The following is a 143,634-nucleotide window of genomic DNA, read 5'->3' as shown; positions in this document are numbered from 1 at the left end:
AGGCAACGACAGAAAGAGTCATGAATGAAAAATCTAAGACAAATCTAGACTAATCAAACATAATGAATCCATGAGATGAAGCTCAAGTGTTGTAGAAACAAAATTCGACACTACTAGGATGGTCCCCGACCAAAGACAAAAGATCATCCCAATTTATTCATGTTCCCATCTATGACCCCTACTCGAGGGCACCCACGGGAGTGCATACCTCAGACTCAGAGCCTTTGTCAGAAGACATGTGAACCACCCCACCAGTTAGGGGTGATGTTACTGCAATCAGACCCGAGCTGCCTTCACCAGCAGAAGAATTCTCCACTGCCTTAAAACTCCTCCTCCTTCGAGGTTTTGGATCCTCAGAAATCAGCTTCTTAGGTTTCAAACCCACGGGTTTCGGATTATTCTTGCGCCCAGGAGGATGTCCCAACTTAACTTTCTTAGCCAGGGAAACTAAGATAACTCCATTCTTGCTCTTCAGTGCTAATTCAGGTTCAAACCCCAGATTAACAGCCTCCACCTGAGGTACCTTTGCACCTGTCTTCTTACGTTTAGTATAATGCATGATGGCCGCAGGAGCCGGCCGCTTCTTCCCACTAAGAGATGGAACAACTTCAGTTGCTTGCATGGGCGCACTAACCCCCGGAATCGGAGACGGAATTTTGGCCAGTTGGGCCTCTATGGCCGACGCCGAGAAAACCTGCACTGAGGACAATCTAGCCACAGAAGGAAAGAGTTTTGGTGCTGTGGACTGAGCCAAAACCTCCGCAAGACTCGGAGCAGCAGACCCACCCAAGCTAGGGTTAGGGTTGGCACTGACAGAGACCTGCAGTGCTTCCGGGGGACCAGCACAACCCGACCGCTGGTGTTCCATCATACCACAGACCCGACAGAATCCGACGAGTCTCTCATACCTAAACCTGTCCGTCACAGATGCCCCAGAGGTGATATCAAAGGTGGATGAAGGGAAGACCTGCTTCACTGGAGACGACAGAGGGTGACGGATACGAATCCATGCCGATGTGCCCTTCCGAATGCCAGCCTTATCCAGATGCACGATCTCTCCTAAGGTAGCTCCAATAAGCACCACAGCGCCCTCAGTAACTAGGGCCGGTGGTAGACCCATAATCTCCACCCATACTGGAAAAGAAGAGAGCGACACTTGCGCCGGATCTTTCAAGCCATCGAACTCAGCCATAGCCAGCGCCCACTTACCAAAAAACCACGGCCCTCCCTTGACCGTCCGCAGGCGATCCTCTTGGTTTGAAAACTGAAAAACAAATCGATCCTTAACTGCCCAAATCAATTCTTAATGAAGCGACATCACCATCACTTCCAAAATATACACTACTCGTCACTTCCAAAATATACACTACTCGTCGATTATGAGAGTTTAAATATGTTTGTCATCATATCACCTATGTGAGCACATAGTACACACGTAATTGTAGATTCTGTTGGTTTTGGTTCAAGAAAGATATTTTTAGGTGCAACGGGTGTATATACATAGACTTTTATCACATTTATCTAACTATAGTAATTCTAAAACCATATATTTCGAAATGAATATTGTCCTCACGACGTTTAAATTATCTTTTCACAATGATTTTGAAGACTCATGAGGAAATAATCTGGGTCATTAATATCTAAAATCTACGGTTTTTTGCATATCAATGATAGAATGGTACATGCACATATACAAACTAGACAGTTGATTACTCTATTTTTCTGGTTCATCTCAACATCTTAAAGTCAGCCTTCTTCAAAACTAGGGTAATGCTTCTCATTGGCCATGAGATAACCAAAGCTTTGACAAATGATCTAAACATTAATTATGTACATTTCTTGCTACTCTTGCATAGATATTTACGTCACAGCCAACCATGCCAGACACACTAGGTCTCCCACTCATTATACGACTAAACAAGTCAGAATGACAATTTTGACTCAAATCAAGTATGCACGTATGTGGTTGATATATTCCTCTACTTGTTTTTCATGGAGTTGAATTCCCAATTGGTGTTCCCTCATTATAGTCGATCCTCACTTGAATTTTATATATTTCAAGTAGTTCACATCTAAGTTTCATTAGTTTTCTTGTTTATACAACACTACTATAGCTAGTGTGATATTAAACTATTTGCAGCCCCTCAGGATTGACCAGACTTTGTACACATGGAGTTTGGACTCATGTTTCCTTACCCATCGTGTGTGAAGCATTTCAATTGCAATAATTAAGATTAAATCTATGAGAAGAAATTAAAAGCTTTCGATATCTTTGCTATGGTACAAAAATCACTAATTGACAACCACCCTAGTATACTAGTGCAGTGTAGTATAGTACTATAGTATAGTACACGCTATTTACTAATTTTCTAATGCAACATTATAAGCCGGACAGTCAATAATAGTGTTGTTTAATTTTTGGCATGGTTGGCAGAGTTGCTGCTTTTTTTTTCATAGTTCATGCGTCGGGATCTCTAACATTGTTTTCCTCACAACACCAAAAGACGTGCTACATTTATAAATTATATATATATATATATATATATATATATATGATTATACGGTCATGAAGCTAGGTAATATTATCGATCATAGATAATATTATACTCGTAATCTTTTCACTGATTATATTGAAATAGAGAAATCTTTAGGGGCTGTGACTATTTACCCGATTTTAGGCTAAAAATAGCCCACTTACTCCACTAAGAGTTTTTTAACCTCATTTACCCAATCCAACAATGTTTGACAGTATTACCCTCATTTTAATTTATAAATTACACTCATATCTATCTTTCTCTCATCCCTCCGTTCTGTGTTCTCTCTCTCTCTCTCTCTCTCTCTCTCTCTCTCTCTCTCTCTCTCTCTCTCTCTCTCTCTCTCTCTCTCTCTCTCTCTCTCCCTGCACCGTGCCGGTTACCGCACTCCACAGAGGCCGGAGACGACGCCACAGAGGCCGGACGATGCCGCATAGGCAGAAGACGCCTCAGAGGCTGCAGATCGAGGACTCTGTTGAGATCGAACGGCGACGAGCACGGTTGATTAGGCAACCGGGCTTCTGGTCGATTTCGCCGATCTGGGCTTTCTGGTCTGCGCGCCGATTGGAGAAGCAGCATCCACTCCTGAAGACGACAAAGCAACTTTGGTCGGCCTACCTCGTCGGAGTCCAACACTTGGTAGGTGAGAAACGCGTCTGGTCTTGATGTGGGTGCCTAGATCATTTTTTGGGGTGCCCATATTAGTTTTTTTTTTTTTTTTTTTTTTTTAAGTAAAATAAGGGGCAGAAGGAAAGAAAAAAGAAAAAAAAATGTTTTGAATGTCAATTGGAGCCCAATAGAGAGAAGTTAAATGTCTATTAAGGGCAATAGACGTCTAAAAATCACATTACTGGGGGGCAATAATATTTCTATTGCCCCCCAATAGACCAACATAGTGCACTACATTTCCACACTATAAACACAAATAAACGTATCAGTTATCAAAAATATAATTCCCACAAATAATAACATAGAGTCAATAGATTATTGGGGGAATAACATAGAGTCAATATATTATCAGGGGGCAATAATATGTCTATTGCCCCCCAATAGACCAACATAGTACACTACAATTCCACTCTATAAACACAAATAAACGTATCAGCTATCAAAAACATAATTCCCACAAATAATAACATAGAGTCAATAGATTATTGGGGGGCAATAATCTGTCTTTCATACGTCGGAATCCCGACACCAGTCTGGTAGCCGGATTCCCGTCACCGGTAGCCGGATTCCCGTCACTGGTAGCCGGATTCTGGTCACCGATTGGCGGCCGGCCACTGGTCATCGGAGTCGGGTAAGGTGGAGGATGATTTCTCCCTCTAAGTGAGAAAGAAGGAGAGGGCAAAAAAGTCCCATAAATTAATAAAAAAAGAATTAATTGGGTATTAGGAAAATAATCCCTTAGAGTGTTTTGGGTAAACTGGGTTAAAAAACAGTTAGTGGAGCAAGTGGGCAATTTTTAAGCATAAATTGGGTAAATGATCATTTTCCCAAATCCTGAATGTCAGCATATACAGCAAATTATAGAGCAGAGCTAGCTCACTGCAGTTTGGCTCCTAAGCTTATTAGGTTCACTTGTTTAACGTAGTGGTAAGTTCATGAATTTTCTTCCTTTCGTGAAACCAGGGATGATGAAACTCATGCCCGAATTTATTTTGTTTGCCTCAATTCCTACTTCTAATTGCCTAACCCATTGTTTTCATCCTAAAGATGAAATATATCAAACAAATTATTGATCTATTTGATAATTTTATCTGTAGAAAAACAATCTACACATTGTTAGGATAATTGTTTTCACGTAACTGATTAACCTTAATTAGTGGGTAGCAGACGATTATTACAAGCAGCCGCCTAGTTAGTAGATATATGATTTTTGCCCAAAGTACTGTATACTTATATTCATGTATTCACATCAGTCTATATTATTTCGGCAAAAAAAATAAAATAAATAGAGAATAAAAAAATTGGTTAATCCAAGTTTAAGTCCAAATTGTAGTACCCCTAGTTGGCCAGAAAAAAATTGAACATATATTTTGGGGGAATATTGTATTATCAATCTTAATTTCTAAGCCGAAAGTATGAATCAACTACAGTGACAGTCTAACAACCCTGAAGCTTTCAAGGCCCCATTTGTTAATATCTCACACTGCACGATCTAATCATTTTCAATGCGCAAAATAGCACATACTATAGTACTATACAAAGATGGTGTGCTCAAAGTGGACCCTACAGTATACTCTATATATCACTGAAGGCGTAACAACATTACAATATTCTCAGCACCTTTCTTAGCTATATAGTGGAGACCAAAACATACCCGATCACTTCCTTTTGTTTTGTTGTTTCTCGAGAGCGCAACACGATTGATTTCTTTTTGTGCCTTTGAATTTCACTTCCTTTTTGTGATTCGGAAGCCTAACCTTTCTATTTAGGGAGAACAATGGAAAAAGCAACCAGATCCCATTCCGATGCGTTCTTGAACCGAAAACCTTGTCCTCCTGGAACTAGGATTCTTTCTGTTCAAACTTCAAACCAAGCTATGGAGTAGAAGCACCAAAACCCCAAGATTCAGCGATAAAGAGGACTACTAGATCGGTAGATCAACCGTAGCAGTCCAAGATTCCCCCCATTTGATGTTCTGCTTGTGATTTTTGGTGGCAATGAGGTTGTGGAGTGGCTTCAAATGTGTTTAAGTTGAAGCACAAAGTGGGCAAAAACACTCAGGAAGGTGGGACTTGAACGCTTCTGCAGTTCCATATCACTCTTATGAATGGAGTCGGAGAAAGTAGTAACGTATAAAAGATGCGGTCAAATATTGATAGAAACATATCTTTTTCGGCCTATTGACTAAGATTAAGTGTAGTATCTATTCTTATCAGTATAATATCTTATATCTGAACTAATGGTTCACATGATATGAAATTATTTTTTTTAAGGGGTGAGTCCCAAGTCCCAACAATAGCTTGTTATTGGGGCTCACGTGTGTCATTCATGCGTTGCACTATTGCAGGATTTGGCACACCCTACCAATATATCTAAGTTTAAATTTGCTTTCGTTGGTCCAAAATAATAGAAATCTATGTCAATGGATGACTTCCGGTATCTGTATTTGCCTCTTCTTTCTTCATCCTATCACGACAGTTTTTGGCCACGTATCCAATGATAGGTTCTCTATCAACATCCCAATCAATATGAGCTGAAAGACTGAGGGACTAAAGACTATGGAGTTAAAACTCATTAGTTGAAGCTGGTCTCTTCTATGTTTGATGAGAATGTTTAGTGGCTAATACTAATATATATGAGCAAAGGTCCTCTGGGATTGAGCATGAAGGATTAGTTATGGTAGTTTTCCGCTTTCCTGTTCCTGGGTTTTTTTCCTTTGAATGTGTCACCAAACGAAGTTCAGAAAATCTGTTGATCATTGTTTATCTAGTCAAGGTCTTCTGGAGCTGATCATATCGATTTAGTAGGGGATGATCATATTCATGTAGTCTGAAACATAGATATTATGTTTTAATGTGAGTTTGTGGATAGGAAAAGAAAAAGAAAAAAAAAACGCAAAACACTAATGCAGTCCCACATCAATGACTTGAAAGGAGTACGGGAAGAGAACCGGTATAAAAGAAGCACTCCAACAAGGATAATAGCATACCTTTCTCGGCCTCTTGGCTAAGATCAAGTGTAGTATCTGTTCTTATCAGTTTAATATCTGATACGTGGATTAATGATTCACATGATATTAAATTAATTTTTTTAAGGGGTGAATCTACTACAATAGCTGGCTATTGAGGCTCACAAGTGTCATTTTTGCGTTGCACTACAGCAAAGCTTGGCACACGCTACCAAATCTAATCGAATATTTTTGTATCATAATAAAACTTGACGACTGGTTATTTGCGGTGGTTGAAGAACCAAGTTTTACTGGCAGCGACTGGTTATTTTAATGGTTTACATCAATGACGAAGCGTACTCACAATTAAGCTTCCTTTTGAGTTTTAGTTCAGCAATCCGGTTTCCTTGGTCAGCTGTTGACCAGGGATTATTTGCTCAACTACTGTCTGATATCAATTTGACGGTTGACATGTATTTGAAATCAGATGATTTACATGTATCATCTCTGAAAAATCTAAATACATGTCAACCGTCTGATTGAAATCGAACGGTAATTGAACAAATAATCCCTGGTCAGCAGCTGACCAGGGGAACATCTCTGTTTAGTTCAGACATGATTGACACACTACAATCGACTGGTTAGGCGAAGCTAGTCTCTCCGATGGGTGGGACTTCTTTCTTGGTAATAGTTTGAACTTTGAAGACCAGAGAAAACTATGTGGGATTGGCAAGATGGTCAGTGCTTTTGCTCAGGATCCCTCCAAACATGGAGTTGTAAGGTGAATCCATCCCTATTTTTATCCATCAAAGTCTCAAAGGAAGGTTATGAAAAATTGAAAAGCGGGTAATAATGCTGTTCACTGTCGTACTTTAAATTATGACCAAGAATTGAGTCCCATCAAGAGTGGGGAGGATTGGGATTTGACAAAATAAAAAAGAGAAAATGTTACAGACAGTACCCGAACTAAGGCTCATTCTTAACTTTAGTACCCGACTATGCAAAACTATCACTTTGGTACCCCAAATTTGAAGTCTGACCCAAGAATGGTACACGCCGTCCATCACGGCGTTAACTAGCTAACCACGTGGCATATTTTGAGGGCCCTCATGGTTTGCCACGTAGCAAAGACTTAACGCTGTGATGGACGGCGTGTACCATTCTTGGGTCGAGCTTCAAACTTGGGGCATCAAAGTGATAGTTTTGCATAGTAGGGTACTGAAATTTGGAGTCGGCCTTAGTTCGGGTACTGTTTGAAATATTTTCTCAATAAAAAAAAAAAAAATTATGACTAAGACCTCACTACGAGTCCCACATCAAAGAAGTGCAATGTATCTAGTGTGAGGGCTATAAAAGAAAGAAGCTGAGTTCTGTAAAACTCATGGAGCCATGCGTTGAGTACATAGCGAACTATTCTTTCGCCTTTTACTAAAGAATACCGTGTGCGCGGCGCTTTAAGTGGCATACGTCTATTTTTGGAAGGGTGCATCTTTGTGGGTGCCCCTCAAATTATAGTTTACAAATTTGGTACCAGGTTCTCCATAAAATACAGTTAACAATTTAACCATGTTTAGGTTGTTTGACCTCGGTTCCAGTTTCAATCCTGTCCAGATATGATGTTTCAAAGCAAACAAGGGCAGCATACGAGACGGTCATCTCCTTTTGCCGTGTATCATGCAAACACTGTAGGTTGCAGTCAAAATCTAGTTAAATTTGTTTCATGCAAACTATCAAAACCTCTAGGCCGTAATTGATGAGGTTTTCGATGAATAGAGTTTGCAGTTGAAGCAGTGGGAATTTGTAGCACACACAATGTTTAAGTGCAAACGTGAATTTGATTATAGATGCTATACATGGCCTAGTTAAGTAACCATCTACACCATGCGATTTGCTAGTGTTCTTTAGATATGATATGTTAATGTTCCTGCATATATAAAACCTGCAGTACATCCTCTGTTATTTGTTCAAGGCATTCGTAAGTGAGACCTGCCCAAAGTTTGTGTCAGTGGGCTTTTCATGGTTACAAATCTCCTTAACAAATCCACCAGCCCTGGATTAAGAGTCTAAGAACGGGTAGACTACTGGTTAATTCAATGCTAGGGCTTTGTTAGAAAAGACTTCCAAGTTCAGCACTCCTAGACTATATTGTTTGTATAACGTAAGCAGTGTCACATCGGTTACTAGCGGAAGTAGGGTTTGCATAGTTCTATAAAAAGCGAAGAACTTGGTTAAACAAAGCATACCTTTCTCGGCCTTTTGGCTAAGATCAAGTGTAGTATCTGTTCTTATCAGTTTAATATCTGATACGTGGACCAACGGTTCACACGATATTAAATTAATTTTTTTAAGGAGTGAGTCCACTACAATAGCTTGCTATTGGGGCGCACAAGTGTCATCTTTGCGTTGCACTACAGCAAAGCTTGGCGCACCCTACCAAATATATGTTAGACATTTTATGGTTGTGCAGTAATACTCAGAAGCATGGTTCTGGTTTGTTGATCAATCTTGTACAGAATCTAGAAGCATGTTGATCAAACAGTTGCATCCCATAGTTATCTCCAGGTTTGCGAAGATATGCAGTAGCATCGTTTATCTAAATGGACCGGTAACATTTGAGTTTTCCAACTAAAGCTAGGGCCTCTCTAAGTGCTTGAAGGAGATGCTCTGGATAATCCTCAATCCCAGTAATGCCGTCTTGTGATTGCATAGAACTCAGGATTCTTCCAACAATCTGAACAGATATATGAACAAGCATGCTGTTCCTCTTAGTCTAGAAAATTAATGCCAAAGCCTTCAAACAGAAGTGAAAGATTGTTGATGCTAAGAAAGTAGATAGTTGGAGAATGACCTTTCGTGCATAGCCACCATAAGCAACACCACCAATCATAGCTGTTGAGTTTTCATTCCTCGAGTTCTCTACCAGAAGTAGGAAGATATGAGGAATATATAACAAATGGTGAAAAAGGAGTACTTGAACCTAATAAGTGGGAGAAAGTTACTTGTAAAGGATGTCGCTTGAAAAAGTCCGACTTTCCTCAACCCATCAACTGTGTGAGCATTGGTGCCACCGGCTAATTGGAGAAAACCTGCCATGTTAATCACCAGTGGATTAAAAAAAAAGAAGCTTGTGTACCAAGGCTGGAAAACAACAATGATATTCTCAAAAAGCATGGAAAATCGTCTATACAAACCATGAGGCCTTTCTTTTATAGCAGCCAAACGAAGAGCAAAAGCAATTGATTCTCTTGTGGCACCTCGACCAATATCTCCGCTCATGGGGCGGCCATCCAACTTCAGATTAGAGGCAGTTCATAAAGGTATTAGAGGCAGTGCCAGAAATAATTTGTTTGATGATATCGTGTGATAGTACCTTAAGGGCATTCATATTTACTGTTAAGTAATAGGAAGCAAACCTGCCATAAATTAAAGCTACATAAATCTGGTTCCATAATAGAGTACATAGCCTTCATTGTTGATACGGTTGGTTCTCCAAGATCAGGTAAACTAACCTGAAAATGATAACAACTAAATCAAACCTCCCAAGAAATTCTATTAGATTCCGGTTTAGTAGTACACCTGAATAATCCCAGTGAATTAGAAAACAGCAGAGATAGGTGGGACACATACTGCTGCTAGTCTGAGATGTTTGATTGAATCTCCCAAACCATCCCAAAGTTTTTTAAATGGAGCAATCTGCCTACAGAAACTGAGGCTTAGTACAGAGTGATAGCCAAACACTTGTATTCTCCTATGAAAATTGCAAGAGTTCTTCCCTCAATTAGATACAATTACTAAGCTTATTTTAATGATCAAGGTACTATACCTTCCACTTGTATGAATCTCTATAGCATCAACATCATTTCTTTTCAGAAGTTCAGAGGTTGCAGTAGCATCTCTTATGTATGTGCTCACACCTAATCAATTTCATAGATTCGTTAAAAGGGACCAATCTAGACATGATCAAGGCAGCTACAAATGTTTAGATTATACATATGTATATACTTATTTTATCGTATGGGCAAACTGGAATGCAGCGGCCACAGCCATAGCAGCGTTCGGTTAGAACTCCGGCCTGCATATTTAATTAACATTTTCAGAACGGGATCCTTGATGAATAGGTGAACACCATGTACACAGAAGTTTCATAGCACAAGCTTGCTCCACACACAAAAAAAAAAAAAAAAAAAAAAAAACCTTTAATGAGGCAGATGTTTTGGTGCCAAATTGTGTTATTGATCTTCCAGTTTCAAAAGATATTGCATCAGCAGGACATACACTCTCACAAGGCCTTGAACAGTCAAGTGGACAATCGTCTGGATCAAATTCTGTTCACAATTGAGATGTTACTCAATTCAGTTTTAGTTAGCCTTCACCAAACTATATATTGGTAACTGAAAGGAACCCAAGAAAGCAATGTTCAAGCTGAATTACAGACGCACCTAAGCTTGAGATAACTTATGTTGATAATGTTAAAAGTTAAAACACGAACCACATAAAGCTAATGCAAAATTTCACCTAGAGAAATGGAATATGTCAACTCATTCAATGCTTATCATGCTAAACAAAGTAAACAAGAAGGCACTTAATCACCAGCTTTTCGAAAGTGAAGATCCTCATCATCATTTACACTGATCATCACCCAAGGCCTTCGAAGAGGGAAAATCTCCAATGCTGCATCAATCCCCTCATTTACCGCGCTGACCACTGATACATCTGCTGCACAGTCTATGCAATCCACTGCAACAACAACAATCAATAAGCTTGCTCGCTTGCTCACTTACTCAACCAACACTGAACAGTTCAATTAACAAAGTTTCTAATCCTAACTAGAGTTTTTAACTACCTCCTGCAAGAGAGTAAACTAGAGAGAGATTCCTTATATCAACCACATCCTAGAGAAGAAGACAGAGCAAAGTTAGTTAGCGTGAGACAGTTGCCATATAAGCTTAAGGGTCATTGTTGTTGTACCCATTACCTCGAAGCTTGCGCCGCATATGAGCTTGACCCAGTTGCCATTTTGAAGTGATTTTACTGGAGAGGACGCAACTGATGGAACCCCAACAGTTTTTATGAGGCTCCTTACCTCTTCAAGGGCTTTGTTGACTCCAAGGTTCAGTTTTGCTGAAAGTTCAAACACAATTAAAGAACTGTCAAGAAGATGAAGAATGGGAATTTGAAGCAGTTAAAGGTAAAGCTTTTTGATTAGACAGAAGCCAGAGAGAGAAGTGAGGAGAAGAAGAAGAAACCTTGATGTTGTTGAGGAGCAATTGAAGCACAACAGGAGAAGAAGCTCAGTGCCATCTCAAATTGAGATTCTCAAGGAACCAGGTTCAGAGAAATCCATTAACAGCAGAATTTGGCGGTTAGGAAATTATCCAAACAACCCCCTGCTATTAGTTCCAGTAAGTAACAACTGGGCTTTTCCTGAAATTGAACCGCAAAACTAAATACAAAGGGTCCAAGACCTGCCTAGCCCAATAAACAATACTTACATGTCCAACTATTACGCATCTTCCTATTGAAATAAGAGAAATGTAAAGTTTATATATCTAGCTATTAAACTATCACACGTGATCAATAATGTTCACAGTCACAACTCACAAGTGATCAAGAATTTTGTGATCACTCGCTTTTGATTTTAATTTCAAGGGTTGAGATTATTTTTTTTTTAAATATTTAATAATTAAATCCAAGACTGAGTGATTATAAATTCTTGATCACTTCATGATGACCTTGTAAAGTTGTGATCATCACTGTACACATGATAACTCACCTCCCTCCCTTCAATTTTTTAATTTAAGACTATTCAAAATACCATGACGTTTCAGACTCTTGAATTCAATCTCCTTAATATCTTGAACTTGATATTTTAGATAGACAGTAGGTGTAAGTTCAAACACATTGGGGTGACGTTATAGACATAAAGCTACCGGAATTAACGAACCATTAACGAACCATCTATGCTGACAAATATCGTTTAAAAAAGAAGCAATAGTTGAGTTAAAAATTGAATAAAAGGGTCAAAGTTTTGTGCTAAACGAGTCTCCAAAATAATACTCAGACACTTAGAGACAGGAATGACGTAATAAGCTTCAAAATGCTTCGGATAGTAGAAAATAAATGTGTATCCGACTATCCGGAGACTCCCAAATAGGCTAACATGCATTAACTTTTCTCGATTTTAATGTATTGGGTTTGTTATATACAGCTTTCATTCAGTAGCCTCCCTCCACTAGTCGGCCACTTCGATCCATTTCATTTAGATCCCGGTGGGTTCGGCCCAGACCCGGACCAGCATGAGCCGGTGCAACCATGTGAAAGCTTCTACATCAAGGATATATATAACAACCAACAATCGCCGAAGGTGTTCATGCCAACCTCTGTTCCACTTATGAAGGAAATCGATGAAGCCAGAACCCTTGCTCATTCAGACATCTCATGTTCCTTAGCCTTGAGAGTTTAGTCGACTAAATATTATCAGTTAAGTATTTTAGTCCAAAATAGAAAACTACAAGTACATTCGTAACAAAGATTACTACTAATTGTTGCCGTGAGTGGTGGAATGGTGGCAGACACTGAATAGTGGAGCGGTGGGTGACAATGGTGGTAGACAGGCTAGATAGAATTATTAGGATTATTATTCAGTTATATAGTTTTTTTAGTCAGACTTGATGTATATATATACTCCATTCTTGGAGGAGAGAAATATATCTGAAAACTCCCAATCTTCTCGTTCTTTCTGACTTGGTATCAGAGCAGAGATCTAATTTGGAATCTGTCTGTTCTGCTGTGTTTTTTTGGTTCTTTTGGGTTCTTCTTCTGAGCTGCTACACTATCTGAAAGACCCAACCGAAATCCCAACCAAACCAGAAACACAAACAGAGCCACAGAGACCAAACAACAATAACAGCTTTCTCAGAAACAAAAGCGTTAGAGAGAGGCTAAAGAAAACAGAACCAATTTGGAGCGCAGCTGCAACACCGACGCAGCAGCTCTGCTCTCTCTCCACCACTGTACGCCGCTGGGTTCGCCGCCGAGAAAGAAGCCTCGTTGATCAGTGGAGGATCCATTTTTCTTCTCAGAGACCCAATCCTTTTGCAGATTGGATCGTGTGTTTCTTGTGTGAAGTGAGCTCTTTTTTGGAGAAAGGAAGAGTGGGAAAAACCAGAGCAAAATAAGAAAGTGATTGGAGAAAGTGAGAGAGAGATGGAGAAAAAGGGCGCCTGTCATCACTTTCTTTATGAAGAAACTTCCTTTCCTTTTTCTTCCCTTTTCTTTTATCCACCGCGTGATAGTCCACTACTTTCTTCCTTTCTTTAAAAACCACTTCTTCTTTTTCTTTTACAGTCAGCCTCCAAAACACTATGAACCTACTCTAAGTGCTAAGACTAAATACGCTGTTGCTAATTATGTGTTGACCCATAGGTTATCTAAACCATACGTAGCATTTGTGAATCAATTATCTTCTGTGTCTCTTCCTAGTAAAGTGCAGGATGCCATGAAAGATGAGAAGTGGATGAAGGCAATGACAGTCGAGATGGATGCTCTTAAGAAGAATTGTATGTGGGAGTTAGTACCGAATTGTGTTAATTTTGGCCACCGGTGCAAATGTCTCATCGTAATCCACTCTATACTTCTGAGTATAGCCTTTAGCCACTAATCTTGCCTTGTACCGGTCCACTGAACCATCCGAATTATGTTTTACTGTATACACCCACGTACAACCAACTGTCTTCTTCCCGGGTGGTAATGATATCTCAGAAGTATAGAGTGGATTACGATGAGACATTTGCACCAGTGGCCAAAATTAACACAATTCGGGTACTTCTTTCGTTAGCTGCTAATCTTGATTGGCCTTTACAACAGTTTAATGTTAAGAATGCATTCTTGAATGGTGACCTGCATGAAGAGGTTTATATGGATTTGCCTCTTGGATATGGTACTTCCACTAGAGCAGATGGTGTACAAATTGAAGAAGTCGCTTTATGGCTTGAAGCAATCTCCCAGAGCTTGGTTTGGCAGGTTCACCAAGTTCATGAAGAAAATTGGATACCGACAGAGCAATTTAGATCACACCTTATTCCTTAAACATCGGTGTGGTAAGGTGACTGCCTTGATTATTTATGTTGATAACATGGTTGTGACAGGTGATGATATTGAGGAGATTCAAAGGTTACAAGGTCAGTTATCCTCTGAATTTGAGATGAAAGATTTGGGTAATTTGAAATATTTCTTGGGAATTGAAGTTGCACGTGGGAAGGATTGTATTGTGTTGAGTCAGAGGAAGTATGTCCTAGACTTGTTGGCAGAAACAAGTATGCTAGATTGTAAACCTGTTGATACTCCTATCGAGCAGAATCATCCGTTAGCAGAGTACGTGGACCAAATACCTACAAATAAAGGGAGATACCAGAGGTTAGTTCGACGGTTGATTTATTTGTCCCACACTAGACTAGCTTTAGCCTATGCAGTTAGTGTGGTGAGTCAGTTTATGCATAACCCCAGTAAGGTCCATATGGATGCTGTATTTCATATTCTGCTGCATTTAAAGTCTGCTCCAGGCAAGGGATTAATTTTTTTCAAAACACAATCACTTAGATGTTTCCGGATATACAGACGCAGACTGGGCAGGTAATATTACAGATCGCCGGTCTACTTCGGGCTACTTCATGTTTGTGGGTGGTAACTTGGTTACTTGGAAGAGCAAGAAACAAAAGGTGGTAGCTCGCTCTAGTGCAGAAGCAAAGTATAGAGGAATGGCCCGAGGACTTTGCGAGATGTTATGGTTGAGAAATTTGTTGAGAGATTTGGGGTTCAGGCAGAAAAAGGCCATGTCACTTTATTGTGATAATAAGGCTGCAATTGAAATTGCTCATAATCCTGTTCAGCATGATCGCACGAAACATGTGGAGGTATATTGACACTTCATTAAAGAGAAGTTGGATGGGCAGATCATTTTGTTTCCCTTCGTTCATATTGATGACTAGTTGGCAGATATTCTTACAAAGGCCCTCTGGAGAAAAGCCTTTTATGACTCACTTGACAAATTGGGCATCCGTGATCTGTATGCACCAATTCGAGGGAGAGTGTTGGCATGAGTGGTGGAATGGTGGCAGACACTGAATAGTGGAGCGGTGGGTGACAATGGTGGTAGACAGGCTAGATAGAATTATTAGGATTATTATTCAGTTATATAGTTTTTTTAGTCAGACTTGATGTATATATATACTCCATTCTTGGAGAAGAGAAATATATCTGAAAACTCCCAATCTTCTCGTTCTTTGTGACTCTAATTTATTACAACTACAGAGAATGAGTCTTCACTCTGTAGCGTCAATGGTTGCCTAAACATGGAAAAAATAAACACCTAAAGAAACGCCGAGCCAGAAAGCATTTAGCTTTTTCTCTCTTTTTGCCGTTGTTCTCTAACTGACCAATAACTACCTGAACAAAGAAAAATAGACTACTGCAAACATAACACGGTTTGGTGTCTGACTCTCACCATTTCAAACAATATCCATGTGAGAATTTGTAACACCTTCACTATCAGCATAACACCATAGTTGAACACTGGAAGTCTCAGTTTCTCTCATTTATTCTTCTTCCCCTGCTTAGGGTTTCTCCCTTCAGCTATGATCTCCAATACAAAGATCTTATGTATTCTGATTCTGTTATCTTTATCACTAAACACCATTCATGTTCTTGCCGGAGACTCAGACAAAAAAGATTCAGATGAAAAGGACAAGGACTCGGACTCGGACCAAAAAGATAAAGACTCGGGCTCGGACTCGAAAGAAGACTCCGACGAGAAAAAGGACTCAGACGAGTCTGAGTTGTTTTTAATATCTTGTGGCTCCCCAGAGGAGGTAACAGATTCCGAAGGCCGGAAATGGGCCCCCGACTCCAAGTTCTTAGCCTGTTCCGACAACGCATCGACGGCAAAGGCCGACTCAATTGACCCTACTATCCCCTCAGAAGAACCCTACGGGTCCGCACGAATCTTCAACACAACATCCTCTTACAACTTGTCAGTTACGACCAAGAAACGCCTCTGGATCAGACTCCACTTTTATCCATTCTCTAACGATTGTCTCAACCAAACCAGGGCCTATTTCTCCGTCGTCGCAAACGAGTTCACTCTCCTCAACAACTTCAGCGCCGCCACAACGGCCGAAGCTCTCACAGAGGCCTACGTTGTCAAAGAATTCTCACTCACTCCTGTCACATCCGGGAAACTCAATATTACAATCACACCATCTCAGCAACCAGAGAACGCAATCGCATTCCTCAATGGCATCGAGGTGATTCCGATGCCGGATATTTTCAAGACGACGCCCTTGGTCGGATTCGTCGACCAAACCATCGAGGTCCAGAACTCCTCTGTCCAAACCATGTATAGACTCAATGTCGGCGGAAATTTTATTCCGCCGACAGAGGACTCCGAAGGCGGAGGTAACCGGACGTGGCACGAGGACTCCGGTTACTTAATCGGTGCCCCCGCCACGAAATTCGGGATCACTGGCGAGGCAAATGGCAATGTCACCATTAAGTACCCTGGAGATGTCCCCGAATACATTGCACCACTAGCTGTTTACAATACCGGTAGATCAATGGGGCCGAGTCCGAACGTCAACCTCAACACAAATCTGACGTGGCATTTCGACGTCGATGTAAATTTCACATACGTCGTGAGATTGCATTTCTGCGACTTTGAGCTCGAAATGGCGAATCAGAGAGTGTTTGATATCTTTCTCAACAACCACACGGCGCAGCAAGGCGCCGATGTGATCGGGTGGGCCGGGTCCTTAGCACACGGACACGGCTCCTCGGGGCAAGGGATTCCTGTTTACAAGGACTACGCTATTTATGTGAATGATCGCAATAATGGAATTGAGCAGGTTTGGGTGGCGTTGCACCCAAATGAGAGAACGAAACCTGAATACTATGATTCGTTACTTAATGGTTTAGAGGTCTTCAAGATCAATGACACATGTGGGAATTTGGGAGGCCAAAATCCGGTGCCGGTAAGACATTGCTACAGCAACGAGTTTCTAACGAAGAAAGGTGACGACGAAAACTCAAGCTAGGACATGAAGATACTCGAGAAAACAAATCAAAGCCCTATACTTGTATTTAGTATATGGGTTTTGACAATCGAAGTGAGTTTAACAGTATTATTACGTGAAAATACATGCATCTGTTTTTCTTTGCACACTAGTCAGCTGATTCTGAAGATATGATTCATGCAATGGTAGTGATTTAGCATGTAATGCCCCACTTTGATTCTTCAACTTCGTTTATGCGTGTCAAAATTTTCCATGTCTTATACAAAGAAAATTTAGTGTTCTTTTTTGAGGTACGTTTCAACATTTCAGTGTTCAACCATGAAAGTTGACTGATATCAAACACTTGAAACGAAAATTTGAGGGGACTCATAAAGGTACACCCTTCCAAAAATAAACATAAGCCACTTAAAACGCTGTGCACACAGTATTCTTTAGTAAAAGGCGAAATAATTAATAGTTCGCTCTGTGCTCAACGCATGGCTCCATACTTTAACCAAAATCCAACTGCCTTAATTTTATATCACCTACACTTGGACAGCTCTTGCTCAATTTTGATGTGGAACTCATAGCCTCACTCATTACTTAAAGTTTCAGTTCGACAATCCAACTTACATAAAACCATATAAATACCCGCCAGCATTCCAGAACAAATCTGAATGGCCTTAATAGACAAAAATCATCAATATGTGAGCATGCAAGTTTATGATTCTTGACATTTGTTTCCCATCATGGACTGGGAAAGTTGACAAATAACAACAGTGTGGTACAAGGACAGAGCGTGAAGTATTAGCCTTTGTGAATCTGCCACAAGCATTTATCACCAATAACTCATTAACTCCCGAGGTCTTAGCCTCATATTACAAGAAAATTAAGAGGTTTTGACCACTTCCTTGGTAAGCACATTCGGAAAAGACTAGAACTCAACAAACATCACTTATCAGGCATGAAAAAAAAAAAAAAAAACCATGAAGTTCCACAGGAACAGAACTGGTTCTCATTTGGAGAATTGTCGGGGCTATACTTTGTTGCCAAACTGATGTTTCTCAATTTTAATGAGACATCTCATTATTGATTAATTGTCAGTCAATCTGTTATTTTGAAGTTGAATTTTTTAGTGTTTGAACTCTGAACAAACAAAATGATTAAATGTCATGAAATTTTTTGAATGTGAACACATACAACATATTATGACTTGATACCTTAAGCAAGCACTCCACTCAAGTGCAATGGAGTTCACCAGTGTAAGCTTTGATCGCTCATTGACCCTATTAAGGTAAGTATGTTTTAATGTTGTTGCTTTGTTTATACCTTTTATCTTTTCTCTTGTCTCTTATTTGGTTTTTGTCAATATGTGAGTATTGCCAGTATTGGGATTATCCATTGCCAGTTCGTCAACGTAGATGAATACAACTTTATAAGTTTCTCAGTTACTAAATAGTATAGTTTTAACTTAGGAACTTGTGAAACTAATGTTAACAACAACTAATTGCTTATTATTGCTAACACACGACTAGGGCTGGTCTTGAAAATTAGGATTGTGGGCGAGAACTATCCCTGAGCCCATTACTTTTAGAATTAATTTCACTTTACCCCCTTCAACTTGGGGTCGAAAATCATGTTAGTCTTTGATTTTTTTTTTTAATCAAAAACACCCCTACACTTCTGATATTCCTCTTCCATGCCCAATCCTCCAAACTCAATCTAATTTTGCAGCCAAATGGTGACAAGGCACCGACATTATGGCCCACTAGAAGGGTAAAATGGACACTTCCCAACATATCGACACCTTGTCCTTCTCTTTTCTTCGTACACCACCGCCTTCATCCTCACCTGTTGCTTCCCCCATCTTCTTCTCCTTCTCTCAAAGTCTCTTGGGCTATGAGATTACAAGAAAAATCAAGTGCGTTCTAGAATTCCAAAGTCTCCATCTTTCTCCTTGAAGCTCTCATCTTTAACTTCATAGCTCTTCCATATCCTCTTCCCTTTTGCACTGGAATGCCCCTGTCTTCCTCTGACCAACTCGATCCGGCGAAGGATGCGATTCCGGCGTGGTAGGCATGCGCAGCATATTTCTGAGAACGGCGAGAGAATTTCGGTCATTTGCTCACCTTGCGATCTTCCTCAGAGGCCGAAAAGCCCAAGGCTCCTCGATAACCCCCTTTCGATTGGAGTTGGATTCGACGGGTAAAAGATCCGAGCTGTCTCGACGAGCTTGGGCCGAGGCGAAGGGTTTGACGACAGAGGATGGTGTTCGTCATCACCGATCTGATGACCGATATCTTGGTCAAGTACAAGGGCTCCTTGCCGAATTTTTTCCAGGAGTGGCACTCCGTGGTGGTGGAGGGGTTTGTGAAGCCTTCTACCGACGAAGTTCGCAAGGAAGTGTAAACGAAAAGCGGCTCCAGGAAGGGTAGGTTCGTGAAGATGAAGAAGTGGGATTTGTTTTTGTTAATCTGTGTTTCTGGGTTTGGTTCTTTCACTGTATTAAGAACCAATTGATGGGTTTGAGATGAGCATTGTGTTGGAAATGGTTTGTTTAGTTTAAGATAAATGTGGAATGCAAATTAGGTTCAGGGGAGTGTGTTTGTGAAGAAACGAGTGCTGATGGCATTGGATGAATATAATCAAGATCAGAATAGGGGCAGGAATTCGGGCAGGGCAACGGAGGCGGAGGATGACTACCACCCAGCATAAGAGGACGAGACGGAGGCGTTAGGATTGTTGAGGATGGATGCCAGGCTCTGGGTAACAGACTGAAGAACTGTGGCGCTAGAGAAACGGAGACTAAGAAAATTAGAAAGGAAGAAGAAAAGAGTTTGAAGCTGGTGGAGTATAAGATTATTTTTGTTGCGCACTATCAGATTATTCTGATTGATTTGATTCTACAAAGAAGAAGGTTTTATATCCATTTGCTATATAATTCGATTGACTTGCAAGCTCTCTCGCCTTTCAAGTACTGAAATTGCTGAGTTTTGCTTACTGTTAATTGTGTATAGTTTTATGGTACAACTTTTGGTTTCTGGGTTTTTGAGCAATGGTGATTTAGTGACAATATTTGCACGGTTTGTTGTGGAAGTCAGCCTTGGGATTTCTTCTTTTGTAAGCTTGTATCCATTCCTAGGACATGGATTATGATTTTGGGAAATTTCTTTCATTTCATTTACAAATATGTGTGTGAATATATGCGTGGTAATGAGGAAAATGTGAAGGTGGATATGGGGATCGGAGTGATCCCATACGGGGTCTGCCTGTGGACAGATAAAGAAGAAGAAGAATAGTGAAACAGGAAGATCCCATAATTTGTTTTAGTTTTTTTCTTTTTCAAAGGTCATTTTGGGAATTTTGCCATTTAGGTGGGACCCGACGTGAAAAAATTGTCAGGCTGTCAGTGCCACGTCACCATTTGACTGCAAAATTGGATGGAGTTTGGAGGATTGGCCACGGAAGAGGAATATTGGAAGTGTAGGGGTGTTCTTGATTAAAAAAAAAGATCAGGGACTAACATGATTTTCGACCCCAAGTTGGAGGGGGTAAAGTGAAATTAATCATTCTTTATAATATAAATTAGAATGAACAAAACTAGGTTTTTAAATTTTATAGTCATAAACTTTGTATTCATCTACTAATTATAGCTTTCTTTTGTATATATGACATCAAGTTTTAGCAATTTTCAATAAAACTAGGTTATTTAACCATCTTTGATTAGGTTACTTAAAATACATGTACTATTAATGTAGTATATGTAGTAATGTTCATACTATTATAAATGTGTATTGAAAACTGTAGTATATAAATCTAATATTTAGATAATCGATAGATTCGGTATTTACCAAAACCAATCCAACTTTTTCGGTAATTTTCGATTTCGGTTTTATCGGTCTCGGTTACCAAAAAGTCGGTTTACCAAATCTAAAACATCGGTTGGTATTCTGTCGGTTTGGTAATTACCAAACCAAGTGGAAGCCCTAGATAAAGGCCATTGTCAATGCAACAACCCACAAGTGACAACACACTTGGATGGCAAACATGGCCAATAGTTCCAATCTCATTCGAGAACTCCTTCTCTTTCCTTTCATCAGTCACAGTTTTTGTGATCCTCATCACAGCAATTTCCTCATTACCTTTCAGAACACTTCTATACACCTCTGCATATCCTCCTTTCCCAACCAAATTCTCTGAAACCCACAACACAAAATATGAATTTCAATCACCTAACAAAAACCCAAAAAGAGAAAACTTTTCAAGTTCATATTTGAAGCAGACAAACTTGAGCTGAAACCATTGGTGGCTTTTGAAATTAGAATAATTTCCATGTGGATCTTGGAGAAAGCTCAAAGAAATTGGAAGATGAAGAGAGCATGAGGAAGAAGAAGAAATCAAAAGCTCAGATTAGAAAAGAAAGCATTAGCCTCTCTTCCAATTTCAACCCCATAATCTCCGCCCCGCTATCGTCACACCCTTCATCTTTCTCTTCAATTTCCCACATATTCTCTCATTTTGCTCACTACCTATATCTAAATGACACTCCGATTCCTTAGACCACACCCTTCAAGCTGCCCCTTCTGACCCAAACTCACTCCTCTCTAGTCAAATCTCGAACCCTTTACAAACTCCAACCTGCCCCTCAAAACCCACCTCTCTTTTCCCCTTCCCTTGTCGCCAAGTTTGCCTTCTTCCGCCGCCTCTTCTTACTCCTCTCTCTCCCCTTCTTCTACTTCCACGTCTCTCGCCTAAGTCAAATTCTATTGTGGCGAAGAATGGTGAGATGGGTGTCCAGAGTAAATTTCTGGGTGCCTGGATTAGATTTGGACCAGAGGGTGGAGGGAAAAAAAAACATTAGAGACTCAAATTACCCATTTACCCTTTATTATATGTCAGTTGACTAACTCTGTAACGGCCAACAGAGTTCCAGGTACTAATGTTGGGTCGGGGTCTGAACTTCAAATACCAAAGTGATATTTTTTGAAATTGAGGTACTAAAGTTACTAATGGGCAAAAGGTCAGGTACTGTTTGCATTTTTTTCTCATTAAAATTACATGAACTAATAGCTCAATACGTTACTTTTCTCACGGCAAACAAAGGTGAAGTAAGGGCTATCAGGGGCAGCTAAAGCCCATCTTCTTCTTATCAATGGCAAGTGTCCTCAAGGTTATCGATCCCTTGGCTAATCCCATCTTCTTTTTGTATGATGGATTACCAAATCCTCCTTTAGTTTAGTTGGTTTGGTCTTGGTTTTTGTTTTGTTTTTTTTTTGTTTTTTTGTTTTTTTTGTTTTTAAAGGGGTTTGGAAACCAGCCTAGTTCAGAGGCTCAGCTCCACGCTCGGTTCTATTCATTATAGAAGCACAAAATCTAAAGCCCGTGCTTCAATAGAAGTATTACAATATTCCTCGGAGAGAACATCCTAGTTTTTGTTTTGTTTATATCAAGGCCAAGTTCTTTTTCCCCCTTGGGTTTTATTGCTGTAAAAAAGATAAAAGAAAAAAAAGAACAAAGTGATCGAATTCCGTATGAATCATGACATTCGATATTCTCAGGCAAAGAGTTTTTTGTTGCTTCTTAATGATCAACATGTAGCTAGCTAGCTAGCCATATTGACTGATTTAATTACTCTCACAGCTCTGATTATATATGTGGCAATATTCTTCCATGGTGGAGAACTATAGTTTTGCTAAAGAGCTTATAAGACTTTGTTGTCTCTACCCACTATTACTAATTGGTTTTAAGTTGGATGCGATCATGAATTCATGATTGACTATTGTGCTGGATTAAATCCTCAATCACTTGGTTGAAGGATAACATGTTAAGAGTATAGGGAGGAGTCAAGTTGAAAATAGACCACATCATAATGAACACGTGTCATGATTTGCTGTAGTTTGTTACACCATTATAGAAACAGAGTAGGATAAATAGTCATGCTTAGCTATTTTTCATTTAGTTAAGATAACTGTACGATTACCAAAGTTTAATACCAATTGCTTCTCTGTCTTTCTTCGTCTTCTTCCTCTAGCTTAGGGTCTCGTTCACCATTGTTGCTTCAATTTCAAGGTTTTTCACTATGACTATGAGTTTTAGCATGGTATCAGAGCTCATGGCGGCTTGACCAATGCTCATCTCGCTTCTTAATTTCCGCTGCAGTTTTCCTTTTTGTTTGATTACCAATAGAAATTCTGAAAATTTCAGGTCAAGAACCATAGAAATTGCATCTTCTTCATCATTTATGTACAATTACTAGTCAAATATCAGGATTACTTCTAGTTTTTTCATTGTTGTTGTTCAATTACCAAGATCGAGAGTGCCTTCATCAAAATCAAGAATCAATTTTTTAGTTCGCTCTACAATCACATGCTTACATCAATTTTTCATCATAGCTACTCTTTTGTTACCTGTCAATGTCAAGAAAATCTTCGTTTTGCTCACAATCAATTGCGTCTTCAACCTATAGCAACACAGTTTCGGTTCGTCTCTATGAATCAAACCACCCTACATGGCTATTCGTAATGCAACATTACCTTTGTAGTCATGGCCTGTTGAAGTTTATGGATGGTTCATTTCCATGTCCACCTCAATTTCTTATTGCTGAAGATGGCTCATTCACCACCAATTCATCTGAAGCTTTTGAAAAATGGCTGGAACAAGATAGTTTTGCTCACAATCAATTGTGTCTTCAACCTATAGCAACACAGTTTCGGTTCGTCTCTATGAATCAAACCACCCTACATGGCTATTCGTAATGCCACATTACCTTTGTAGTCATGGCCTGTTGAAGTTTATGGATGGTTCATTTCCATGTCCACCTCAATTTCTTATTGCTGAAGATGGCTCATTCACCACCAATTCATCTGAAGCTTTTGAAAAAAGGCTGGAACAAGATAGTTTAGTCATCTCCATGATTTCAATCACACTTTCTGCAGATGCTTTAACTCTAGTCATCGGTTGTGAAACTTTAATAGAGGTATGGACCACTCTTAGGCAAAGATATGCACCAAATTCTGATTTTCATATTATGCAATAAAAGTCCAACTTACGCAGCATTCAAAAGGGATCTGATTCTATAGAAAAGTATTTGTTGCGCTTCAAATCAATTAGAGATCAGTTAGCAGTAGCGGGAGTTCGTATGTCAGATGAAGATATTAAAATCCTTACTCTTCTAGACTAGTATGGCCATACTAGGCAATTGATCAGAAGCAAAAGTAATGTTGATTTAGAAAAAGTAAGATCATTGTTATTGTCTGCTGAATGTGAAATTGAGTTGGAAAAAAAATCTACATCTTTAGCTCCACTTGTAGCAATGTTAGCTCAAAATGGCATTTCTAGTCGAAATTTATCTTTACCATGTCCTCAAGGGATGCCAAGTGCACCGTATAATTGTTCCATTCCTATTGGGTCCTATCCAAATGCATATAATGCTTCTATCATGCCTAATTGTGCCACTCAGCTCAGTGAATATAATGCCTCTCCTAGCAATTAATGCAATATCTCAAATTGGATATGTTTCATCACCTAGTACAATGACAACTCCTGGATTTATGAGTTCATCTACAAATGGTCATCAACCTACATTTAATGGCAATGTACTGATGCACGATGGAAATTGTTTTCCCAATTCTGGTATGATTTTGAATAATGCATCCTCACCTACCTATATGATGAATAATGCCTCGGCTAGCAATACATCTAGTTTCTTGTCATCTCAATTTAATCAACAAAATAGTTGTTTTGCTCAATCCACTGCATTTATTGCTTAAAATGGTGGAAGTGTGCAGCTGCCTTATAATGGATATGGAAATAGTGGACTTCAACATAATGGAGCATTCAATCTTAGAGGATTTCAACAAGGTGCAAGTGTTCAGCAAAAACACAATTTTCAACCCAATAGAGGACTAATGCAGCAACATGACTTCTCACATCAAAACGGTAACTTCTCCCCACATGTGAGCTACATTAAAAGTGAGAATTACTCCCAGCAAAGCTATTTTGATAACAATGGCAAGAACAACAACAATAGACCACACATCAACAACAACAAAGGCTATAACATTGGTCAAAGTTACTCGGGCTCAGTTGTTTGTCAATTGTGTAACAAAATGTCAACCAGGTACTTTTATGTAACAAAATGTCAATTGTGTGGGAATGTAAGTACTATATGGTGGTTCTCAAGTGCAAGGCTACTCTCAGATTTCTGTAACAAGGGAAGATGACAATGGCAGTGATTCACATAATGAAACGAATTTTGAAAATACTCAAAATGTTTCACAGGATGAGTATGTGAGTACAAGTGAAGAAAAACAAGACAAAATGGTTTCAAAGGAGGTTTCTAAGGAGAAGGTTGAGTCTGAAAGTGAGAATGGTGATGAGGGAAATCAGCTAGAGAAGTTTGTGGAGGAGAGCTCTGATGAAAAGGACACTTTTCCCTTTGAACTTTATTTGCCTGATGAGGATAGCTTAATTACAGTGATTGATTACAAGGATATGGTTGAGTAAAATCAAGTCAAAGCTGATGGGGTAAGCCTAAGTGCAGCAATTGATAGTTCTAGTAGCTGATGGACACAAAAATTGGAATCAAAGATGCAAACTCTTCTTAGGTCTACAAAAGTGAAGCCATTAATGATGTTAGTGAAAGAGCAGCTCCAGTAGTATAAGCAATGACATGTACAAGCCCCACAAGGTGAATGATGTAAGATGGGAAGCAATTCAAGCTGTTCGAGATCATGATGGGATGCCGGGTTTGAATCATTTCAAGTTGTTAAACATACATCTAGTGAATTGCAGACAAGCTTGTGAGTCTACGAATTTTTGCCAATCACTTCCTTTCATTCCTCCTGGCTGAAAACACACTCTTGTTCAGCCATTCTCTTCCGCAACCTAGTGCTTAGGTATCCCAGCACTAGTTTGAGAGGGGATGTTAAGAGTATATATAGGAGCTAGAGAGTCAAGTTAAAAATGGACCGCATCATAATGAACACGTGTCGTGATCTGCTGCAGTTTGTTACACCATAATAGAAACAAATTAGTATAAATAGTCATGCTTAGCTATTTTTCATTTAATTAAGAAAACTGTACGATTACCAAAGTTTAATATCAATTGCTTCTATGTTTTTCTTAATCTTTCTTCATCTTCTTCCTCTAGCTTAGGGTTTCGTTCACCATTGTTGCTTCAATTTCAAGCTTTTTTACTATGACTATGAGTTTTAGCAAGAACCACTTATTCGTCAAGGGTATTATTCTTCGAGTGAGACATTTCCTATCAAAACATCATTATAGAATAATTCAATAAAAGCCTCAATGATCAAGACTAAATAGTAAGCCTCCACTAAGAGGCTCAACGGTGTATATCGAATGGATCAGAACATCAAATTTTGCAGTCCTATACCCTAAAGATTCTTTCTCAACATGCAAAAATTAGTGTGTGTATATTTTATTATTATTAATTAATTAATTAATTAATTAATTTGTTTGTTTATTTATTTATTTTTACAAGGAAGCCTGAAAAGATCGACCCTGCAAAAGCACAAAACAAAACAAATTAATCTATTAGACAAACATTAGGCCTAGTAGAGGATCTTCTAATTCTAAATGGGACATTTCGATTTAATTATGCAATTACTTGAAAGGCCATAAGTGGGTGTTCTTTATTATTATATATATATATATATATATATATATATATAGACATCAGTGAAGAGTGTATAAAATTTAGCACTTATATTGATAATTTTTGGATAACGATGTTTTATCACTTGACCAAAGAGTATTGTTATGTGAATCACTTCACATCTAGTCTCATCTTATCTAGCAGCTAATATATCATAATCACATTATTTAATGAATATTATGATAAAGTGATTGAGTTCTATGCCACATGAGCTATCACTCAAAGACGCTTGCCAAAAAATATTCCTCGATCAAATGTTAGTTGGCGAACATGTCTTTCAACAATTTTCCTCATTATTTTTGTATGAATTGGTACCAGTGAAAAGTAGAAAGAAATATAAATAGAATTTAACCATGGAAATCAAGTTACAATGTACATAGAATTTGACTATAAATACCAACATACCAACTTACAATGCAAGAGCGACCGTCTATTTTCCTTTATTCTTTATTCTTTTCCTTTATCCTTTATTCTTTTCCTTTATTCTTTATTCTTCCAAGGATGTCACATTATCTTGAGGTTCTTTTCCCACAACTACATTATTTAAGGACACAAGTTACTTACCAAAATGTGTATCCATAATTTGAAAATGGCATCGGGTCAGCTATTTCTAAAGCCAACAAATGCTTGCTTTCTCAGGCAATATCGTTCTGATGAAATATCAACGGTGAAGGTCGAGCACCAAACGAGCGAGGACGCCTCAAGGCCACCACATACTTCCCCAAAACCTGTTTCCAAGAATGCCAAAAGTGACCAAACGAAGAAAGGAAGGAAGAAGAAGAGTGGCAAAGGTGGAGGTGCTGTTTTCCGCATTAAAGGGAACACCATTAACGGAGACAAAGCTGACAAGGCTGGAGTTTTCGGCTTTGGGAATAAATATATTGGCCACAAGAAACGAGAGGAAGAAGAATCCAGTGAAGAAGAAGGCGACTCCAGTGAAGACGAGGAGTGAACTATATATAGTAATTAATTTGTTTGGGCCCAATAAATAATGTCTCTTTCGCTGCCCTATTATGCATCAAAATATGCTATGCTACAATAATAGATCGGTTTACATGCCTTTCGTTTGATCTTATTCATATGTTTTACAATATTCCGTTATGTATATCTAATCATCTACTCCAATCAATGGATTTTGTAATAATCTAATTACAAAAGTGCGATAATCTTTTTTTTGGACAAGAAAAAGTCAAGTTATCTACTATAAAAAGGATTTAGAAAAATTGAGAAGTGATTTTTAGGGAGAAAAGAATAGGGCTGAGGGAGATAATGCACCGAGGACTGAGGACTAGACCTAACAATTCAAGTGGAACCAATTGTTTTCTACTTTTAGATAAATCTAAATCTCTTTAACTTTTTTTTTGTTGTTCTTTTTGGTCTAATCAGTTATATCAATTTAGATACAGGTGAGCCAGATTTTATATCTTGAAAAAAGTTGGTATGAAAAGCTGAAAAATGTACGTACCGTGAGTCTTAAAGATATTAAATCCTGAATCGGATAATTAACACGATATTTTGACCTAAATCTGATAGGGCTCATAAAAGTGAATCTTTCAAGATCTTGTTGTTCCCATTTCGGAAAGGTATCATCCATCTCAAACAGTCATTACGACCAAAAGTTGCTCCGATCTGATTCACAATCTAAAACCTGACTTTTCGCATGAGCAACTTGAAAAGTCCAAAACTAAATATTTCTAAATATTCCAATAGCTAGTAACCTCATTACACATGAGTTACCTATTTTCCAATCATTCTTCTTCATTCTATTGCCACTTCTTTATTTTTATCCTTTTTCGGCTAACCCGGACCTATTTTCGTCCTAAATCAATTTATAGTGGGAAAAAAAGCCAAAAACTCTCATCCAAAAGAAGGCACACATTTAACAGAGGATCACCACTTGGTTAAGTTGTAGAATTTCTATAAATCTGTATGTAATTAGAATTCTTATTTAATTAGGATATCTTGTAATTATAGAAAATCATGTAATTATGGAAAGATTGTTTCCTATTAAAGTAGACTACTCCTTTGTACTTGTATATATACCCCCATTGTGGGATAAATATTATGATTGAATTAACCTTGAATTGAAGTATTCTTTTCTACTTGGTATCAGAGCAGGTTCAATCCTTTGAACTTGCGCTGCATCCTTTGAATTCTGAATCCCAAAGAACACCACAAACCGCTGCGTACCACACTGTTGAAATAAAAAAACGGTATCAAAAAACACATCAGGCATTGAGTCTGCTATGTTCTAAAGATCGAGAATTCTCCACACTTCAATTTCAGACTGTGCGATTCGGGGATCAAGCTGAGACAGAGTGGGGACAGACCACGACAATTCCTATCGTTCTTGTTGAACATTTATGTTCTTATCTCCCCCTAACGACGGGAATATTGTCTCATCAAAGTGACAATCCGCAAATCTAGCGGTAAAGAGATTGCCTGTCAAGAGTTCTAAGTAACATAAATGCCTAATCGTCTTTGAGGACCTATTTTGGTACGCTGTGGTGGTGCGATTGGCACATAGACTACATACCTAAATATGCGTAAGTGTGAGATATCAAGCTCATACCCAGTCACCATCTGGTAGCAGAAAAGGGTTGAGTGGCAGTGGGCCTTAGATGAATAAGCACAGCTGCATGCAATATTGCATAGCCCCAAGCAGAAATAGGGAGATTTGTGCACATAACCAATGCTTTAGCAACTATTTGTAGTCGTTTAATGGCGGCTTCTGCGAGACCATTTTGGGTGTGAACATAAGGAACTGGATGTTCAACTTCAATCCCAATGGACATGCAATAATCATCAAAAGTTTTTGATGTAAACTCCCCAGCATTGTCTAGTCTTATAGACTTAATAAGATGATCAGGGTGGTGAGCCCTTAACTTAATAATTTGTGCTAGGAGTTTAGCAAATGCAGCGTTCTTAGTGGACAAAAGCATGACATGTGACCAGCGTGTCAATGCATCAACCAACATCATAAAATATCAAAATGATCCGCAAGGTGGTTGAATAGGTCCACAAATATCACCTTGGATTCGTTGCAAGAATGATATATTTTCTTTGTAGAGGATGGTCTAGTGATAGGAGCATAAAATGCGACGAATTTATAGTTCAAACCTTTATACTTTTGCTTAGTTTATTCCTTAAAAAGATCAATTAAACTTTGTTATTTTCTTAGGTACTTTGAGAAGCAGTTAAGGAGAAAAGAGAGCTTCAATGGGGCAATCAAGACACTTCACATGAAGTAGTGATGCAAAGGATGGATTTTGATCATTCATTGGTCCTAAGACTCAAGAGAAGATGGTGAGAGTTGCTGTGAAAAACAGTTGCAGAGAAGCAGAAAACAGAGTATTAGAATCTGCCTTATTTTCTTTTGTCTTGAGAAACTGTTTTGAAGAACTTTGGAGTGGAATTATGAAGAAAGGCCTAGCAACATTTGAAGACCACATGTTCTACTATAACTACAGGCAAATATTTGGTCCAGAATGATAAAGAGGAAGCCAGAGGCTGTGCTCAAATTTTGGTACCTCGAGAAGACTGTTTTCATCAGCTTTTCAGGAAGCTTTTTCAAGGACTTTTCCACTAAACTTAAAGGATGAAAATCATGAAGTTCTCTGCCCAGATTTTAAGAATATATGTTGTAGAGCAATTCAAAATAAGAATCATCCAGAAAGGTAGTTAAGAATCATCTAGAAAGGATGTGTAATGCATAAGTTATGATGCTGCGAGATGAGCAGAGGATAAGGAAAATCTGGAATTTCTGACAAGTCTTTCTGCGAAGCATTTTCAAGACCGTTGTTGGGCCACGTTTCAAGAAGCTTTCTAGAAGTTTTTGAAGAGTGACATCTGGAGTATTATGTGGCAGAATATCACCTTCGAATCTGTTAGGAACCCTTGTCAAACATGGAAAGGAAAACCAATCCTGGTTGAGAAAGGAAAGTGAATTAAAGGCTATATTTTATGAAGATATTCTTGGCAGATTTTGGGACGAATTTTATTGGATTTTTGCTGCGTTATACTTATCAAGAGATGATTAGAAAGACTAAAGGAAGGTTTAGAAGATTGTGTGGCAGCTAAGCAAGTGGAATTGGAGAAGAATAAGGAAAACTCAAACCGGTTTTGAGGAGGAAAGTTAGGGGTTTGTAAACCATAAAAATAGGAGGCTTCTTTGCGTCAGGGGCAGACCCTATCATACAGATTTCACACCTAAAAAAACACCCCTAGCTCTCTGGTTTTTGAAGTTCCACACAAGCATAAGGAAAAGAAGCCGCCAAAGTTGCCATCTGCCACCACTGTGAACATCCATCTTCAAGCAACATCCACCGTGCCTCTTCACTCACTTTTTTGCGACTTTGCCTTCCTATTTTCAATATGTTACTGTGTGTTTACCTTAGAACAATGAATAGCTAAATACTTTTGTCAATAGCCCTAAACTATGGTTCAAGTTTCATAATAAATTTCTATGTTTTAGTTACTTTGTCGATGAGATTGTTTTTTGGTTTTGGATTAGATGAATCTTTTATATGTATGTTTTATGTGGTTCCAAACATATAAGATATGCATGTAATTGGTGCAAGGTTAGATAGCAATTCACCTAATAGTTTTGTGATTTTAACCGAAGTAGTAAAACCTCTTGCCAAGGTGTGTACGAAAGATGAGGAATGCAACTAGACACGCTTGTTGTACTAGTTTGTACACTTAGATTGACATCCTTCCATATGTGTTTAATGCTTTAGAACTTGCTAAATGTAGGAGCCGCTTGTGATCTCTAAGTTGCATGTTTTATTGTTTTTAAAAGGTTCTAATAACGGCTCTTGTTCTTGTTAGAACATTATAGGGAAGTAATATAAGGTACTTAGCTTGCTTCTAGCTTTGTAACTTGGTCAATCTCTTTCTCATGACTTAGTAATAAACATAGGAAGAAAAATTGGAACTTGGATTGTGTTTAGTGGTGGATAACGAATTCTTAACTGCTCATCATCATATTCACAAACTTTATTGAGATTCATCTTTTGTTCTTACTTTATTTTCAGCAAAAGTAATCAACAATCCCCCCCAATTGTGTTTTTCAATTTGTTTTATACTGTAGTTTAACATTCTAGTTTTCTTTGTTTTGTAGGTTACATAAATTGAAGGTGAACCCTTGATCCTTGGAGTAGAACGATCCTTATTTTCACTACTACAACTTGACAACAAAAAGGGTTTTAAATTGCGTGCTATTTTTAGCAGAGCATCTGGATCCTAATTTTGCTAAAGAGCAGGCTTTGCAGAATGAATGATGTGCTTTGGAAACAATCAAGGAGGATTTTGGTTGAGCTATGAAGTCACAATGGACTTTAGAAGTAGAATTTATATTCATGGGAGCATATGTAGCTTCAAAGCCACTCTTGGGCAGCAGGGGGATGGCGGTGTCGGCCTGTGAAGGCCGATCATGTAGGGGGATGACTCCATGAGGCGTAGGGGCTCCTTGTTGGTCCAAAATCCGATTTTTACTTCTTTTCATTATGAAGAATGGATATCCGTGTGAAGTGTTTAATATACGGATCATCATATCATGACCTAGATGTCCCAAATGGTCATGCCAAAGCCTATATGTTTTGGAATCCCATAAATCATCTCTTATGATGTCATTGGACTTATTTACTTGAATAGTGGTTACATATATCCTACTAGAGTGACACATAAGCTTCTCTAATACTCGTTTTCGTCCGTAGTCATTAGAGGTAATGCAAAGCAACTTATGTCCATTCTTACCATGTGTCTCCACATAAAAATCAATGGCTCTTATATCTTTAGAATAATAAAGTTCGAATTAAAGAATCGACACTTTATTAATAATAATAGCCAATGATTACATCAAAGTTTCTGGACCAAAATTTAATCCAAAGTAAAAATCAAATTTAGACAAATTGTAATTACTCAATTCTTTCGGTAACTCTAATTAAACATGACCAGGAAAGTAAGAAGAGATGTCTGTAGAGCAAAGCTCATTTAAGTACCACTAATCTCAACTAGTTTACTAGACATCATACTTAATTAGGTGAGCCTAGTGAGAAAGAGTTAAGACAATTGTCATTTCTTGCTTTAAGGCATAATTGCCATTACATAATTCTTAGAAAATAAGAGACTATACGAAAAATCTGCAGCATTTTATCTTCATAGCTAGATTTGAAGTCTCTTTTAACTCGATGTCATGATCACCGTTGATCTGATACTCCATAAAATACCATGAAGAGGATTCTCTCTTGATTGAGGTGTGTTGACACAATACATATGGTCCCTACGACCAATGGTGTTGGAATAGCATCACCATGGCCAAAAGTGGCACTATGGTGTCCAACCCTTATACCCTCAACGTCATGACTCCTTTGGTCATGTATTCGCCAATTTTGGCGATTAGCTTCTTGAGCAGGTTGATCATATGGATCATATTGTCCATGGCGACTTCTTCTAACCATTGAACGGTGCTCATGATAGCCATCTTGAGACCTACCAAATTCTGTATTCACAAATTCGTGGTTGTGCCTTTCAACACAAACCATAGCTCCAATTAGCTGATGAAGATTTGTGACCGTCCTTCGTTGATTAAGATTTGATAGAATTTAGAGAATTTTAATTCAGTGACGGGGAATGTAGTTAGGGTTTTCTCAATCAATTGTGCTTCCAAGCAATATTCCATAACTATTTCAAAGTTAGAGAAGCAAAGATTATTCCATTGTGCTTCTAAGTTTGGAAGATCGTGAATATTAACTAAAACGTTCACAAAGTGCTACCCAAAGGTTTGTAGCGCTATCCTCATTCATGTACTCAAACTAGAGTGCTATCTCTATGTGGCGCTTCATCAGGGTAAGTGCCCTGGAATTATCTATCTCAGTTTGAGAGTCTTGAGCGGTTCCTTTAGAACATGGCTCTTAGATTGTAGACAATAAATCAAGGGCAATTAGGTGGAGCTCAACATTATGAGCCCACATGAAATATCCCATGCCCATAGAATTCAATGGAGCAAAATTGAGCTCGTTCAAGTTTGACATCCTAAAAAAGAAAGCAAGAACGAATTAGTTTCGGAGTCAATGCTTCCATGAAAACTAATATAAGATTTCTGAGCCTTAATGCTACCAAGAAATCGATTTCCCAGAATATTTGGATTAGACCGAAACAATGATGTTTGAATGGTCAAATTTTGATGCTCACAGACACTCTTAGTTCGTAGCTTATGAACCCTCTTAGTCTGTAATATTTCAATACTTCATGAACACTCTTAGTCGTGGTTTACGAACGCTCTTAGTTCGTATAGCATGAATCCCCACAATTCCGCTTTTATAGAATCAAACCCACTTTACAGAAAGGTGGGATGTAGAAGAAGGGAGGTTGCAAGTCCCTGAAGTCCCTGAAGAAAAAGAAGAAGAAATTAAAGACAGAAAGCAGGAACTTTAATCTTAAATACTTGCTTGGATTTCTTTTCTTGTTCTTCTTCTTGGTCTTGATCTTGAACTTGAAAATGATGGCACATGGGTGTGTAGGAGGAGGAGGACTTGCGGTGATGGAGATGGTGCACGGCCAAGGGTTTGGGGTTCTAGGGTTTGATGTTGCGCAACAGGATACTTTGCAGAAAATTTTGGCTTCTGATTTCAGGGTTAGGGCTCGTACTGATAACGTGTTTTAGAATGAGAGAATTTGAGAGAGATTGATGAGAGAATTGTATGTTCCACTATTGATAATAGGAGCTCTATATATATAGGGATTACAAAATTATTCCGAATAGGACTAAGAATTCTAGAACCTTCTCTCCTATTACAATCATAGAACTAATCCTAGTTTGATAAGGCACACAAAAGTCAATTTCCTTCAATAGGTCCGACCTTTTTTAATTTTCACAAATATTTCAAGCTTTGTATGAAAGATGATTGATTTATTTTCTTAGTAACAACAAACAAGTATTTGAAGTAAAAGAAAGAAAGTTTGTATAGACAAAGAGTATCAACACAATGGAACAAGAAAATCATGAATAACAATAACTTTCTAGGTTAGGCTTAACATTGTGATCGATAAGACAATACAAATGATCAAGTTCATTCAATTCTTTTTGTAATCGGAAATAAACTTCACATTGTGTGTGTTCTTTTACTTCTCCTGATTGTTAAATCCCACATCGCAATTACCAATTTTCTTAGACACACAGTTAGCAGGCAATGAAAACCAATTTGCAGGAAGAAGACTTTTGAATTTTGAATTCATTGGTACGTAGTAATGAAAATAAGCCCAAGTCAATATAGTCTTAAGAATTTGGAAACACCACAAAAGATGTGGGCAACAGCCACACACGTATTCCCACGAAATTTATCAAGTGTGGATATGGAGCTGATATCCACCGCTCTATAACATGTTGGTGTCTATATCATCCACGTACGAGCCCAAAGCGTGGGTAATCAACTATTTAATACTTGTTTAGGTTTTCTTTTGTGTGGGCCCCAATTTTTACAGAATTTTAATATATTTTTTTCCCTTCATGTCACGAATAGGTTTATTAATACTTAAAAAAAAATATAATTAGAAAACATCCATCTCGATCATTCGACTTCTGCTCTCAGCCTCTCTCAGACATTCCAGTCTCTCTCTCCGTTCTTCCTACTCTCTCCATATTCACCATGACCGATTAACCTGGATCGACTGAATCGTAAGGACTAGATCCCGATCCCCCTATCAGATTTAACTCTGGTCTATCTAACCCAACTTTTATTTTCGAATTAGGGATTGTGATTTGTGATGCGATTGTGGTTTTTCTTTGCATTAAGGTATCGAAGACGTTTGATCACGACAAGGAGCCTGTGAATCACCTCGTGGTGAAAGAAGCCATCGACCATGGAGAAGCTCCAGCGACAAAACAATCAGGTACCATTTTGATTTCAGATCTTGAGACTAGTTGCTACCAAATTATTTTTATTTTCTTTTATGGTTCTATTCGTCATATGTAAGAGAAGAATTTGGCGAATATTGTTGTCTTGTTGGGTTTTCCAGTTATGGTTTATTGATTAAATTTTGCTTGCTAGGGTCTTCAAGTCAGTAAAGACTCGGCTTTTATTTAGGTTGATGGATTTTATCTATTGGTTTGTTTCTCAATTTGAGTCTCACCTTTAATTTGTGAAAAATCAGCGAAGGGTTTTTTAAGTCGACGGAAAATTGGAGGGTTGAGCACAAATATCTCACTTTCTCTCTGTTTCAAGTTATGATCTTTTCCATTTGGTCAAACCTTGCAATTTCATTTACTATCTCTTGTTGGTCTTCATATGTCTCTTAGTTTCGCCAATCGAGTTGTTGTTGATGAACTAAGCACAGAACAATTTACCATTCCACAATTTTCTCAAAAGAAAGTAGCTGTTGGTGTGACTTTTGGATCAATTGTGAGTGAATTGAATCTAGTTATTGCATGTGATTTATACCGGTAGATGTGCATGATTTAACCTTGGGAAAACATTGAAGTACATAGCTCATGCCTAATGTCATAATTTAATCATAGTCTCATTATCAGAGCTTTGAGAAATTACATGATTATATTAGGCTATTAGCTAAACTTTACACTTCCACAAGTGAAACTTTACGTTCAAAGCAATAACATGACAGATGGTCCCTGGCATATCTCTAAATTTTCCATGATGACCATTTGAGCAGGCTGATTCGATGCTAAAGGAGGAGGTTCAGTATCTTCGTGTTGCAATGGGACATGACGATAAATCCCTCGATGAATTTGTTGAAATACAAAAGACATGCGTGAATGATTTCATGTTTTTTTTTCTTAGCGCAATGCTTATGGTGCATCAAGTATTGCTGGAAATGAGAAGAAACTTGGGGCTCTGCAGAATGTGTTTGAGAATGTGAGGAAGAAGTTGGATGATGATCTTGGGAAGGCAGCGAGCCTTGAAGAAAAGGTCAAGGTCTGAACACATGGTTATGAGGTATGCTTTTATCATATATATATATATATATAATTTTTTTATTGTTAAGACAAAATGCTTTTGAATGAATTCCGTGACTAATCTCTTGTTCATTTATTTGCTATGTCATGTTTTTCTATTGGGCATCACTTTAATCTCATTCAAAGTGGGAGTTAGACCTGGGAATTGAGTTGGGAAGGCTGGAATTTTGTTGTAGTTATATAGTTATACTCATCTGTTTATTTGAATTGTGTGATTGGATTTGAATGTGATATGGGAAGGTTGGAATTGAGTTGTAGTTCTATAGTTATACTCATCTGTTTATTTGAATTGTCTGATTGGATTTGTGTGCATGTATCACTTTGTATTTTGTGCCTCACATTTATCTGCATCAGCTATTTGGACGCCATTCGAAATCTTCATTTACTCTGTTGGCTAGGTACACTACTCAATCCAATCATGCTTCCCAAATATTCTCTTATTAATTGGCAATGGGGGCTGTAGTGGAGTTATACCTGACCTAGATCCTGGAATACTAGTGGAGGAAAGAGGTGTTCATTTGGAGGTACAAGCAATGAGAGAACAACATGAGGCTGATATTGAAACGATTTGAAGGAGAGCCAAGAACAGGAAGATAAACCTAGGGAGGAAATGAAGAAACAAACTCTGGCCACAACAGTTTAGCTTCATAGGCAAGTATCATTATTTAGGTTCTGTCTCCTAATTACTTAGGTATCATATTATCTGGGATTGCTTTAATGTAATATGAAGTATTGAATGATGTAATGTTTTAATCCTTCAGTCCAATAGCATTAAAAATTTCTTTACATTGAATTGAATGGAATAAATGTAATGGGGTAGCTGACAGTAAAATTTTCGTTACATTTAATTTATGGCAATTAAATTCAGGGGCCCACCAGTTTAACTGATGGTGTAGTTAAATAAAAAAAACAATTAAATATAAATTGTTTGACACACGGGTATATAAGGCATGGCCCGCCATTATTATAAACTCATTCTAGCCCACGTACTTATATAAACGTGACTACACAAGAGAAAGCAACTGGCCTACAGAGCACTGACCCAAATAAAAGTGGCTGCAATGTGACAATGGGTTATAGATACACACATATGTGGCCTTTGGCCCAATTTTGTCACACATGTTGTATGTGGCTATTAGCCATAATTGTAGTAGTGAAAACATCTTGATTTTCTTTTAGACCAAGTATTGAAATACAGAAACTAAATGCACATAACTTGTTTGCAAGCTAACAACAATTAATGATTAACAGGAGATTCTCATTATTTTAGTTGAAAATAATACAACAATCAATTCATGATATTCCAATTGGAATAAGATGTTGATGTAATATATGAAACTGGAAGATCATGAAAAACTGAACAACAAACTGATAACATACAATTGAGTTTTAACAGTACTCATTAGGATTGGCCAGGAGGTACTCTTCAACAAGCTTGAAGAGGTGGGATGCCTTCTCTTTGCCAGCCTTAACGTGCTCTTCTTTGATCTCCACATCACCTTTGGTGTGGTAGTTGCTTGTGCTCTTGATGACGGATCCTCCATCGGAAGAAGCCACCAATTTGGTCTCGTAAGAGATCTTCTCAATCTTGTCGGACAAGGCATCTCCTTCGATCAAACTGTAGCTGTAGACAAAGTTATCTTTGTCAATCCCATCAATCTTGTGAGTTACACAGCCGAACTGGCTGCCTTCACCGAAGGTGATCTTCTTGATGGTTCCTACGCCTCCATCTCCTTCTACAATTTCAGCACCCTTGACTGCTTGTGGAGCGATCTTTGGGATGAGAGTGTCGGCATCAAGGATAAAGGCGTTGAATAATCTAGCTGGTGGGATGACGGAGGTGAACTCAGTTTCATAAGTGAAGACACCCATGATCAGCTTATGGAAGTGATAAAATAAAAGAAGAGTAAAAAGAGAATAGGTGTTTGAGAACTAGAAGTAGGTTTTGAGTTGTGAGAGAAGAGAGTGGTCTGGTTGGTATTTATAGATTACTCGATCATGATCGAATTGAGATATGGGCTGGTTGAGTGTCCCTGTGGATGCTAGTACTGCTCTCTTGGATGGTCAAAGAAAGCATCCTAGCCCCAATTGGGTTTGGTCGGTGTGCTAGTACTAGACGACCAAAACTAAAGAGAGAGAATGGGGTCGTGTTCTAGATGATATCATCTTAATCTCGCTAGTTTTCAATAGCTTCCTTCGGTGTTTTCACAAAGTAATGTCGGGCAGTCAACATTGGCTATCCCATTTTATATTTCTTTGGTTCAAGACTTTACAAACAAACGAATGCTCCATTTTCCACGTTAGAATGACTAATTGTGTCTTTCACATCTAAGAACCATTTGAGGCGGCATCTCAGACTTAAACAACAATTAATGCATTGAAAAGTCTATTTTCATCTTCTTTGAAAAATTCCCTTGCGTAACGCTCAAACTTTGATATACAGGGTGAGCTACTTCACCTTAACCTATAACTACCACCTCCAGGGGTTACATTTTCTCACACCAATATCAATATTCTCTAAGCTTCCTCCACATTTCAATCTTCTCAAATTAAACTTGTACCCCATTATCATGGGTGTGTTCACTTATGAAACCGAGTTCACCTCTGTCATCCCACCACCAAGACTGTACAAGGCCTTTGTCCTTGATGCTGATAACCTCATCCCCAAGATTGCCCCACAGGCTGTGAAGAGTGCTGAAATCGTTCAAGGTGATGGAGGTGTTGGAACCATCAAGAAGATCCACCTCGGTGAGGGAAGCGAATACAGCTATGTGAAGCATCAGATTGATGGACTTGACAAAGACAACTTTGTTTACAACTATAGCATTATTGAGGGGGATGCTATCGGAGACAAAGTTGAGAAAATCTCTTACGAGATTAAATTGCTGGCATCTCCAAGTGGAGGTTCCATCATCAAGAGCACCAGCAACTACCATTGCAAAGGTGAGGTTGAGATCAAGGAAGAGCATGTCAAGGCTGGAAAAGAAAAAGCTGCTGGTTTGTTCAAGATCATTGAAAACTACCTTTTGGGCAACCCTGATGCTTACAACTAAATCGAACCATGATACTATGATAGTGCTACTGCATTATAGTCTTCGTGTCCCGCTCCTTTTGTCATTGGTGTGGCTTTGATATTTTTTTCGTTTACTTTTCAACCAAGAGTTTTGGTTTGCATTTCGGTTTATGGCGAATTGTAATGATCATATTGGATTTCATTTACCCAAATAAAGAATAAATTGTTGATACTCTTTATACAAACTTATGGTGAGTGATTATTTTTGAATATACTGATCTTAAATTACATCCGTAGAATATACAAGTCTCAATATATAATTCATTTTCCGAACTAATTATTTATATAACCATTGAAAAATAGAAAAGAGAAGAAGTCGACCAATAAAAGCTCTAATCTTGGGATTATGCATATGTCATGACTTCAAAGTTATTTCACCTTTACGAGACTGCGCGTACGCAAAACCCCCTATAACAAATTATGACATATAGGCTCTCCCACTAGGGGAGACCTTGAGCGAGCACCTCTCAAAGTGCAATGGAGGTCACTAGCCTAGCTAGGCCATGAGTCTTCTTGATCGCCCATTGACGACCCGTCCAGTTAAGTATGTTCCACCATTGCTACTCCCTTTTTCTATATACCTCTGTCTCTTTTTTCTTGTACTAAATGTGGAGGCCTGTGAAACTTTAGATCACTCCTCATTGCCACATCTCTGAAATATGAATAAAAAATCCCAATCTCTAAGTCCCGATCCATCCGTAATAAAACTAAGACCATGAGTTTTACATAGGAGAAACTACACCCACCTCCTTGACCAAACTCTAAAACACAAAAAACTCCACTACATTTGTTTTTAGACACTTAAGGACATTTTGTCTTTAGCAAGTTTCACTTTCTCTTCAAGTTTTTATCTTTCCTTTCAGTAAAAAGAAAATTGACGGAGCGTAGTGGGCCCATGCTTTTGAATTTGTTTGTTTAACCATATTGCAGGTATAAATCCATCCTCTATACTCGAAGGTAAACGGTTATTTTTACCATTCATAATCTCGATTGTTGATAGACTTGAGTTGATTGCTATCTGCAAAATTACTACTAAGGAATTGCAAAAGGAGAGAGAGAAATTGAGAAAATTAAAAACCTATAGAGATAATCTTAGTAGAGATTCTCCCAATTACTGGGATATTATCTATAGACTACAGACTAGAATCTATAGAATAGAAGAGGAGATAGATAATCTCTTAGAAGTTCTGGAAGAGGAACAAAAACCTCTTGATTATTTGAGCATTGGTTAGATCCGCAAACAACTGGTATCAGAGCTTGTAAAATAGCTCAAAGGAGAACCCCTCCTTAATGGGGACAATGTCAGAATTGTTATTAGAGAAAATAAATTCTCTATTGAAATCTTCTGATGAGAAATATCAGAAGTTGTTACTAGAAATATCTAGATGTCAAACTCATCTAGAAAAATTACCTGCTATAATCCACCAATTGGAAAGATTGGAAAACAAGCTGGATTATATCAAAGAACTTCCAAAAACGGAAGGAGAAAAACTGACAGTCGTCAGTAGAAAAATCAATGAACAGCAAAAAACGCTGGAATCTATGAAAAATATACTGAAGGACAAGAAAGGGCCTACAGTAAAAAAGAAAACTAATGGATTCAAACCATTAGAAAAACCAGACACAAATCGTGTTCCAAACATGATTTTTCTGGAACCATCTACTAGTCAGACTAGTATCCGGTATGAAAACCCGGAAAAAAGAGAAATGAAGATGTTAAGCATCTTTGGGAAAAAGAAGGGAGTACAGCTCCTAAATGCTGAAGAATTCGAATTCAACGAAATCGAACAAGAGGTAAAAAATTCCTCAATCCCAAAGTTAGATTTTAAACAAATCTACAAAAGGGGAAAGTTTGATTTAATGGATAGCCATTATTTTAAACTTCTAGAAATTACAACTCCAGCTACAGCAGGAGGAGAGACTGATCTTCTATTGATCACTCCTTCAGAAGTTGCTAGAGCTCAAGCAAAAAAATATCAATTTATGCATATTGGAGCAGTCCAAGTAGGCATAAATCTGCTTGCACGTGAAGGCATAAACTGTTCGGTCCTATGTGTTCTACAAGACAATAGGTTAACAGACTTCCAAGCTAGTTTGTTGGGAACACTCGAAGCATCCTTATGTGATCAAGTAGCGTATTTCAACTGCTTCCCCAACTTCACCACCAGCTTGAAAGATGCAGCTCATTGTCTACGACTGAGGGTCAAGACAGATGGCATATCTATGAAAGAAGATATGCAAGAACTTGCTATAGTATATAGAATATACTATAAATTGATGAGTACTACAGTAGCCCCTAAGACAAGGATAACAAATATTCCAGGTCTTACTACTGGATTCCTCACCAATCAGAAGAACCATTCACAACAGATCCACAAAGTTACTTGGAATGAAGTAACTTTTCCTCTCGAATGGAAATTATCCGGTCCAAAAAAGCAGCCGGAAAGAGCAAAAGCAAAGATCTACGAGAGTAGAAAGACTGGAGAAATTAGTCTTAATTTTGACAATCACAGAAAAAGTGATGTCTGTCCTGAGAATCTCAGGATAAACAAGAACAATCTTTTGAGAAGAAGCTACAGCACTAGAGAAGCTAGTGTCAGTGGTATAAAACCTACTATTGAAGAGCCAATTTCTGAAGAAGAATTAGAAGCTGATCTGAACAGACCAGTCCATATGTTCAGAACTAAGAAGCTCTATGATCTTTATAAAGAAGCTGAGAATTGCGAAAATCCTGAACGATTAGAAAAACTAATCGAAGAAATGAAAGAATACAAATTCAGAAAGACAAGAAAAGTATTTCCTTATCAAGATATTGAAATGGAAGAAGGAGAAAGCTCCAGAACTTTCATTAGCAGAGAAAAAAAAGAAATAAAACTCCCATTTCAGAAAGCCCCCACGGGTAAAAAAGGAGAAAGAAATTCCCAAAGATTTGTCCCAGAGGACAATCTGCCTAGAGTTCCTATCACGAACTATGGCATATGGTTAAATCTAGACAAGAGTCTAGACAAAAGAAAAACTATTGACCAATGGGTAGACAGCCTGATGATGGCTTCAGCACTCACCCTTGGCAAATTTGAAGCACCAGATCTGCAGGTGTACTATGAAACTACTCTCACTGGAGTAGCAAAAAAGTACTACCTATCTTTCAAAGAAACTGCCAGAGGAAGAGACTGGCTGGAAGAAATCAAAAATTCAAAATCTCCGTATGATTTTGCAGTACCACTGTACGATCAGTTCTGTGGAGATCTTTCAAATCTGAGTGAAAAAGCCAAAGAAACGGCAAAATCGAATATCTATGCTCTCAAAATCTGTGACATGAGATATTTCGAAGAATACTTGAATGAGTTTCAAGAGTACTACTGTACAATTGGTGAACTAGAGAATACTGATCTAGTTAATCTGTTGCACAGAAAACTCCCTGAACCATGGAGAACAGCTGTGAGAGAAAGCATAGCTGAAAAACCAATTGAAAGATTTTCAGTTGGAGGAATTGCCGACAGAATCCGGCAATTACTGAAAGAGCAGTGCAAAGCCAATCTTAGAGCTAAGATGGCCAAGAAACAACTCAAAGGAGTTGAAAATTTCTGTTATGGAATATTAGATATGCCCACAAACTGGGGATGCCATGACTCCAAATTCCACAGAAAGAAGAAAAAAGAAAAATATTACTCTAAAAAATTTAAAAAGAGTAATCAGAAAAAGAATTGGAAATTCAAGAGAAGTTCCAATTACAAAAAGCAACAGGATGAAGATCCTAAAAAGAAATTCTTCAAAAAGAAGAATACTCATCAGCATAAACAGCCTAGCAAGAAAGCTTGCAGATGTTGGTTGTGTAAAGCTGAAGGACACTATGCAAATGAATGCCCGGAAAAGGGTAAAAGATCTACTAAGGCTCTCTTTGAAGAATATGAGCAAATAGTAGAGGTAGCAAACATGAAAGGCTACGAAATAGCCTATTCTGATGATGAAGATGACGACAGGTCAGTCTACTCTGCCTGGTCTGGAGAAGAAGAAAGTTCATCAGAAGAGTCTGAAATTGATTCTGAAGTAGAGTACTTCGAATCTAGACAACTGAATGTTTTGAGAATAAAAAACTGGGAAGAAAGCAAGACAGAATCCTTCATGTCTTCTTATCAGGTGAACCCTGGTACATTCGTTTGTGACTACTGCTTTTGTCACGAAAAGAATGGTCTCCCAATGTTTTGTGAAGAGTCTAAGAAGACTTATCACAAAGAATGCTTCATAGCTGAAGCGAGAAGAAAAACCAAGAATGGTCTTGTCAGCCAATTGGTTAAGCAAGAATATGAAGAGTATTTTGCCGAGCAAAAGGCAAAAGAAATTGAAACTCTTTTCCAAGAAACCATGGAACCATCTTCCTCGAAAAAGGAAGAAATCGTCGATAAAGAAAAAGTCGATGAAGATCTTGAACTGGTTGAAATACCAGAAAATGTAGAACTGGTGAAACCACCAGAAACTGTTCATCTCTTAGAAAGACAAGAGGCTACTGACACATGGGATCTACTTGGCCAACCTTCTGGCAAGTATGATTATAAAGTCAGATATGATCCTCCGTCCTGGTTCAGTGATCCAGACATCAAAGAGATAATTCCTACAAACTGGGATGATAGTGAAGATAAATCACCCATGCAGGAAAATGTTTCAGAAGAATGTAAACCATTCATTCCAAAAGAGCAAGCTCAAGAAAATGAGCCTCACCAATCGAAAGTCGTCTCTACAAGTAGATACAGCAACTACATAGAGATCGGGCTCAAGTTCCCTGATCACAGGAAATATCATCTACATGCCTTTGTAGATAATGGATCAGGTTTTACTGTTGCAAAGAGATTTGCAATTCCAGATGAACTCTGGAAAGAAGATAAGAAAAAGTCTGCTACTGGTGTTACATTTGATGGAAGCCATCTCACCATGAAGAAAGTAGCAAAAAATGTTCATATCACCATTGGTGGAGGAACATTTATCATCCAGAATGTTTGGCAGTCAGAAGGCCAAGGATCAGATTTCCTGATAGGAAATGATTTTATTCTCCAACAGAGATTCATTCAGGATGAAGAAGCGATAGGTTTCAGGAAAGGAGAACGGGTGTTCTGGGCAGACCGACTCACACATGCATTCAGTGTGGTAGGTCCCGGTTTTACTACTCACTATCAGAGATCGCAACCGAATAGTGGTGATCTTACCCCCTACAAACCCAAATTCGAGCCCATACTCCAAATCAAACAACAAGAAGAATTGCTTGTTGAAGAATCCTCAGAAGAAGAAGAAGAAGAAGCAAGTGAAGATGAAGAAGCTAGTTTCATCCATGAACACAACCTCAAGCACTTTCAGAATAAGCTTGAGTCTCAGCAAACTCCCACTCTTGAAAAAATCAAGAAACTACTCGAGCAGAATGTGGATACAAATCCTCAAAAGTTTTGGGAAAAAGACCCAGTGGTCTGTGAATTGAAATTGCATGACATGAATGCTATCTGCCATGTCAAAGCCATTCCTCATTACAAAGAAGAAGATCAAAAAGAATTCAGAAAAGATATTGAAGATCTCCTGAACAAGAAATTGATTCAACCTTCCACTAGCCCTCATCATGCTCCAGCATTCTACGTGAGAAATCATGCAGAAACTCTACGAGGAAAAGCTAGAATGGTGATTGACTACAGAGATGTCAACAAAAAGACTGTCAAAGATGGTTATCAAATTGCTCAAGTAAGAGTACTGATCAACCAGCTCAGAGGAGCCAAAGTCTTTTCGAAATTCGATGCAAAGTCGGGTTTCTGGCAAGTCAAGATGCATCCCGAGAGTGTACCTCTCACTGCATTTGGAACACCACAAGGTCATTACGAGTGGCTCGTGATGCCTTTCGGTCTCAAGCAAGCTCCCTCAATCTTCCAAAGAAAGATGGACAACATCTTCAAGCATGTGGCGGAGTTCTGTGTCGTCTACATAGATGACATTCTGGTCTTCTCCAAAAACAAAGAAGAACACATGAGACACCTCCATGAGGTAGTAAAGCTGATAGTTCAGCATGGAATTATCTTAGGAGAAAAGAAAATCTTCTTTATCCTCGATGAAGTTGATTTCCTAGGAATAAACATCAAAAATGGGGTCATAAAACTCCAACCTCATATCCTTGAGAAAATCTGGAAGTTCCCAGATAGAATTCCTGATGCTAAGAGTCTAGAGAGATTCCTTGGTGTCATAAATTATGGGAGAGACTTCATCCCTAAAATCTCAGGGTTAACAGCAATGTTATCTCCTAAGACGAGTTCCAAAAGAAAATGGAACTTCACAGAAGATGATGAAAAGATTGTGAAGCAGATAAAAAATCTCTGCAAAAATCTCCCTCCTCTCCAACAACCAGAAGAGAATGATGAAATTATCCTCCAGACAGATGCGAGCGATAATTACTGGTCCGGTGTTGTTCTGGCAAAAGCGCCTGGAACTAACATTGAAAAGATCTGCAAATTTTGTAGTGGCAAGTTCAGCCCTGCAGAACTGAATTATCCCACAGGGGAAAAAGAAATTTTGGCTGTCAAGAAAACGATTTTAAATTCACCAGCTTTTCTTGGAAAAACCTTTACTGTCCGCACCGATTGTGCCAGAGTAAAGAATTTCAAAAATTTTAAACTTGATAAAGCTGCTGATAGGGGAAGATTAGCAAACTGGCAATTATTTCTTAACCAATATGATTATAATGTTGAATTAATTGCAGGAAACAAGAATTATCTTCCAGACGCATTGACCAGGGAAATGGCAATGTTTAGCCAAAGAGAAGACGACGAAGGTCGTAATCCCAGAAGCAGAAGGACTGGGAAAGAACATGAGCATCAAGAAGATCCTATGGAAACCAAAGAAAAAATTCTTAAAAGGTTTTTGCTAAGTCCTAAAGGACTAGCCTCAACTGATCAATCCCAGGGTAAAGGATTGGCTAGCCCGTCTCAAACGGCAGACGGTAAAGGCTCATCAAGACCGTTGACGGCTGCTGCTTTGCCAAAAAGCAGACCAACTCCAACTGGAGTCATAAATGTTTTTAATTATGAATTAAGAACTTTTGACACTCCTGTGTTCAGAACTGGCAGGAGACTAGCTTATCACCAAAAGGCAATCCTGGATAATCTCTTATTTGCTTTTCAAGAAAGAAGCAGTGGTCTAATGTTCCCGGCACTCTTTGCACTAGCTGAAGAACTATATGAGAACGCCAGACCACAATCTGAAGAAAGTCATATACAGCAGAGTGCTGTAAGAAAAGAAAAAATTCTCTTCCTTGAAAGTCCAGAAAGTGCTAGAGTTCCTGTCATGGCACTTAATGAATCAGACTGGCATGAATTCCATAGTCTGATAGGAAGACATAATCCAGAAGACCTAGTTCCTCCAACTCTCTTTATTGTTTCAGGTCCTTATGTTGGAAGATACCTGGTTAATGTTCAGAGTGAACATCCTCAAGAACACAAGCTCTGGCTTGTTGAAAATGGTTTTGTCCATAATCTGTGGACTAAAACAAATGATGATCTAAAAGGTTTGCCGCCTATCATTGTCAATACAGTCAAAAATGTAAGAAAAAATGACTGTATGCTTCGACTGAAGTTCAGATCCACCCCTCCAGAATGGATCCAGAAGGCAAACGGTGAAGTTGAATATATTCCTCCTTATCATTATGTAAGAATTATTCAAAGGAAATATCTTCAACCAGCCTGTGTAGGGTACAATGGCCAACCAAACTCAAGCATTCCATGGATGAAGGCCATGACTCTAGAATATATCAAAAAGATCATCTCTGAGGATACCTACAATACCTTCCTGGCAGCAGGAGAAAAAATTATCATCACTGCTTACGATCATCCTGACGTAGTCAGCAGTGACTTATTCTTATCTCTTACCAGAAAGGAGATAGATTCGACACTGGCATGCTTACGATGGGTGGAAAAACTTGAAACTGACAACCACTACAAGATGTATGTTGATACAGATGTCGAAGACAATGCAACAACAGTAAGGATGGCCCAGGCAGATAACGACTCGTTTGTCCTTGGTCACAATTCAGAAACCGACGAGAACATGTGAAGCAGCAGGTGTAGAAAACACCGAAAGTCCTTTTGGATTTTTCCCAAAAGTGACTTTTGCTTTTCAAAAAGCAGGTGAAAAACATTTCACCTAAAGGAATCTGCTTTTTCCCCTACCGACCTCCACCAGCAGGAGCACTAAGGAAAGCAGGAAATCACGGAGTCGTTCTGTACATTTTGTTGTTTTGAATTGTAATTTGAGTTCCGCTCCCTATATAAGGAGCTTTAGCTTCTCTTAGAAGGCATTCGAAAAAAGAAAGGCATCAGTTCTATATTCGAAAATCTCTAAGATCAGCATATCTCAGTAGCAGTAGCAGTCCGTCTGTGGACACAGTGTGCTTTCTATTACAAGTAAGTGTTGGTAAATCAGTTATGAGTAGCTAAAACAGCTTCTAGCTGTTTGCCCAAGAGTGAGGCTCTGGGTTCTGTATCTGTATTTATGTTTGAATAAATAAATTCAGTTTGTGCCTAGTACTCTGTCACAAAAATATTTTACTGTTTTTGCATCTATGTTTTGGTAGCAGTAGCAGTCAGTAAGCAGTAGCAGTCTTTCTATAAAAACTGACCCCTATCATACTAAGGCAGCAGTGATTCCGCCCTGGTAGTAGCCGCTTAGACAGGAAGTCGTTAGGTGAAATTGTGGCATGTTGAAGGCTAGTCCTTAGGCTGATACTGTGTTAGTTTGGAAAAGAAATAGGCTGATACTGTGTACTGTAGCTGATACTATGTAAAAAGCAAAAGAAGGTAAAAGGAGAATAGTGTCTGTCCTTAATTGTATAGTGGAAAAGGTTGTGGACTTAGTTGTCAAAAAATATGTTGTCTGGTAGTGCTTTGTAGTTAACCCTTTTACATAACAAGCTCACCCCATGTGTGCTACTGCTACTAATTAAATTAAGAATGGATTGTAGACCCATATATCAATACTAGTTACTACTGGCTCTTCTCCATGTGTGTTCGATATGCCTCCGATTTACAGCTGGACTGAATCCATGATGAACAACTCATGAGCCAAAACATTTGAACTTTTAAAAGGGTGATTCCTTTTCCAAGACTGGTTGGAAAATTTAACATGAACGTTTCTCCATTGAGTCAATTATAACAAGACTTGGCATATGATACATAACAATAACCGAACCCATTACTACCTTATTCATCTGGCACATATTTAAGGATTTTCAATTTATTTATTTATTTTATCTTAAACCTAGAGGACCTTCATAGTCTTTAGTTTATCCGTCCATTAATTGTGAGTATGATTCTCTTGAATGTTAGTCACAAGAAGCAAAATAATTGATATTAGTTTTGGTAGGGTGCGCCAAAATCCTTGCGATAGTGCAAAGCAAGGTTGACACATGTAAGTCACAATAGCAAGCTATTGTGGACTCATCCCTTAAAAAATTAATTTAATATCATGTGAACCAATGGTCCACGTACCAGAATATTAAACTGATAAGAACAGATACTAAACTTAATCTTAGCCAATAGGCCGAAAAAGGTATGCTTTTGCTAGTATTAAACCGCCTCTTTTATACCCAATTGGCAATTGCACTCTCCTACTGCTTTCAAGTTGGCGATGTGGGACACTGAATGCTTTTATTTTATTTATTTATTGTATTAATTAATTTATTTTTTCATGTGCTTTTGCTGACTGTGGTTTGTACTTCTCCACAACCTCATCACAACCACAAATAATGAATAGAACGTCAAATGTGGAAGTGCTTGGTTAGATCCACTGGTCCTCTTTATCGTTGCATATGGGGGTTTTGGTTCTCCCATTCCATAGCTTAGTTTGAACAGAAAGAGTCCTAGTAGGACAGGGATTGCTCTCTAACCGGGAATTTCAAAAGCCATGGGCCGCACGGCAAAGTAATCAACTAAAGACGAACTTAAAATGAATATTGTGTAATTTAACTATTTTTACAACATCAGCTGTTGCACTTTCCTCTGGCTAGTTCAAGTTGCACAAGTAATTTTTTTTTTTCCGTCGAACTTTCACGATATGTTGTGTAAATTTAACTCTTATTATTAATAGAAAAGATAAGAACGAAGAAAAAAAATGAACGTTAGATGGTGAAGTTGCTCAAATTCTTGTTTTGTCAAGCTTTCAAGGTGGTCTATCTAATATTATCTAACTTACATTATTAAATCAAAATTTACGTCTACCTACCTCTAAAAAAGATAAGACAATGAATGTTAGGCGGTGAAGTTGCTCAAATAATAGTCTCTCTTTCAAACCTAGCGTGGTCTAGCATGCATAATTCAACTCTTATTATTACTACAAAATTAACGTCTACCCAACCTCTTCAAATGAAAAAAGAAAAAAATTAATTTAAGAGAAGAAGAAGAAGAAATGTTATGATAATTTGGAAAGGTTAGGTGAATGTAGCACCACTCCCTTAAATGAAACCTAAAGAAACGCCAAGGCACTCAAATTCCGATTTCCAAAAGCGCATTGTGGCGTTTCTCTCTCAATTACTCGATCTAGTAACTACCTCCTATCCTAACGTTCCGTCCATGTCGTAGCAAAAACGCAGACAGAAGAACCAAAACTTGCAGAAAGAAAGAAAACAATTACACAGAAAATGAAAGCCAAACCACCATTTGGTTTGTAATCTTGAATCACTTCCTACATTTTCCAGGTAAATCAGTAATCTTTTACTTCCATGAAACTAAAGTACGTACTTTGATTTGATACAGAGTCATTGTGATTAAACTCCATTTAGTACAGGAAAACATATTCTCTCATTGAACTTGTTTCTCTTGTTTTCCTGTACTCTGTTCCATATCTCTCTGTTTTTCAATTCTATCCCAAAAGGGTTTCTCTTTTCAGCTATGATCTCCAACACCCAGATCTTATTTTGTCTGATCTTGTTATCTCTATGCACCATTCAAGTTCTTAGCGCAGACTCAAAGTCTTCCAATCCTTACATACTTAATTGTGGTTCTTCAAACGGTGGCACCGATTCCGATGGCCGGAAATGGTCATCGGATTCCCAGTATATTTCCGGGAATTCCACGACGGCGAGGGCCCAATACCAAGACCCTTCTCTTCCTTCCGAAATCCCATACATGTCTGCAAGAATCTTCAGCTCTTCATCCTCATACAAATTCTCTGTTTCACCAAAGCAACGTCTTTGGCTCAGACTCCATTTCTACCCTTCTTCCTATAACAGCCTTGACAAATCCGACTCGTATTTTGATGTGACCGCAAATGGGTTTACTCTCCTCAACAATTTCAGCGCCTCCATCACAGCCGAAGCTCTCACGCAGGCCTACATTGTCAAAGAATTCTCACTCATTCCTGTCGAGTCCGGGAATCTCAACATCACTTTCACCCCCTCTTCGTCACATAAGAAATCATTTGCTTTTGTGAACGGGATTGAGGTGATACCTATGCCGGATATATTCCACTCAGCCAATTTGGTCGGATTCGATGAACAAACGGTCGATGTACAAAGCTCGACTCTCCAGACCATGTTTCGGCTCAATGTGGGTGGGCAGTATGTTGGGCCAGCCAACGACTCCGCCGGGCTTAACCGGACATGGTATGATGATTCGCCTTACTTGTTTGGTGCAGCATTTGGGGTCACATCTGAGGCTCAGAAGAATGTCTCGATTAGATACTCTAATAATGTGTCAGAATCTATTGCACCTGTTGATGTTTACAGTACCGCTAGATCAATGGGACCTGACCCGGAGGTCAATTCGAATTACAATCTCACATGGGTTTTTCAGGTGGATGCTAATTTCACTTATGTTGTGAGGTTACATTTCTGTGAGCTTCAGGTCACCAAGGTCAATCAGAGAGTGTTTGATATATATGTGAACAACCAAACGGCGCAGCCGGCTGCAGATGTGATCGCATGGACAGGGAAGATCGGGGTTCCTCTTTATAAAGATTACGCAGCTTTTGTGAAAGATAAAGCTGGAGATGACGAACTGTGGGTGGCATTGCACCCATCTGTGTCAATGAAGCCTGAGTTCTATGATGCAATACTTAATGGATTGGAGGTCTTTAAGATCAATGATACTAGTGGCAACTTGGCAGGCCCCAACCCTGTGCCGTCTCAGATGCTTCAAGATGCTGAGGCGGCCGCGGCTGCGGAGAATAATCCCTCCCCACCGGCAGCGGGATCAAAGAATAAGGGTTTGGTAATTGGTGGAGTCACTGGTGGGGCTGCTGGTGTTGTTGTAGCTGCCGCGGTTGGCTTTGTTGTGTACCAAAGGAAGAAGAGATCACATGAATCCGGGGTTGGGGCTTGGTTGCCGCTGTATGGTACGTCTACCACATTGACTTCTCGAAAGAGTGGTACTAATACCGGTAGTACTAGCCATGTTTCGAGTTTGGCTGCTGGTCTATGTAGGCATTTCTCATTATCCGAGATCAAACATGGTACCAAGAACTTTGATGAGTCTCAAGTTATTGGGGTTGGAGGGTTTGGGAAGGTTTACAAAGGGTTGATTGATGGAGCGTCGACGGAAGTGGCTATAAAGAGATCCAATCCATCTTCCGAACAAGGGGTTAATGAGTTCCAAACTGAAATCGAGATGCTTTCGAGGCTTAGGCACAGGCATTTGGTCTCCTTGATTGGTTTTTGTGAAGAAGAAGGCGAGATGATTTTGGTTTATGATTACATGGCTAATGGGACTCTTAGGGAGCACCTCTACAAGTGCAACAAGCCTCCATTGTCGTGGAAGCAAAGGTTGGAAATTTGTATAGGAGCTGCGAGGGGACTGCATTATCTTCATACAGGTGCAAGGTACACTATCATCCATAGAGATGTGAAAACAACAAACATTCTCTTGGATGAGAATTGGGTAGCTAAAGTCTCTGATTTCGGGCTATCCAAAACGGGGCCTAATCTTCACCAAACCCATGTTAGTACAATGGTGAAGGGTAGCTTCGGGTACTTGGACCCTGAATACTTCCGCAGGCAACAATTGACTGAAAAATCAGATGTTTACTCATTTGGGGTAGTTCTATTTGAAGTTTTGTGTGCAAGGCCAGCACTCGATGCTACATTGCCTAAGGAGCAAGTTAGTCTTGCAGATTGGGCTATGCACTGTCAAAAACGAGGAACTCTTCACGAAATCATCGATCCACATCTTAAGGGGACATCAATAAATCCCGAATGTCTTAAAAAATTCGCAGAGACAGCTGAGAAGTGTTTATCCGATCATGGACTATATCGTCCTTCAATGGGTGATGTCCTTTGGAACCTTGAGTTTGCTCTTCAATTGCTTGAACATCCAGACGGGGAAAGAGTTGTAGCTGAAGTCAGAGCAAATGATGCTTATGCTATGCACAATGCCACTCTGGCCATTGAAGAAAAGAGCACTACTGCAAGTGTGCCTGTTGATGAGTTGACCAATAGTACTGTTGTTTTTTCACAGTTTGTGAATCAACAAGGAAGATGATGAGCAGGACAATGAATCATTTGACTATTGTTATGCCTGAGTTTTGTTACCCTTTTTGTATGCTTAGGAGTTTTGTCTTGTAGATTGTGCATACAGACTACTGAAACTGTCAGAGAAGCTTTGGCCGGGGGACACACATGCTTTGTGGATAGACCCCATCTTTCCACCTGGTAAATATCTAGAGTTTGAAAAATTAACTTGCGTTGCTTTTTAATTCGTTTTCCTGTTCTTTTGTTCGGCTTTCAGCCAGTACATTAACGCATCTATACATTAAGCTAGATTAATTATATATGTGTAATGGTGGATGTAGACCAGAGTAAATTAGTGATAGACCAGTCTACCATTGCATAGATATTGTATCACTACAGAGAGCTGATCTACGTCTGTATGGATATTTACTGCACTTTAGCGTTTTCTTCTTTTTAGTTTTTCATGTTTTTGCTTAAAAGTTAAAACCATGATGCAGCATATTGCAGCTTTTGTTTGCAAAACATTTGTAACCTTGTGCCCCATATCAAGCTCTCTCTCCCCCCCATAGTCCAACAGATCGACTAGACAAAAAGAGCTTATGACTAAGAAACAAATTCATAAAATTTTTGGGGAAGAGATTTTATCATCAACAGACAAGCCACAGGCAATGTAAGTGGGCTACATATATACTAAGCTAAACTTTGCAAAGACTGAGAAATACAAGCCAATGATAATTTTCTATTTTTCTGGACCATTAATCAGAAGTTTGGCTTTTGGATTAGCAAAACTTGGCAGATTTGAAAGAAAGGGGGTACATAAAGGAGTTAAAGTAAGTGAAACTGATGCTCTGACTGGTCTTCAAAGGCTTGCCTCCATTGACCAAGCAATCATCAAATGAGAGCCTCTTGAAGATGGTTGGGTTTATGACTCTTTCTGAGGCAAACCAACCACAGTGGAGATGAATATTTGAAGCAGCACATGACCCAGAATTAACACAGATGTTCACAATCTGTACTATGTATCTTGGAATCCCAGACGTGGTGTCTATGCTTTGTGAGATGCTTATGTCTCTATTTGCACAGCTCCCTGTTCACAAAAATTAGTTTGTTCTAAACAAGAGCAAAGTTAACAAATTTGTGAGGATAAGTACCAATCAGATCATGGGTATGTGTTATAGAAAAATGAAAAGGATGGGATCTTCACCATGAAACAAAAGCTTTCTGTGAGTTGATGAGTTACCCTTTTCTGAACATTCCATAGTTGCTGAGTGGTTGCTAGAAGCTCCATGAAATGAAGACAAAAACTTGTTTGAAGGACCTGTATAAAGAAAAAATACTCGTGTTATTATATATAATGTGTGTATGTACTAGAAACTCTATATTCATGAGCATTTACAGTTTCACACACACACACACACACAAATACACACACACACACACACACACAGAGTTAATTAGGAGGTACCAGAATGTGCTCCAAGATTGCAGAACAGAATGATAAACATGATGAGCAAATAAATGAGGAAGAACACATGATAAGAACTCATGATGATGGCCTCTTTAGTTACAAGGTCAAACTGCAAAGAGTTCTGTGGCTAGATCTCCTATTTTGTTTTGGTAGTGTTGGATAGAATTCAATCCACAATTATGCAGTGGAGGTCAATTCAGTAAGAAATGAGAGGATAGGTTATCTTCTCTGCATTTTATTGGATTGCTGACCCTATTGTCTAGTACTGGATATATGTATTCAAGAAGGGTTTGAACAATTAAGTACACTCCAATGAAGTCTGCAGGCTAAGGACTAAGCTAGGGAGAGTGAATGAGTCACTTTTCTATTCTGCAAAGACAAGGATGGTAGCTGCAATTTATAACACGCAGAATAAGAAATTGCTATTTCCCAATTATTATATTGCCTCAACTTCCCTTCCCTAATTTCCCATACAAACCAATTGAAACCAGACACATACAGATTTATAAGAAGAAAAGGAAAATATTAGAACCCTAGATTTGCTTACTAAATGATGCGTGTATATTATATAGTCTTGGAAAATTGAATTAAATAACTTCAGACCAGGCCCTGATTATACTATTCCAAACGCTGCCGGACCTTGCAGAGCAGAATTTGATATACAAGTTTAGTGATTGTAGCAGTACTATTCCAGGAATGTAGCAATACCAAAGAAAAAGACCAAGAAATTTTTAAACAGAGAGGGAGCAAAAAGAAAAACACTCTATCAAGAAACAGATATGCCACACTCAAGTGACGGTAGTCAGTTGTTTTTGAGTCAGATTATGAAAATTTTTGTGAAAAAAAAAAAGACAAATACTACTCAAATAGTGACAAAAATAGTCTAGTTACTATTAACCCCAGGTATAAATAGCAGGCACAAGGGCGACTTCAAAGGAAAATGAATTTTAATCCAACCCTGTTTTTTTTTTTTTTTTTTTTTAGAAAGAAAACAAACTTACGTTAAAACAGTGAGGCCTACTAGCGCGGCTGGCCGGCTATATCAGCGCTCCATGTTGAGTTGCAGGCCCTGCAGATGGCCATTCACTTTGCCATATCCATGCAGCACGAATTTGTTTGTTTTCAGAGTGATTGTTTGCAGTTGGTGCAAGCAATTAATGGCCAAGAAGAGAATGACTCACTATTGGGAAACCTTTTGGATTATGTTCAGTTCTTACTACAGCAACATCCCCACTTCATTTTGTCTCATGTTAACCGGCTAGCAAATAGTACTGTAGCTCATCATCATCTTGCTCATACGGCTTTAGTTTTAAATACCTCTCATTCTTGGTTTCTGTATACTCCCGAATTTATTCGGGATGCCATCTTGAGCGATATTCATCGCTAGTTCAATGAAATTTATCTTTAATAAAAATAAAAAAAAGTACAGAGAAGCTTAACCAACATCAAACCCAAAAGGAACAACATCCTGGGGAGAAATGTGGGAAGCATCAAACAACAATAAACTAATAAGGAGGAAGGAGGATTGGTAACGCAATCACTAGGACACATCCGGCCTCCTGGAAGCCAAGGCCGCAATGAAATCTGCCGCCTGATTGGCTTGACGGCTGGACCAAATCCAGCTAACATTGGAAAAAGATGAAGTTAAAGAATGAATTCTCCAGATAAGCGGAGCTATCATCCAATCCATAGAAGAAGAATGATCCTTCTTAAGAGTACAAATAACTTCAGAAGAGTCTGATTCCAATATGAAAGTAGATAAATTCAACCCATATATTGTCCCCTAGAAAAGTCGACCATGGAAAATAATGGTATCCTTTATGTTTTCACTTACCTATTAATTGGTCCACCAAATGCCCTTATAAAATCAAAAGAATATCAGTTTATGTTCTTGTTTTGCCTTCATCAAATTGAGGAGGAGCCTCAATCAGGTATTGTAGGGCAATCCATCATCAAACCTTCTCATTAAGAATAGGGGAATCCTCTTCTTCCTCCAAAGAGACAAAGAGCAATATTAAGAATTCTCATACCATTATCACACACTGTTTCCGTGTGTGTGTTTCGACAATGAAGTGAAAATAACAGTGTGAGAAGGTGAATTTCAGTAAGAGTCTTGCCCCTTTTGGGGCGTGTGTGTTACATCATATCAAAGCCTGTTTCTGCATGCATGCCCCCCTCATATCCTGCTTATGTCTCCACTTAATGGAACCATTTGTAATTGGTCAAAAAGGAGATCCTTCTCTTTTCATTCCACACGCATTACAAAATCTTTCATTTTTGTTTTTACCCCATTGCAATTCTTAATAAATATTTCATTCTCTTTTGTTTTCTTTGAGCATTATTCTGGATCTTTCTCTTCCTGTCTTGAGAGGACCTCTGTCTGAATCAGTAGGTACACAGTATTCCAATGGCCAGAAGAAGCAGTAACCTAAAAGAAGAACTTGTAGGAACATCTAGCTAGCTTTTCCATCCTTTCAAAATCTGGCTTTCCATTTTCACTTCTGCTAGCTATTGCTGGCACCAGTCAAAAAATAAAATGCCTCCACTTTAACCTAGGTAACAAAATCGACAACAACATATGTGACTTACATCCACTTTTGGGTCTAGGATGCAGGGGAACTAACTACTACATCGATGACTGCTGATGCATTCTTCGTTTAGTTATTGGGAATTTCACTTTTTCAAAAATCTCTTTGATGTGGTTCCACATGTAACAAATTTTCACATCATAAACTTGAAAAAAATTTCTATAATACATACCTGTATGTCATAAACACATTTATAAATGTGACAAAAAATTTGTTTTCAAAGTACATTAGTCATATTTTGAGTAACTTAGTTTTATTAATGGTAATTACATCAACTACGATCTTATTATAAGTTTTTGAACAAATTTGTTGTCAATGTTGTAATTTTTGTTTAATTATATGTTAAAAGTGTAAATGAATATGATAATTTTGTTCTCAATGTTGTAATTTTGATTTATATAAATTGTAATTTTTGTTCAAATTGTTGAAAGATATCGACATCATGTGTACCTCTTCAAACTAGGGTTTAGTCCTAGAGTTGTAACAGGAGAAGCTAGATTCTAGATTTCCTAGTTATGTTTGGATTCTATTACCTTTCTTCTACTCTGTAAATTCTCTATATAAAGGGCTCCTATTATCAATAATAAGACATAATTCTCTCTGCAATTCCATTTTTAATACAACACGTTATCAACACGAGCCCTAACCCTAGCCTAAAAGAAAAGCAAAACCCTAAAAACCCTCCTCACCAAAACTGCCGTCGGCTACCCCGCGTGCGCGCCCAACCACCGCTGGCCCTGCAGTGTCCCTGCAGCCCTTGCGCAACGCACCTGCAGCCCTACGTCCCTACACACCCGCCTGCGCTTGCAGCCCTACGCCCTTGCAAAACTGCCGCAAGCCCTGCTGCTGCAGAAACCTGCTGCTGCCCCTGCCGATACCTGCTGCTGCCCCAACAAGCTTTCTCCAACACCCGCGTGTTCTCAAGCCCCGAATCATCAAGTAAGTTTTTGTGATTAAGGTTCCTGCTTTCTTGTCTTTTAAATTCCTTTATTTGATGCAGGATTTGTCTAATACGAACATGGGTTCGATTATTTAATAAGCGGAATTGTGGGGATTCACGCTAAATGAACTAAGAGCGTTCGTAATCAATGAACTAAGAGTGTTCATAATAAACGAACTAAGAGCGTTCGTAATCAATGAACTAAGAGTGTTCATAATATTCAGACTAAGAGCGTCCGCAAGCATAAAATTGTGACTATATTAAAACATCATTGTTTGGTCTAATCCAAATATTCTTGGAAATTGATTTCTTAGTAGCATAGCTCGGGAATCTTATTATTTAAGTTTTCATGGAAGTTTAGCTCGGAAACTAATATATCTTCTCTTCTTATTTTAGGATGTTGAATGAACCAAGACTTGACTTTCCCATGCTTGACTCAACAGGATCGGATTACCATAACTGGGTAACCGATGTTGAGAACCACCTCACTTCAAAGGAAATATTACCCATAATCCAGGCACCTAACCCGGATCTTGTGTTCGTACGAACACCTACAAAGCATGCTCAAGTAGTTATCTTGATGCAACATCATATGGACAAAGCACTCAAATTGGAATATATGTCGATCAAAGATGCAAGAGAGCTATGGGTAGCGCTAGAAGAGCGTTTTGGCAATGTCCAACATTCCCTCCTCCCTGACTTGAAGGTTCAATGGAACAATCTGCGCTTCGCCAACTTCAAGTCTGTTGCTGAATATAATTCAGAACCTCTTCGCGTACAATCCATGTTGAGATTTTGTGGACAACCTGTCACAGAGTAAGAGCTAATTGAGAAAACTCTCTCCACATTCCTCGTTTCAGCAATTATGGTCTCAAAGAAATATCGTACCGAGGTCAATGCTGGACGGATCACGAGGTTTCATCTGCTTATCAATGTTATGTCTGTAGTTGAGAAACATGATAACATACTCGTGTGGAATTATAATTCAAGGCCCATTGGAACTTAGAGCGTTCATGAGGTAAATTTAATGCACCCAAAGGAGGACGCAAGGAGCGGAACCCTAAGAATAAGGGACATAAGGGACGTATGAGTCCATGTAACCACCCTGACTAGGAAGGAAACCGCAAGTTTGGTGAGGATACACGTGGTGGCAATGCCACACGTGGGAGAGGTGGCAGTGGTGGAGGCACCATGGGCCATGGTGGCACCAACTCTCCTAGGGAGCGTCCACAATGTGCACCACGTGCACCTCAATTGAAGGGAGGCAACCACAATGACGTGTGTCATCGATGTGGATCAAGTGAGCATTGGTTCAAGCAATGCAAGTTAAGCGCCCAACTAGCTGCATGCTACAAGGAGTATAGAGACCTGAGGGAGCAAGAAGTATACCTTGCAGAAGAAGAAGAATATGGTGGAGACATCAATCTCACCATAGAGGACTTCAAAGCTGAAGATGAAGTGCACAAGGATACTGCAAACTTTGATTATAATAGTCCTTTTTATTTTCCAAGAATTATGTAATGGCAATATACCTTAGTCAATAAATGACAATTGTATTAACTCTTTCTCATGTGGCGCATCTAATGAAGTATAATGTCTAGGAAAGTAATTAAGATTTGTGGTACTTAAGAGAGCCTCGCTCCACCAACATCTCTCTCTACTTTCCTAGTCATATTTGATTGGAGTTACCAAACGAAATGAGTGACTACAATTTGTCTAAGTTTTATTTTTTTATATTTTGGATTAGACTTTGGAAACTTTGATGTAATCATTGACTATTTTTATTAATAAAGTATCGTATTATTATTCAATGTCATGGATATGTTTTGATTCCGAAATTTCTTATTTTCAGTATGTTTCCTGGAGAGTTGGAATGTCTTGTTGATAGTGGCACCACACATACTATATTGCGACATATGCAACTATTTCTATGGATGGCGCCTAGTCAATCTTCCATGACTACGATGGCTGGACCATCACAATTGATTCATGGTCAAGGACTAACTCAATTAATGTTGCCAAATGGCACACGTATTAATGTCACTGAAGCTCTATATGCTCTTAGGGCTGGAAGAACCCTATTGAGTTTTAAAGATATAAGAGCCAATGGTTTTTATGTGGAAACACATTATGAGAATGGACAAGAGTTCCTTTGCATCACCTCTAATGACTACGGACATAAACGAGTATTAGAGAAACTTATGTGTCGCTCTAGTGGGTTGTATGCAACTACTATTTGAGTCATTAAATCCAACCATGTCATGAGAGATGACTTATGGGATTCTGACACATATAGGCTTTTGCACGACCACATGGGACACCCAGGTCGTGATATGATGATCTGTATACTAAAGACTTCACACAGACATCCATTTTTCAAAACGAAAAGAATTCAAACCCAAAATTTGGTCCAAGGAAGGGCATAGACGCCACATGGCGCCATCCCTATGTAAAACCGGCTGTTATTGGCTGGAGCCGCCTACCCCCTGCTGCCCCGCATTGGTTTTGACACCAACATTGCTTCCTTGACCTAATTTTGTACTTTTAAAGCTTATCTTTCATTTTGCAAAGCCTACTCTTTAGCAAAGTTAAGATATAAACCATCCTATGCAAAGGACATTAGAAAATATATCATTCTTACAAAGAATCCAAGGTGATATTTGTGGACCTATCCAACCAACTTGCGGACCATTTAGATATTTTATGGTGTTGGTTGATGCATCGACACGCTGGTCACATGTTATGCTTTTGTCTGCAAGAAATGCTACATTTGCTAAACTTCTAGCACAAATCATTAAATTAAGGGCTCACCACCCTGATCATCCTATTAAGTCAATTCGTCTTGACAATGCTGGAGAGTTTACATCAAAAACTTTTGATGACTATTGCATGTCCATTGGGATTGAGGTTGAACACTGTTTTCCTCATGTTCACACCCCAAATGGTCCCCCAGAAGTTGCCATTAAGAGACTTCAAATGGTTGCTAGAGCATTGGTTATGCACACCAATCTCCCTGCTTCTGCTTGGGGCTATGCAATATTGCATGCAACTATGCTTATTCGTCTGAGGCCTACTGCCACTCAACCTTTTTCTGCGTCCCAGATGGTTACTGGATATGAGCCTGACGTCTCACACTTACGCATATTTGGGTGTGCAGTTTATGTGCCAATTGTGCCGCTACAGCCCAAAATGGGACCTCAAAGACGATTAGGTATTTATGTTGGATATGACTCTCCAACCATTATCCGCTACTTAGAACCCTTGACAGGCGATCTATTTACCGCTATATTTGCGGATTGTCACTTTGATTAGACAGTCTTCCCGTCGTTGGGGGGAGATAAGAACAACAATGTTCAACAGAAACGACAGGAATTGTCGTGGTCTGTCCCCACTTTGTCTCATCTTGATCCCTGAACTGCACAATCTAAAATTGAAGTGCGGAGAATTCTCGATCTTCAGAACGTAGCAGACTCTATGCTTGATGCGTTTTCTGATATCGCTAAAGTGACAAGATCACATATACCTGCTGCAAACGTGCCTGCAAGGATTGATGTCTATAAAAATCATGGACATGGCGCCACCCATAGAGGTATTGGGTATGACGCCGCCACCACTACTGGTGATGGCAATGTGGCTCAGGCCAGGCTCCCAACAAGGAAACGTGAGAGGCCCAAACGTTCGATGGATTCTGGCCCAAGAAAGAAAGCGAGGTTGGCACAAAAAGATCCATTAATCATCGACATAAATAACTTGTCTCATGAAGATATTCCAGATTTATGTCCAATAGACATCATTGGGGGACGCTCCAATGTTAGAACCAATTCCAGAGAATAGAGAGATCTCCATGAATTACACTAGTGTATATGAGATGTTGAATCAAGATTCTATTATCCTTGATGATGTGTTTGCATATTCTGTCACTCAAGGAATTATAGAACATGATGATATCGAATCTCGCTTCGTTGAAGAGTGTTAACGAAGAGCAAATTGGCCTAAATGGAAAGATGCGATCCAGGTTGAATTGGATTTACTAACAAAGAGACAGGTATTTGGGCCTATAACGCTGACACCCCCAAGTATAAAGCCCGTTGGCCATAAATGGGTCTTTGTTAGAAAGCATAATGAGAAAAATGAGGTTGTTAGATACAAAGTTCGCCTTGTGGCGCAAGGTTTCTCACAACGCCCTGGAATCGACTACGAGGAGACATATTCTCCCGTGATGGACGTTATAACGTTCCGCTACCTTGTCAGTTTGGTAGTTTCTGAAAAACTTGACATGCAGCTTATGGATGTGGTTACAGCATATCTCTATGGGGATCTAGATTCAGAGATATATATGAAGGTTCCAGATGGACTTCAATTACCCAAATCAAGTGACTCTAAACCACGGAGCGCGTTTTCAATAAGATTGAAAGGCTCACTATATGAGTTGAAACAATCTGGACGGATGTGGTATAACCGTCTAAGTGACTACTTGATTGGGAAGGGATATGTGAACAATGAAATATGCCCATGCATGTTTATTAAAAAGACAAGTTCCGAATTTGAGATGAAAGATATTGGGAAAACACAGTTTTGTCTCGGACTAGAACTCGAGCACCGTAGTGATGGGATTATGATCCATCAGTCAGCATATACTCAAAAATTACTAAGGCACTTTAATGAAGATAAAGCAAAGCCTGTGAGTACTCCCATGATCGGCCGTAGTCTTGAGCCTAGAAAAGATCCGTTTCGTCCAAGGGATGAGGACGAAAACTTATTAGAGGTTGAAGTGCCCTATCTAAATGCAATAGACGAATTATTGTACTTAGCTCAATGTACAAGACCGGACATCTTGTTTGCAGTGAATTTGTTAGCTCGACATAGCTCTACGCTAACACGCAGTCATTAGATTGATGTAAAGACAATCTTTCGATACTTGAGAGGTACGATTGATATGAGCTTGTTTTATCCATACAGAGAGAAAAGAAATGACGGAAGTATGAGATCGGACCCCATAAGGCAAAATGCCACCTTCCGTGATGTAGACGCAAGCGCCACCGTCCATGGTGGTCGACGTCCTCCTCCTCCCCTCCATCAAAATGACAACTATATCTTGATGGGTTTTGCAGATGCAGGGTATCTCTGTGACCCTCACAAAGGTCACTCCCAAATGGGTTATGTGTTTACCATGAGAAGCACTGCGATATCTTGGAGGTCTACAAAGCAGACCCTTGTTGCTACTTCCTCGAATCATGCAGAGATTATCGCTCTACATGAAGCCATGCGAGAATGCATATGGCTAAGGTCTGTAATTAGACATATGAGGAACTTGTGATTTGAAGTCTATCACAGATGAGCCTACATGCATTTATGAAAATAATGCAGCTTGTATTGAGCAAATGAAATTAGGTTTCATCAAAGGTGACAACACCAAGCATATATCACCTAAGTTCTTTTACAATCAGCAACAACAAGCACTTCTAAATATTAAAGTGAATCAAATCTGATATGAGGTTAATGTAGCGGACTTATTTACTAAGTCGTTACCTAAATCCACATTCGAGAAATATGTGAAGAGCATCAGATTGAGAAATTTATCCAAACTCCTATGATTGTAGCAATTAGGGGGAGATATTGACATTAGGGGAATGTATGATGTCTGCATGTTCGATCTCGAAGAGTGAAGGACGTGTTGTGCTTTTTTTGTCCTTCAACCAGGGTTATTTTTGTTCCACAGGATTTTTGTTACCTGGCAAGGATTTTAGTGAGGCAACGATCAAAACGTCATCACTAAGTTTGAGCGGCATGGCACAAGGGGGAGTGTTGAAGGATGTCGACATCATGTGTGCTTCTTCAAACTAGGGTTTAGTCCTAGAGTTGTAATATGAGAAGGTTCTAGATTTCCTAGTTATGTTCGGATTCTATTACCTTTCTTGTACTCTGTAAATTCCTTATATAAAAGGCTCCTATTATCAATAATAAGACACAATTCTCTCTGCAATTCCATTTTTACTACAACACAAATAGATATAAATTAAGTATATGATAAATATCACAATACCATACCTTATCCCATAAACGTCTTGGATATCATATTGCAAGAATCACTAAGAATTTGGGGACTAAAGCGTCTGGGTTGGGATCGGCATCAAATGAACTCAAAATGAATGGAAGATTACACTGTGCATGCAAGGTATGGAAGAGATTGACAGATTGTGGAAGATTAACGTACGTATGCATGCATGGCGGCTGGCGAAAGGTAGGTTACCTAATAGAGCGGCCCTTTCCAAACGGGTCCCGCTCCCAGATTTACACTTTGCATTTTGTTTTAATTGTGTTGAAGATGCGCTACACCTCTTCGAAATGCTGTGGGAGTGTTTTGGAAGGAAGGTCCTCTGAACATTCAACCCGGAAGCACCTGCCAACGTTGATTGATGATTGGTTTTGGGATATGTTAATTAGCATGATGAACAATTGGAATTTTTCTTAATGGCGCTGTGGGTGGACCGAGAGAAATAACATAGCGTGGAAGGGTGGTTCTTAAAACCCAATTGATGAATTGAATATGGTAGCATGGGCTGCAACTTTCTTGGAGTACGAGAGTCAGCACCAGCGTGAGGGAAGAAAGTCAAGAAGGTTTCCTACAAAATGGGAATGCCCACCTAGTGGCAGACTGAAAATTAATATCGATGGGAGCTTTGGGGTACTGGCCTCGGAGGTATTGGTGTCGTACGTGGTTAGGGACTCTGAAGGGAGATCTAAGGCTGCTCTTGCGAGAGCTATTCCTGATGCACAATCAACCATACATATGGAAGCAGAGGCCCTCAGAGCAGGTTTACTGATTGCACTTCAGGCTAGGGTTTGATGGAGATTGAGGTTGAGAATGATTGTGCTAATCTGATACATGCACTTCAAGAGCATGATGACTTCTCCGACATTGGCAGAGTCATGGATGATTGTAGAAGATATGCAGGTGCTATGAATCTTTTTCACTTTCGACACATTTATAGGGAAGCAAATAGTGTTGTTAATAGATTAGCACACCTTGCATGCTAATTGTGGTATATATTGTTGATGAGTTTTGGTTAGATGGTTATCATTCAAGACATCCTCTATGAGGAACATTGTATTGAGTCACGGAATTCAGGCAGTGTGTCCCCCTATTGTATTCTCCTTTCGTAAATAATTCACTCAGTTGTAGGAACGTTATAGGGACGAAGAACCCAGCTAGACTGGGGACTTGAGCTCTTTTCCAAAAACAAACAGAAAAAAAGAAAGTAAAAAAAAAACCTGGAGTTCAAGCATGAATACTCCTAACTAGCTAGTTCCATGCAATAATATTATGAGTTAATTACATATAAGTGCATATTTGAATCTTCTTTTAGCCATAAGGCCACCAACTATTTTTTTCCCTCATAAGGCCACTAGAATAAAAAAGGTGTTAAATTTTAGATATAAAAATTAATATATTTACATAAATGCCACTAGAGTAAAAAGTTAACAATCATCCTTTATACCCTAAACCCTAACCCTAAACCCTAAACCCAACAAAAATAAAACCCTAAACCCTAAAAATAAAACCCTAAACCCTAAACCCTAAATAAAACCCTAAACCCTAAACCCTAAAGAGGCAAGTGGACAAAACAATTTAGGTGGCCTTATGTGCACAAAACAATTTGGGTTAGTTTTCTTAGGTAGAAAGGTAAAATGGACAGAGAAAAAATAATTTAAAGAGGCAAGTGGCCTTATGTGCACAAAAAAATTTAAGTGGCCTTATAACTAATATAAGTCTCAAAGTGACACTTGTTTGTAATTTTCTATAATATTATCCTCGAACTACATGGTCGACTCTGAGGTTCTGGCATGGGCCCAACCTGAAGTAAATCTACGGTACTCGAGATCTCTTAATACATTGAATTATTTTGCTCTTACAAAAATTTATTAAATGAACCTAAAATAAAGATTTTATAGCACAATAGATAAATTATTCCAACCACAAGATACATATAGCAATAGAATTAGCTGCAAAAAAATTTCAAAATTCATCACCAATTAATAAAGAAGAGGAGAATTGAAGAAGTTGATTGGGCTAACACTCAATATCAAATTTAGTCCAAAAAAGGTTTGGCTATCGGTCGATTGGGTTAACACTCAATATCAAATTATTCCAAAAAAGGTTTAAGAACTCGATCCCAGACTGAGCATTCGCATGAGTTTCAACTTTCAACTAGCCACTAAATCATGGGTTTCAGCGATCTTATAGCTCGTTTGAGATGCATTTACAACATGAAATGTGTTCTATAATAAATGAAGTTGTATGCAGAATAAAGTAGTTTACTCACTCCTGAACATAAAACTTTATTAGAGCAGCTCTTATTTTTCAAGCATGCATATTTCAATCTAGTACATGTGATTTATTTATTTAAACATCTTTAAGACCATAGAGTCCATCCTTCATCAAATTCCTCAACGCACAGCCTTCAAGTCAATTAAACAAATGGCCTTCCGGTAGGGGGTATTGTTAAACTTGTGTTCGAGATGTCGAGGCGCGGAACATGAATAAGACCCGGGGGACTGCCCCAGATAAAAACTTGTTATTATTCAGATTTAGAATCTTAAGTAATTTCAAGTTCTCCAATGAAGAAGGTAAGGTCCCCGAGAGGTTGTTATCAGACAAGGCCAAGGAATCGAGGTTCGTCAGCTTACCGAGCTCCGCTGGAATACTTCCTTCAATGTTGTTCTTGAAGAGTACTAGATATCGAAGTTGAGTTAGGTTTCCAAGTTCAGGTACCAGTTTGCCAGAGAGGTTTTGCGAACTTAGGTGGACTCGGGTAACGTAGTTCTGATCGTTGCAGGTAATGTGGAACCAAGTGCAAGGGTCGACAAGCTGTGTATCCCACGACTGGAGCGCCTTGTTTGGATCAGATAAACTATTCTTCAGCGCGGACAAAGCGGTCACTTCAGGGTTAGCGTACACCACGGCAGTGAGGAGGTCTACACTCAGGATTAGGGTTACGGCGAATAACAAGAAAGTGCTCGGCATCGCTATGGTTGAAGGTGAAGATTCAGGTGTCAAGAGAGAAAAAATGAAGAAGAATTGTGTGTACGTGAGTTTGTGATTTTCATAAGGGGGAAGAGCACCAAATTTATAACAGCAGAGATTGCACTACAAAGGAATACATTAAATCAGGGTCGATGATGGTGATGGTGTTGGAAATTTGGTCAATGAATGTTATTTTCGTCATCAGATTTCGTTCCTACAAAATTCCACAAATACAATATTTTATTAGTAAATAAATATAATCATATTAATGCCATAATAAGTTGAAAATAAAAGATCAACACTTATCTTTTAGATTTGCGAGTCCCACCCAATGATTACTTCAAAAAGAGTTTAAGGTTGAGGCGTGTAAACACTGCCCTTAAGAGTAGATTTCGCCCCTCAGAGACAATGTCTCAGTATAGCAGGTTTGTGGCGCCCTACCCTCCAAGGTATAACAACCTTGATCCTTGCAAGTGTACACTCACAATACTCGGATCGTATCAAACATCTTGAAACTTTCTTTTGGTGGCATAGATAAATTAAAGGAAACACATGAATACTTTGAGCTCGGAAAGGAAACAAAGGAGATTGAATTTCTTGTTGTATATTTTGATTTGGAAAGCTAGAGATTATATAGGGCAATGATGATTAATGCAATAACAATTTGCCAATAGCAATTAAGCTTTGTAAATGTAACAGAAATGAATATAATGACATTGATTAGGAAAAATCAAAACCGAAGGTATCAGTTAAGGAATGAACCAATATAATTGCAGAGTTAACCAAATGAATAATCCAAACTGATGAAATCTTTGTAATAATCATAATCAAAGAGAGTTAATGACACAAAAAGAATTAATGACTATTACTATATGCAAATAACGGTTCAAAGGAGGTTTCAAAAATAGTAGGTATTTTGAAATATTCTAATTAAATTCCAACAATCCCCCACTATTTCAAAAAACCAAAATTTCAAGGAAAGTGAAAGACAAGGAATACCAAAAGAAAGTGAGAATCAATGCATTAGAATTGGTGTCTTTTGGACTATGAACCAGCCATAGGACAAATTAGTCGTGACCCACGAAACCTTGGTGAAAATAAAATCTTCTACGAACCAAAATTTCTAATTGTGAATTAGACAACTAACCATCCACATTACCTCTCGGATCAAGCTATTCGAAGCGGGGTGGCGCGAATAGGCCATGCACCCTACCTAGATATTCATGACTGCTCTAGAGAGTATGGCTTGCTCTCATAGGAAGTGGCCCCACTTCCATATCCATATAGGTGAATTCATCAAGTGTGTACTACAAACAAACACACCCAAATGTTTGGCCTATGGAACTCATTAAGAACATTTGTTCAACCTTACACATTGCAGTTCAAGTACTATTTATCTACACCATATATAGGGAGGGACCATCAATAGTTTTATTTGATAGTGCAACACTGACCAACAAGTGACTTGTTCTTACCCATATGAACCAACTTCATGGGATCTCCAATCACATAGGTTGGGTTACCATCACTCTTGATCTTTGTCTATAGGCATAGGCCTCATCCCCCTCGATGTATTAACCGCTAGTTTTTGGCTTTTAGTCTTGTGATTTTGTCAAAGTATTGGCCAAAATCAACTCTGACCTACAAAGCTTATTGATTAATCTCAACAGTAAGTAATCCTCAATGGATTTTTAGTTATCCAATCTCATATAAATATAAGAGCCTATTTTTCTTGTTTTTCCTTGACCCCCACATTTTTGAGTCTGTCTAAATTAGCCTCAGGCTCATAAATATGGGCAAGATAATATCAAGCCATATATATTTACGCAACGAATCTTCACCGATCAAGGACTTAGAGAATTTAATAGGCAACATTATGTATCCGATTTTGTGACTTTGGATACTTTAGTCACCCCCATATTTGTAGCCATCAAGTGTCTCTTAATTCTTGATCATAGTTAAATTTGATCATGGAGATACATTGAATGTCCATTTTCTCAAAGCATAAACCGAAGGTAGCAATCAATGAGATAGTTTTTCAAGGCATCAGCATAAGGGACAATATCGAGGCGTCAATGAATAAAAACTGCATATTTTTATTTGTTTTGAAGCAACATTGACCGAAACAGAACGAAAATTTGAAAGGCAACCCAAAAACTTAAGGCAGCATATGCAACTAATCATCTAAGCAAATATGGCTAGGGAACCATGTTTAGAGACTTGTTGTCTCTGCATTATATCCGGAAGCACCGATAATATGAAATTAGGCAACTACTTTCTTGGTAACCAAATTCTCAAAGCAACCATGTTCATTACCATTTAAATATTGAGGCAACCCTTATTACTTGTAGACAAATTTTAAGGCAACATTTTTCAAATGCATCAACTGCAGTGAGATAATAATATTCTTTAGTATCAAATTACCATAGGCAACCGTCAATGTAAAATTGACAAAATAATTTCTCAATCCATTATTCATGAACACATTTATTTTTCAGGCAACCAAGTCATCATCTTAATTAAGAGGCAATGGAAATATTGAGAGGCAACAACTTTATTATTTCCGAAGAAACAATAATCCAAAGGCAACATTTCAAGAAATCCTTTATTTTTTTTTTCTTTCTCAAAATATAACAAATAAAATCAATTTTAATGCAAATAAAACTAAAATTAATGGTAGGACATAATGTAAACCATTACTACTCCATGCATTATAAACGGAAAAATTGCATATTATAGTATCAACATTTAAATGCCAATTGAAAAATCATTAGCAATCAAAATTGACAACCATGCAAATTAAATGCAAAGAATAATTGTCATGGTAGAAGTTTAGAACATAATTTTCCAATATAATGCAGCAATAAACAAAGAGTAATTGTTTTAGGTTTCGGTGAAAAGACTTTCAAAAATCAATAATACTTTTGAAACTCTTCAAAACCATAATAAGCACGTTGAAAATATAAACCAATAAAGTGGTGAAAAGAAATGACTTATCTTCATGTCTAAGCATTCCACAAGGAAACATCCACCAATGGAAATCTACTCTTACGATTGTTGGAAATTTGGTCGATGGATGTTATTTTCGTTATCAGATTTCGTTTCCTACAAAATTCCACAAATACAATATTTTATTAGTAAATAAATATAATCATATTAATGCCATAATAAGCTGAAAATAGAAAATCAACACTTATCTTTTAGATTTGCGAGCCCCACCCAATGATTACTTCAAAAAGAGTTTAAGGTTGAGGCGTGTAAACACTGCCCTTAAGAGTAGATTTCGTCCCTCAGAGACAATGTCACGGTGTAGCAGGTTTGTGGCGCCCTACCCTCCAAGGTACAACAACCTCGATCCTTGTAGGTGTACACGTACAATACTCGGATCGTATCGAACAGCTTGAAACTTTCTTTTGGTGGCATAGATAAATTAAAGGAAACACATGAATACTTTGAGCTCGGAAAGGAAACAAAGGATATTGAATTTCTTGTTGTATATTTTGATTTGGAAAACTAGAGATTATATAGGACAAGGATGATTAATGCAATAACAATTTGCCAATAGCAATTAAGTTTTGTAACTTATGTAACAAAAATGAATATAATGACATTGATTAGGAAAAATCAAAACTGAAGGTATCAATTAAGGAATGAACCAATATAGTTGCAGAGTTAACCAAATGAATAATCCAAACTGATGAAATCTTTGTAATAATCACAATCAAAGAGAGTTAATGACACAAAAAGAATTAATGACTATTACTATATGCAAATAACGGTTCAAAGGAGGTTTCAAAAATAGCAAGTATTTTGAAATATTCTAATTAAATTCCAACAGATGGAGGCATGCAAAAAGGATTTCAGTGTGACTTATGAGTCAACATTATGGGTGGGGATTATGTTGAAAGTAAAGTTGGTCAAGGCTGTTATGGGAGGGAGCTTACGGGAAGGAAGCAGCAAGGAAAAATATTGTCTTTTAGCTCTTTTTGGTAAGTTTGATGTGAGAAAGATCGTGAATCTTCCAATAGGGTGTCATTTGAATGAAATTATGCAAGAATGATTTGGATTCACTCCAAACCATTTAGGAGATTAACACTTTTGGCAACGATTGGCATTAAAAAGTTAGAAGTGTTGTGTAGTTACATATATGCACTTTCTCATGGTCTTCAGAAAAGATTAATAAATTAATCCGACAAGTTACAAAGATTAACCTTAAAGTTTTTAATTCCCACAAGTTCATTGTGAACCATTAGAGCTTGTAATTACCACGTATTTTAATCCGATAATATACTTGGGAAGGTTAAGTACAGGTTAGGAGTGAATCCAAATCCGAGCATAATTCATTAATAGTCTCTTATAGTGTTCTCAAAGAGCCAACACCTTATTAGAGAAAAGGTGTTGGTAAAGATTAAAGCTCGACTTACCTTGCTCTTTTATAAAAAGTGAAAGAAAATAGATTCCAGTTACATACATAGGGCTAAAATGCTGTCATCCACTTTACCAGAGCCACTCACTCATAAACATGACACAAGAATTTTGGTATACTATGTAAAACCATATATTCATGCTCACAATCATATGCAAATAACTCGACAAAAATCACAACAAGACCAAAACTTACCTTCAGCAATCACAGGCATGGATTCCATCTTATGCAGTTGCAAACTCGATCACTAGAATATAGCTAGCCTTCTGTTGCTTACCAACCTTACTTCTCAATAGACAGAACTAATGCAATAAATCATGGTAGCAATAGGGACCAATTCATCCATATATATAGGAAAGTTAACCCTTAGATTCCTTCCATTAAGGTAATTCTTAAGGAACAAGTCTCCTAATTAAAATCCTAATGTATCACAATCTTGTAGCCTTTTTTGTAGACTAAGCAATGGATTACTGTCCTTAATGAATTGATGTACTGCTTCATTAAGTTACTAGTATTGATTACAGTTTATATCCATGTTAAACTAGGATTGATATCAAGCTAATCATCATATACATTATGATAATTTGTGACAAGTCCACATTTGATTCTTACAATCTCCCCCTTGAACTAACACATATTATTCTTGATGATTTGCACCATATAATATCAAAACTAATTTAACTTACCAAAGTGCGCGCCAGATAACAAACTTGAATCAAAAATCCATTCCAACATGGTCAGATCACAGTTACTTATGCAGAGCAAGAAACAATATACATTTTAACAAAAATGTAGAGTTTCAAAAGCACAGGCACAAGCTCCTGCAATCTACATATGTCAATCCAGAAGTGATACAATATATGCTAATGTGTATCAACAAGAAGGCATATACCAGGTCCTACTTTATGTTTCTTAAACCATAAACTCAAGCAAAATTTACTGAACACTGATGGCTTAAAATTATTGCTTGTACCTTAACATCATGCTATACATGATTTAAGCTAATAGCAAGTATGATATTCAAAACAAGATGATAATTTTCAAAATAAAACAATAAAGCTGCAGCAAAACTATAATTGGAAATACCTCAAAAATTTATTGATAATAAAAACTATCATTACAAACAAGTTGTGATACATAAACTGAAAAATCGCAACTCAAAAAATACAAGAACTCAAGAACCTTAAAATTTTAAATTGCTCCAACTGTACTAACTCTTTACTGAACCTAAGCATCTAGATTAGCTAAAACTCCAATGCTTGCTGTATCTGGAATGCTGCCACTGACAATGCCTTGATGAAAGGATATGCTAGCTGTGAATTGGTGTCAATACTCAAAACAGCTATCTCACCATGCTTTACTCTTTCTCTAACACTATAGTACTTCAAATCAATGTGTTTAGAATTATTTGATCTTTTACAGTTCTTGCTAAAGAAAACAGCTGCTTCATTATCACAATAAATCACAAGTGTTCCAGCCACAATGTGACTTAACACTTTGGTCTGCATCAAAAAATTTCTGATCCAAAGTCCTTCACACACAATCTCATACACTGCAATAAATTCAGCTTGCATGGTGGAAGTTGAAACAAGTGTTTATTTCATGGTCTTCCAAGCAATAGCACCTCCTGCAAGCATGAATACATATCCACAAGTTGACTTCTTGGAGTCTGGATAATTCCCTGCAAAATCAGAGTATGAAAATCCAACAAGTTTCAGATCCTCCACTTGTCTATACACTAGCATGTAATTCTTGGTTCTCTATAGGTATCTCAACACTTTCTTCCCAGCTACCCAATGCTCATGGCCTGGATTAGATTGAAACCTTGATAAAATCCCTACTGCAAAAGACAAGTCTGGCTTAGTGCAGCCTTGTGTATACATGAGACTTCCTACAAGTCTAGCATAAAGCTTTGACTCCATATTCACTTTTTCAATATCACTTTTGGGACTCTGCTTCTTGGTCATTTTATCTCCTTTAGACATGGGAACTTCTCCAGCTGCACACTTTTTCATACCAAATCTCTTTAAAATTTTAGTAACATAATTCTGTTGAGACAAACCAAGTAGTCTATGTGCCCTATCTCTTTTAATCTCAATACCTAGTACATAAGATGCTTCTCCTAAGTCTTTCATGTCAAAATTCTTTGATAGAAAGCTCTTGGTCTCTTTAAGCAATTTTAAGTTACTGCTCGCCAAGAGTATATCATCCACATAGAGAACTAGGAAAATAAAATTGTTCCCAACTGTCTTCAAGTAAACACACTCATCAACAAGGTTTTCTGTAAATCCAAAAGTAGAAATCACAGAATCAAATTTCTTATACCACTATCTAGAAGCTTGTTTTAGGCCATAAATTGATTTCTTTAACTTGCACACTCAGTTTTCACTTCCAACTTGTACAAAACCTTCTGGTTGCCTCATATAAATCACTTCATCTAGTTCACCATTCAAAAAAATCTGTTTTAACATCCATTTGGTGTAGCTCCATATCAAAATGAGCAACTAAAGCCATGATTATCCTAAACGAGTCTTTTGTAGAAACTGGAGAAAAAGTCTCAGTAAAGTCGATGCCCTCCTTCTGTGTGAAACTTTTGGCAACTAATCTTGCTTTATGTCTCTCTACATTGCCATTTGCATCTCTTTTGGTTTTGAAAACCCATTTACAACCTATAGGCTTCTGTTTAGGGTCAGGTTCAACTAATTTCCAAACTGCATTTTGGCTCATGGAATCAATTTCTGCTTCCATTGCTAGCTGCCATTGATGAGATTCACTACTTTCAATGGCCTGATTAAATGTAGTTGGATCATTGTCCTCTACACAGTCCATTTCAATTAGTCACTCTCTTCTCCCCCCCCCCCCCCACCCCCCCAATAAGCTGGTTTTCTTGCTCTCTGTGATCTTCTAGGCTAAGGATTTTCAGGATTTGGTTGATCTATTTGAGGATTTTGAGGTTCTGCATCAGGGATTGGTTCAGGTAAAATTTTTGGTTCAGCTTGATGATCATCAAGATGCATTTCCTGATCAGGCACTTGATCTTGTGCATCTTGATTTTCTGTAACAGTTTCAGTTGCTAATGGTTCTTGTTCTAAAGGCAATGCTACAACGTACATTATATTCTCATTTGACACAATTTCCTGAAAATCTGAGGTTAAATCCTCAAAGTTTGTATTATGAACTTTTTCACTTAGGAATTTTACTTGATGAGTTTCAAAAATTAATCCTAGGTGAATGGTGAGCAGAATATAACTTGTAGCCTTTAAATTTATCTGGATAACCTATAAAATAGCAACTAACAGTTTTGGGGTCAAGTTTATTCAAGCTTGGATTATAAATCCTAGCTTCTGCATGACATCCCCAAACATGGCAATGATGAAGACTAGGTTTCCTGCCACACCAAAGCTCAAAAGCATTCTTTTCTATAGCTTTGCTAGGTGTCCTGTTGCAAATATAATTTGTAGTTTTTAAAGCCTCCCCCCACAGAAATTTTGGCTAACCAGTTGTACACATCATGCATCTAACCAGTTCAAAAGGGTCCTATTCTTTCTCTCTGCAACACCATTTTGTTGTGGATTATAGGGTGTTGTGTATTGAGCTTTAATTCCACTGTCTTGCAAAAACAAGGCAAATGGACCCTTTTGTTGGCCTGATTCAATGTACTTGCCATAGAACTCACCACCTCTATCTGATCTCACTGTTTTGATTTTCTTTTCTAGTTGATTTTCTACCTCAAACTTAAAGATTTGAAAAGCTTTCAATGCTTGTGCTTTTTCTGAAAGTAGATAAACATAACTGTATCTAGAAAAATCATCAATGAATGTGATGAAATACACATTTCCACAGATAGTTTGATGCCTAAATAGACCACATATATCAGTGTGTATGAGTTCTAGTAAATTTTGGCTTCTCTATGCAGTCTTCTTTCTTGTATTGGTTATTTTTCCCTTAAAGCATTCCACATAGTCTGTTAGATCAGAAAAATCAAGTTCATTTAGGATTTTGTTTTTCATCGAAATTTTCAGCCTCTCTTTTGAAACATGGCCAAGTCTTCTATGCGACAAAAATGTAGACTTTTCATTTAGTTGGTTCTTTTAATACCTGTTAAAGTGGTAGTACTGTTTGTTTTATCTTCAACAAGTAAAATTTCTTGTTGAGTTATTACACAATTTAACTGTAAATAATCATTCATAATAACACCAAAACCAATTTGAACAGAATTTTTAGAAATAAGAATTCCATTACTATCAATAACAAGTCTACACCCAGATTTGACTAAAAGAGAAACTGAAACCAAATTCCTTCTCATGGACGGTACATAAAAAACATTGTCCAGAACTAACAATTTTCCTAATCCTAAATCGAGTTTTGAGGTGCCAATAGCCTTGACTGCCACTCTCATGCCATTTCCCACACACAAGTTCACTTCATCACTTTTTGGGATTCTCCTCCTTATGAATCCCTGCAAAGAATTAGTAAAATGAATAGGTGAACCTGAATCTATCCACCAAGACTATGGTTCAACATTTATGAGATTAATTTCTAAAGAAAAAACTGTATTAGAAAAAATCTTACCATTTTTGGCTAACCAATTCTTATAGCCAGTGCAATCCTTTTTCATGTGTCCTACTCTTTTGCAAAAGTAGCACTTGAACCTAAATGGCCTGTTTTCCTTGGCCACTACAGCTGTTGAACTCTTAGTTATGTCTTTGGTAGGCTTGAGCTTGTTCTGAGGCTTTTTCTTCTTAGGCTTCTCTATGAGGTTGATGGTTGTGGCAGGCTCTTTTTCTTTATTAATCCTGTCTTCCTCATCCACACAAATGGATATGAGCTCATCTAGAGTCCAGTTACCCTTTTGAGTATTGTACCTGCTCATCCCTAACCCCCATCAAGAGCTCCCTAAGTCTGCTATTTATGTTGATCATCTTCATTATATGCTCTCTAACTCGCCCTGAACCCGTGTACTTCAAATCATGAAACTCCTTAGTTAGCCTAGCTGCTTCTGCCTTTTCACTTTCCTTAAACTTAGCAGCTATGGGTTCCAAAAAATCTGATGCTAGCTCAAGCTCTTCTATGCTTCCCCTGATAGTCTTAGACATAGAAGTACAAATGAGGTTCTTAGCCATTCTATTAGATCTACGCCACTTCTTGTAAAGATCAGTTTCTTTCTTGGTGCTCTTTTCATTCAACTCTGCAGGCTTATCCTCAGTAAAGCAATAGTCTATGTTTTCATGCATTCCCATGTAGTTTTCTACAGAGTCTTAGCAAGCTCTATAATTGGTTCCAGTTAGCATCAAGACACTATTCAAGTTCATGTAAGAGTTACCTAAGGAGCAAAACAAAATTTATGTGAGTTCTCAATTTGTAAAGAAAATAATTTGAAGTTTTCTGTGTTTTATCAAGCTTTAAGTACCAAAACAAGAACAATCCAATATAAGATCATACAGAAAACCTAAACAATCCATACTTGCATTCATGTCAGTCCATACATAAAATAATATTAAGCATCACTTTTGACCAGAAGCATAATATTCCGGAGTTCTTTATCATTATGCCATGTTCAACAAAAATAAGTTATCCAAATAAATTTATCCACATCTTTAGACAGAAGAAAAATTTCTAAGTATCCAAATATATTTCCATTAAGCATGCATATTTTTGTCTTGCATTCTAAGACCATACTTGATCACTTCTTTGGAAGATAAATAAAAGTATAGTCTTAAAACACATGACACAACTTGAGTTTTGTTATACCATATGCTTTCCACCAATATCAATGAAGAATGCTTTATGCACCATGTTCACTTATGCCAACAGAAAACCACAAAACTCATGAGCTTTTCACTTTATGAGAAAATTAAGCTCTTGCATCTGTCAATTTCTACAATGTGTAAAGCTTTTGGGAGATTCTAATTCTTCATACATTGTTACATAATCACAGATGCAATACCATATAAGCAATCAATTCATCATGCATATTCAAGCACAACCAAAATTGTTTCGATTCCAAGAAAACCACAGAACAATCAAGAAATCGTAAATTTCATCCAGTCACCATCTACTCCAACCTAACGCACGCCGGGAATGCAACTAGGGTTCTTGAGCATAATCAAAAACTTAATTATCATGCTATGAATCGAAACCAATTTCACAGAAAAACATGATTTTGCTTTTTCCCCAATTTACTGCTAAAATTCTCAGCAGAAGCGTGAATTCGTTATCTAGATGCAGAAATCGACTCTATTGGCTCCTTGATTCACATCAATTGGGGTTTTGAATCCCCTCTCGAAATGAAAACATCTCGCGCGTTTCCGAATCCAGTCCCAGACCTTCATCTTGATCAAAACTAACCGTTGTGATACAACGGTCACTTGTTCTCTATGTTTTGGTCAGGTTTGGGCTTGGATAGTCCTCGTGCTGTGACTGGGCCTAGTGTTTGTTAAAAGGCTGATGCCTGTTAACCTGTAAAGCAAAGAATTTTTTGTTTTTGTTTTTTGTTTGATTGTTTTGCAAAACCCTTAAATTGATTTTCATGTCAAGCAAAACTAAAACATATTTGCAAAACCCTATGCTCTAATACCAATTGTAAAACCATATATTCATGCTCACAATCATATGCAAATAACTCGACAACAATCACAACAAGACCAAAAATTACCTTCAGCAATCACAGGCATGGATTCCATCTTATGTAGCTGCAAACTTGATCACTAGAATATATATAGCCTTCTGTTGCTTACCAACCTTGCTTCTCAATGGACAGAACTAATGCAATAAATCGTGGTAGCAACAAGGACCAATTCATCCATATATATAGGATAGTTAACCCTTAGATTCCTTCCATTAAGGCAATTCTTAAGGAATAAGTCTCCTAATTAGAATCCTAATGTATCACAATCTTGTAGCCTTTCTTGTAGACTAAGCAATGGATTACTATTCTTAATGAATTGATACAATGCTTCATTAAGTTACTAGTATTGATTTACAGTTTGTATCCATGTTAAACTAAAATTGATATCAAGCTAATCATCATATACATTATAATAATTTGTGACAAGTCCACATTTGATTCTTACATACCGGGCATTATGATGAATATCGATCATGATCCCAACACAAAATGGTTTTGCTGTCGAGGTAATCCAGTAAGTTAATTACAAAGGGCTATAGACAGCCTAATTAAAGCTCAATCTAGTTACCTTACGCTGAGGCATGAGATATACAAGGCAAGCCTCATACATGATACATACTTCACTTACAAACCACCGAGCCTACCAAAGCAAGCCTCTTTGTCCCCAACACTTCCACCAGCAGACTGAATTGGAAGGGTGTGGTAATCTTGAATTCTATATACGACTCGGACTCAAATGCTGTAATGTTATCTATACTGGAGCACTCTAATGCTAGCTCCATCCTCTTTAACATAACAGATTCCTTCATCACCAAATCACTATAAGACTTTCTCTCTAGATCTCTTTACTGGTGAAGGCAGTGAGAATTCCATCTGAACTTGTAGCTTAGATGGATCCAAAGATAATCTTTCTATACAGAAAGCATCCACATCAAAGCCACTCTCACTTTCCATGTCATTGCTATCTGACTCTTCATCAATGTTATTTCCATTTTCTCCTTCTAGTATTGTTCTGAGAGAATCTAGTCGACTTTGTTGGGAGGCTTGATCCAAGTTCAAGACACTCCTAATTCTGTCAAGTGCTGGATCTATGATGTCCAACAATCCCATAACCCATGAAGCATCATCCACAACTTCAGTGCGCTATTGCAAAGAAACCAGAAAGGGTACTGTTAGCTTCCAAGAGTTGTGTTTGCAAAATCATTACTTATATTACTCGCATACAAGATGCAGTAGCTATGCTAGTTACTAACCTGCTGGAAATAGAGATCACGAATTTCCTCTGCACGGACAGAGTTCCCTTGATTTTCCTCAAGTGATGCCCAAGTCATCCATGTGACATAACTCTGAGAATTTATATTGAGAGAGGACCTAAATAATCTCCGGGCTGCTGATAGGTTACCAATTCTCTGTTCTAGAACTCCCCAAGCCTGCAAAACATGATCACCCACATGAAACCTTGACAAGACGTGGTTCATGTTGCTAGCACTTGGAAATATGGCTTGATATGTGTTCATTAATACTTCCATAGTCTTTTAAGTAAGGAACTTGATGGAAGAGACCCATAAGAAGTTTCATGTTCGCATAACATTATACAAGAATATGAGATACTAGATACCTAACTATGATCATTACCTGTAGGCAGCGAGCAGCAGTTTCACTAGTTGAGTTAATAGACAATGCTTTTTGGTATAATTTCCTTGCTGTGGTAATGTTTCCTTCTTTCCATTCCATCCATCCCCAAGCCTAAACACTCCAACATTTTGGAATCAGCCAATTAGTTTTCTGTTGAATTAACAGTGATGCATGTATGAACAATTAAGTCCTGTAATTTCAAAAGATATTTCTATCAGCTTATTATTGAAGAAAGGCCAATGCATAATGATGCAAATGACTTTTTCTTTTCAAGGGTATAGGCAACAATGAAATGAAATGTAATAGTTTGCAGTCCATCCGAAAAATCTATCCCTAGTCCCTACCATCATAGTCTGACTATTATTCTTGACAAAGAAAAATAATTCATCTACCAATAATGGGCGGTATGATAGTCACGGATAAGATTTGCATCACTCTCACAATTTATCAGGTGGTAGTCCCAAACAGATACAAAGCGCATCAGACTTATCTCTGTACTGAAAAGAGTTTCTCACCATCCACACTGGTTGATGCCTTGGATCCAACTCAGATGCTCGCCTGAACAACTGTCGAGCAAGATTTGCAGTTGAGTATTCATATTCCAATAAAGCAAGAGACTGAAGGAGAACTGGATCCCTTGGATTGAGTGCATGGCCAATCTTTAATAACTTTCTCCCCTTCTCAACACTTCCCATTTTAGCTTCAAAAAGTCCCCAAACATGCCATGCAAACCTATTCTTTGGGCTTGCCTGTATTGATCTCTACAAAAAGAGGAAGAGAGCATCAAGTTGCCATGTAGAAAGAATTAACAAACTGAAATAGAACTAAACAGAACCCAACTTGGTAACTGAAGCATCCTAAGGAAAAGATTGCTCTGACTATCTACACGGAAACAGAACTCATGCTGATGCATAATCATATAATCACCTCAAAAAGTTGCCTAGCAGCACGATTGTTTTCCTGTTGCATCTCCATTTGAGCCCACGCCTGCATCCAAATACAATAAGAAAAGCATCTCAACATACCACAAACCACAAAGACATGGGAAACTAACTTCATAACAGAGAGGCCTACATGCAGGGAACTGATGACTTACAAGCCAACTAGCACAGCTTTTGGGATTGCATTTAGTGGCCTGCCTGAACAGGTAGCGAGCCTGCTCATAGCGACTTGCTTTAGCTTCCAATCTTGCCAGCGTCTGGTATATGTATTCATTCCCACCACAAAATTTCAAACCTTTGGCCAGCAGATGCCTTGCCTTGCTGATATTTCCTTGCTTTAGCTCTAAAACTCCCCATCCATGCCAGGCAGCAATGTGCTTCTTATCAGCAACCGTGGCCGCATCAAATAATTCCCTTGCTCTCCTCGTATTTCCCATCTTATCTTCCAAAACTGCCCAACACTGTAAACCAAACACCTCAATATATATATATATATATATATATATATATATATATATATGAATCCTAAGAATCGAACCATTAACAATTTGCACAAAGACCACAATCTCAAAAGCAAAGAGAGACACCAACCTGCCAAATGTATGGATTTTCTCCTTGAGTAGCTTGGCAGCCTTTCTCATACACAGCCCGGGCTTCGGCCGTCTTCGATTGTTTGCTTAAGGCCTTCCCCAATGCCACGTAAGCTCTCCCATCTTCCGGCCAATAATATATACACTTTTGCACACAAAATTACCTACTTCAATCTCATCTACACCAAAATATACATGTACACGTACGAAAATAAGTAGTAGATTGGTAAATATACCTTTTCAAGTATTTGCTGTGCTTCAGCATAGCGGTAATTTCTGGTCAAGATCTTAGCTCTGTACAATGCCAAGTCCAAGTTCACCTTCAATGGCTTCTCTTTCGGATCCAACCCGGCGGCGCCGTCTTGGGGCTCGAATATCGCAATCTTCTTGGCGAACTTGGCGAGCCCGACGTCGATGGGGGAAGCCGACTCGTCGGAGGGGAGCTCCATGGCGGGCCGGCGGACGACAAGTGCTAGTTTTGTTTCCGGCACGGCGGCATTGGGTCGACTACGTTCGTCGGAAACGGCGGCGTCGGAGGAGTCGTGGTCGAGGAGTTGGGTGGAGCAGCGTGGAGGGGAGTGGAGGGGTAGATTGGGGATTTTGAAGGTGAATTTGGAGAGGTGGCTAGGGTTTGGGGAGGTGGAGAAGAGAGTGAAGTTGGGGTTTGAAGAAGAAGAAGAACAAGAGAGAAGTTGCTGCATTTCTCTTTTGTCTTAACGGATTAAACTGTAACGTATGATCTAAAGTTGAATCAAAATGTGAGGCGGGTAGGGGAAGAGCACTGCGGATAGAATTACCATTATGGCCTTGTAGACTCTAATTTCAATCATTTTCGCCAAAACGTCTTGGACGTGTACACTTTTTATTTATTTTTTTTTTTTTTAATATTAGAGAGGAAATCGAACTTCTGATTTTGCCTAATTCTAATTCAAATTTAACTGGTCTCACCACTTAAGCTAACATGTCCTTCATTTCTTTTCTTTGGTTGACTGAGCCGAAAAAATTTTAGAGAACATTTGTTTCTCATTGTTATTATTATTATTATTATTTTGGGAAATAGAGCTATTAGGCGAAAATATATTCATCAAAAGCCAGAATAGGCCGTTACATACCATTCCGCTGTCATCTAGATAGACAAGAAGACAGTGATAGTACCCACAGTGATATATAGAAAATAGACATACTCATTGTACAATCAAGTAAGTAGACAAAGCGGGATCCCCCTGTAATACTACGCCAGAGGCGCTAGCAGGCCCCGTCCTCCCAACCTAACTCAAAAAACAGTAAATCTAGTCGCCTAGAGACCTCAATTGGTGTACAACTAGAGATACTATGAATTAAATCGACAAAGACCAAACCCAATGCTAAAATCTAATAAAAAGAAAATGTTTTTCAATTTTGATTACAGATTCATATGTTTTTTCTTTAAAACAGGACATATTATTACCAAAGATCCTTTCTGGAAAGAAATATAGAAGTACAGTGGTTGACCACGTTGCAGTAAACTAGTGATCAACTGATTACTTTTAATTGGTTACAATGGAAATCATTTTAATTGGTTTTGTGTAGGGCTATTTTAGTCAATTGGGAAAGACCGCGCACATAACCAACGGTTACTGGTGTGCATTTTGCCACGTTTTCACTTTCTGGTATGGTTCTGGAAAAAGCAGATTTTCTATGACACGTGGAAGACCATTATTGGGGTGTTCATCTAGATCAGATTGTATGTCTTTAATAGATAAAACAAAAACAAAAAAGGAGAGAAATGAAATATGGGCTGAAATTAGGAGTGTGATTATAGGATTTTTTCTAGTAACCTAAATTTTATTTTTTTGTAAGAATTTGATCCAAAAAAAAAAAAATATGAAAGCGAATGCATTGTAAATTAGAGAGTGAATTTCGTTCTCTGAAATATATTGTGATGCATTTCTGCTGCATGCAATTTAACTATTGTGGGCCAGGTCATATTTCATTTTAATTTTTGGTTGTACCATGGGAATACTTTAACTAATGAACAGTGACTTGAACTATGTTACATTTCAAAGAGAGATAAGATGACAGAGATTATTGAGTAAATAAAACAAGTGACTTCCTATAGAATGTACAGTTCTGACTATTAGAAATACGGTTATAAACCCAGCACATGGTTCCTATAACCTAGCGTAAATGTACAGATTCTCAAAACTGAATCTTGGTTCTTGGATTGGAGAAATCTACCTCCAATTTATACATTACACAAAGTATTGAATTACTAATGTCTCCAATTTCTCTGACAAAAAGAATGAAGCTGTAACCTGATTCCTTTATCTGAAATGCCAAGCTGCGCTTTAATTTATTTACCTGCTTCAAATAGGAAAAATGATTCTGAGGAAACTTTCAGCCCTGACACCAAGTCTGACACCACATTTGAAAAAGAGACATCACATTTTATAAACAGCAGCCTACCGCATCAACTTTATTGATATCAGCGCATCACTTGAGTCACTCACACGGAGGTAAGGTAGCGTCAACTGACCGTTTGCAATGAACAGGGGAAAAGATGTTTCTTTCAGAACCTTGCTTTCAATGGAATTCCCGACATTAGAGAGTCGTTCTTTGAGAACCTACCACCCCACTGCCTCTTTCGGGCTGGCCTATGTTGCTTTTCTTCAGCTGCTTGAACTGTGGGATCAACCTCAGGCTTGACCAACTTGTCTGGCTCCTTTTTTAAGGTGATCGGCTCCTTAAAGCGCTCCTCACGTTGCTCCATTTTAGCCATTGTCTGAAGAATCTTTTGTTTGTCATGTCCTTCTACAACCTGATTCCCATTGGAAGCATTATGACAATCAAACATTCTCTTTTTCACGCTGTGGGCTGGTGCTGTGTGATCATAAGCATGTTTTCTCTGCAAAGGATTTGCTGTATTCTGTTCTTGTATTACAATCTGGCCCTCCTCTATATCCAAATCAGCATTTTGATTTGTAACTGGAAACATATGATGCCCTTTCTCGTTGTTTCGGTCCCATGCAAATTTTTGGGTGTTTTCTACTGCCCTCGCCTTCTCAGATTCACACGACTGTGATTTCCCTGAGGTTATCCCCTCTCCACTAATCTCTGCACCCCTACTTTCTGGCCTACCATTGCATATCGAAAATCTGGCTTTGGAGCATCTTGCAGAGATCTGCAGTGTATCACAAGGAAATGTCACTGATACGTACTATATCAGTAATTGGATAGGTAAAAGAGATGATTGACATCAGCAGCAGAATGCATGATAAATAAAATTCTAAAAAGTGCCATATGGTACAAGATCCCCCCCTCCCCACACCTAGAAAAGTATAGAAAGCCAATAGTTGTCCCTGACTCCCTGTTCCCATCCTTCCAAACTGATTTCTAGACTCCCTCTGCTATGAAAATAATCAAGATGAAAATTTTTGTAGGAGTTAAAACTGTTAAATGACTAGAAGATGACCATCAACATCTCAAGTTATCTGGATGCATGGGTAAGCTTGATTAACAGTAGGCACTCTGTTATAAATTCTATACATCAAACAATGGAGTTTTATGTTCATAAACAATGTATCTAAGCTCCAACTCCTACTTTTTACACAGCTAAATAAATATCTTTTTTGTGCCAGCAGTTGCCTAGCTGCCAATCCCACTACAAGAAAACAACAGCTCTTCAATAGTGCAAGAAATTTCTTCAATATCTGGGGACAAATGAATGTATAAAACAACATCTATAATGCTGATCGCTGAGTCTTTGGTAGACAACTAGTGAACTAGATATCACTTGGCTACAGCTTCAGATGTAAACTAAGAGCTAATATGCTGTACACATAAAGGCTGATATATTTTGACAGCAAGGCAGAGCAAACTTCAATAAATGAAGGACGAAAGATAATGGTCAAATCTCTTCCCCAAGTATTCAATCATCAATCTCAGTTCCCAAAGGAGTCCAACAACTATGGACAAGGATAATCAATATAATCACAGTAACTTTGAGATCGCATGAATTCATATGGAAATGGTTTAGTACCCAAAAAACAAAAACAAAACAAAAAAGTAAGAGTATGCTTTAAGATCAAATGAACCCAAAAGTAGAACATAAAAACAGGCATGGAATAAAAAACATGAATGGGACAAAGCACGAAAGAAAATAGATTATCTTCTCCATACACTAGAGAAAAGTCATTCATATGAGAAGAAATTAAAAAACAAAAAAACTAAAAAGTATGTTGGATTCATGCAATTTGCAACCTAAAATAGTTATTATTCTGCTAACTTGAAGAGTGAGTCTTGTCTTATTCAACCATTAGCATATTTTAACACTATCATTTTGATTGTCTGGAATTATCTTTCTGCATGAAATCAACATGCATGGCAAAGTCTACTTTACCTTGAAATGCCAGAGTGATACTGAGCAGTACAAAAAAGAAAAAAAGAAAAGAAAAGAAAACATTGAAAGTGGATGAACTAACTCCACAAATAGGAGGTCATGCTAGAAATCAATGCCTTGATGATTGGCGGGGAACCTTTTTCCCTCTCATTTTTATGAAGGACAAATTGAAAAACTAGAAATCATTAAAGGCTCATAAAAGTGATAAAACACATTACTTGGCAAAGGAATAGCAAATACACAATATAAGAAACCAAAAACAAAAACAGGAAAGATGCAATGTAATATCATTGACCTGAATAAATAAGGCTTGCTCAACTGAATTGGAGCACTGATATATACAAGTAGGGTGAGGAAAGGTTTCACCCTTGGTTTCCCCAACTTTACCTTTTGTTCCCTAACAGCCAAGTCCATCGAATCCCTGCGCCTCAACGTCTGCTCATGCTTAACTCTATGCATCTTAGCACTTCTATTAATAAAGTTAGGACCGACTCCTTTTCTGGCCATTTTCAATCCATGCTGCTCTGGCTGTATAATATCAATAGGCATTCCATCATGCAGAGGACCATATTTAGCATGAAATTTTTCACGCCGTACAAATTTCTGATAAGAACGTGATGCTTTCTCAGAATACAATTCATCACTGTGATGTCTGAAAGTAAACTGGTCTTCAGTCCAGCGCATAACTTCAGATTGCCAGTTAGATCTTCTCCACCTTAAATGATCATTACGATACATGTTATCTTCGATTTCATAAGCATCATGGTGATCATCAAACCAATTAATCTGATTGGCTTCTTCGGCATCTATTTTTCTCACACGTCTCCAATATCTTTCATCACTTGTTCTTGGGTAAGAAACTTCATTTCTTGGTGATATGGAGAGATTCCAGCTTCCTTCATCAGCTGTATACAAGTCTCTGTAAGACTGATGGGAGCAGTCTCGATTTTCTCTGTGTTTGCAATATTCATCTTCAAATTGCTCAGAGTGTGAATCATCCAAATAAATGGGACTGTCCACATATCCACCCCTTCGCCCCCAGTTACTTAATTCTCTCCTGACGGGTGGCAACTGCCTCTCATCAAAGTCATCAAAATTATTCCCTTTTCGACTAGTGAATGATGCGTATCTCCCAGCTTTTTCTCCCAGAAAATCATCTTCATGCCACTTATAATTGGATATTTTCTTAAATAGCAGTTTGTTGCTATTCCTTCCCCATTGAGCACCCCTTTCCTCAACGGTGGAGGAACACCTATAATGCAACCCCCTGGACTCCCTGCTGGGGAGAGGACTCCTCTCTTCAGTGAACTGCATTCTTCCAAAGTGACTCCAATCTCTATCCTTATCTTCACAGAAAGTCTGCCTTTCATTAAAAGTTCTTTTCGTATATGGATCTAGTTTCTCTTGGAACAGGTGACTACCTTTTCTACTTGAAAAATTTCTCTTATCTCTTTGATTCCGATGATGGTTATCATCATATCTAATACCATAATGGCAGGAAAACTTTGGTTCTTTATAATCTGGACTATCTTCTATGTTACTACCGCCAGAATCTCGCAGCCTGTCCTTCTGTCCACGAAAATTCTCTGAGCAATTCCTGTTATATGGGTTCTCTGTATCTGAGGTGGGTGACCTATCATTGTCATTGTTTCTGTGCTTACTTGGTTCATCACCACTGTTAAGCCTCCTGGCCTGATGATTGTGCTTCTTTTGAGAAGAACTTCTACAGATGGAATAATCTTGGATATCAACTCTTTTTCTTTTGATGCAATTGCTTTTTGAGTTCTTAAAAGATGATGTGACAGGCTTGTGTGGTTCAGTGTGTGAATTCACCACAGGGCTTACAGGAGTATGAATATCTTCTGGATCAAAATGAACACTGTTCTTGGAAGCTTCAGAATCAGATGCAAAACATGACGAAATGAGACTAAGGTGATCATCGCCATCACTCACCAATAATAGTGTCTCCATCATGCATTGATCAGCACAGGAAGTATTCCTGTCAAGACTTTCTGTCACTTTATTTGCAATTTCAATGGCCTCCAATGAGATACCATTCACCTCCTTATGGTTATCCCCATCAACACCAATGACCTGGTTACTGTGATCATCGGAGTCTATTGTCATTGGATGGGATGCACTGATCTTCTGGGAACATCTGATGACATACAAGGAAAAATTATTAAATGTATATACAGAACCTGTACATATAGTTAATATATAGAATTATAGAACCCACTAACTGTAGTTGTTACATAACCATACTGGCATAAAACAGAACACGAACCTGTCTAATTTTCTTGTGTTTGCTTCTGGACTTCCTAATGATGAATCATCATCGGTCGTAGTATTATATGAGATATTGTTTTGGTTTCCATTTGCATCAAGCTCCCCATTTTCAGATGTCTCATGGGCCCTGCTATTTGTATGCCCATGTTCCTCACCAGAATGGGAGGTTTCCTGGGTGGGATCATGCACAGAAATCTACCCAAACACTTTATTAGCTATAAGAGAATTACTATAGCTTCAAAACATCCATAAGACGATTCAAAGTGGTAGCACACCTGTATCACAACATCAGAATTCCAACTTTGTGGATGCCTGCTATCAAAAGATGGTTGGCGTTCAACAACACTATCTTCTATCTGAATTGCTTTCCCTTTTGGCTGAAACAATCAAAAGCCAAATAATAATTATCTCGGACCAAGTATCTGAATACTAATTTGGGAATAACATGAAAGTATATCACATGTACAAAAGAGGAGGATAAAGGTAGATCAATTAAATTCTGATATACTAGTTCCAACTGTCTCACTCTGAAATCAGAAACTGTTGATGATGGAGAAGCATATGTCCATGATCCAGCATAATTCATTTCTTTAGGCATAGTTTCCTGGGTGAATCTGCCATACTCAGATCCAGCTTCTTTAACCTATTTTATGTAGAAACAATACGATTGGAAATGTCAACACCAAAAACTTTAAACAATTTTGTGGTAATATGATAAGACTCCAAAAAGATTCAAATAGACCTGATAAAATTTTGAAGAGCCAGGCATGCCATACTGTGTGGATTTTAGCCGCCGAAGTTGTTCCTGCCATCATTTAAGCATTAGGATTCAATTCAATAAAGTGCAGTATTGCAGAAAAGCAGTATCATCCAGTTGGCCATAAGGCCAGAGCATTTACAGTTTACCCACAAGTTACTCTGCATAGAAAGTTTACAAAAATAATTTGCAAACTGCCAGAACACAGAAATGAGAGATTTAAGCATGGAATCAGCACTACTTCACTTACCAGGGAGTTGCAGTACTCTTTCCAGCTGTCCTCGTTCAAATCAAAATTGAAGTAATCTGTTATATCAACTTCAGGATACCTCCATGACTTCTCCTCAAATGATTCAACATCCACGTCCAGTATGGTCCTGTAAGAAAGAAAACAGGGCATGCTTTCAGTCAAACTTTAACACTGTACTATTCAAAAATCATTTTATGCTCTATCAGGCCAACTTTTGGATGCATTTACACTGACCTATACCAAGGAAGTCGAAAACCATATCTATTTCGAATCACCACTGGATTAGGTGTATCACGAACACGACTAATCTGCGAGTGGTCTCCTCCAAACGGCATAGGCGACACCAAATCCAAAGACTCATTGGCTTTTCCATTGCTTGGACAGGTAGATCCTTGAGTCCATACATACTACACAAACCACCAACCATCTCTCATTTAGAAAAGTAACAAGGCTAAGCAAAAGAAACACAGCAAGGTAACTGTTTTCACATGGAAAATCAACAATTTGAAGTTGAATTGCCTAAACACCAAGAATACTATCCAGTTATATCATCATAAAAGTCTCTAAAACCACAGATTGAAACTAAAAAGAATACCTTGCAATCTTTCATGGGCACAAGAGCATCATCATCCTCATCTTCATAATCATCAACCCTCATGCTCCCTCCACCTGAAACCGGAAAGGGAATACCTTTACAACCCCCATCGTTCAAAACTATATTCAGGTCATCCTCACTGTCACTGTAATCCTCATCCGACTCCGAACCCAAAACTTTACCACCCAATTCCTCTTTGGGTTTCTTAGAATCGGAGACGAAACCCTTGCCGTTCTTTGCATTGTTGTTACTATCATTCCTATCTTGCTGGTCTTCGGCTTCTGTATAGAACTGAGCGAAGTCCGATACGCCGTTGATGGCTGAAGCGGCCTGCGCTTCGACATCAGTGTAGATGTCTCCGAAATCGTCGTCCAAATCTGCCATGGCTTAAACCCCAGGAAATTTTTGATAGAGTTTAAGGGTGAGAGAAAAGCTCCATCGATACCAATGAGAGCGTTGCGGAATGCTAAACCCCCTTCCACTGTTCTAAAACCCTACTCGCTGAGTGAAGGTAACGGCGTTAACGACTGCACCTTTTGTTTTTAACGGTTCTGTCCTTTTCTTTTCTTTTTTGGATAACGGTGCAAAAAAATAAAGAGACAAATCCTTTTTATTCATTTTCTAATGAAAAAAATATATATTTTTTTTTTATTTGAATGAAGGCATAGCCAATATAATATATAGAAAATTACACACAAGTGATCTTTTGAAACTTTAATTAGTTATAAGGCCACCTTATATTTTTTGTCTTCTTAAGGCCACTTGCTTCCTGAAAATTTTCCATTCCTGATGATTTTGCCCTTCAGAACCAACTGCTTGAGATTAATCATTCTCTATCCTCTTTCTCTCCGACGAAATCCTCTGAGATTAATTTCTCTCTCTCTCTCTCTCTCTCTCTCTCTCTCTCTCTGGCGAATACTCCCTCTTTCCACCATCACGTCGGCGAATGGAACTGGAATTGAATCTCCGACGCACGACGCCGACTGGAACTGGATCTCCAGTCCTCTCCTCTTCTTTTCTTCTGTGTTGTGAAAAGCTAGGGTTTCTGAAGATGACAACGACGAAGAGCTTGATCAGTTTGATTGATGGATACAGAGGTTTTGTACTGTGCTCGGCGACTACGACGGTGGGAGATCAGATCTAGGCCCTCGGCTTCTTCATCCCAATTGAAAATCCCAACCGGAAAGTCTCTCCGGCTTTTCGAGATGGCCTATAGGTCAGACGGCGACTACGACTAACTCTTCAAGTTCGTCTTCCTCGGTGATTCCAGCGATGGCAAATCCAACCTCTTGTCCAGGTTCATTTCGCAACGAGTTCAACCTCGAGTCTATATCCACCATCGGCATCGAGTTCGCCACTTGGAACATCCATGTCGATGATAAGATCGTCAAGGCCCAGATTTGGGACACCACTGGCCAAGAAAGGTGATAAGCCTTTGAATTCCATTCATTTTGTATTTCTGGCTTCTAGCTTGATCTTTTTTATCGGAAAAAGATTAGACGGTGTGTAGTTTGGTTTGATTTGATTGTTATAGATATAATGTGAATCAATACCTCTTGTAATATATGAACTATTTGTATTGAGTTCTTAATTCTGTACAGGTTGGTTTGGCAAACATCTTGGAGCGCATTGTAGAGTCCCTCAAAGATCGAATTGAAATCTCGTATCTTTTTCTAAAACCAGTATCCAAAAAGGAAGCTCCTGATTACCGGGACATCATAGAGCACCCAATGGATCTGTCGACAATCAAGGTGAAGGTTCGGAATATGGAGTACAAGAGCCGGGAGCAATTCAGACAAGGTGTGTGGCAGATTGCCTTTAATGCTCATAAATATAATGATGGGCGTAACCCGGATATCCCTCCACTTGCAGATGAGCTTTTAAACTTTTGTGACTATATGTTGGTTGAGAATGAAGAAAGCTTGACTGAAGCGGAATTAGGCATTGAATATAGAGATATGTAGAGAAGTGTGCTGTTGTTATATTGGAATGAATGGGTTTGGATTTGTTTGAATTAATCTGTTGTGGAATTTTGCAGGGGAAAGAAAAAGAGTTGTGCTCTTGTATGATGGGGGGATGGTTTTGTTAGTTTGTATTGTTTTGATTTCTCTTGGTTCTGTTGTGTGGAATTGCAAGATTAACAGTAGCTTATGTTATAGTGGAGTAGTTTTTTAACACATCAATAGTAGTTTTTGTAATGGAGTAGTTTTTTTTTAACACATTAACCGTAGCTTTTGTTTGAGCATTGCAAGTCTTTGAGATAGCTTTTAGTATTAGTGATAGTAGTTTTTCTTACTGGTGACAGTAGCTTTTTGTGTTGGTGATAGTAGCTTTTGTTGATGGTCAAAGTAGCTTATGTTACTGGAGTAGCTCTTTAGTATAAGAGTAGCTCGCTGGTGTTGGTGATAGTAGCTTTTGTTGTTGGTGACAGTAACTCTTGGTGTTTGTAAGAGTATCTTTTAGTGCTGGTGAGAGTAGCTTTCTGGTATTTGTGAGAGTAGCATTTGTTGTTGGTTAGAGTAGCTTTTGATGTTGGTAAAAGTAGCTTTTGTTGGTAGGGATAATAGATTATAGTTTTGGGGAGAAAAGTTTTTTTTGGTAACAGTAGCTTTTTTTTTCACAGTGGCTTTGGTTGCTGATAATAGTAGCTTTTGTTACCTCGCCGGAAGTTGCCAGTAGCTTTTTTTGATGATGACAGTAGCTTTTGCTACCTCACCGGAGGTTGCCGGAAATCTCACCACAGTAGCTTTTGTTGTCAGCGACAGTAGCTTTTGATGTTAGTGACAGTAGCTTTTGTAGTCGCCGGAGGTCGGTCGGAGACCAGCCGGAGTTGGCCGGAGACCGGCCGGAGTTGGCCGGAGACCCACCCGAGTTGGCCGGAGAAGAGAGAGAAGATGATTGTTGACTTTTTACTCCAATGGCAATTATGTAAATATGTTGGTTTTTTATATCCAATATTTAACACATTTTTTAATCTAGTGGCCTTATGAGGGAAAAAAACATTTGGTGGCCTTATGGCAAAAAAAACATTGAAATATGCACTTATATGTAATTAACCCATATATAGAAAATTACACACATTGAAATATGCACTTATATGTAATTAACCCTATAATATATAGTCGTCACAAACCAGAATAGGCCGTTACATACCCTTCTGCTGCCATATACAGACAGACAATAAGTGAGTGGTATTCTTTCTTTTTAATGATAATGGTTAAATTTTTTTTTTTCCTGAAACTAATAATTGTTTTAGAGAAACGGGAATTGAGAGAAAATTGCTGTGTATTCTTATTGATAATAGGGGCTTCTTTATATAGAGGATTACAAGGCATATAATCTGAATCATACAAGTAAATGTAATCATACATTGAGTAGGAATCTCTAAAGATTCTCTGAGATTATCTAATTAAACCGTATTACCACTAGGTTAAGTAACCTAGAGTTTGGGACAGACACAAAATAGAGATTCACTTTAACACTCCTCCTCGTGTCGCCCAAATGTGGTACTCATCTCGTTGCCTCGTCAAAAATCTTGCTGAGTAACAAAAACTCTATGGAACAAAAATAACCTCGGTCGAATGAGAAAAAGAGTACAACACACCCTTCATGTTTCGAGATGAACATGTAGACATCTCCCCCTGATGTCTGCGCCTCCCCCTGATGACTATGATCATGGGAGTTCAGATAACTTTCCCAAACCAATGCTTGCCACATGTTTCTCGAACGTGGATTTAAGCAATGACTTAGTGAACAAGTCTGCCACATTATCCTCGGATCGAACCTGGTTCACTTTGATCTTAAGGAGCTTCTGTTGTTGTTGATTGTAGAAGAATTTGGGCGATATGTGCTTGGTGTTGTCGCCTTTGATGTAGCCCTGCTTCATTAGTTCAATGTAAACAACATTATCCTCATAAATGCTAGTGGGCTCATCTGTGGTAGACTTCAGACCATAATTACTTCGAACATGCGTAACTATGGATCAAAGCCATATACATTCACGAACTGCTTCGTGAAGAGTAATAATCTCTGCATGATTAAAAGAGGTAGCGACTAAGGTCTGCTTTGTAGACCTCCAAGAGATCGCCGTTTTTTCCATGGTGAATACATAACCAATTTGGAAACGACATTTGTAAGGGTCAGAAAGGTACCCAGCATCAACAAAACCTTCCAAAACACTTATATTGTTTTGGGATGGGAATAGGGGACGTGAACCACTATGTATGGCGTCCCTGGTATTTGATGGGTTCGAATCCATCGTCTCTCTGTAGGGATAGAACAAGCCCATATCAATTGTACCACTTAGGTATCAAAAGATATCTTTAACATCAGTCCAATGGAGTCGTGTTGGTGCAGAGCTATATCTAGCTAACAAGTTCATGGAGAATAAGATGTCTGGTCTTGTGCATTGTGCTAAGTACAATAATGCGCCTACTGCACTTAGGTAAGGCACTTCCGCCTCTAGCACTTCTTAGTCATCTTCTTTTGGACGGAATGGATCATTATTTGGATCAAGACTACAGATGACCATTGGGGTGCTTAAAGGCTTAATTTTGTCAGTGTTGAAACACCTAAGCATCTTTTGGGTATAAGCTGATTGATGAATCAGGATACCATCTTCACGGTGCTCAAGTTCCAAACCAAGGCAAAACTGTGTTTTCCCAAGATCTTTTATCTCAAACTAGGATTTCAAGTGTTCAGCGGTTTTCCTTAACTCTTTAAGGGTGCCAATTAGGTTCATGTCATCGACATAAACCGCTACTATTGCAAATCTGAAGCTTGTCCTTTTTATGAACACACATGGACATAGTTCATTGTTGACATATCCTTTACAAATCAAGTAGTTACTTAGACGGTTATACCACATCCGTCCAGATTGTTTCAATCCATATAGTGAGCGTTTCAACCTTATGGCAAACGCGCTCCTTGGTTTAGAGTCACTTGATTTGGATAACTGAAGTCCATCTGGAACCTTCATGTATATCTTAGTCTATAAATCCCCATATAGATATGCAGTAACCACATCCATAAGCTGCATGTTCAGTTTTTAGGAAACTACCAAACTAACAAGGTACCGGAACGTAATGACGTCCATTATGGGAGAATAGGTCTCCTCATAGTCGATTTCAGGGCGTTGTGAAAAGCCTTGCGCCACAAGGTGAGCTTTGTACCTTACAATCTCATTTCTCTCATTATGCTTTCTAATGAATACCCATTTATGACCAACTGGTTTGGTGTTGGGCGGTATTGACACAACTTTTCCAAATGCCTTTCTTTTCGCTAGAGAATCAAGTTCTACCTGGATCGCATCTACGTTGGCATTCATCAATGGAGCGTGTTTCGATGTCACAGTCTCAATAATCTCCATGGAGCTTCTTTCCCACGTCCTATGTACACTAGTGTAATTTATAGAGGTCTCTACTTTCTCAGGGATAAGTTCTGACATTGAGAAGTCCCCCAATGATGTCTCTTGGACATAACCATAATCTGAAACATTCTCATGGGATGGATTTTGAGTATCGATGATTAAAGGATTTGATTGTGCCTCATTCACTCTCTTTCTAGGGCGAGTATCCTTCGAACCAAATGGTTTACCGTGCTTCCTTGCGGGACCTGCGGCCATAGACGCCACATCATTGCCAATATGGGCAGTGACGCCATCTCCTGGTACCTCAGGAGTGGCGTTACATCCAGTATTTGGGACGCCAATCCTTGCAGGCACGTTTGCAGCAGGTATGTGTGATCTCATCACTTTGACAATATCAGAAAACGCATCAGACAGAGTGTCTGCTACGTTCTGGAGATCGATAATTCGTCGCACTAAGTTCGGACTGTGCGGTAAAGGGATCGAGATGAGACATAGTGGGGACAGACCACGATAATTCTTGTCATTCCTGTTGAACATATGGGTTCTTATCTCCCCCTAACGATGGGAAGATTGTCTCATCAAAGTGACAATCTGCAAATCTAGCGGTAAAGAGATCGTATGTCAAGGGTTCAAGATAGCGGAAGACGGTTGGAGATTCATATCCAACATAGATGCTCATTCATTGTTGTGGACCCATCTTTGTAAGTTGTGGCAGCGTAATAGACACATAAATGGCACACCCAAAAATGCGTAAGTGCGAGATATCAGGCTCATACCCAATCACTAGCTGTAACGCAGAATAAGATTGGGTTGCAGTGGGTAGTAAACGAATTAGCATTGTTGCATGCAATATTGCATATCCCCAAGCAGAAATAGGGAGATTGGTGCTCATAACCAATGTCGGTACTATCATCTGTAGTCTTTTGATAGCGGCTTCTGCGAGACCATTTTGGTTATGAACATGAGGAATTGGATGCTCTACATCAATCCCTAGTGACATGTAATAGTCGTCGAACATTTTCAATGTAAACTCCCCAGCATTATCAAGTCGAATTGACTTAATTGAATGGTTAGGGTAGTGAGCCCGTAGACGGATAATCTAGGTGAGAAGTTTAGCATAAGCAGGATTTCGAGTGGACAACAGCGGACATGTGACCAGCGTGTCGACACATCAACCAATACCATAAAGTATTTAAAAGGTCTGCATGATGGTTGAATTGGTCCACATATCCTTGTATTCTCTGTGGGAACGGAATAAGTATTTTGGGATCCTTTGGGTAGGACGGTCTCGGTCCTAATTTCCCTAAGGAACAGGCTTTGCAAAATGAGCGAAGGGCCTTAAAAGCAACCAACTAGGATTTTGGTTGGGCCTGATGAGCGTCTGTAGCGCTATTAGAAGCAAAATTCGTAACTACATCACCCATCATGGCGTTGGGGCCATGGAAAGTGGCATCCATGGCATCATGGCCATGGGGAGGAACATCCATGGCGTTATGCCCATGGTTGGCGCCATTTATGGCATTGTCACTAGGGACGTGGGCAGCCCTATGGCAGCTAAGGAAGGCGGCAGCGTTAGAAGAGGCGGTAGCGGCGGTCACACCAAGTCTGGGAATCAATTTTCGATTCTTGCTTTGTCTCATTCTAAAGAATAGATGTCCGTGTGAAGTCTTTAGTTTACAGATCATCATATCACGACCAGGATGTCCTAGTCGATCATGTCAAAGTCAGTATGTGTCTAAATCCAAGAGATCTTCTCTTATCACATTATTGGATTCAATTGGTCGAATTGTAGTGACATAAAGTCCCCTACATTGACACATAAGCTTCTCTAAGATGCGTTTCCGTCCGCAATCATTAGAGGTAATGCAAATGAACTCTTTTCGGTTCTCAGTATGCGTTTTCGCATGGAATCTAATGGCTCTTATATCTTTAAAGTTCAATAAGGTTCGATTTGCCTTAGGAGCGTAGAGAGCTTCTGCGACTTTAATCAAGGTGCCATTTGGCAATAGGAATTGGGCCATTCCATGTCCTTGAATTAAGCCTGATGGCCTAGTCATCATAGTCACAGAAGAATATGTAGGCCACATCTCTAAGAATAATTGACTATGGCGTAGAATGGTGTGCGTAGTTGCACTATCCGCAAGACATTGTAGTTCTCCAAAATCCATTCCTAAAAGAAAAGCTCGTAATTAAAAAGGAGTCATAAAAAAAAGAACTCAACTTTTATTAATAAGCCAAACAGAATTACATCATTGTTTCTTTAACCAAAGGAATTCTAATCCAATAAACTAGCTAATGCAAAACAATGGCAGTCGTCTAACTTCTTTCGGTAATTCCAACGCAAATGTGACCAAGTGAGCAGAGAGATGTCGGTGGAGCGAGGCTCACTTAAATACCACTAATCTCAAAACCTTCCTAGACATCACATTTACATTGAGTACACCTACTTTGAAGAAAGACTAAACTATTGGCATCTACTAAAAAAAAATAATATGGCAATTGCCTACATCTATTGGAAAATAAAAGGACTTAATCAAAATCGCCAGTTTCTTGGCCCTTGAAGTCGTCCACCCTAAGAGCGAGATCGTCCTCTTAATTCTCCTACTCCATGTAGTGCACCTCTCTTGCTTCACGATACGGCTTGTATGCGTCTGCAACATTCTGGGATACTCTACATGCTTTGGCCCAATGTCCGGTTGATCCACATCGAAGACAAACATCATTATGGTTAGGCTCCCTTGATTAAGGCGCCTTTGGGGTGCGATTTGGACGACCATTACTCTTGGTGGCGTCACCACCATGGCCGGAGGCTCCGCCTCTCTCTCTCCTCACACATTGATCTCGACGGTTCTGTGCACGCCTCCCTTGGTCGTTTCCTTCCTCTTTAGGGCAAGTATATGGACCAGAACGTCCACAATTATCCACATTCTTAGGGTTTCGCTCCTTGCATCCTCCTATAGGGGGCGCGACTATAGTTAGACTCTGGAATAGACTTGGTTCTCACGGGTCTAGCATTATAGTTCTTCACAAGGATATTGTTGTGTTTCTCAGCTATGTTCATGGCACCAATAAGCTCATGAAACCTTATGATACATCCTGCATTCATATCAATCCGATAATTCTTAGAAATCATCAGGGCAGAGACGGGGAAGGTAGAGAGAATCTTCTCCATCAACATCGTATCAGTAATGGTCTTTCCACAAAACTTCATCAAGGACTTGATGTGAAGAGTTTCCGAGTTAAAGTCAAGTACAGACTTAAAATCACAGAAGCGGAGGCTATGCCATCTCACTTCTAAATCAGGAAGCAGGGAGTCATGAACGTTGCCAAATCGCTGCTCAAGTTCCACCCATAGTTTTCTGGGGTCCTCTTCATTGAGGTATTCACTTTGGAGCGCGTCATTCATGTGCCTTGTCATGAGAATTATAACTTTAGCTTGATTCGCTTCAAAGGTGGTAGCTTGCTCAACTGTGAGCACATTCTGACTTGGCTCTTGGATGGTTTCTAGAAGTCCATCAGCCTTAAGATGTTGGCGCACATCGCCGACCCACTTATGGTATCCTGCGCCTATTGTCTCCAGTGGAACAAAGTTCAACTTGTTCAGGTTACTCATGTGGTGACCCGAAAGAGGGATCCCACAGCACCGCGACTCCGAGCCAATGAGGAATCGACATGTCACGAATGGCATCTCGATAGCTCATCAACCCGAAACAGCAAGACCTTTTGAGTTTAGGTTGTTGGTTTACAAAACACTTTCTTGGACAAGTCGTTCTAGCAACCAAACAACACATTTTCAAAAGCGGAATTTGAAATGGGCTAAGAGTTTTGGGCTTGCAATTGTAGCCTAATTTGGAAAATAAAACAAATCACTAAGTAACTACAAGTATGGGAGACGCGTCCCAGGGTTACGGGTCTCCCGAATTTTTCATAAACGAGTAGGAAACAAATAAATAAAAAAGTAACCAAACAAGTGATTTCAAAACCCAACAAGGGACCAAAACCTTCTTTTAACACAGTCAAAGAGAAATGCGCCAAGCCGGACCATGTGCCTCCCATGTACGCTTCCCAACCATATGCTCGAAACCTGCACGCTATTGTAAGGGTGAGCTTTCGTCCTCGCATGCCCAGTAGGGGCTGACCCAACCATGCTAGGTTTGAAAAATAATATACTTGAAAATATTTACTACATAATATTGTGCACGTTTATCGAAAAATGCTTTAAGAAAAAGAGGCAACCACAAACATTTGTTTTCTTTTATAAAACATATGCAGTATGCACTATGCCAAAATGTGCTTCAGACGACACACTTCAGAAAACATAAGTTTTGTTTTATGTCATCTGAGTTTTTCAGACGACATAATTTTTTTTTTTGTTGTCTAAATATAGACTAAAACCATACTCGTTCAATTTGAAAAAATGGTGAGCATTCAGACGACACATTTGTGTAGTTGTAAAAGATGATGATTTCCTATCTCAAAGATCGTTTCATTTTGAAAATATGGTTAGATATAGACAACATTTATATGTTTTTTGTAAAATATGGGGATATTTCAAATCTAACCCTAAGAGAATATTTGGAATTCCCTCCAAAAAGTTCTAGTCCTTTCCCTCTCAAAATGCCGAGACCCTAGCTGACTAGTCAATGGGGGTGATACTCAGACAACACAATTGTGTTATGTGAAGATGAGATTCACTTTTTTTTTTCCCAAGTCGTTTTTGGCATTACTACACATTTACTCCTTCCCATCTCGGCTCACTCTTTCAGCCACATAAAATCCCCATTTTCTCTCTCCACCTCTCATTTGCTTCCCCGAAACCCAAAATCCCTAGAATCTCTATCTCAATTCGGAAATTTTGTTCAGATCCAGTCCCCAGAACCGTGAAATCAGTTGGAATAACACCATTAGTGAAGTCAGAGGACTAAAAAGGAGCGTGAGACTGGCCTATGAAATCAGTCCTCTGTATTCGTGTCTATCTCTTAGAAGCCGATCTTTTCTTCTCTCATCTCCCCTCTCTCTTCCGCTCCCTCACTTCTCCCCCACTCCCCACCACCGATTCGCCCCACCCATCATCTCCGCTGTCCAATTCCGCCACCCTCACGCCCTCCCCGCCGTCCAATTTGAGGGGACGAATGTTGAAAAGGTTTTGTTGTGAGTTGTGACTTATGAATGAGTGGATTGAGTTTTGAGGGAGTGAGCGAATTGCAAATAATGTTTAGTGGTGGTGGCTCTTGTGTCTCGAATCACCTACGGCTGCGAGACTGCGACCTCCGCCGCCGCCACCAACCCCAGCTTGGTTTTGGGTTCGTCTTTGGCTTTGGATTGGGTACTCGAATCGCTGGGCTACGAGTATGACGCTTTCTCAAATCCTTGTCTGCTCGTAGAATCTCATTCTTTCGCTCTATCATTCATTCCAAGTCTCCTCCCGACATTCCTACACTCTCCCACTGTTTCAGGTACTTAATTACTCCTCCATCCATTTCCACTATTTCTGTTCCCATTCAACCTTTGCTATTATTTATTCTGATCTTTCTTCGATATATATAGTCTATGAAATAATGAAATTGACAACTTGTTTAGAGGTAAGACTAGTATTTGTTAAGACTTGTGGGGCAGCAAGTAACCCAGAATGGGTTATCATCTTTCTAGTCTTATTGATTCAATGGAGAGATACAATGTAGGGATCAGTGTTAATCAATTGATTCAGTTGTGCTTATCATGGTTTGGTTTTGATTTTTAATCCTTCAGATACACACACATGCAATGTATGTAAATATTTTGTATGTGGTCAAACCTCTGATTCCTTTTCTTTTGCAAAGCCAACAAGAAGAAGAATGCGAGCTTCCCTCCGACGTATTATCCTCAATGGCAGGTTTCTTTCTTTCCACATGTTTCCCTATTTCATTTGTTCACCAGCATGTTCGTCACATTATATAAAGAAACTTGTTGCTAAGTCTTGCAAGTACAGGACTAGTCTAACTGTAAGAACCCTTTTGTGTGTTGCAGCCAGTGAAATTACTCCTACCTGATTCATCAAGTAATCTATCACACTTCTTTTAGTAGCTTCATGACTAGATAACTTAGAGGCACCACTTTCAAAGTACTCTACTAAGCTCAAATTTAAAATCAATTAACCAACTGCTGAGCAGTAGAAACTAATATAAAATCAGTGTAATACAACAAGCTTTCTCATACCCAAGTAATTGCAATGCAAATCCTTTTTATTGACATAGAACACTCTCGAGTCTTGTGAAATTGAGAGAACTTCTAAATTTCTCCTTTCGATTCATTTGCACCATTCTGATATTGCCAAGTTTTTTCGGTCACTTAGCAAGTTGTATCACTGCACTCCTGGCATTCTTTCACTAAGTTTTCTTTATAGATGTATAGGTTTTGCATATGTGCTTTCTGTACTGAAAATTTATAATTGGTATAACCATCTGCTTAGTTAAGCATATTTATCTTAAGCCATGGACTTATTATTTCTTTTATTTTGGTATTGTACCTAGGAGGAATAGTTGCACTGGGAAAATTTGATGCCCTTCATATTGGTCATCGAGAGCTTGCTAGTTGAGCCTCAAAGGTCGGACCTCCATTTGTTTGTATCATTTGTTGGAATGGCAGAAGTACTGGGTTGGGAACCTAGGTATTGTAGTTGTGCACCCTCCTTCTTTGTTTATTATTTGTTTGAACTGCCTTCCTTTTTTCTAGTTTGTATTTTCTGTTGCTATATTGTCCTTAGAATCCTGTTATATTTAATCACTTTTTAATGATGATGAAGATTAAGAAGGTTGTTAAGACTCCTTGCCATCTCTATTGAACATCTGTCTCTTTCCTCTTAATAGAATTTGTTTCTCAGTCTTTTTATCTGATTTCTTCTATGCAGTAGAAATGTATTAATAATAAACTACATTGTAAGGAGGTGATGTTTATTAATATGGGTTTCCAATAGGGGGAGAAATTCCAGGTTCAGGCTTTAAGATGGAGAATGTCTTAGTGATTTACTTTAGTTTTCAAAGATTTTAGAACAAATGTAAGTATCAAGGCTCTCATGTTTTTACATGTATTTCTTTGTCGTTGTATCTACCTGTGGAAAAGTGTAAAGAAGCCGAAGGGCTATGGATGGAAAAAGGAATGGTAGAACATAAATGCATAGCTAGTATTAACACATTCCTAGGGATCCTTGTACATATTAATTTTTACTGAATTCTATTAATCGTATATGTAATATGACTCTTAACAATCTGCCTTGGTAAGTGTAGAGGTCAGCCAGATAGTATTGTGCAGGACATTTGAAATATGGTTCGCTCCTACATTGAGAAGGTAAAGTCCATTGAAATTTTGATCTGCTTTCTTCTTCATCTTCTTCTTTGTTTTTATTTTTTATTTTTTATAATTCTCTTTTTTCCCCTGAAGTTGTTACTATGTTTAATCATCTTATCTGTTCAACATTTTATGTAGCCCAACAGTATAATTTTAGCAATTTCACCTACTAATCAAGATCTTGTTACATCTTATACAATTAAAATCTCTCGTGAAGTGGATCCAACAGGTGCATCTAAAAATTCACATCCAATTTTCTTATTTGTTGCTTCCCAAAACAGAATCATCTGGTGCTTCTAAAATCAAAGTAATATCAAGTCAATCTACTGAAATGTGAATCTTGCAGCTGATATAAACCTGTATGTTGCATGAGAACATGGTTCTAGATGTTTAGTGTTTAGTCTAATGTTATTTTTTCACAGGGGAGAGGACAGTTATATTTATTTTTCTTGTGCTGTTCTATTTTTTCACAGGGGAGAGGACAATTATATTTATGTTTAGTGTTTAGTCTAATATTTAGTGTTTGTTGATTTTTCTTGTGCTGTTATATTTATTTATTAGGTGATACCCTACATAGCAAGTGAGTACCAGAAAGATAAAATATGGCCAAGACGACCCCGGCCTAACAAACGTGATTATCAAGTTGTTATTGCTGTTGATGATTCCCACAGTATGTCTGAGAGTTGCTGTGGAGATGTTGTCATTGAAGCTCTGGTGACAGTGTGTCGTGCAATGTCACAACTGGAAAATACTGGCAACCTTGTTGTTGCAAGCTTTGGAAAGAAAGGGAAAACATAAGGTTGCTCCATGACTTTGATCAGCCCTTTACTGGAGACGCTGGAGTTAAGGTCAGGATTAACTAGTGTCAAGATTAAGGGTTTCAACAATAGTACAATTGATTTGTCTGCGCATAATTGTACCTACAAGGTATTTCCTCTCCCCCCCTCCCTCCCCTTTAGTTATTTTTTTTCTTTTTATACTTCTGCTCATGGAAAACAAGAGAACTTTGAATACATCACTACCCAATGACAACTAGTTTAAAATGTTACACTATTTGAAATACAGTGAACTTTAACTTGAAACTTTCATTTTCAAGGCTACAGCTGCCTCTAATGAACCCTGAGCTCTTCCTTACAGTGGGCATCAAACCAACCCAGGCATGTTCTATATTCCTTACACTATTGCTGACTTCATACTATTAGTGACATGTTCAATAATTTTATCATGCTTACCCTAGTAATGTTATCATGCTAAGAAGTTTTCTTTCTTATTTTATTGAATTGTTCCAGGGTGTTCTTCTCTATAGACCCCCAGGAACAGGGAAGACATTGCTAGCCAGAGCAATTGCAAGCAACATAGATGCTAACTTTCTAAAGGTTAGTTATTCATGTCTGTGGCTTTTATACTGAGGTTTTGCTTTTTACGCAACAGAGTGCTTATTATTTTTGTATATTGCCCTGTTGGGAAGAGTGATAAAAGGGGAATTTGATTTAAGTGTTGCTCTTAAGACCCTCGATCTTTTCTCCAAGTAATTTCCTTCACTCTCAAATGTTGTTGTTCAATTCAGTAGTCATACAGACTGATAAGATTTCTTTCACTATTCATTGTGGTGTTAAACTCTTTCTAACCTTGTTTTGTCATCTAGATACTTCTCAATGCCTTACTCACTCCCCAAACTTGATATGGTTGCGGTTCCTGAATTTTTTGGTGGGGCCATGCAGAATTATGGTTTGATCACATACTGTGAAAATGAACTGCTTTTTGTTTCCTGAGTGGAAAGTTTGGTCTCAATTTCTTCAACAAACTACTGGTGGACTAATTATGGATGCGCTGAACATTCACATCCAATTCAAGTAACAATCAAATAATAATGTTAATATTTGCAAAAAATGCACTGGAATTCATAAAAGATAGACTGTCTGTCTGTTCATATGTTGCAAGGAAAAAATATATATTTTCACTTGAATTATAACACCGCTTATCACTCCTATATATTTCAGATCCTGTAAATAGATAATTTTGATCCATCATCTATTAATATACTGTTCTGCATAATGTTAGGTCTACACCACGCACGTTTAGTTCTTGAAATATTCGATGCTATCAGCTATAAAAAGGGATCTGCTGTTATACTAATGTTGCAGGCTTATCTCGGTGATGATATATTCCAGGTACAAAATTAACGTCCTTAAGTTACAGAAACCTTTGCACCAATAACTTCATGTTTTCATAGTGAATATCATATGTGGAAATGCTCTTCTAATCACTCAGCGTGTTATGAAGTCATTCTAGGTTGCTGGCGGTGTTACAAAGATTGATATTCTGAAAGTCACCCTCATGTTGAGAAATGGCAGACTAAGAACCGAGACAAACTGAAAGAGCAAAAGAAGCCTAAACTTAGCCTAGAGTGTACAAACGGGTACTCCATTTCTACTATTAAATTTTCAAGCTTCGGTACTCCACCTGGAAGCTATGGAAACTATAACCATTGTACTTGTCATGCTCCAAACTCTACCCATGTGCTAAATAAGGTATCCTCACAGTAGTGTCACGCTGCTATTGTTTTGCTTCAGTTCAGGGTCAAAGTTTTCCCATTTACCCAAGTTCAAAATCAATAAAACCTTGGGGTCAAACTTGCAGCACTGCTAGCTATTTTGCTATGTTGTTTACTTGGTTGCTCAAATTGTGTAGTGCTTCTAGTTTATTAGCTTGTAGTACTGCATGCATATATTTTGCTGGCTGCCTAGATTAGTAGATATGGGCCATTTTGGGCTGATGCTCATGATTAGCTTTGTGTACATGAGACAATGATGGATTCATGGAAATTACAATAAATGATTTTGGATGTAGATTTTATGGTTTCATGAATAGGCAATTTTAATTTCCAAATGCATGCATACCAATTGCAATAGGGGACTACTAATGTGTTATTTCAAATTGCCAGCTACAACAAAAGCACACCAAAATGTGTGGTTGCAACTGCACAAAAACAACACAAAAACCAATTAGAAGTTTATTGTCTTTTTGGCATTGGGACAACAGAAAATTGTAGTCTAAATGGAAAAACGACAACATAACTTAGATGAAAGTGTTGGCTAAAGCGTATAACAACAAATAAGTGTGGTTGGACTTGATCACAGATAATATAAAAGACCTAATATTTGTGGTCCTTTTTATATTTATATTCATACCACAAATATTTGTCGTTTAAATAATCTCAAACGACAGTAAATTGTCGTCGTAATGAGACTGACATAACAGAAAGAATATGATATCTATTGTCTAAACCATTTCCCAACATCACATATGTATAATTTCAAAGCCTTTCACACAACACTTAAATGTCATACAAACCTACTCTAGAACAACACTTAATTGTCCTCTCATGCTCTTTACGACCACATATAATTGTCGTTTAAAGTAAATTAGCACAACCTTTAATTGTTGTTGTATGAGAGAAGACACTACATACGAGTCTTCATATTTCTTATTTAAAGGCATTCAGACCACACAAATAAGTCTTGCAAATATGCTTCACACAATAGTATTTAAAAAAGACTGCAGTTGTTTTGTTTATCTGACAATACAAAACTGTTGTTTGAATGCTTTTAAAGATACAGATCACAATGTTCCCAAAATGCAAAACTCATCAGACAACACAAGATTTTTATTTTTTTATGTTGTCTGAAAAACTGAAAAATCAGACGACATAACACTTATGTCGTCTGATGCCCCCAAGAGACGACACCGTACTAGACGACATATTTTGGTTCGTTCAGACGACAGAACTGTTCTGTCGTCTGTAGGCCTTTTTGGCATAGTGATGCTTCACACAACTTGGAGTTCCGAGATAATTACCTGCCGGCTAAACTAAAACAAATCGGTGACGACCCAGTTCGTCATCCTTCGAGAACCGGCCAACTACTCTGTAGTCCTTGTGACTACAAGTAGCGAAAGTGTCCATTTCCGGGCTCTGAGTCTCCTATGACTGGTTCACTGTCTGTACTCACCTTTCCTCGACAAACATAGGAGCACAGCCCCCTCCGGAGGTTCACGGTTATCGACATCGTGAGATCCCTAAAAATTTATGCGTCTAGGTCTCATTCACTTTCAGGTCACAAGTACAAACATACAATAGGGTACAATATCTCAACATACAAGTCTAGCCTAAGTTTTCGCAATCAGCAAATATCAGTTATGGAAACATAGATATCACGAGGCATCGACTAATGAACAACCAGAAACGTATTTACATGCAACATGCTATTTTAATAGTGCATTCCACACATAGAAAAACCTCTAACAAGGAAGTGACAACTCACCCTACCTGGATATGGAGTGCTTGCCCAAACTTAGCTTCGTTTCTGACTTTCTATACTTCTTCCAATTTCATGTGCACACGCTCGAGTCCTTTAACAAAAATTATACCGATAAGTAATTGATTCATAACTCACTTTAAAATTCACCAAATAACCCATGATCGATAATTATTAGAGACCATTCCCAAACAATTCACTTAGAATGGTAAGCTCATTCGAGATATGGTGACCATATTTCTTTTGATAATATAGTTCGGGTTAAATATTTGATGCCATTGTCTAGCATTTCTTTCTTAAGCAACAAATACACTTACCATTCCAAAATAATCCAAGTGATGTAACATTTGAATCATTTAGGATATGGTGACTATACTTGGCACTTTGACCAAAATTTGTTTAGCATTTCTACCTTAAGAAAACAAAATACAATTACCATTTCAGTACGATTTCACCTCTAAAAATCATTTTGGAATATGGTAACATTAGAATACTTTGAGTTTCTAACCTTGTTTCATGAACCTCAATTGAATATGCAAAATCCTTTTCTTTTTTTTCATTATCGGTTTTTCCCCAACTTTGCTCACAACATAACTCATTTTCCATAAATGGTCCATTCTCAATTATCAATTTCTTTCTATGTCAAACATAACCAATCACATATACATCACCTCATTCACACCAATTCATTCACATTCAACTGAGCACTATAAAGGTAAGCAACTATCCATTTCCACTCACTTCTTTCGATTTTTAGGGGATACAATACAACCACAGTAAACAGTAACTCATTTCTTACATCATGCTATTACCTTTCTCATAACTTCTCCAACTCCTTCCTTTGGTAGCCTCGACTAACCTTCCTTGACCTGGGTATTCATCTCCACCTCAAGACAACATGCTCAATTAATCAATTCCAATTTCCCAACAAAACTGAAATCATAAGTTTAAGGCTGAGACTTCTTACCCCATACCTGCTTTGCCGAGACCCAAAATCTCCATAACGTGCTACTCCTTGCAGTCCTCTGTTTTTCACCATCCCCTTAACAACTCAAATCGAAACAATGACCAGATGCTGCTCTTTTTCTTCATAATCCCATCGTTTCTTCCATGTTCAACACTCAAGAACACCAACCAAAGAACTGAAAATTATCAACCCATTCCAAAATGGATAAATACTTAATCAATAAACCAAGAGGGCTTTGAAATCGTCTTACCGAAACAAGGAGGGCCAGTCGACGATACTACACGGCGGCATTGGGGTGCCCATGCGCCAGCGGAGACGTGTGCGGTGGCTCTGATCTGAGTCGGAGATCGGGATTTGAGGCTGTGGGTTAAGGATAGGTGCTGATACCATTTATGGTGGTGGTTTTGCTCGTTTCGGAAGGGAGATTGGATAACGAAGGCATGCAGAGCCTCGAGCTCTGACGATGCTCGTACGGCGTCGTGTGTCGATGGGATGTTCGGGGCTTGATGGTCAGCACTCTCTAAGCATCGTTGGTGGGTTGAAATGACGGCCAGAAGTCGGTGAACACAGATGTCGTAGCGTCTTCGTTTTCTAAGCATGCATGCGGCGGTTCTTGGTTCTCGATAGGCGGCGAAATAGCTGGGCTTTGATCGGATTTGGATGCTGGTTCAAAGGGTGGAGGCTGTGTGGTGAGATGGTGACCGGAGCTGGAGTCTCCAGTGGTGGCAGAGGGTAGGAGAAGAGAGAAAGAGGTCGTGGAGAGAGAAGAGAGGATGCAGACGAGAGAGGAGAGAGGTTCTAGGGTTTTCACACTCAAGGTTTTCTATTTATACCCATCTGCATGAAATGCCCATTTTACCCTTGCGACGAATTACAAAATTCCTCTAGCTAATTCCTTTCGGTTTTGGGCTCGTAACTTTTCTTTTTGTTCGTTTTTCGTCGGAAATTTCCTAAATTAATTGTTGACCTCGTCCTAGGCCCAAAACTCAATTTCGTTAAGACCAAAAATTCAAATCTTCACTACAACTCAATTCGCCTTCCTTCCAAATTTGCTTCGGCGATCCTTTGATTCTATAAACTTTAGTAACCTTCTAGGCCCAAAATGAAGGATTTTGGCCCAAAATGAAGGATTTTGGCCCAAAATGAAGGATTTTGGCTCAAACTTAAGATTGTAAGGCCCAAATTGAAGTCTCGACACCGAATTAATCTCCAAGGTCAATTTCTTCACTTAAATTACCTGGCGAAAAATCTTATTGGCGAAAAATTACCTTCTAAAAATTAAACAAAATTTTCGGGGGCTCATAACTCATCCTGAAAAACAACAAAAGATTAGGGTTAGTTTTGGAGAGGAAAAAGGCTACCACAAAAACAATGAAATTTATGAGTGTAGTTGCTTCCAAGAAAATCCGATTCCAAGAGGGTTTGGATTAGATCGAAACAACGATGTATGTGGTCGATCGTTTTTCTTCTCAACAAACTTTAAGTTTGGAGGACTCTACAAGCTCCAAGGTTGAAGTGAGCACGAAACCCCACAGTTCGGCTTTTGGTCTCTCCTATGAAGAAGAAAGGGGGTAGAAGAAGGGAGGTTGCAAGTCCCCGAGAAAAAGAAGAGAAAAGAATAAAAAAACTTCAAAAGTTTACCTTGAAAAGTTGCCAGAAATCTTGACTGGAAAAAGTTGCTGAAGATGGCAGGAAAACGGTCACCGGAGGTCCCCAAAAAAGTGGCCGGAATCTGGTGCCCGGACGTGTGGTGGCTGGAGGTAGGCAAGGCTGTGCGAGGCTGCTGCAGGGGTTGTGCGGGGCTAGCAGGCAATCTGTCTGCAGGGCTACGTAGGGGTTGCGCAGGGTCTCGGCAGGCACTCGACAAGTGCTCGGCAGGGGCTGCGTAGGGCTCTGGGCAGATGTCGACAGGGGCAGGCATAGGGGTGCATAGGTCTCGGCAGATACGTGCAGGGCTCTCGACAGGTGCAGGCATAAGGGTGCACAGGTCTCGGCAGCGTCTCGGCAGGTATGCAGGGGGCAGGCACAAGGCAGTGGCCAGTCTAGATTTTTCGACGGATGATTCAGGCGGATTCAGGCTGGTTCTGGTGATTCCGCCGCCAGTTCTGGGCTCCTTGAGGATGGGGCTTCAATATGTGAGGCAGTGGATGTTGGGATTTGAGGGCTATGAAATTAGGGTTTCAGGGTTAGGGCTTCATGGATTTTAGAGAAACGGGAATTAAGAGAAAATCGCTGTGTATTATCATTGATAATAGGGGCCTCATTATATAGAGGATTAAAAGACATATAATCTGAATCATACAAGGAAATGTAATCATACATTAAGTAGGAATCTCTAAGATTCTCTGAGATTATCTAATTAAACTCTATTACCACTAGGTCAAGTAACTTAGAGTCTGGGCCAGACACAAAATAGAGATTCACTTGAACAATGATATTTTTTTTTTTGCCCAAAATTTTTTGGTCTAATGATATCAATCCATCATTGAGGTGAAAGACAAGAACATATGTTGTTGGATGGATTAACTGTTTCTGGACCATTAACAAATAGTACATAATTACCATAAGTAGCCGAGATTGTAAGAGCCTCCAGGTGTGAAATTTCCATACAAGGGTTCAAATCTTGCAGATGATGGTTGGAGTTAAATTTCAATCTATTCTTGATCATCGGGGGGAGGAAGCATTCTGATTTGATTCACTACTGTGTAGCTACTTATGCATTGCAGGAATAATTATATAATTCGGACCACTATTGGTTCTTTGATACGTGTTAATGTGATTGATTTTTTAAAAATAATATTTTCTTTGCCTTTTGCATAAATATTTAGTGACACATGAATGATTTTAAGGACATTTGAGTATATATATCAAAGGAAATTACTCTAACTAAATGAAGCACTAATTAGTATAGAATTGCACATTTAAGGGACAATTTTAAGAGACTGTGAGAGACAAGTAAATCTCAGCCACATGTATTAAATTTAAATGCTAAAATTATAAGAACTTAAAGCAGCGTTTATTCTAAGCCATTAGTTGGACTTATCCCTCACAGTACGTACCTCAAAAACTGTCCCTTAGGTGAGCAGCCTTGCTATTAGTACAGATGTATATGAGAAAACAAAATGCAGGGCATCTGATATTTTCTCAAGACCATTAGAATGTGCTACAAGGAAAAGAGAGTTTTAATGAGACCAAGTTTAAAACACCCTCAGTTCTAATCATGTAGAGTTTTAGCCTCCTATCATTTCAACAAATTGAAAAAAATTAAATAAATAAATAAAATAAAAAATATAGAGTGGTGTTATTCACACACCCTTTTCTATTCACACACCTTCTTTATTTTTCTATTATTTTAGTTCAATTTGTTTTTTCTACAAAATACCCTAACTACCCTCTTTTATTTTATTTTATTTGGCAAGTTAATCATCCCAAAATCCTAAACTCTCATTTTCTCACAGACTCAGAGGACTACAAAACTTTTTGTTATTCCTTCTTTTCTTTTCCATTAAAAACTTATCTAACACAGTCATTCTATCTCTCTAATGCGATGCTTTGAAGTTTAATTATGGTAGAATAAGCAACTTTAGATCCATCTCTGGAGAAAATTTTACATATGATTTGCAATGGAGACATGGAAGAAAAATATGAGTTTAGTGATCATTTGAGCCCCTTTGAATCCATCATTCATGGTAAGATTCTAACAGAAATTATTTGGTGTATTTAAATTCATCGCTCTCCGCTAAAGAGATTAGTTTCTTAGAGATTTGATGGATCTAGGAGCTCTAAATTTGTGCGTTCTGTTCGTCTCAGTTTGATTTTGGTATGGGTTGCTTGCTAATTGTGGTTTTGACTTGAGTTAATTGATAATTTTGAAATTATTGACGTTTTGATTCATTTTGACTTTAGTTGACTGACTAGTTAATTTTCTGTTACCTACCTAGTCAACTACAATCTAATATATTTTCTTAATAGATTGATAATTTTTTGTTGATATATGTAGCAATCATAGCAATCTAAGTATATTTTCTTAATGAGAAAAAAATTTTCTCTCTGAGGAAACCCTAAGGGGGCTTCACTACCTTGAGAATATTCTCGTCCGACGGCGGCCCTAGCCTAGGCTGGCCTTTTGGCTTCGCCGAAGCCGCATGGCTTTGCTGCCGGGCGGGATTTGAATGATCCGAAGCTTTGAAAGGGGGGTTGGCTCAAGGTTTGGCTGATGATGTTGATAGCGAGTACCAGAGAATGTCTAGGACGCGGTGAGCGTCTGTACACGGTAGGTCATTGACGATGGCAGGGGTGGGCGGTGGATCTTCACCTGATCAGGGTTGAGACTCTGGAATTGCATTTTTGATCGTGGCAGCGTGACTTGCAGCAAGGTGGTTGCGAAGGACGAGGTGTCGCGGTTTGAGGCGTGGGGTTGCAGCTATTGGATGCGGCGTCGCAGGGTGAGGTGGTGGGTTGCAGCGGTGGAATCCGGCGTCGAGGGTTGAGACGGTGGGATGCAGCGATGGGATCCGGCGGCTGCTTCGGTGCTATGTGCAGCTTGGGAGGCTGAGGTGAATTTTGGGCTTGGGTCACATCATCCTGTTGGGCCTTGTGGATCATTCCTCTTTGGGCTGCCTTTGGGCTTCTATGGTGGGCTAGGGTTTTTCTCTCAGCCCATCCCTATGTTTTTAGTTTGTCTAATTACAATAAAGTTCATTGTATTAGGAACACTCTATGTACTTCTAGCGCCTTTGGAGTAGTACTGAAAGAGGGTATCCGCTACCTCTACGTATTTAAATGTCTAATGAGTAGGACTATATGTACGTAACACTTGTGGGTACTACCACTAGCTTCTTGTCTGTCTATAGAAGGCAACAGAAGGGTATGTAATGACCTATTTTGACTTGTAATGAATATATTATTTCGCCCTCATGGCTTCACTCAAAAATATATATATATATATATATATATATTCTTAGTAGAAAATATTCCTTTATGTGAAAATATTCCTTGTTTGTAGATCAGTAGATTGATAATTTTTTGTTGACATATGTAGCAACCATAGCAATCTAAGTATATTTTCTTAGTAGAAAATTGTCCTTTATGTGAAAATGTTCCTTGTTTGTAAATTGATAGTTTGGTAATACTTGAGAAGTATATTCCTTGTCTAATAATACAGTTCATTCAACTTACAGAACGTATTATTTTTCCTTCATTTATAGGTTAAAAAAAAAAATTAATTTATTATATAATGATATCTGATTCATGATTGACTTGTCAAATAGAAAAATAAAAAAAATAAAAACACTACTAGAATTATAGCCCCAGACATCGGTCAAAAACCGATGAGAAAAAAAAATCCAACCGATGTCTTTGTGGGTGATGAGAAAGATCCGGAAAATGCAGACATCGGTTTTTAGCCGATGTCTAATATTCGGGTAGACATCGGTTCCTTATAATAAACCGATGTAAAGAAGTTTAAATGATAACAAACTTGCATGCTTTACTATTGTTAAACCCACATTTTATTGTATTTAAAGCTTAAAGAAATATAGATTATATAACACAAGTTTGAGTTTTAACATCGTTATTGATTTAAGAACCGATGAGTAATACTGTTGTAGACATCGTTTCTGACAATGAACCGATGTGTGGATATGTTAGTAACATCAGTGTTCATTTCCGAACTGATGTCTGGAACTCGGTAGTATATCGTTTTTGATAATGAACCGATGTCTGGATGTTTTAGTAACATCGGTTTTCATTTCGGAACTGATGTCTGGCACTCGATAATATATCGTTTCTGATAATGAACCGATGTCTGGATGTTTTAGTAACATCGGTTTTCATTTCGGAACTGATGTCTGGCACTCGGTAGTATATCGTTTTTAACAATGAACCGATGTCTGGATATATTAGTAACATCGATTTTCATTTTGGAACTGATGTATCTGTATTTCTGGACATCAGTTTTTACGGCTAAAACTGATTTCAACTTTATATCTAAACATCACATTCTATAAAGAGGATTCTGTCCACAAAATAGAACTGTGATTATAAATTGCAAATTGGGGTATTATATCCGACATTCATCATCCTTAACAGTTTACAAAATGGGCAAAATAAAACCCCAATTCATATATGCACCTATATACTACAAGGCTAGCCTAGCAATTAGTATTCTTGTTTGTTCATAATTGCTACAAAAAAGTTAGTTAAAACTAACTCAAAATCAAGAAACTGGTCAGAACCTACAACAGAGTCTGTAAGTAGTCGGCTACTTCAATGCGGACCTCGTCAAGTTGTTGTTGGGTATACCCTTTCCGATCCTTTACCGCCCACTACAAATACCTATAATTCAATAAATAAATCACTTATCTGAAATAGAAAAGAAAACAATTGGGAAGCTAATTGCCATAACTCTTGTTAGTTGAGATTTGACATACCTAAAATCCCACCAATATCACTCAAAATTGATCCAGATTGGGTTCAGTCCCTGCAAGGCAAAATAGTCGATGATCATCAAATTTCACAATTCACATTTGGCAAAGTTTTCTCGATCCCAAGCATTTGAGCCTACAATGTGGAAATATAGCAAGAGCAAGAGCTAAAGCATTGCTTTCTTCAATTTCTGCAACTTTATATTAAACAGCAGAGTAATTGCAGTTATATCATGATCCTCACAAATCTTCTAGAATTGTAAGAATAGACAACGAATATCATAATCTACTTCAGCCTCTAAATCCTATTTAAGGCGGCACAGAATCAAGAATTTTCATCGAGATGATTCTATAATTATGATATGCAACAGTGGTTTATATGTTCAGAAGCAGAAGCATGAAACCTTGTGAAAGAAGAGCCTAATCTCTCCTAGCAAAACATCAAAGCTTTTGAAAATAAATAGACATACTTCACACTTGCCATCATTAGTAATTTCGAAAATTTCTTCACACTTATTTCCTTCACAATTGAATCACACACCTCATTTCTTCTCCAACAGTTTGATCTTTTAAATAATAAGAAAACTGAACTTAACTAACTACATTGAACTACTATTACTTGGTAGTAAGCAGTGAGGGGTTTTGCAAGCTCAATGACCACAACATTGAACCTTTGCTCTTACCACTGTGATAGTCCTAAGGCTCCAGACAAAATTGAAGTTGCCGCTTTGATCTGCTAGCGTTGACCTGCAACAATGATGAATTAAGAGCACCATTCAAAATTGAAAGAAGCTTAACATGTTATCAGTGCCATTCAAAATTGCTGCCCAAATATGTTTCTTTGCCTTCTAATGTAATAAGTATCTAGCATGCAGCATGCTGTCTAGAACATGAAATCAGTTCACACATGCAAATAGCAATGACTAAGGTAAGTTCAAAAGGCTAAAATGCAGTCAACCCAAAACCAAGTAGCTTTGGAAAAAAATATATACAGATACATACATATATATATATATATATAATTACAACTTTAAAAATAAAATGAAGTGATTGACATCTTACCTGTTAGCTTTCTTATGGAGTTTCTTTATAAGTTTCCGCTACTTTTCTGGATGGTTATGTATGCAGTTATGCACAGAGATAATCACATGGATAAAAATATCGTCAAATTAACTTAAGAGTCTAGAAACACAAATACTTAAATTTAAAAAGCATTCTAGTAAAACACTCACATCCTCTATCGGCTCAGATCAAATCCTCACAGGCTCCACCTCTTCAAACTTAATGAACTCCCTGATCAAGACCTTCTTCTTCACCTTCACCGGTAATTTTTCAACAAAGATAGTCCTCAGAAGCTTACTTTCGTAGGATATGTGTTGCAACTATGCTAAGTAGCCACTTCTAATCATGAACAGTGATATGTGGAGTTTCCTTTTTCTTTGGATTCCTGCAATAAATCAAATGAATCATACTTCAAAACATTGCACTTGCATATGAAGTCAGCAGAGAAAAGCAAGTTTAATTGTATCTAGACTTAAAATATTTTCCAGAAATTCTTTCCTGTAAGCCTAAACCTCAGTCATGGAAGAAAAAGTTCATAATCTGCATTGGAAAACCAAAATACCAGCAGGCCCTTGCTTAAATATATGAAAGAAGACCTACAAATTGGCAGGCCAACACTTTTTTATCAAATGCACCACATCAAAACCCAAACAAAATGAAATTATGCAGACTCTTTTATCAAAGTCTAATCATGCAGGACTTTCCTAAGTTCACATGTGTATAGTGGGTGGACAATGACTCATGAGATGCCCAGTGATTCACGAAATTCAAGTTCAAATTTACACAACGAAGTGAAAAGGAACTCTATCAAAATTGAAAACCTAGTATCGATCTGAAATTAATCATTATAATACATAACCAATAAGCATAAAAATTAATTTGGTGTATAAATTTGTACCTTGAATCTGTGAAGTAGAGCAGTTCTTCTCGTCTTTTGGATTTCCCTGCCTCTTCTGTCCTTCCCGTCTCCCCCTTCTTCTGTTTCTTCCTTTCTCCCCCTTCTTCTGTTTCTTCCTTTCTCCCCTCTGAAAACCCAAAATCCACAACTATGCAAACTATAATGAGAAATCAATCACACACAATCAAATATGGCTAATTGAATAATAGCATCAATATAATACCTCAAAACTTTAACTTACACAACAGAAAATCAAGAGCCTAGCTAAAAAATCCATACTACTCAACACGACTTATCTTTGAAGACGTATTAAAAGCAATTGCTTGTAATGCTAATAGAATTATATAATCCCAAAAAATGAAAACTATCTGACCTGTACTTGAAGCTGGAGCTGCTTCAAATACTCAACTGCTTCATCCAGCATTGAAGCCTTATCAGTCTAATAAAAACAAAACCCCAGATCACTCATTTGAAAGATAAACCACACAAAACAAAACAAAAAATTGCAGAAAATTTAAAAGCAGAGTACCTTGTTAGAATTTGGAATCAGGCACCAGATCAACATCTTCACGTTTAGTTCAATATGAATAGAGGTCCAAGTTCAAATGATTGAGATTCCTAAATGTTGGTAAGCTTTGGAGTATTTCATTGACATAAAGATTAACTCTGAAAGATAAAAAGTATCAAAACATCAATTTCATGCTTTATAATCTAGCTAAACTCAAAACATCAATAACCAAGAAATCAAGTACTATATATAATCTAAAAACTAAAACCTCCACAGAAAAAAACAAAAAACTAATTGGCAGAATCAGAAACAGAACCATTAAACACCAAAATTGTTATAAAACAGAGAATAAATATAATCTGCATAACGGCAAATAGATGTCCGAATATAATTTTCAACAACCTCTAATTTAACGAATCAAACAATAATCTCACACCCCCAATCCAACAAACTGAACTTCCCCAATCACATTTCTCACTATCCAATTAAAATTGCAGAACAAATTTCTCTAAAACTGTAAGTAGATGTCTATGCGTTAAATTTATAAGCAACCCCACAGCAGACTGTTGAAACATCAAATTACAAACTGTAATCAAAATCAATCAACCCCAACATTATTGATAAAGGAAATAGCGAGAGAGCCATTGACTGAATCCCATCAGGCCAACTCCGAAATCCGCAATTCTGCACAATCAACTTCCCATTATGCAACTCATTGCCTCTTTCAGCCCTCATGGGTCTTGGTTTGTACCTCTTTATCAATATGAAACCACAAATAAGCACGAACCCAGAAAAGCAAGTAATACTCAGATGAGAAAAGGCAGAGAGTAAGAAGAAGTAATACCTTTCTTGCAGCACCATCAATGGGTTTAGCAGACTTTAGAAGAACGAAAACATGCAAAATACCCTGCTCCTATCCTTTCTTCCTTCTTGAAAACCTTCAACTCCCGATCTTCCTCTGCAGATTGACAGCCAACATGTGCAAGAACTAAAATCAAACACATTCAACATGCACCAGCTCAAAATACCACACATTTAAGCCATTCAAAGACAAACCCAACTCAAATACACAAGAATTAAACAAAAAAGACTGAACTTTAGATCAAAACCGGACAGAAAATCAGTACTGGTGGTAACCAAGAGAGAAGAGAGAGAGAGAGAGAGGACCTACGTTGGAGAATGACAAGCTCAGGTCGGCTAATAAGCTCGAGGTCAGATCGGAGCTCAAGCTCGAGGTCTGGAAAACTAGATCGGGGACTCGGGGTCAGAGCGAGGCAGGGGAACTCGGGGTCAAAGAGCGAGGTCGGGGACTCGGGGTCAGGTTGGAGGCGGCTCCAGTAGGCTTAGGTTGGAGAATGAGGTCGGGAGTCGACGCAGGTCAGCTTGGAGAAGGAGATCGGGAGTCGATGCAGGTCAGCTTGGAGAAGGAGGCTAGGTCTGGAGGTCTGGGTTCGAAATTTTAGAGAAAGCGGAAAAAATACTGAGTGTTGGGGGGGGGGGGGGGAATGAAATTTTAGTCCCCGCGCGTTCTCAAATTTTTCAAAGTTAGTCCCTCCGCAGTTTTAAAAAATTTTCCAACAAAACCTTTCTCATCTGTTCAGTTAGTGACTGATGTCTATAATAACAATAAGATGTTAAAACGATTTTTAACATCAGGTGCAATCCTGACCGATTTAATAGTGATGATGTCTAATGACATTATTCTAATAGTGAAAGAAACAGATTCATAAGGGAGGGTAGTAGCTAGGGTAATAGTAAAAAATAAAATAATAGAATAATAGAACCCCCAATTCACACACCCAAAATAAAAACTAGAATGCGGTGCAATGAGTGGTCAGATGCTCAAACCCTATAGTTGGAATAGAGTATAGTGTTGATAGTGTAACACTGGTTACATTAATGGGAGAGTATAGTAGGTGCTAACAACTACCATTTGCCTTTATCTGGCCACATTTACTGGCCATATTTAGGGTAGGTTGTTCTTGTTTGTTGCTCTTGTTTTTTATTGGTCATTTGTATGATTTATTTTTATTAGTAAGATTATTCTCCTTTTCATAATAAAATTAGTTAATTACCGATGAAAGAGAAAAATAACTACAAAATGGTAAGCATTTTCTCACAACTAGTTTTGAAAATTAACCAGCTAGCTAGCTAGGATCAACAGCGATTACTTTGGCTTGAAGAAAACTGATGTACTTCTCCCTCTGATAACATACAATTTTCCCACTTCTCACCTTGGTCCCAAAAGAAAATGCATATATTTTCTCTTTGTTATCATGGTTGTCTAATTTTCAATGAAATAAGAACAGATTTGGTTGATATTTTATAAAGACAATTTTCAGATGACCTAATTTAAAGGAATGACTGTATAGTATCAGAAACCAGTACGCGATGCCAATAAGGGCATAAATGGAAACTCCTTAATTCAGAATGAAAGAGAGAGATAGAGACAATTTCCTTGAAAAAGATAGGGCTTTGAACAGTCACTGTTAATACATAGTTCGTCACCATACCCTAGTACACCACTAATTAACACAGACATGCATCCACCAAGTACGTACGCGATTGCATGAAATTATTGCGGGCAAATAGCTAACATGATAATTCAATATTTTTTGAGGGCCTTGCGGCGCATCTGAGATTCAGTGGGAACTTTGACGTCAGTTGCCAACCCAATTGCTTGAAGAGCTGTGATTGCATACCAAGTCAAGTCGACTTGCCACCATTCCAGACCTTGTCGAGCTGAGTATTCAAATGCATGATGGTTGTTGTGCCACCCTTCTCCAAGTGCGATCCATCCCAACAACCTATTAACCAAAACAAAATTATATATGTCCCAATTAGTAGTCGTTGATTAATCTAAATGTAGGGAGTGAGATCGAATATATCCATACCAATTGTTCTTTGACAGGTCGCCGGTGTTCCATACTTGTGTTCCCCAGATGTGACCGGCAGAGTTTACTAGCAAAGTGATGTGGAAAACACATACCGTCCTCACTCCCTGCAATCATTCATTAATCATAATGATAAGTTGTATTCGATTTTCAACTGTTTCTATCCGCAATAGAATGGCTACGGATTCGAGCCATGTATACACATGGTGAAGTGAGGAATTGCAATTTAGTACGTACCATTCCCCAAATAAAGGAAGGTAGTCCACCTAGGGCATAGAGCAAAGCTCCAGAAACAATTATGTGTAAAACGTATGTCCGATGAAGAAATGTATAGAACCACTGCTTCTTCATATCCTCAACGTTCTTCAATCCTCCATTCTGACAAAACTCATAACATTAATTTCAATTCATATTAAAATGTAATCCTTAATTAATTCCTTCTTACTTTTCGATATCGAGAAGTGCTATCAAAGATCCAACCCATATGACTAAACCAGAAACCCTTCAAGGGGCTGTGAGGGTCTCTCTCTGTGTCTGTAAACTGGTGATGGTATCGGTGCGTGCTCACCCATTCTATCGGACTTCCCTGCAAATAAACCATCGAAAATAAACAACAAACACCATTTTATTCTTTGGTCTTTTAAAAGAACAAAAGAATACTCAAACATCAAAATCACGTATATGTAGTAGCACTTGGTAATCACATACCTGAAGTGATAGAACCCCGAAATAGGCAAACAAGTACTCGAGCCATTTGGGAAGCCGTAAACTCTTGTGCGCAAGGTGTCTATGGAAACCCAGAGTGACTCCAAAACCAGTGAGAATAGAGAGCGCGGCGGCCACCCAAAAGGCAGCCAATGTGAAATGAAACGGAGCAAACAAACAGAGGCCGTGGAGGGCCAGCAAAGTAGCCGCTCTAATTATGTCTACCAAATTCCATGATCTCCCCCAAAATTGTACAAAGGGAGTCGTCACAATACTCACCACAAGGCCCCCCATTTCTGCCTGTCAGTTGCTGCGCTACAGTCTAGGCCAGGTATATATTTGTAGTCGATGAACTTAATCTGTATGAGAAGCAAGTGTTATATGTATAATGTAAGAAGAAGAATTAGCACAGGATCAATTCACAGATATATAAACACAATTCAATGAACACTTATACATATGTCTTGTATAGAAAATAGTTGAATAGAACTAATGTACGTACCTGAACTATCTATGAAGTCAGCAAAACAAACTCCTTGTTTATGGGGGAAGGACTCTTTTTTAATGTAGAGAATTCAGGGACCATCTCTTCCTTTATATAGAGTGCTTGAATACTTAGACTCAGTGGCGTGGCCAAAAATCTCATTTTAGAAGAGTCAAATTTTATCATCTAACAAATTAAACTCATTTTCAGTTAGCTTATAGGAACAACACAATCTTTTGCCAAAAAAAATATATAAATAAATAACACATCTTTAAAAAATATTAGTATAAGGAAATTTAGGAATAATATCACAAATGTTCACTGAACTTTGTTCTGTACGTTCAACACTTTGGTCACTGACTTTTTAAAAATATCACTTTAGTCACTTATCTTTTACATCGTTTTACACATTACTCAGTACTCACTACCCGTTAAATACTCTGTTATAATCTTGTAAATAATGCATATTATGAGGATATTTTTGTCTAGTTGAGATTTTCTCTATAAATCATATTAAATTATTTAATGGACAAGGAGAAGCATCGACTTTGTTGAGAATCCCAGACTTGTCATCAGCTGTGCGGTGATCAGTAATTCGTTGCTTACGGGAAGCTCCCCCTGATTCGATGTGAACGGAATGAGTGAATAATGAATTTGGTTGGGGCAGGCCGGTGCCGGTTCGAAGTGGGTCCAGTAACAAATTTGATGGGAAGTTGTTTGCTAAGACTAATCAAAGAAAGAAGTATTGATTTTGAGGTTTGCCTTTTGACTCGGACTGTACAAGCTTTGGCGGAGGATGCAGAGTTCACAAGTATATATGGATAAGGAGAAGAACATGATTTTCATGTTATTAAGACTGGGTTGTGTTTGTATTGTTCACGTCTGCAGGTTCAATTGAATTCATGACTGAGTAGTTATTGATGAAACTAAGAACTATATATGAAGCCTTGAATAAGATCTCTTCTTCTTCCTCTGGGATAAGATTTGATCATCTGAGAATATCTTGCTCCTATCATTATCCCTATAATGAATACATTTTTGGTGAGTGGTGATCCCATCCACTTTTTATATGAAAATTCATACTTCTCCACTCCAGTAGTAAAATAAACCAATTTTTTTTTTTTGTAGGAAATTGGAGGAATTGGTTGGCTTTATCTATTCTATTATTAAGATAAGAGAGCTTGCGCTTCGTAACTGAATTTTTTATTTTTTTATTATAACTCTAAAATATTAATAAACTTTAATATTAAATTAATTAGGACAATAGCGTCAATACATAAAATAAAAGATAAATAAAAATATAAAATAAATAGGCATCAAATGGCTATAGACATGGCAGAAAGAAATTGATGACTCCAAGACGTTAATTGACTGTATTTTGGGGAGAGCTGCTGTTCCATGACAACTTAAGATAATTTTACGAGATATATGTTGCTGGTACAAAAATTCCAGAATGTAATTTTGCGACACATATTTAGAGAAGCTAATTTTGTAGTGATCATTTAGCAAACCTAGCATATAATCTTCAGAATCCTAGGATATGGTTTTACTATTTACCCCTTTCTGTGTACCCAATGTTCCATTTGGATCAGCTGGGAAATGGTATAATTAGGAGTTTTTCTTTCTTGTTGTAATTTGTTTCTGTCATAAAGAAAATGGTAAAAAGAAACTTCTCAACTTTATCATTAAAAAAAAACTTCTCACTACTTCATATTTCCACACACACATAGGGTGTGGGTCCTGCTAGTTTTTCTTGATAATGAAATAATGAATGTCTCGGTTCCCTTCCTTTTACCCATAACTTGAGCACCTCTATGTTTTTTGAAAAGAACCTTTTCTTTTTCCTTTTTTTTCGTTCTTCTTTTGGTTTATGGGCACCAGTCAAACCATAGAAAAATAAAAGTTCTTGATGAATGATGCATCTTCCAGAAGACTGGATCCCATTTTGCTGGTCTATTAATGGAGAAGAAGATTAGACGGAGATATCCGAACATTAGGAAATCTGAATATCCAAACATGGATTAGAATATGAGAAATGATAATAAGACTACAATCGTCCCAGAGCTTCAAACTTGAGATTCTTGATGTATCGTGATGAAATATGAAATTCTGAAAGAGAAAGAAATCTGAATGATTTTTTTTGGGTGATTCGACCAAAATACCTTTAACATTAACGATGTGTAACAAAATATTTAACAACAATGACTACAGTGAAAGCCAAAGTTAAACTTGAGTAACTAAAGTGATATATTTGAAAATTCAGTGACCAAAGTGTCTAACATGTCAAAGTTCAGAGATCATTTGTGATATTTTTTCAATTATTTAAGTGTAATATTTCTTATACTAATGTGAAAATTAAAAGACCCTTAAATCACGTTGAATAAATTTAAAGATTTGACACTGCTAAACGTAATGGTGGTAGATGAGGTTGAGATGAGAGACATCAAAACAACTCAACAAATTGTACAAGTCTATTGTGCAGCAAAGAGATGTGACCAAGAGCATGATTGATATTATACATTAAATTTGTGACCACTAGTTTATCTCAAAATTACACTGTACGTTGATTTTGGACTTATTTGGAGTATTTTCTTGAACGTTCTGCGTACCAGGTCTGTTTTGCGATCAAGAAGTGGAAACAGGTACACATTCATTTAAGAATTGTAATGCTCTTAAATGTTTTTGGGAAGCAGGCCCACTGAAATCCCTGAAATCTCGTGCTTTGGAGCACCCAGCTCGTTCGGTGCAGGATTGGATTCTGGATATGATTGATGTGTTTACAAAGTGATCAACTTGAATTGTAACACTAAAAAAAAAAAAAAAAAAAAAAAAAAAAAAGTAGAGTGATCACAAGTTCACAACTTGATTTCCTATTCTTTGGCTTGTGGACAACCTGGACAAAACGGAACAACATGCTATGGAAAAAAAAAAAAAAAAAAAACCTTTCAACCTATGCAAATATTACAGTTGACTGTAAAACTAATCGAGGAGTACCATTGTTATCATTTGAGGGCTGGTAAGCAGAAGAAGAGGGTTATGACTAAGTGGTAGAATCCCTATCTGGTAGACTGAAAATTAATTCTGATTGTGCTTTTAATGTGAGTAATGGTTGTGGTGGTCAGTGGCCGATTCAGAAACTTTTTTTAAGAAGAGAGTTGTGACTAAGTGGCAGAATCCCTATTTGGTAGACTGAAAATTAATTCTAATTGTGCTTTCAATGTGAGTAATGGTTGTGGTGGTCAGTGGCGGATCCAGAAACTTTTTTTAGGTTGGACAAGAAAATTTACTCAAACAAATGAAAGAAACAGACTTTTTCTTTTATGATATATTTTCATCATAAGCTAATCAAGTAATATAAGATTATAAATGATATTAGTCTCTCTCTCTTTGGAAAACCCTAGCTGCAAGTGAGTCTCTCTAAAAACTCTTCTCACTTGTCCGACGATGCATCTTATGGACGTTGTTGCCGGACGAATAGGCTTAATGTTGTCGTTTATTGGCAAGTAGTGGTGGCTGGTTCAATCCTGATCTGGCTTAAGGCGATGGGTATGGCGGTGGTGTGGTTGTCTGTGACTCCAATTGTGGTGACAACGGTCCGTTGGGAGAGGTGGTGTGACGGTAATGGCCTCTTGCTCTCTTGGATAGACCTTGGGCCTGTGTCATGACTTTGGGACCAGGCTCTATTGTAGTGGGCCTGTTGTGAGCTGAAGTTGGGGTTGAGTCTCAAGTTTTGGGCCCGACTTTAGATTTTAATTTCTTTTATGTTTTATTTATTTATGTTATTTAGTTTTATTGCGCTTTATCCGAGCAATAAGTCCCTACATTAGTTATGTAGGGCTAGTCAGGCTATATGCCTGTGTATGTACTCAGAGTGCGTTGTGTGCTCTAGGTAGACAGTGAGTCCTTTGCTTTGTCAAATGGTCGCTATCGCATAGTGGTAGGGTAAAGTTAAGTGTCGTCGGATCTATTCTCGGGCGGCAACATAGTAGGAAAACAATGTTTATGGTAATTATGCTACGTTATAATCAGGTTACAAATCGAGTTATCTTTCCGTTATGTCACCGCTATATCAAAGTAAATAGAGTGGCCACTCTTTGCTAGTTGGTGCTTGTTAGAATACATGTCTTTTGTAGAGATTCCTAATATTATTTCGGGACATCTGAATGCTTATTGTAATCAGGGGTTTAGGCTCAATGTCACCCCTTGTATTCTGCAGTTTTATTAATCAAGGCTTGAGGGCAGCAGCACTAGCCCTTTATTATTATTATTATTATTTTAAAAATAATATAAGATTATAACATTTATGAGTCATTAAAGGTATCGTTTATTAACTTTTTTTCTTTTTTCGTGGGTCATAATGAGAAGTTTTAAATACACACCCCTAATTACTTAATACACACTCCATACTCAATACACCAACCATTTAATTACTTATTCTAATATTTTACTAAATACACAACCCAAATTACCTAAAATATCCTTAACCTAAAAAATCATGAAATACACTATTATTTAACTACATTAAGGCTACTATTTAATTTGATTAGTATATATTAACATATTAGTATTTTATAATTGACCATATTAATTACTTGTGAGTTATTGAGATATCCATAAGGAATTATTATTGTTTCCTTCAAATAGATGCTCAGAAATAGGTTTTGTATTATTTAAGTTCTCATCCACCAAACACCATATTGATCAAGTATAAAATTTTGAGTCGAACATTCAACCAAGACTGTATCAGTAGTTTCTCCACAATGGTGGAACTACGAAATTGTCATTGAATGGTCAAACAAATTAACAATTACAAAATTTTATACTTGTGATTTTTTTATATTAGATAATAAATTGACTAATCATAACTTTTAGAAAGAAAAAAAAAACCTAAAAGTGGGAGTAAAGTGATTTGTTTTAAAAATATTTAATGTCATTGATTTTGTAAATGATATGGTTTCTTACCCCATTTAATTACAATTTATTTAAGGAAAATTTAAATTAGATTGTTTCTAACTTTATTCTTGTTATTATAGAATCATATAAGGAAGATATGATTATTATTATTTTTTTCTTCTAATATATAGATGTCTATTTTGGCCATTTAATCTACCTATAAAATCTGATTTGAAATATAAAATAATAGGGATGTGTATTAAGTTGTTTGGGGTGTGTATTTAAAATTTCTCGGTCATAATTGAATGTAGACATTTTTCGTGGAATGTTTAGTATTTAGTATAGGAACAGTGATTGTAGAAGATTGCGTAAACTGCTTCTCATTCCTCATATTTGCCCCTTTTTTTTTTTGAAAATTTTATGCAATTATCTTTTGGAGCAAGATCATATACCTATAGCCTTAAATATCGAGATTGGGCACCTAAATCCACCCTTGATGGTGGTATTGATGCAGTGATCAGGGATAATTTGGGGAGGAGTGTCGCAGCTTTGGCTATACTTTTGTACATGCACATTCAGCTCTAAATATGGAAGGTGGGGCATGTAGAGCTGGTCTTCTTCTTGGTATTTACCAAGATTGGTCGGATATAGATATTGAGAGTGACTCTGCCCTACAGAGTGAGGAGTTGAATTTTTCGGAGGTAATTCGGGTTTTAGATTTATTTTTTTGACTTTGTCAAGGGGAATCCAAAGGCTTCCTAGACCCAAGATAAACCATTTCGGCGCATGTGAAATGCTCCAACTGTGCATTGCAGCACAGTGTCTGGCCACTTTGACAGCTTCCGGATTCGAACCTAAGTTGAGGAGCACACCTAAGTAGGCAAGAACCACTACGCCACTTGCAGTGGTTAATTCGGGTTTTAGATGACTGTAAAGAATATCTTTCTGCTTTTCAATCAGTGGGGAGGATTCAATGCACCGACATAAATGGATGGTTATATTATATTAAATACACTCTTAGGTTATTAATAAAAATATTAATTATAAATATCAAGAGTTGAGATCATCTTATAAGTGTTGGGTCATTTACACCGTCGGTGCATAGAATAATTTCCATTCAATCAATTAGCCAAACTCCATATCGAATGATGCTATGTTATGACGAAATGGAAAATAAAAAAGAAAGATGTTAGAGATGGAGATGGAAGATATCAATTTTGTCAATAGTTAGAGGAAAGAGGACGTAGTTCAATGTTTGTAAATCCAATGACAATCATACTCACAAATTCACAGTGAATCCTAGCTACCAGCCTACCAGGCATTTAGTGGAACCAAATTTAGGAAATGACACTTAAAACCTTTAATTAATGTCCACTGTAACTTAAGCATCATCGATCATGCATGTCGGTATATATAGCGGCATAGCGCCTTGATTGATTGCGTCACCACTATTGCACCAACATCTGAATTAGGCCATAAAATCATAATGCAGTCCCGACCAAGTGAATTAATTGATCATTTCCATCCAACCATATGTTCACCAAACCAAGAAGACAAACATATCCATTTGAATGAATGTCATCAAAACAAGAAGAAAAGTACCTTGCACATGTAGAGCAAGAAAAAGTGCCTTGCACATGTATCTCTATTATTTCATGGTACTGATATATGTGGAAAATAAAACGGTGTTGCTAGTTGAACTTAATAAATATCTTAATACACTCAGCATCTTAAAAATTCTCTATATTTTTCAACTTTACCCTTGAGTTAATATTCCCAGTTAGAGGTGGCAAACGGGCCGACTCGGCCCGACCCGTCCCATTTTAAGCGGGCTTAGTCGTGCTTCGTGTCGTGCTTGGGCCGGCCAATTTATTATCGTGCTGGCCTATTTACTTAAACATTAAGCCCAGTCCGGCCCATGGCCCGAGTCCATATCGTGCCGGGCCAATAAACAGGTCGTGCTCGTGCCTACCCACTATAAAGCACGATTTTAAAATCTTAATTTGAATAAATAAAAAATAATTTTATTTAACTATTTAGAAAATTCAAATAAATTAAGTTCTACAATGTTTTTCTCAATCTTAGCTTTTTAAGATTAGTTTTCTAATAATTTTTTATATTCCACTACAAGAAAGAAAGAAAAAAATAACTCAAAATATATTGCTTAATATAGATTAATCTTTATTAATATAATGAAGATTTAGTATCATATTATTCTTTCCTTCATTCTATAGTTGTATTATTATGAGATTAGTCTTTATTCATGAACATATATTTAATATTTAGAAAAAATACTTTATGTCAAAACAAGGATATAATGTTTTTTTTTCCACTATTTTGACAACATAAAAGAAATAGCATTGGTGAAATTGTCATGAGATTTTAAATAAGGAGGTCTAATATTTAAATCTCATCATTGTGGTTTTTTTAATATTTTTAAAAATAAAATGAAATTTTGTGTTTGAAAAGGGCCGGTCCAAATATGTCGTGCTCGGGCCGGGCCGGACCAATGGGCTAATATTCCTAGGCCCAACCCGGTCTGTTATTCTAACGTGCTCGGGTCGTGCCGGGCCACTAATGGGCTTGGGCCGTGCCGGACTGCTTTTAAGCGTGCTGGGCCCCTGTCGTGCTCGTGTTTAGCGGCCCATTTGCCACCTCTATACCCAGCATAGCTATACAGGTCAACCATACAAAACCCAACAAACATCGTTTCTATCTCCAAACTTTGAGACAATGCAGACAGAAGAGTAATCTGTTTGTGTTTAAAAGGATCTCTGAAGACCAAAATTTGACATCACTTTGGCCCTTTTCTCTCTCATATTTCTTTTCTTCGATTTTTCTCTTTTGAGATATTACCCCTAACATAATCCTTTAATTTGGAGCATATTGGGGGTTGGTCTTGATAAATAACATGAATAACCCAATGCTTTATGGGCATGATCAAAGTAGTTCATCATAAGTTGAAGGTATAATTCTGCCGACAAGGATAGCACACCAAATGCAAAATTACACGTTGCCTTTTGCAGATGAATGAGATAGACGAAATCAAAAGGAACAAGAAATTACTATTATTTGTGGATGCGTGCAGATGAACTTGAAAAGAAGTTCTTTTGTGGCTAATCTGAAGTTTTTTTTATGGCAATCATGGCATAAACGTTTGCTGGGTGCAATAAAATAAGGGTAAAAATGGAAAACACAGGATACTAAGATATTGGCTAGATTTAAATAGAACGACTCAAATGAAATGTCTAGTCTATATTACTTTTTCATTATTTTCTTTAATATTTTATAAAGAATATTAAATAATGGATAAAGTTATGATATGTTAACATCTCTCAATCTCTCATACTGTCATACATGTCATGTTTTTAAATATTCATATATATTATCACTTCGACGACTCATGTGATAACTAGAAAAAAATCGTTAAAAAAATATGATCCTCTAAAATAAAGTTAAGTTCTCTTTGAGTAATTAAGTCCTAATAGTAATAATACATGTCATATAATAACAGATTGTAAAATTTTTCGTTAAATAAATTTCATGTAAACCTCAAATTGTGACAAAAATTACAACGTTACTTAATAACCTATGTTTCGTAATTAAAATTGTTTCTTCATTTGTTTGACTCATTATCTATTTCTCATAATCCCAAATGTACATAATAATAATATTGTGTGTTGAACATGGAATAACACATATGATTAAGGCTTCAAAATCTTAAGATTTAATCATTTTCGTATACCAAACCATTAAATTCAAAATATTAATGAAAACTATATTTCTTTTTCAAATGATATATCAAGAAGTGAACATTTGATGAATACTACAATTGTCACAAGTGACATTCATAATTTAATATTAAATCTATAAAAAAACTAAATTAGTCAAGATTGTTCACCCAAGGAACGGTTTTTTCAACACTATGAAAGACAAGTGCATTTGATTGCTGATAATAAATGTATATTAATAAATTATTATAAATTTAATATTTAAATTTAATACATGTAACTAAAATTCACTTATATTCCGTATTCACTTGATATTTCTTAAGTTGAGCAAGCCTGCTACATCAGTTATCAAGACCAACGATCTGGGTCTCATTCAGCATTTCAAATTGGTTACATAACAAACTAAAGGACTAAGATAAAGACCTCTTTTTTTGCTCCCCTTTTTCTTAAGAAAGTGCACCACTTATATGGAAATATAATTATCCTTTTAAGACTATCATATTTATCATAGTCCGCTCAATGGTCTGCCGAGTATTAGCTCTAACATTTGATCTAACAGAAAGTTATTTTTTCCCAATAAAATATTAGTAGAGGTCCCTAAGTTCAACTTCCCCTACTCGTTTGCAAGCGAAACATTAATCGCACTTCAGTGCACGAGTAATCTCCCATGAGATTCCCTCAGTTGCTAGCACCAGAGCATCACCAGGTCCAGAACCTTGCCTTTGGCAGTTAACAATTGCAACCATGAACCTCTCATTATCTAATGAAGCGGGATACATAACTTGTTCTTCCTGCATCAAAAATGAAAAACGCAAGTAAAAATCACATCCAAAATAAAGTGTAGAAGCAAGTAAAATGTTGGTTCCTTGTTACATAACCTGTTATGATAACTCTCAAGTTGCAGACTACATTCAGTTCAACCTTACAGAAGTAGTAAATGCCATTTTTGGTTATAGGAAATTACCTCAGGTAGTTCAAAGAATTCATCAGGAGATATTTGCAGGATCTCTGTAGCAGTATGACCAGTACACCATGCAAAAACTTTCCCCCACTCTTGTCAGCAAGAGTCATTTTCAGGTGGAAAGTGCGAATTACTTCATCACAATTCTCATTACAAAAGCTGCATTTAGAAACTCCCATGGGTTGCTCGGTAACAAAATGACCACATACGGCATGTGACAACCTTGTACTGAGATGAAATTGAACCATTTCAAGCCGAATGTGAACTATCTGCCCACATGATAAGAGATAGTGACATCTTAATAGAGAATAGAAGGCATACTAACTTTTGCAATGAACAAAAAACAAGGCCCTTTCATGCAGGACAAAAATTGATGACAAAGCCATACCTGAGTACAGCTAGTCTGGCTGGAAAGATCAGAGAGCTTTGTTAGTTTATGAAGACAAGATGAATTTAGCAGTGCTGGCAAGCTAATGAGGTTGAAGAAAGAAGCTCCACCAGTATTCTCGGACCATATTGCTTCTATGCTGTCGTGGCATCTATTTAGCTGGAACCTAAACATATAACAAGAATAATTTCTAAATCATAGTACATGTTGTAGGAAAATATGATTCGAGAGAATTGTGAGAGAAGTTGTGTGTTCTATTATTGATAATAGGAGCCCTTTATATAGGGATTTACAGAGTACATACCAGGTAATAGAATCTGAATACAATTAAGAGATCTAGAACCTTCTCTTATTATAACTTTAGAACTAAACCCTAGTTTGAAGAGGCACACTAGAATACAACATCCTTCAACACTCCCCCTTGTGCCGTTCAAACTTGGTGATGACGCTTTGATCGTTGACTCACTAAAAACCTTGCTAGGTAACAAAAACCCAGTGAGACAAAAATAACCCTGGTTGAAGGACAAAAAGACACAACACGTCATTCACTCTTTGAGATCGAACATGTAGATATCATCCTCCCCCTGATGTTGACATCTCCCCCTGATTACTACAATCATGGGAGTTCGGATAACTTTCTCAATCCGATGCTCTTCACATGTTTCTCGAAGGTGGATTTAGGTAACAACTTAGTAAATAAGTCCACTACATTATCCTCTGATCAGATTTGATTTACTTCAATCTTTAGAAGTGATTGTTGTTGCTGATTGTAAAAAAATTTAGGCGATATATGCTTGGTGTTGTCGCCCTTGATGAAACCTAATTTCATTTGCTCAATACAAGCTGCATTATCCTCATAAATGCATGTAGGTTCATCTGTGGTAGACTTCAAACCACAAGTTCCTCGGATGTGTCTAATTACAGACCTTAACCATATGCATTCACGCACAGCTTCATGTAGAGCAATAATCTCCGCATGATTCGAGGAAGTAGCAACAAGGGTCAGTTTTGTAGACCTCCAAGATATCGCAGTGCTTCCAAAGACATAACCTGTTTGGGAGCAACCTTTGTGAGGATCAGAGAGATACCCTGTATCAGCAAATCCCATTAAAACATTCACTATCATTTTGATGGAGGGGATGAGGATGACGTCGGCCACTCTTGGCGGCGGCGGCATTGCCGATCACGGTGTTTTGGACTGCGCCTAGGGCTAATGGGATCCGTTCTCATTCTTCCGTTATTCTTTTCTCTCTGCAGGGATAGAATAAGCCCATATCTATCATACATTTAAGTAACGAAAGATTGTCTTTATATCAGTCCAATAATGTTGCGTTGGCGCGGGGCTATATCTAGCCAACAAGTTCGTAACAATTGAAGTGTCCGGTCTTGTATTGTAATAAGTACAATATTGCGCCTATTGTACTCAAGTAAGCACTTTTGCCATTAACACGTTTTCATCATCATCCTTGGGACGAAACGGATCCCTCTTAGGGCTAAGAATACGGACGACCATAGGAGTGCAACTTTGACTTTATAAAAATGCCTAAGCATCTATTGACACGGTATACAAGTTCTGAATCTAGACAAAACTGTGTTCTCCCAAGGTCCTTCCTCTTAAATTCGGATTTCAGGTGTTCAGCGGTTTCCCTTAATTCTCATGAGTTCCAATTATGTTTATCAACATAAATCGCGACAATTACAAATCCGGAACTTGTCATGGAAATGCGTGGGCATAGTTCATCATATCCCTTCCCAATCAAGTAGTCACTTTCGTGAGCATTTCAACCTCGTTGCAAACGCGCTCCGTTGTCTAGAGCCATTTGACTTGGGTAAATGAAGTTCACAATAACCTTCATTATATTCTGTATCTAGATCCCCATAAAGATACGTAGTGATCACATTCGAAAACTGCATGTTCAGTTATTCAGAAATTACCAAACTAATAAGGTAGTGGAGTGTAATGACATCCATTACGAGATAATATGTAACGTCCCGAACCTAAATTCACCTGTTTACTAGTCATTTGGACGGTAAACGACAATTACTTTCACTTTTTATTCTGTTTCGATACTTTTAGTGGCCCTAAAAGTTGACTTTTTGTTCGGGTCAAAATTTGAGAAAATGTTCTTCATGGAAGTTGTAGAGGACGTTAAACCAAGCGCGTGCATATGTGGTACGTAAAAATCGGAGCTCGTATGCAAAAGTTATAAGCGAAAATGTGAAAATTACTGTTCATGGTAAATTGTATATATATATGGAAATTTACTGTTGGTAGATTTCTATATTTGGAAACCTACCCAACCGGGTAAGTTCCCTCTTTCTCTCTCCCCGACTCTTTCTCCCCTCTCGGCCGGTTTCTTTCCCCCTCCCGTTTCTTCCTCCTCCGGCCGACCCAGGACACAATCCGGCCACCCCCAAGCTCGGTTTCTTCCCCTTGTCACGTCTGTGGAGGTATTTCACGACGATTTGCCCGGAAAACCTCGATTTGGAGCAGAGGAAGCTACGGTGGCAGTTGGGTGCTTTTGCCGATTTCCGGCGATTCCGGCCACCTCCGGTCCTCATTCCGGCGTCGAAGGTTCGGTTTTCATCACTGATCATTTCCCCTATGGCCTTATATCACGATTTGTTGTGTAGATGCCGAATCGACGAATTGAAATTCTAGGGTTCTTGAGGATTTCTGGGTTTTTGTTCATTGATCGATTTCGGCCGTTTTTAATTGTTATTTGGGAATGTTGTAGTTGAGAAGTTGAATCAGTGTGTTGAGAAGGTGCTACTGTCAAATTTTGGTGGCCATCGGAGATGGTGGCGGCGGCGCCGCCACTGTGGGCGGCGGTAGCGGCGGCTAGGGTAGTTTATAAATTTTAATTTTTAGCTAGTTAAATTCTATAATTATCATAGAGCTTATATATGAAGTTTGGTGAATTTTGGAGGAGTTTGGAATTGTTTGTGAATTTTCGAAGTTTGGAGTTTTGTGGTGGAATTATGGGAAATCCGGCCGTCGGATTTCCCTCGTTTTCATTATGGAATATGTAAATTGAGGAATTAGAATTGTGGAAGAGATTTGGGTTGAATTTGAGAAGTATTGGAGATAGGGATTTTCGGATTTCGTTTAAGTTCGTAATTATTTTATCGGATTGCCGTTTATGGAAATATAATTGTGTACAGGGCAATGTCGCGAGCTACGGTTAGATGAAGGAACTCGTCTGCGTGGTTGCCCAATAGTACTGTGAGTGGACGTTTGTTTTTAAATAAGTGATGCATGCATTTATTTATTAAAGCATGTTTTATTTTATCAACATATTATTTTCCGAGCATATAAAGTTGATTGCAAATGATCTTATGGATTTGCTTTTAAATAATAATTCTCATGAATAAGTATGATTTATACCGGTTGTGAGTTTTGGTTATGAAGATGTTATGCTCGGATCCGAATTTATAAATGATGTTGATTTTCGACGAATTGATTTTTGATGTGATTTTCGAGATTTATACTGTTTATATTATCTTTATAATCGTCGATTTGAGATTTCTGAAAGATTTTCGAAATGGGATTTCGATGGAATAAATTCTTGTTTATTTATTCGATTTTTGGCATTGGGAATGCCTCATTGACAATCTACTTATTTCTTTAGCGTGTGGGACACGCTGTTAATTTATACGACTTTACGAGAATTTCCGGGTGCGGTTGGGAATCGTACCCGTGTTGTCTTTATACGTGGACATGGGGAAGCTTTATTGATTTATCGGTTTTTAACCACCATACCCAGGGTCGTTATATATATATATTATATTACTGGCTAGCCTATTAGTACTCCTCCCTACTTACTATGTGTTCGTAGGCGAGTAGAGGAGAGCATGGGATGCTCTAGAGTGTGGGACACTCCGACCCGAGCCAATAAGGCTCCCTTCTTTTGTATGGTGAAACTTCTTCCCCATATATTATCGTTGCTTGACTAGCGGGGCTAGTCCGATTTTCACTGTAGCCAGCGGGGCTGGTCGTATTTTCTTGAGAAATGAGATTTCGGTTTTACGATATAGTTTTCGAATGTGGTGACTAGCGAGGCTGGTCGATTTATCGTTTTGGAATTCTTGGATTTAAAGCTAAATGTATTTTTTTCTAATTGTTGCGTGCATCGGTTGTTAAAGAGAATAAATGTGGGAAAGTATGAAATCCTTTTTCCTTTAAATTGTTTATTTTTGTCCACTCACGCTAACGTTTTTTGTCTACTTTCCCCTGGGCCTTTCGGTTTCTAATGCCCAGTTTGCAGGCAAATTAGTGGAGGTCGGGCGTACATGACATTTGAGGCATAGTTGTCACTACTTCCGCAGTGTAGGATCGCTTGATCCTTTACTCTTCTTTTATATCCCTGTGTATAGTAGTATTGCTCTGCATAACCTTGGGATTAGTATTTTTGAGTTTGTGTTTTGTGAAAGTGGAGTTGTTGGTAATTGGGAGCAGGGTGGCTCCAGGAGTATAAGGTTGATTTGCTTGAAGTGTTTAGTGTGTTTTACAGGTTTTTGGGTAGTCCATTTTAGAGGTGACTCTGCCAAATTTTTGGTAGAGTTATCCCTAACGTGGGCCCCACAGGGCCACCTCGGATTTCAGGGTGAAAGTCGGGGCGGGTCCTGTCAATTTGGTATCAGAGCATTAGGTTGTTAGGTTCTGTAGACTCGTTTCTATTCTGTTACCTTATATACTTGGTGTTGCCCAGTACCTCTCGAGTGATGGCCCGACTGCAGCGGTTCCCCATCGTGTGCTCTTCGGTGCTGTGGTATTCATCAAGTGTGTAAGGTACAAAGTCAGTTGGTTTTCTTCTGGTGCTATGCCTCTTGTACGCCGACCTCCTAGGGTTTTCTTTGCGTATTCCATTGGTTAACTGTCTTGCGCCTATCCCTGGTGATGGTAGAGTAAAACTACTCTACAGTTTCGAGTTGTGCTACGAAATGTGATTCGAGGAAAATGTTGTGGTTGTCTTTTCTTTGATGCCAACAAGTTTGTTGGGGTAGGGATTAAGGTGCGGAAACCAGAGTTCGAGTTGTGTTTGAGTGTCTGAGACGAGCGACAATAGCTTTAGGCTGTCTCTAGATGATATGATTGCTTCGGAAATCAGGATTGTGGGTGGAAATGGACTTGGTAATAATGGTGGTTTTGACTTTGAACCAAGTTTCGGGAAAGATATTTTGTGATGTGATTGGTTGTTAAGTAACATTTGAAATATTATAGGAAATTTTTGGTGGTTCTTTGGGAACCTCAGTGTTGGAAACCATTTACAGAGAAAATTGAATAATTATTCTGGGTTGTTATGGCTAGAGTCTTTGTTTTCAAGTGACTTTGGTCACTGATGATGGCAAGTGAGAGGTGATGACAGTAATTGAGAGATATAAGTAGGATGAGATTTTTAGAAATTGTCATTTTGGGTCGTTGACCTAATCAAGGTGTATGAGCATAGTTTTGCTCGAAATAAAAGAGATTGATTTTTGATACCACAACTTATAGTTTTGTCTTCCCGAGTATTGGATGATAACGAACAGGGAGATTAACAAGAATGGGCTTTTGCAGTTATGTGCTTGAAGTTCGAGAATCGGAAGAATGTTTAAGGTTTTATAATAGAGTTACGACTTTGGTCGGTAAATAATTGGGAGAGTTGGAATCAACTCTTCGTATGTGGTATTATGCAAATGGATTCTTTTGTTTATCCATTTATGAGTGAAACGGTTGTACGTAAATTTGGGGAATAGTGATAGTGATATAGTTGGGTGTTCTTAGAAGTTCAAACGAAATTACTTTGTGATACGGAATCTGATTTGAGTTTTAAATCGCGGAGCCTTGAAGGTTGAATTGTGATAGACTCTTAGTGGAAGTTTGCCGGACGAATGGGTTGTGATATTATATTAGTGGATGGTGGAAGGAATAACTTTAAGGAAATAAGTTTTTTGTTGGCTCTGGAAATGTTTTAAGTTAAGGCTTGACCAAGACTCTTGTTATCTTGGGTGGAAGGTATTGTAGTCTGTTTTAAGTGATGTACTTCAGTGATGATTATTTGAGCAAATTGGATCATTATTGTGGTGGGACCACGTTCGGATCCGGATATCGATTGGTGTGGCCCAAGCTGTTGGACGGGTGTCCTTTGTCTTATATTAAGGATTGTTCGGGAAAGAGCTTGTGAATTGTGTTAGCTACCTTGAGGAATTAGTTATTGCTTGAATTAAATATATTTAATGGATTCCTTTGGAGGGATTAAGCGAGTTTTGCCATCTTGGTGACCCTTAATTGAAAATGTATAGGAAGTTGGTACGAGTGAAATCCGGTCACCACTTGTCTAAAGGTAAGATGACTTGAAGAGGAAGTAGGAGTTGAGTTGGAATGAATTGATTGGGCTTATGCTCTATCATGGGTTCAATATATATTTAAGTACTACTTGTTGAGCTACTATGATTGAGTTATGTTATTGGAATAATTCTTAGTGAGAAGATTTGGAAAGTTTTTGGTGCAATTTTGGTTAGCACAGGAAAGTCATTGAGATCCTTGTTGTAACTAAAATTTTAGAAGTCAAGTGTCGATTGAGGAGTGGATTTGTGGTTATCTTATCCTCTTTTTGGTAAAGGCAATTGTTGTTTATCAGTTTTGGCCTTAAGTTAAATAAAAGGAGTTGGCTATATTCTAGTACTTGCAAGTTCAACGTGGTTTGACATAACTGATTTCCATTGATTCTTGTAACATCAGACAATGAACCTCTTCGATATCATATTTTCCTATCTTGGGAAGTGGACTCCGTTTCTGTGGTACACACGTGTTATTTGTTTAATTAAGTGACTTTAAGTTTTTCTATTTGGGCTCTTATTCGACTTTCTCTCCAGGTTATTTTGAGCAAAAGAGTTTTTACGAATTTTTGCTTAGCAGTGGCTAAGAGTTATTGGTAATGCTTGAGGGCATATCTATACTTTAAAACTGTTGAGTCAGCAAGGGATGCTATTTTATTTGAATTTGATCGGAATTCCAATCAAGTATTGTTTTCGGTGGTGAGAATTATATTGGCATACGAAGTAGAATTATCATTTGTGGCGTTGAGGCCAGCGAAATTGACATGGATTCAACTAAATTTTGACCTATGACTAAGAAGTGTAGCCTCAGCTAAGAACAACTTTGGTGTGATGTATCTCCTCTTAGATTTGAATATTTGGGCTGGAATTGAGTGAATATTTATGGATTTTGCTTTGCATCAGGTTTCGGAAGATGTAGTACATAATGTGAGCAGTTTCGATTTTAGACATTGGTAATTGGTAGACTCCTTGGAATGCATGTGATTTAGAAGAATTTTATCCCCACATTATAGTTATAAGCAGCTTTCGAGGGACAATGCTAATTTGCCCGTTTGAGAACTATAAGTGTGGCCAGCGGGATAACTATTAAATGAGTTTTCTTGTGACTGGGAATGTCATTTCAAGGCGTGATCAATGTTCCAATCAGTTGTCTGGGTAACAAAGAGGAAGTGTAATGGTTCCATAACCTACCTGCTTAAGAACTTATGGGTTTGTCCGAGGCTACCCTTTGTTATGCTTGACAATTGTGGGACCTTTACGTGAACGACATTCGATCATAAATTTTTATATAAATAAATGGAAGGAAGTGTTGTTGTGTGTGGTAGTTACGAAGATTACTTGTTTTAGACTTTTGGGTTTCTGTAACCATGTTGTGATGTCTTAATCGTGTTGGCTTCCCATTAACACCTGTGTAATTTGAAAAAGGTATTGTGTGTGGGGTCAATGACTTATAACAATGTTGTTGGTGAACGGTTTGGTTCTTTACCGTATGAGTTATATGCAAGATTATGAATACGTCTATTCCAGTCAAGTGGCTTGTGACGTCAATACCTCGTGCTATCTGAATTATAATCATGTTTTGATTTGCTTGTGTAGTTGGGATTATAGGAAAAATCTTTGGGGTTGTCAAGTAGTTGACTTGTGATTGTAAGAGAAAAATTTGACCAAGGATAAGTCGACAAGCTTCAAGGTTTTGGAAACATTGGATGAGATATTGTTTTGGTTAGTCTTTTGGGGACTATGAAAAGAAGTTCATTCTGGTTGTGGGTTATATCGTTATTTCCATATCTTGGTTTTCTTGACGGGCGAGACGATTATTCCTTATGCAGTATTCAAGATTACAGTGACTGGTCATATTTCTGCTTGAGGACTGTTCCTTTTTATATGTCGATTCCCTTATTTTATTTGGCCACCTCTTGGACTAGATCTAAAGTTAGTTTCTGCATGAGTTGAGCAGACTTGCATATCGATCGTGCGATATCATCCCCACTTTGTTATGATCTGAGTACTACCTTCGTTGAGGATGTTGCATTGCAGATTAGTACATGTGTGCTACCTCTACTTTAACAGTATGAATTTCGAGGACGAAATTGTTATAAGGAGGGGAGATTGTAACGTCCCGAACCTAAATTCATCTGTTTACTAGTCATTTGGACGGTAAACGACAATTACTTTCACTTTTTATTCTGTTTCGATACTTTTAGTGGCCCTAAAAGTTGACTTTTTGTTCGGGTCAAAATTTGAGAAAATGTTCTTCATGGAAGTTGTAGAGGACGTTAAACCAAGCGCGTGCATATGTGGTACGTAAAAATCGGAGCTCGTATGCAAAAGTTATAAGCGAAAATGTGAAAATTACTGTTCATGGTAAATTGTATATATATATGGAAATTTACTGTTGGTAGATTTCTATATTTGGAAACCTACCCAACCGGGTAAGTTCCCTCTTTCTCTCTCCCCGACTCTTTCTCCCCTCTCGGCCGGTTTCTTTCCCCCTCCCGTTTCTTCCTCCTCCGGCCGACCCAGGACACAATCCGGCCAACCCCAAGCTCGGTTTCTTCCCCTTGTCACGTCTGTGGAGGTATTTCACGACGATTTGCCCGGAAAACCTCGATTTGGAGCAGAGGAAGCTACGGTGGCAGTTGGGTGCTTTTGCCGATTTCCGGCTATTCCGGCCACCTCCGGTCCTCATTCCGGCGTCGAAGGTTCGGTTTTCATCACTGATCATTTCCCCTATGGCCTTATATCACGATTTGTTGTGTAGATGCCGAATCGACGAATTGAAATTCTAGGGTTCTTGAGGATTTCTGGGTTTTTGTTCATTGATCGATTTCGGCCGTTTTTAATTGTTATTTGGGAATGTTGTAGTTGAGAAGTTGAATCAGTGTGTTGAGAAGGTGCTACTGTCAAATTTTGGTGGCCATCGGAGATGGTGGCGGCGGCGCCGCCACTGTGGGCGGCGGTAGCGGCGGCTAGGGTAGTTTATAAATTTTAATTTTTAGCTAGTTAAATTCTATAATTATCATAGAGCTTATATATGAAGTTTGGTGAATTTTGGAGGAGTTTGGAATTGTTTGTGAATTTTCGAAGTTTGGAGTTTTGTGGTGGAATTATGGGAAATCCGGCCGTCGGATTTCCCTCGTTTTCATTATGGAATATGTAAATTGAGGAATTAGAATTGTGGAAGAGATTTGGGTTGAATTTGAGAAGTATTGGAGATAGGGATTTTCGGATTTCGTTTAAGTTCGTAATTATTTTATCGGATTGCCGTTTATGGAAATATAATTGTGTACAGGGCAATGTCGCGAGCTACGGTTAGATGAAGGAACTCGTCTGCGTGGTTGCCCAATAGTACTGTGAGTGGACGTTTGTTTTTAAATAAGTGATGCATGCATTTATTTATTAAAGCATGTTTTATTTTATCAACATATTATTTTCCGAGCATATAAAGTTGATTGCAAATGATCTTATGGATTTGCTTTTAAATAATAATTCTCATGAATAAGTATGATTTATACCGGTTGTGAGTTTTGGTTATGAAGATGTTATGCTCGGATCTGAATTTATAAATGATGTTGATTTTCGACGAATTGATTTTTGATGTGATTTTCGAGATTTATACTGTTTATATTATCTTTATAATCGTCGATTTGAGATTTCTGAAAGATTTTCGAAATGGGATTTCGATGGAATAAATTCTTGTTTATTTATTCGATTTTTGGCATTGGGAATGCCTCATTGACAATCTACTTATTTCTTTAGCGTGTGGGACACGCTGTTAATTTATACGACTTTACGAGAATTTCCGGGTGCGGTTGGGAATCGTACCCGTGTTGTCTTTATACGTGGACATGGGGAAGCTTTATTGATTTATCGGTTTTTAACCACCATACCCAGGGTCGTTATATATATATTATATTACTGGCTAGCCTATTAGTACTCCTCCCTACTTACTATGTGTTCGTAGGCGAGTAGAGGAGAGCATGGGATGCTCTAGAGTGTGGGACACTCCGACCCGAGCCAATAAGGCTCCCTTCTTTTGTATGGTGAAACTTCTTCCCCATATATTATCGTTGCTTGACTAGCGGGGCTAGTCCGATTTTCACTGTAGCCAGCGGGGCTGGTCGTATTTTCTTGAGAAATGAGATTTCGGTTTTACGATATAGTTTTCGAATGTGGTGACTAGCGAGGCTGGTCGATTTATCGTTTTGGAATTCTTGGATTTAAAGCTAAATGTATTTTTTTCTAATTGTTGCGTGCATCGGTTGTTAAAGAGAATAAATGTGGGAAAGTATGAAATCCTTTTTCCTTTAAATTGTTTATTTTTGTCCACTCACGCTAACGTTTTTTGTCTACTTTCCCCTGGGCCTTTCGGTTTCTAATGCCCAGTTTGCAGGCAAATTAGTGGAGGTCGGGCGTACATGACATTTGAGGCATAGTTGTCACTACTTCCGCAGTGTAGGATCGCTTGATCCTTTACTCTTCTTTTATATCCCTGTGTATAGTAGTATTGCTCTGCATAACCTTGGGATTAGTATTTTTGAGTTTGTGTTTTGTGAAAGTGGAGTTGTTGGTAATTGGGAGCAGGGTGGCTCCAGGAGTATAAGGTTGATTTGCTTGAAGTGTTTAGTGTGTTTTACAGGTTTTTGGGTAGTCCATTTTAGAGGTGACTCTGCCAAATTTTTGGTAGAGTTATCCCTAACGTGGGCCCCACAGGGCCACCTCGGATTTCAGGGTGAAAGTCGGGGCGGGTCCTGTCATAATATGTCTTCTCGTAGTCGATTCCATGGAGTTTTGTGAGAAGCCTTGCTCCAGAAGGCGAGATTACCATATCTTTTTCTCATCACGCTATCTAACAAAGACCTATTAATGTCAACATGTTTTATGTTAGGAGGTGTTGGCATCTCAGGCCTGAAATCCTTCCCCTTCGTTAGTGAATCCAATTAAACCTGGATCACATCTTTCTATTTAGGTCAATTTTCTCTACGTTGGCATTCTTCAATGGAGCAAGGTTCAATGTCATTGGTCTCAATAATCCCACGTCCTCATGTACACTAGTGTAATTTGTAGAGATCTCTATATTCTCAGGAGTTGGTTCTAACGTTGAGGTGTCCCCCAACGATGGCTCTTAGACATAACCACAATGCAGAATATTCTCATGAGACAGATTTTGAGTATCAATGATCAATGGATCAAGTTGTGCTAAAACTAGCTCTCTTCCTAGGGCGAGAATCCATCGAACCTATGAGTCTCCTACGCTCTCTAGCGGAACCCATGGCCTATGACGCCATTATGCCACATTGTGGCGTCACTATACCACCATCCATGGTGGTGGTGCCGTGCCCATCTCTTCTGGGTGGCGCCATGTCCTCTTGAGGGGACATCTATCCTTGCATGTTTGCAGCAGGTATATGTGATCTCGTCACTTTTAGGGGATCGAGATGAGACATAGTGGAGACAGACCACGACAATTCCTGTCGTTCTTGATGAACGTTGAAGTTCAAATCTCCCCCTAACGACCGGAAAACTGTCTCATCAAAGTGACAATTCGCAAATCTAGTAGTAAAGAGATCGCCTGTCAAGGGTTCTACATAGCGGACGGATAGTTGGAGATTTATATCCAACATAAATATATATATATATATATATATATATATATATATATGCATTCATTGCAATGACCCATTTTGATGCGTTGTGGTGGTGCAATTGGCACATAAACCGAACACTCAAATATGCATAAGTATGAGATATTTAGACTCGCACCCAGTCACTAGCTGTAACACAAATAAAATTTGAGTGGCTATGAGTCGTAGACGAATTAGCATAGCTGCATGCGATATTGCATAACCCCAATCGAAAATATTGGTGTGCATTACCAATGTCCCGGCTACCATCGTAGTCGTTTAATGGTGGCTTTTCCGTCAGACCATGGGGGTGTGTTCATGGGAATATGATATCTAATATCAATCCCCAATGATAAGCAATAGTCATTAAAAATTGTTTTGATGTAAACTCTCTAGCATTATCAAGTCGAATTGACTGAATGAGATGATCCGGGTAGTGAGCCCGTAGCCATATGATCTGGGTCAGGAGTTTATCATAAGCAACATTACGAGTGGGCGAGAGCGCGACCAGCGTGTCCGCACATCAACCAACATACCAACATCTAAACAGTCCGCACGTTAGTTGAATCAGTCTACTGAATCCCCTTGGATTCTTTGTAAGAATGGAAATATTTCCGTTGGGTCCTTTGCATAGGATGGTCTCAGTCCTAATTTTGCTAAAGAGCAGGCTTTATAAAATGAACGATGGGCCTTAGAAGCAACCAATGAAGAATTTGGTTGAGCCACGAAGTCATAATGGACTTTAGAAGTAGAAAAATGGGCCAAGGAGGCATTGGTGGCGTCAAAACCATCTTTGGGCCGCAGGAGGTAGGCGGCGTTGGCCATTAATGGCCAGTTGTGCATAGGGACTGCGCCGTATGGTGCATGTGCCCTTCCTTGG

General features: G+C 38.2%; 10 protein-coding genes, 3 long non-coding RNA genes and 7 other non-coding genes across 26 annotated transcripts in view; 9 read left to right on the top strand and 11 right to left on the bottom strand.

Moving 5' to 3' along the window:
- The first annotated feature begins 5,366 nt into the window (after window positions 1-5,366).
- Window positions 5,367-5,567, top strand: LOC112201249. The gene has a single exon (XR_002936701.1). It is a non-coding gene; the product is annotated as a U2 spliceosomal RNA (small nuclear RNA).
- A 621-nt stretch (window positions 5,568-6,188) lies between these two features.
- Window positions 6,189-6,383, top strand: LOC112201246. Its single transcript, XR_002936698.1, has one exon. It is a non-coding gene; the product is annotated as a U2 spliceosomal RNA (small nuclear RNA).
- Window positions 6,384-7,535: 1,152 nt separating this feature from the next.
- On the top strand, window positions 7,536-7,652 carry LOC112201260. The gene has a single exon (XR_002936703.1). It is a non-coding gene; the product is annotated as a U5 spliceosomal RNA (small nuclear RNA).
- Window positions 7,653-8,389: 737 nt separating this feature from the next.
- LOC112201244 lies at window positions 8,390-8,584 on the top strand. Its single transcript, XR_002936696.1, has one exon. It is a non-coding gene; the product is annotated as a U2 spliceosomal RNA (small nuclear RNA).
- On the bottom strand, window positions 8,452-11,557 carry LOC112199823. Its single transcript, XM_024340783.2, has 13 exons — window positions 11,397-11,557; window positions 11,126-11,271; window positions 10,994-11,042; window positions 10,741-10,887; window positions 10,345-10,475; window positions 10,153-10,222; window positions 9,974-10,064; window positions 9,778-9,847; window positions 9,564-9,659; window positions 9,342-9,441; window positions 9,150-9,236; window positions 8,999-9,066; window positions 8,452-8,881 (listed from the first exon to the last, which is right to left on the bottom strand). The coding sequence occupies exons 1-13, from the start codon at window positions 11,449-11,451 to the stop codon at window positions 8,744-8,746; spliced, it is 1,248 nt and encodes a 415-aa protein (XP_024196551.1). The 5' UTR covers window positions 11,452-11,557; the 3' UTR covers window positions 8,452-8,743.
- Window positions 11,558-15,782: 4,225 nt separating this feature from the next.
- On the top strand, window positions 15,783-17,237 carry LOC112199493 (receptor-like protein kinase ANXUR1). Its single transcript, XM_024340507.1, has one exon. It carries the CDS (start codon window positions 15,783-15,785, stop codon window positions 17,235-17,237), a length of 1,455 nt encoding a protein of 484 aa, XP_024196275.1.
- Window positions 17,238-17,577: 340 nt separating this feature from the next.
- Window positions 17,578-17,698, bottom strand: LOC112201265. Its single transcript, XR_002936708.1, has one exon. It is a non-coding gene; the product is annotated as a U5 spliceosomal RNA (small nuclear RNA).
- Window positions 17,699-35,363: 17,665 nt separating this feature from the next.
- Window positions 35,364-37,630, top strand: LOC121052510. The gene is made up of 4 exons (XR_005809273.1): window positions 35,364-35,548; window positions 35,667-35,763; window positions 36,541-36,824; window positions 37,243-37,630. It is a non-coding gene; the product is annotated as an uncharacterized LOC121052510 (long non-coding RNA).
- Window positions 37,631-38,081: 451 nt separating this feature from the next.
- LOC112195963 (major strawberry allergen Fra a 1.06) lies at window positions 38,082-38,811 on the bottom strand. Its single transcript, XM_024336205.2, has one exon. It carries the CDS (start codon window positions 38,714-38,716, stop codon window positions 38,234-38,236), a length of 483 nt encoding a protein of 160 aa, XP_024191973.1. The 5' UTR covers window positions 38,717-38,811; the 3' UTR covers window positions 38,082-38,233.
- A 509-nt stretch (window positions 38,812-39,320) lies between these two features.
- Window positions 39,321-40,094, top strand: LOC112197925 (major strawberry allergen Fra a 1.07). The gene has a single exon (XM_024338892.2). It carries the CDS (start codon window positions 39,415-39,417, stop codon window positions 39,895-39,897), a length of 483 nt encoding a protein of 160 aa, XP_024194660.1. The 5' UTR covers window positions 39,321-39,414; the 3' UTR covers window positions 39,898-40,094.
- A 204-nt stretch (window positions 40,095-40,298) lies between these two features.
- On the bottom strand, window positions 40,299-40,465 carry LOC112201231. The gene has a single exon (XR_002936685.1). It is a non-coding gene; the product is annotated as a U1 spliceosomal RNA (small nuclear RNA).
- Window positions 40,466-49,294: 8,829 nt separating this feature from the next.
- LOC112201248 lies at window positions 49,295-49,488 on the bottom strand. Its single transcript, XR_002936700.1, has one exon. It is a non-coding gene; the product is annotated as a U2 spliceosomal RNA (small nuclear RNA).
- Window positions 49,489-50,360: 872 nt separating this feature from the next.
- On the top strand, window positions 50,361-53,811 carry LOC112200327 (receptor-like protein kinase ANXUR1). The gene has a single exon (XM_024341351.2). The coding sequence runs from the start codon at window positions 50,822-50,824 to the stop codon at window positions 53,405-53,407; it is 2,586 nt and encodes an 861-aa protein (XP_024197119.1). The 5' UTR covers window positions 50,361-50,821; the 3' UTR covers window positions 53,408-53,811.
- Window positions 53,812-66,875: 13,064 nt separating this feature from the next.
- On the bottom strand, window positions 66,876-67,397 carry LOC112196243 (leucine-rich repeat protein 1). The gene has a single exon (XM_024336556.2). It carries the CDS (start codon window positions 67,395-67,397, stop codon window positions 66,876-66,878), a length of 522 nt encoding a protein of 173 aa, XP_024192324.1.
- An 11,423-nt stretch (window positions 67,398-78,820) lies between these two features.
- On the bottom strand, window positions 78,821-82,347 carry LOC112200863 (protein high chlorophyll fluorescent 107). The gene is made up of 8 exons (XM_024341870.2): window positions 81,854-82,347; window positions 81,619-81,762; window positions 81,183-81,488; window positions 81,014-81,073; window positions 80,602-80,847; window positions 80,087-80,197; window positions 79,705-79,881; window positions 78,821-79,594 (listed from the first exon to the last, which is right to left on the bottom strand). The coding sequence occupies exons 1-8, from the start codon at window positions 82,316-82,318 to the stop codon at window positions 79,271-79,273; spliced, it is 1,833 nt and encodes a 610-aa protein (XP_024197638.1). The 5' UTR covers window positions 82,319-82,347; the 3' UTR covers window positions 78,821-79,270.
- Window positions 82,348-83,740: 1,393 nt separating this feature from the next.
- Window positions 83,741-90,373, bottom strand: LOC112196450 (FIP1[V]-like protein). 4 transcript variants are annotated; one of them, XR_005810173.1, is made up of 10 exons: window positions 89,887-90,372; window positions 89,526-89,698; window positions 89,292-89,418; window positions 89,027-89,089; window positions 88,793-88,927; window positions 88,560-88,661; window positions 88,283-88,479; window positions 86,383-88,153; window positions 84,063-84,777; window positions 83,741-83,957 (listed from the first exon to the last, which is right to left on the bottom strand). XR_005810173.1 is itself a non-coding variant. In XM_040518885.1 (9 exons), the coding sequence occupies exons 1-9, from the start codon at window positions 90,268-90,270 to the stop codon at window positions 84,166-84,168; spliced, it is 3,564 nt and encodes a 1,187-aa protein (XP_040374819.1). In that variant the 5' UTR covers window positions 90,271-90,372; the 3' UTR covers window positions 83,741-84,165. The 4 variants fall into 4 exon arrangements, 3 of the variants coding, with proteins under 3 accessions (XP_040374819.1, XP_024192565.1, XP_040374820.1); XM_040518885.1 differs by having other exon boundaries at window positions 83,741-84,777; XM_024336797.2 differs by having other exon boundaries at window positions 83,741-84,777; window positions 88,811-88,927.
- Window positions 90,374-91,158: 785 nt separating this feature from the next.
- LOC112199490 (transcription initiation factor TFIID subunit 1-like) lies at window positions 91,159-91,850 on the top strand. The gene is made up of 3 exons (XM_024340505.1): window positions 91,159-91,310; window positions 91,421-91,427; window positions 91,488-91,850. Exons 1-3 carry the CDS (start codon window positions 91,159-91,161, stop codon window positions 91,848-91,850), a joined length of 522 nt encoding a protein of 173 aa, XP_024196273.1.
- A 22,447-nt stretch (window positions 91,851-114,297) lies between these two features.
- On the bottom strand, window positions 114,298-118,228 carry LOC112196054. Its single transcript, XR_005810182.1, has 9 exons — window positions 117,925-118,228; window positions 117,598-117,711; window positions 116,775-117,506; window positions 116,619-116,684; window positions 116,246-116,372; window positions 115,518-115,732; window positions 115,348-115,393; window positions 114,905-115,032; window positions 114,298-114,341 (listed from the first exon to the last, which is right to left on the bottom strand). It is a non-coding gene; the product is annotated as an uncharacterized LOC112196054 (long non-coding RNA).
- Window positions 118,229-119,215: 987 nt separating this feature from the next.
- Window positions 119,216-120,711, bottom strand: LOC112200381 (palmitoyl-monogalactosyldiacylglycerol delta-7 desaturase, chloroplastic). The gene is made up of 5 exons (XM_024341411.2): window positions 120,356-120,711; window positions 120,093-120,233; window positions 119,885-120,025; window positions 119,648-119,754; window positions 119,216-119,560 (listed from the first exon to the last, which is right to left on the bottom strand). Exons 1-5 carry the CDS (start codon window positions 120,644-120,646, stop codon window positions 119,359-119,361), a joined length of 882 nt encoding a protein of 293 aa, XP_024197179.1. The 5' UTR covers window positions 120,647-120,711; the 3' UTR covers window positions 119,216-119,358.
- A 9,848-nt stretch (window positions 120,712-130,559) lies between these two features.
- The window catches only part of LOC112200455, an 18,944-nt gene continuing 5,869 nt past the window's right edge, over window positions 130,560-143,634 (bottom strand). For 3 of the 4 annotated variants that reach the window (XR_005810169.1, XR_005810170.1, XR_005810166.1), the window contains one exon: window positions 130,745-130,975. This is a non-coding gene — a long non-coding RNA (uncharacterized LOC112200455). Of the gene's footprint in view, window positions 130,691-130,744; window positions 130,976-143,634 lie in introns of those variants that run through there. The other variant, XR_005810167.1, reaches the window with a different exon arrangement.

Source organism: Rosa chinensis, chromosome 4, assembly GCF_002994745.2.
Source record: "Rosa chinensis cultivar Old Blush chromosome 4, RchiOBHm-V2, whole genome shotgun sequence".
Taxonomy (NCBI): Eukaryota; Viridiplantae; Streptophyta; class Magnoliopsida; order Rosales; family Rosaceae; genus Rosa; species Rosa chinensis.
The sequence above is the reverse complement of the archived record's forward strand: the minus strand, read 5'-3'. Positions and strand labels throughout refer to the sequence as shown.

Excerpts from the sequence above, each read along its gene's own strand:
- LOC112199823 (XM_024340783.2), bottom strand. The coding sequence starts at position 11,451 with ATGGCACTGAGCTTCTTCTCCTGTTGTGCTTCAATTGCTCCTCAACAA. Across the intron at positions 10,888-10,993 it reads AGTTTACTCTCTTGCAGGAG|TGGATTGCATAGACTGTGCA; the intron begins GTAGTTAAAAAC and ends TTGTTGTTGCAG. Across the intron at positions 9,848-9,973 it reads GAGATTCATACAAGTGGAAG|GCAGATTGCTCCATTTAAAA; the intron begins GTATAGTACCTT and ends CAGTTTCTGTAG.
- LOC112199493 (XM_024340507.1), top strand. The coding sequence starts at position 15,783 with ATGATCTCCAATACAAAGATCTTATGTATTCTGATTCTGTTATCTTTA.
- LOC112195963 (XM_024336205.2), bottom strand. The coding sequence starts at position 38,716 with ATGGGTGTCTTCACTTATGAAACTGAGTTCACCTCCGTCATCCCACCA.
- LOC112197925 (XM_024338892.2), top strand. The coding sequence starts at position 39,415 with ATGGGTGTGTTCACTTATGAAACCGAGTTCACCTCTGTCATCCCACCA.
- LOC112200327 (XM_024341351.2), top strand. The coding sequence starts at position 50,822 with ATGATCTCCAACACCCAGATCTTATTTTGTCTGATCTTGTTATCTCTA.
- LOC112196243 (XM_024336556.2), bottom strand. The coding sequence starts at position 67,397 with ATGCCGAGCACTTTCTTGTTATTCGCCGTAACCCTAATCCTGAGTGTA.
- LOC112200863 (XM_024341870.2), bottom strand. The coding sequence starts at position 82,318 with ATGCAGCAACTTCTCTCTTGTTCTTCTTCTTCTTCAAACCCCAACTTC. Across the intron at positions 81,763-81,853 it reads CACAGCAAATACTTGAAAAG|TGTATATATTATTGGCCGGA; the intron begins GTATATTTACCA and ends TGTGTGCAAAAG. Across the intron at positions 81,074-81,182 it reads AAAGCTGTGCTAGTTGGCTT|GCGTGGGCTCAAATGGAGAT; the intron begins GTAAGTCATCAG and ends ATTTGGATGCAG.
- LOC112196450 (XM_040518885.1), bottom strand. The coding sequence starts at position 90,270 with ATGGCAGATTTGGACGACGATTTCGGAGACATCTACACTGATGTCGAA. Across the intron at positions 89,699-89,886 it reads TGCCCATGAAAGATTGCAAG|TATGTATGGACTCAAGGATC; the intron begins GTATTCTTTTTA and ends TGGTTTGTGTAG. Across the intron at positions 84,778-86,382 it reads TGGCTGTTAGGGAACAAAAG|ATCTCTGCAAGATGCTCCAA; the intron begins GTAAAGTTGGGG and ends GATACACTGCAG.
- LOC112199490 (XM_024340505.1), top strand. The coding sequence starts at position 91,159 with ATGGCAAATCCAACCTCTTGTCCAGGTTCATTTCGCAACGAGTTCAAC.
- LOC112200381 (XM_024341411.2), bottom strand. The coding sequence starts at position 120,646 with ATGGGGGGCCTTGTGGTGAGTATTGTGACGACTCCCTTTGTACAATTT. Across the intron at positions 120,234-120,355 it reads TCGGGGTTCTATCACTTCAG|GGAAGTCCGATAGAATGGGT; the intron begins GTATGTGATTAC and ends GTTTATTTGCAG. Across the intron at positions 119,755-119,884 it reads CTTCCTTTATTTGGGGAATG|GGAGTGAGGACGGTATGTGT; the intron begins GTACGTACTAAA and ends GAATGATTGCAG.